Source organism: Oryctolagus cuniculus, chromosome 17 (genome assembly GCF_051225735.1).
Source record: "Oryctolagus cuniculus isolate XC-2025 breed Fujian yellow rabbit chromosome 17, ASM5122573v1, whole genome shotgun sequence".
In the NCBI taxonomy this organism is placed as follows: domain Eukaryota; kingdom Metazoa; phylum Chordata; class Mammalia; order Lagomorpha; family Leporidae; genus Oryctolagus; species Oryctolagus cuniculus.
Window position 1 is genome coordinate 32,340,706 of NC_142883.1, and position 119,073 is coordinate 32,459,778.

The 119,073-nt window shown below is 51.0% G+C and overlaps 2 protein-coding genes across 6 annotated transcripts; one reads left to right on the top strand and one right to left on the bottom strand.

Moving 5' to 3' along the window:
- Positions 1–57,425: 57,425 nt before the first annotated feature.
- On the bottom strand, positions 57,426–90,004 carry C17H17orf67 (chromosome 17 C17orf67 homolog). 2 transcript variants are annotated; one of them, XM_089318594.1, is made up of 8 exons: positions 89,873–90,004; positions 87,828–88,021; positions 86,356–86,431; positions 84,907–85,126; positions 79,817–80,068; positions 78,500–78,603; positions 60,591–60,726; positions 57,426–57,846 (listed from the first exon to the last, which is right to left on the bottom strand). In XM_089318594.1, the coding sequence occupies exons 5-7, from the start codon at positions 79,863–79,865 to the stop codon at positions 60,610–60,612; spliced, it is 270 nt and encodes an 89-aa protein (XP_089174720.1). In that variant the 5' UTR covers positions 79,866–80,068; positions 84,907–85,126; positions 86,356–86,431; positions 87,828–88,021; positions 89,873–90,004; the 3' UTR covers positions 57,426–57,846; positions 60,591–60,609. The 2 variants fall into 2 exon arrangements, with proteins under 2 accessions (XP_089174720.1, XP_089174721.1); XM_089318595.1 differs by lacking the exons at positions 84,907–85,126; positions 86,356–86,431; positions 87,828–88,021; positions 89,873–90,004 and adding an exon at positions 81,527–81,806.
- On the top strand, positions 89,015–116,715 carry DGKE (diacylglycerol kinase epsilon). 4 transcript variants are annotated; one of them, XR_016224409.1, is made up of 11 exons: positions 89,015–90,374; positions 96,082–96,241; positions 97,973–98,092; positions 101,468–101,611; positions 101,876–102,033; positions 102,878–102,929; positions 107,716–107,869; positions 109,591–109,662; positions 112,818–112,945; positions 113,155–113,266; positions 113,612–116,715. XR_016224409.1 is itself a non-coding variant. In XM_002719278.6 (11 exons), exons 1-11 carry the CDS (start codon positions 89,911–89,913, stop codon positions 113,789–113,791), a joined length of 1,704 nt encoding a protein of 567 aa, XP_002719324.1. In that variant the 5' UTR covers positions 89,391–89,910; the 3' UTR covers positions 113,792–116,715. The 4 variants fall into 4 exon arrangements, 1 of the variants encoding a protein (XP_002719324.1); XR_016224410.1 differs by having other exon boundaries at positions 112,822–112,945; XR_016224408.1 differs by having other exon boundaries at positions 89,017–90,374; positions 107,716–107,829; positions 112,822–112,945.
- The last annotated feature ends 2,358 nt before the right edge of the window (positions 116,716–119,073 follow it).

Genomic DNA, 119,073 nt, shown 5'->3' on the forward strand with positions numbered 1-119,073 from the left:
TACTGAACCATGCCTGTCAGATGTGGGCACGGCAGGAGGGCCTGCTGATGCTCATTGGTGTTAGTGTCAGCATTAGGATCAGGATTTGGAACACCATAATCAAAGCACTGGAAATACAGAACCGAGACACTCGATCCCAGCCAGAGATGGGGGTGGGTGCGGAAGACTTCTTGGAGGAGATGTGAAGAATGATTAGGACTGTTCTTGGGGAGTGTGAGGCTGGAGAAATATCACAGGAAGAGCCAGTCATGCGTGCAAAGCCCAGGGCTGAGGAAAAGCAGAATGCAAGCACACCACTAACCGTGAGAAGTCCCCCGTGCCGAAGAGCAGAGCGGGTGGAGAAAGGTGGCAAGAGGTGAAGTTCAAGGGCAGATCCCGCAGTGCCCGTGAGCCGCTGTGGGGAGTGTAGATGACAGGGCTTTGAGAAGAGAAGCTACATGGGCAGATGCTGAATCCCAATAGATGAAGAAGTTAAAGGAGCAGGCATTTGGCACAGCAGTTAAGACACTGCTTGGGACACCTAAAGCCTGTATCAGAGTGCCTGGGTTAAGTCCCACCCCTGCTCCCAGTCCCAGCTTCCTGATAATGTGCACCCTGGTAGGCAGCAGTGGTGGCCACTCATGTGGGAGAGCTAGATTGAGTTCCTAGCTCCTGGCTTCAGCCTGGCCCACCTATCGCAGGCATTTGGAGAATGAGCCTTTAGATGGGAGGCTCATGTGCTCTCTCTCTCTCTCAGCCTCTCAAATAAATAAACATTTTCTTAAAAGAAGGTAAAGTTGACTATTTGCACAAATCTAGGTGTGTGGGCTGATTTACACTTGCTAATTCTAAAAACCTTGCCCTTGCCTCCTCGTGGAGGAGTCGTGGGAACAAAAACTGAGCTCCTCACAGCAGCGTGTGAACAGCGGCTGCAGCCTTGGCCACACGTGATAGAGAAGGAGACTCAGGTGCCCAGCTCGGGGAACACTCATAGCCCGAAGGCCCTGCCTCACTGCCAGCCCAAGGGACCTGAGGAATGTCCACACCATGGCTAAGGCCCACAAAGCCCAATCCTGAGAAAACGGCTCCTTCTCTGTGTCGCGACGCTCAACCCCCTCCTCAAGCCAAAGCAACCCCTCTCCCTAGGGAGGGCCCGTAAGTGACCTGTGACAAGGGAGAGCAGGCCTTGTGGCGGAGAACAGGATGCAAGACCTGGCTGCCTGGAGCCCACATGGGGACAAGATGACCTGCCCCTCAGAGAAGGCCATCAGCAGACGGGACCTTGCCTCTCCCCGCGGCCGTGTGCATGCCTCCCCAGGCCTCAGATGCACCAATAGTATCCCTATCCATCGCAGTACTCATCATGCACTCCCCAGGTGGTGGGCATTGACAATGCCGCGTGTTATCCTCACAAAAACTATTCTGATCCTCCTTTCAAAGAGGAAGCCCACAGGACTCAGGGAGGCTAAGCAGCTTGACCCAGGACCCAAAGCTCGAAGGGGCAGAGTCAGAACTCAGATCTAACGCTAGCAGACCTGAGAGACGAAGCCCTTGCTCGTGAGGCCCTGCAGCATCTTTCTTCCTGTTTGTGCCATCACAGGCCCCTGGCGTCCTACACGTGCAGAGTGTCTGGCGCTTTGCCTAAAAGAGCAGCACAGGGGTCCACAGTCGCCCAGCCTCCTCACTTGCACAGCACCCTGTTCACTGAAACACGAGGAGTGCAGGGCCACATCATCGCTTTGCAGATCTCAGTTGCCATGGAGACATGCAAACTAAGGACAGCCTGCATTATCCCCTTGGCCACCATGAGGGTTCCAGGCTTCGGTGATGCGGTGGAAGAAACCTTCCCCAAACTCACCAACCCGCAACTGCAAGGGTTTATCTGTGCAGCTCTCAGACCTAGGTGTTGGCCTGGGGCAGCTCCGCGTCAGGCTGCGGTCCGGCTGTGCATGGCTCCAGCATCTGGGTTGGAGTCAGACCTGCTCGTGAGTCTGCACATTCCTGGACCCAGAGCATGCTCTTCTCATAGCAGATCCTAAGAGCCCAAGAGGCCGAATCGCACGAGAACATTTCAGGCCTCTGAACACTCCTCCAGCCTCAACGGGATGCAGAAGTGTACCCAACCCACAGGGGAAGGGCAATGGAAAGTCACATGGCAAAGAATGAGGCTGTACAATCCTGTGCTAGGAGATAAAAAATTAAGACCCAGAGCCCGTGGGCCCCTGTGAGCCTCTTCATTGTCACCACCTCCAGGTCCTGGCTGGGGTAAGAGAACAGGATGGCAGAGAGCAAGGTTGACAACCCAAGCCTGCATGGGACACACCGGCCCCACGGATGTCTCACTTGCCCTCCTGCCCCTCCCAACCTCCCAGTGGTTCTCTTGACCCCTCCCACCACCTCCAGGCACCTGCATTTCAGCTTCTGTGGTTTCTTTGTCTCTGAGTATTGCAAAGATAGCCTAGTTCTCATCCCACCTCAGCTGAGCCAAGACAGAGCTAAAGCAAAATTCAACAGAATCCTGTTAGCCGTCTCAACCAGAGCTTCACAGGGGCACACAGAGCTGGAACTGCTTCCCAGCCTCCCTCTGTGCTGACGAGGAAACTGAGGCTCAGGGAAGTGATGTCATTTGCTGAAAGGCCTCTGGTAGCCTGTCGTTGCCCAGTCTAAACTTGAACCCAGGTCTTCTCTCACCCGGCCCCGGGGCACAGGCGGGAGGAGAAGTCATCACCCCCCAGATACTGCAAACAGCCTGGGCTTGGGCAAGGCGGACCGGGTTGGGAAGAATGTCTAGGGAAAGGTGTGGCCCAGGAAGATTCCCTGCACATCCTTCCCTCCGGAAGCTCGGTCTGCAGGGCTGTGGGCGGGCCAGCTCGCAGGAGGCCCCTGCTGGGCTGCGGCCAGAGACACCCAGGCCGCAAGAATCCAGTGTCCTTCTGAGTGGCTGACGGCAGGCAGACTTTCACCTTAATTCTAGGAATCGGATGAGTCTGTGCACATCCGCCGTGGAGGTCCGGACACATCAGTTTCTCTTTCTCCAGGGCCTGTCCTCCAGCCACCCTGCCCCCACCCCACTCCTGCCTCGCCCTCCTTCCCTAGGCATGAAGATCCTCTCCTGGTTGATTTGGTTTGAAATGAGACACCGAATGTTAACCGAAATCCATCCTGCAGTCTTGTCGGCTACAAAGTGGTGCTGCTGTGTTTGGGAGATGATAGTAAAATAAGGACTTTTTTTTTTTTTTTTTTTTTTTTTTAGCTAATGAATTGGTTGACGTTATGATGTCAGAAGGCCTGGAGCCAAAGGTGTTTTGCTAAAGGGAGGCTCCCCACAGCCCCCTCCGGACGACACGGCACCCCTGGAGCCCATAGTACTTGCGACTGTTCACGTTGTTTACACACCCAGCTCCCTGACTGCCTCTTTGTGGGAAGTTGTTTACATGAATTTATTTTGGGAAAATTCCATTAGACAGGACCAGGATTTCTTCACAAATCACTGCCTCTCACTTGTGTCTTGATCAAATCTGGGCAGGCGACTCTTTCTTCAGAGTCCTGTCTCCCCATGTTTCTATGAGGGTTGGGGTGGTGAGCAGGGGAGGAGGGGAGGGGTGAGGAGGATGGTCAAGTGCCCAGGGACGGCTTGGGAAGAAGGGATCCCGGCTGATGGGATCCTGGGAAGAGAGTTTGGGGAGCACAAAGGGCTCCCCACCGGCTGGGGCACTGCAGACTCACACGTGTGCTTTTCCAGGCTACAGCCACAGTACGGACTGGCCCATCTTGTACCTGGCCCTGTGCTAGGACAAAGAGACAAATGGACGTTGTTCCCTGACCTCAAGATCCTGGAGATTCAGAGAGAGAGAGAGAGAGAGCAGCTGTAGCAAGCAATCCCAGTGAAATGGTCTGGAGGTTCTGTCGGGGGTCTCCTCGCTCCTGCCCCACCCAGCCCTGCATCGGGTGCCTTGATCCCTTCCCACCGCTCACTCTTGTCAAGCACAAACATGGGACACAACTCAGTTCATCACCATTGGTTGGACCTGACGTTGGCATCACATTTGCAGAGGCCTCCCGGGAGCTTCTGCAGCGTCAGAGCAACTCCCCGTTCCTCTCCTGAATGTAGGCCTGCTGGATTCCTACCACGAATCACCCACTCCTTGTGCAGCCATCCACACACACTCTGCAGGAGCTAGGCCTGAACCCAGGAGCAGGGGGGAAGGAGTGGGGACCACAGACAAGCCATAAAGCAGACACTCATCCCTGAACGACAGACGCTGGCTGTGCTTCCAGGTGGAGAGTGGGGGCTGCTGCCGGCAGTGTCCTGACCCCTTCCCTGGGTTGAGTGGCCTTGGGCTGTCATCCGCCCAGCGAGCCTGGCTGCTCTATCCACTTCTCCTGACCATACAAACTACTAAACCAGCTGGCGGCAGAGTTCACAGATCACCACCGGGAAAGGCCCACTTCTCTGGGTGTGCTTCCTCATCTCTGATCGGAGGGAAGTGCCCCATCAGGTCCGCAAGTGTGTTAGCCACAGAACCTCTGTGGCAACAAAACCCTGGTCCAACATAGAGAGCACTTACTGCATACCGGGCACAGGTCTAAATGCTTCCCGTGTGTCAACTCCCCTAATCCTCACAGAAATCCTGTTAACTTGAGTTCTTACTGCAGATAAGCCAACTTACGAAATAATTAGTAGCTTACTCAAAACTCCAATCAACCTGTGAGCCAGATAAAAGTGCAGTTCCTCTTGTCAATGACGGGGAGGTTGCCCTGCCCCACCGAGCTGACTCCAGATTCTCAGATCTCAGCCCACGGCCCTTAAACTTTTAAAAGCCACTCCCAGGATCCCGGTTACCAGATCTTATCAGCAGGGAGGCAGTGGGACAGGGCAAAGTGGGCATTCATCTCAGATCTCATCCCTGCCCTAACTCCAGTTATCACCCCAGGGCCAGGGGCTTCAGAAAACCTTTAAAGCTCCCCAGATCCTGGGTCTCCCAGGGTTGTCAGAGCATCAAGTGAGACAGTGTTGCAGCTTTCTGTTGTTGAGATGGATGCAAGAGGCAGTGTCTTTATAGGCTCTTCCTGGAGCCCTAGACTGGCTACATTTCGGAGATGGATACCATCAGAGAGACTGCTTCTAATTTAGTTTATATTCCTCATGTACCTGTAAGTGCTACTGAATAAATGAATGATTTAGTGGATACAGTTAGATGGATGGATGGGTGGGTGGGTGGATGGATAATCAGTCCTTTTTGGTCAATTCCCTATAAAAGTCTCCTGCACACCCTCATATATGTCTCATTTCGGTACCCAAGGAAACACACCAGGATCCAACTCCTCACTGCTTCAAACCTGCCAGACACCTCATTATTGCTTGCCTGCCCAGCCCCTTCACACTGATGCACTGTTCCACTATCTGGGAGTCCTTGACTCTGGCCTCACCTCTAAGCCAGTGTCTTTTGAAGCCATCCTCCAAAGCCCACGGGCCAACTCTATCCCAGTTCCCAGCTCTGCCCTCCAAAACCCCAGTCTATGCACAGAGCTTGCAAGCTATTGGGGAAGAGGTAATGGCCAGGCATTCATTCCCTGGAGCCCTAATCCCTGGAGACCTGGGCTGGAACAGTGGATCCTGTGTGTCTTGACATTCCATGGCCAGACCCCAGCCATGCACTGAGGTTGCTTCATGCACAGCCCTAAGTGTTCTGTGCTCTGCCTACGTAGGAGCCGGAAGCAAGCCCAGCCTGAGGCTCTATCGCCCTCCATTGGTAGCATCTAGAGGAGGAAAGAGCCCAGCCTCCAGTTGCATGTAGAACCATGGCCTGCTATGGCTTCCCCAGGGTCAAAGCGACCCTCCAACCACATCAGTCTAGGTGCAGTGAGCTTCCCCAAGGTCCAGACCGCCAGCCCAGCACACTCAAAAAGCCAGTGTACCACCAATATTCTGTCACTGTCATCAGTCCCAGAAAACCCACCTGAGATCTCACAGAATCTGTTCCCTTCCTCTGACATATGCAGCGTCCCAAGGAATCTCAGGTTCAGGCTCCCATAGAACAGTATGCATCACCTTCCCAGTTTCATGCCTGGCAGGGCAAGTAAGAAAGGTGACATTGCCCCTCCTCTGTGATTGGGGAGTAGGGTGAGACCATGGTTATGTGGGCAGGCCTCAGTTTCTGGAACGAGCACCCCACATTTCAGCAGGACTCTGCGTGGTGGGATGCTAATGAGCAGCTACAGACTCAGTGGGGAGGCGCCAGTCCTCACCTGTCTGAAGGCCAGCTCTGTACAACCACACACCCATGGCGGGTACCCCTGGCTGGGGAAGTGGGGGAAGGGCAGTTTGTGGTCCATGAGCTGCTCCCCCATGGAGCACGTGGGAAGTACAACCACAGCTGGTGTTTGACACTTATGACTGCTTTGACTCTTGGTCACTGGCCTCTCTTGCCCAGAGGCCCCGATCCTTCCTTCTCCCAAGAAACCCATTACCTGGGCTTCAATGCCGCCCTCTCCTGGGTACCACCTCTGTGTTGTCAGTTCCAGGAAAATGGGCATTTGATGGAGCAGACATGGATTCTAGAAGCTGCTCTAGAATCACTTCCATCAAATTTGGCCCAGAGCCCATGTCTGTAATAAGTGCGTCCACTGTGCTTGCGATGACATCAATACCAAGCCCTCACCTTCCCTGCAGAGTCTGCAACCTGCACCATCCTGGACAGGAACAAGGCGCAGGGAGGCACTGGAGTCATCCGAGTGGACAGTTGGTCCCAAAGACCAACTAAAACTAAACCAGCTAGTTACCTGGTTGAACTAAAATTTAGAGTTCCTTTTCCTACCCTGCCTCTGTCTTCTGCAGAAGAGGAAGCCCACGAAGCAGACAAAACCCATTGTAAGAAACTGAACTGCAGTCCCACTGCATATGTGATTATAGTGGGAGGAAACTTATGCCCCTACTGAAAATACCTAAGCCATGACCTCAGAGGTGGGGTGGGCTGCCCAGTGCTTATGCTGGTTCCTGGCTTGGAGCAGGTGCTTAGATGATAACTGTCATTATTCTTATTTTTATAAAAGCAAAGTTTATTATTACTCTGCTTCAGACATCATAGGGGTCAACAGGGCCTTGCTCAGGGTTCTGATTTACTCCAGACAGGATCTATAGTCCTAACATCTGCCCTGACACTCCCAGCCTGTCATTAGAGCCCCTTGCTCTGAACAGAGGATTCTCTCTGGCCTACCACAGCCCAGGCTCCTGGAGTTGTTGGAGGGGGCAGGCACAGGTCAGGGGGAAGTTGTCCACTCCCAATTAGGACTTTGACCCTGCCTGGGTCCCTGGGATGGGAGTCTGGGCAGTTATTTTTTTAAATCATTAAAAAACCAAATGCCCTTCCCATAACCTCTGGGCTGTTCATAGCGCCTGCCCTGCTGGGCAGAGGGGAGCATCTTTGCAGATGTTGCTCAAAGTGTATGGTTTAGTCCCGGCCTTTGAGAGATTGGGTCAGGCCAACAATGGCTCCTGTGGGACATTTTCCTCTTTCAGAGTCTAAGCTTGAGTCATTCATTCACCCATTCAATGTACTTACATGCATCACTCTTGTCAAGTCCCAGACTGGGCTCTTCATCCCATACCCCACAATGCATCTGGTCTGTATTAGCCAGAACATCACCCTAAGCTGGAGACAGAATCCAGAGGGGATGCCTTCTCCCATGGCTCCTCCTTCCCAGTTTGCAGGCAGTTACACTGCAAATTCTGCTCCAGGAGGCTCTCCAGACTCGGTCTCTTCCTCTTCATCCACACAGCCAGTTCTTTAGTGTGTGTCTTCATGCAGTGTACCTGGGCCATTACAGCGGCTGCCTACCTCCTACCTCTGTCTACAGCCTCCAGGTCCTGGAAGTAACCTCCTCCGTTGCATCAACAACAGTGTCACGGATGGGGGGTGGGAGGACCTTTGATGGCTCCCAATTGCCCACAGGGACAAGGTTCTGAACTCTTTGCTTGGCTAACAAGGACCCCCATGACCCAGGACCATAGCCACTGCTTCCCTCCCTTTGCCTATCACCAACTAGAGTGGAGCACTCTCCACCACCCTGTACTCCCAGTACATGTGGGACTGTATTCACATTATTCTCTCAATCCCAAGAGCTCTCCTCACCTCCCCAGCTTTCCACATGTCACTGGGCTTACAGAACTCCACTCAGAAGTGATCTGTGAGAAGCCTTCTCTAATCCTCAATCCAATTTAATTGCCTCTTCATTTGGCACCAGCTACGTGCTGTGAGATTTTATTACCATTTGACTAGTCTTGTCATGACCACTATGTGATCAGAGAAACCAGCTGGCTCTACCTAAGAAATGATTCCAGAATTTGTCCCTTTTCAGTCCCCTCCAAGGCTACATCCTGGTCCAAGCCACCACAATTATCTCCTCCTAATTGTTCTCCATGCTTCCTCGTTGGCCTCCACCCAAAATGATGCTCTTAAACGCATCTCAGGTATTATTACTCTTCAGTGCCAAGTCTTTCTCAGAATAAATCCAAAGTCCTCACCACATGACACAAAGTCGAAGGAAAACAGCCCTGGTCACTTCTCACTAGGTACTACAGGATGGGACCCAATCACCTCTCCACACGGCCCTAGAGAACACGCCCTATTATCTTCCTACAGGGTCCTACCCAGTAGGTCCAGTCATCCCTCACAAGGTCCTCCAGGATGAACCTGTCTCCTCTCCACAGGGTCTTACTAGTTGGGATCCAGCCATCTCTCTGTAGTATCCTAAGGGACTGGGCCCAGATACCTCCCTACAAGATACTACAAGATGGAACCCAGTTAGCTCTGTACATGGTATAGATGAGGTCAATGGTTCTACTTGATGTGGTCTAGCCCCCTCTACCAGGTGCTACAAGATGGAGTCAGCTCTACACAAGTTCATACAGGGCTCAGCCAGCTCCCAAGGGATGGGCCCAGTTACCTTTCCACAAGTTCCTATATAGCATAAAACCTAGGTGTCTGTCTCCAAGGTTCTCTGGACAGGCCCTGTCTGCATGGGTCTCTTGGACAAGGCCCAGTCACCTCCCTAACCTCAGGATTTTTCTCTTCCAGCCCCAGAACATGCATTTGGCTGTCCTTGCCTTCAGCAATGCCTCACCACACCAACAATGGCCGTGCTGCCTGGTCAGGGCCTTGGATTTGCTGTTTCCTCCCGTTGGTGAGTTCTCCCCCTCTTTTCTTACTGCTCAAGTTCACTCACAGGAGAGGCCTCATCACCATCTCTCCTCAACCCTTCCCTTCTGTCCCTCCAGTTGCCTGCTTAGTTCTTCACAGCATCTATGCCCCTTCCAACATGATACAGATTTCTCTCCTTCCTGTCTGTTGATGGCAGTAAGAATACAAGCTCCCAGTCAGCCTTGTTTTCAGAGCTGAAAATGACACTTAGCCTACAGGAGATGCTTACGAATTGAATGAATGAATGAATGACAAGCACATCTGGTTTCCTTCACTACACAGCATTAGTTAGAAATACTTTGCCTTCATAGGATAAAAAACCAATTTAAAGCAGTACAAACCAAAAGGTACATGGGTTGGCTCATTGAATCCTTGGTCAGATTCTACAAGGTGGTTTGTGGAATCTGACAGCTCTCACGATTCACGTCTAATAGCTTAAGCCACCAGAGAACAGCCTACTCAGTTTCATATCCAAAAATCCCAGGGAAGGAACACTGATGGGCCCTTCACTGATGGTGTCCTTCCCTGAACCAGTCACCAGTGGGCAGGGGTGGGGTCACCCTGGACTGATAACATGGCAGCCTCCACAGCCTTGGGGTGAATGGGGAAGGAAAGGAAAGCTCCCAAAAGATGGAAGCCTGGCAGGCAGAGGTAGCTGGACAGACAAGCCCACAATGAACCAGGGTACCTAAACCTTAGCAGCATTTGTGTGTCCCCAGAAGAGCTTGACACAGGGTTTGCACTTACATAACCATCTGCAGTGGTTTTTTTAATAATAACTGCTAATTATTTATTTATTTATTTAAGAGACAGAAAGAGAGCTCCCAACCACTGGCTCACTCACCAAATATCCACAATGACCAGGACTGGGCTGGGCCAAAGCCAGGAACTGGGCACTCAATCCAGGTCTCGCTCATGGGTGGCAGGTGGCCAATGCCTGATGCCTCCCAGGAGGCACATTAGCAAGAAGCTGTAATCAGAAGCACAGCTGAAACTTGGACCCCATTACTCGGATGTGTGGGGTGAATATATTAACTGACGTCTGAATCATTAGGCCGAACACCCAGCCCTGCTGCTTGTGAGTAATCTGAGCTGCCCTGTGTATATTACTCCTTGAAAAGCAGGACTGAGGGGGTCTACTGTACAGGACACCTGATGCCTGCCCTTGGGGAGCAAGCAACCAACTAAAAATTATTTCCAGATATGTACTAGTGCTGCAGGCCTTTCTGCTGAGCTAATGTGTAAAAACAGGTGACAGAGTAAGCACCCTGGTGGGGAGGGGGGAACCACTTGTCCACCTGTTCACCTTCCAGGCCATGCTACTCCCACCTCCAGAAGACTCAGCCTCTACACAGAATCCATCAGACCATGTAGAGCCAGACCAGGTGCTCCTCAAAGGTAGGTTTATGTCTTTTCCATCCTTCATCCCTAGCGCCCTATCAGTACATAAAACATGTTTGTACTGGTAGACTGACTCAGTGATAGAAGGAATCCATAACATGAATCCATAACATTGGAAAGGGAAATGCACATGAAGTATTTAAAGATTTGCTGCCACAAAGCAGTGTGTTTCATAGATATTTGGCCCGAAGAAAGCACTCAGAGTTTCATAGGGAAAAGCAGGGGGGACTTTCTGGCAGAGGAGGCCTTTGAAATAGAATCTGGAGGGAGTATAGGATAATAGAGTAAGGCAGAGAGAGAATTCAAGGAGGAGAGCCAACAGGAACAAAGATACGGCATCAGGATAGAGCTGACATGGGGTAAACTGAGGGCTCTAACAGGGCTAACGAGAGTGGAAGTCAGTGCGACAGCTCCATCTCCTTTTGCTTATACATTTCCCAGTGTTCCAGAGGAGGAAGATGGAATTCCAACAAGAATGCCAACGGGGCCCTCTGGTGACGTTGACATTAACTGGAATTGTTTCCTGTTCAACATGTCTTCCATCTCAGTGAAACTGTGGGACAGGGTACAGAAGAAGGTGCTCCAGTCTACTTCTGCTAAAAATGATGAAAAGAAAAAGATAACTCTTGCTTTTCCCTTTGATTCGGCTCCTAGCAGTTGAGGACATTGTGTGCTGACATGACTCTAGATGCAGGAGACACCAAGTTAGCTAGACCAGCCTTGCTGAGGTGCCTTTGGCTAATACACACGCAAAGACCTAGCCCCTGGTAGTGATCGCCATCATGGAGGAGGCAACGCAGGTGCAGAGGGCAACTTGGCTAACTTTGCCAACGAAGTCTGGGGAGGCTTCAAGTGGGAGACAACTCTGAACTGAGTCTCTTTGCTTTTTTTTTTTAAAGACATTTATTTCTTTGAGAGTTAGAGCTACAAAGAGAGAGAGGGAGGAAAGATGGGGTATGTGGGGAAGAAAGATCTTCTGTCTACTGGTTCACTCTCCAGATGGCCGCAACGGCCAGGTCAAAGCCAGGAGCTTCATTTAGGTCTCCCATGTGGGTGCAGGGGGCCAAGCACTTGTGCCATCTTCCACTGCTTTCCCAGGTGCATCAGCAGGGAGCTGAATCAGAAGTGGAGCAACCAGGACCTGAACAAGCACCCTTTTGGGATGCCAGCACGTACAGAGTGGTTTAACCTGCTATGCTACAACACCAGCCCCTGAACTGAGCCTTAACTATGCTGTAAAGAACCAGATAGTAAATATTTGAAGATGTAGGCCATACAGTCTCTGTTGCAGCTGCTCGGCTCTTCCAGGGCAGTGCAAAGTCATCACAGATGACAGGTCAATGAATGGGCATGGCGCTGGATGACATTATCCATGGACACTGAAATTTGAATTCTACGTAATTTTCACTTGTCATGAAGAACTGTTCTTCTGATAGTTTTTCAGCCATTTAAAAATTTTAAAACTAACAATTTATAGGCCATAGAAAATCGGGCAGTGGGCTGGATGTGGCCCGTGGACAGTGGTGGTTTACAGAGCCCTGTCTTTAAGGATGAAGATGGAGGGAGAGTGAGAAATACAAGCAGAGGTGCCTCCACAGGGTAAGAGCCTCAACAACACAGAAAGATATGGTCCACCTGGCAGAGAGGGGCTTGGTGTGAGAGGAGGAGCTGGAAGCCAGGTGAACTGGAGAAGTCACCTGGGATTGAATGAAGGAAGTCCTTATCTTACAAATTACAGAAATTGCAAATGTTTTGCATTGATTAAAGACACAGTCAGGGGGCCAGCACTGTGGTTTAGCAGGTAAGGCCACCACCTGCAGTGTGCCAGCATCCCATATGGGCACCGGTTCAAGTCCCTGCTGCTCCAGTGCTGATCCAGCTCTCTGCTATGGCCTGGGAAAGCATTAGAAGATGGCCCAAGACCTTGGGCCCCTGTACCCACATGGGAGACCCGGAAGAAGCTTCGGATCGGCCCAGCTCCAACTGTCACCGCCATTTGGGGAATGAACCAACAGATGGAAGACCTCTCTCTCTGTCTCTCCCTCTCATTGTCTGTAATTCTACCTATCAAATAAATAAAATAATGTTGAAAGGAAAAAAGAAAGTAAGTAAGTTAGTTGAAGCCCCAAAAGCTTCTGAGAACAGACGAGATCGGGCATGTTCAGGGTGGTATGGCCGTAGACTCCAAAAGCTTCTTAAAAAAACAAAAGTCAGGTTTGTAGTTTAGGCACTTAACTGAGGAATGAGAAGAGACGGGGCATTCATAGTGTTGTCCTGGATCCTACTGATCCCAGCCAGTGAAAGCTGATTGTTAATAGTGAAGAGTTGTAGAAGCCAGCTTTTGAACATGGTCATTGGTGGAGATTTATATTATATAGAATTTCAACAAAATGAATTACATTCGAAGCAAGAGTGAATACTCAAAAACTCATCATTGCCTAGTTTATGACATTTTAAGATGATATTTGCTCTTGAGGTTATTTGTGCTGGTGCATCCCTATGGTAGAAATGCTATGCAACGACAAGGCACCGTGTCTCTCATCCCAGCTCTGTATCCTGTGACGTCACATGAGCAGCTTGAAATTGGCCATTGTAGGAATATTTACACCACAGGAACTGACAAATGCTACCACTCAGGGCTTCTCTCTAATGAGTTGGGAAACAAGGACCAGCATGCCACCAAGAGTGAACTAAAGACGACACAGCCAGGGCTAGAGCAGCAGTGGCGTCCGGAAGAAAGGGGGATGACTGGGAGAGAATCAGACTCAGTCCCAGAGCTCTGGAGGGATGAGGGAGAAGACTGGTCCCAAGCCAGAGAAGTAATGATGTACTGATGTAATGTGAAAGAAGCACTCAGCTCTGCACCTCTTCCACGTGCCTTCTCACTAACGTCTCACTTAACCACAGAGCTAATTGTGTGAGCCCAGAGATCCTGCCCTCTAGCAGTCCCAGGCATTAGGACGGAGGGGAGCTCTTGCCTAAGACTGCCCCCAAGGAGGAGCTGATGCAGCACAGGCCCCAGATTACACGCAGCCACAGCTGCTGCACCGCAGCTCACGTTCAGCTGCGTGCAGAGCTGTGTGGGCAGCCCTACATACAGATCTCCTGCCATCCTTCCACACATCCCCTAGGTGCTTGGGGCCTGCTGCCTGACCTCACATCAGGGGCCATATGACTAGTAATTGACTCTGATGGGAACCACACTCTACCAGCCAAAGACACACAGCCTACCTCCCAGGGCCCCCACCCTCCGACAAACCTGGAGGCCCAGGCCTTCCGGGTGAAGCCCTGCTGCAAGGCAAGCTATAAACATGCCACAGGTTGGCCCCGCACATGGAAATGAGGCCTGCGGTGGCGCTGGCGCACCGCCACACGCCTGTGGCCTTGCCACTGCCAAGTCTCTTTAGCATGAACTTCGTTCGCACTGGCCCTCCTCCGCCCCCTTCCAGTCTCTCTCATCCCCTGTCGTGTCTTGCACTCCCAGTTTGTGGTAGCTCTTCCTAAGCTGGGATCTCATCATCAAGCCTGCACACAGGGTGTGGCCCCCATTTGGCAATAAATAATAACCACAATGGCATTGGACCTGCACTTGCTGCGCCAGGCTGCTCGTGTCTCACTATACAAGGAAGGGTCATTGAATGGAGGGAGCAGAGGCTGAAGAGGTCAGGGTTGGTGTAGCTGTTTGGGGCTCCCAGAGCTACACATGCCAGCCCAGAAGGACCACCGGGTGCAGGAAGCTGAGGCTGGCACAGGCCAATGACTGCCTGGGTAGAGAGAAGGCGATGGGTGATGTGCAACACACAACAACCAGGTAGCTTTGGAGGGGTGAAGGAGAAGGAAGAGGAAAAGAAAGATGCCTGCAAGCCAGAGAAAGAGCTATTTATAAAGAGGACAGTGAGTCCTTTTCTAAGCAAAAGTAGGCAACGCCATCCAGAAGGCTGCGACAGCGAGCAGGGCACGACGCCATGGGCACGGGCTGTGCCTGGTAGGGCCGGGTGCTCCCTTGCAGGCTGTGCCAGCCTTGGGCTCCTAAGGGGTCTGGTCTGGAAGCTCTCTTTGAAGGCACAGCCCAAACAGCTCCCCAGGCCCATCCTCCAAGGATGTCAGTCTACCATGTCATCACCAGCATTTCACAGCCAGCCCTGGCGTGGGGTCCAACAACCTTGGCAAGAGAGGAGACCTAAGACTTCTCTTATTCTCCAAGGACAGTGGCCCAGGGAAGGCTTCCCTGGACTTTGTTCTCTTGAAGCCCCAGACAGACTGAGATCAGTCCCAGGCTGGGGCTCAGCTCACCTCCTGCCCTCGGCTCGGCTCACCTCCTTTGCAGTTTTGCCCACTTAAGTATTGCACGTGTGAAGATGCAAGCTTCCGCCTGCCTCTCCCTTACCTGCTCTCTCCTCCTCCCTCCGGGCCGTTTTTTCCTGCAATCTTAGCAGAATATTCTTTCTTGGGTCAAACTGCTGTGAGCCTCCCTGTGGTTTTCACCCACTCTGCTTCTGCTTCCGCCCTCAGGGGCCACGCTATACACATCAGAAATAACAATGGCAATGGAGAGGAGGAGAAGAGGAGAGAGGACAACAAATATTATTCAGCTCTCAGTTTGTGCTAAGAAGTGCCCATGCATTATTTTGACTGACCTCATCACCAGCCCCAGAATAGGTTCTTTTACTATGCCCATTTTAGAGATGGAGAATTGGAAATTTGGAGAGATTAAGTACCTTGCCCCATGGTACACAACCAACAAGTGGAGGGATTAGGATTTGTTCCTAGGCAGTGAGATGCAACAGCCCGTTTTCTTAACCACTGGGATGTACTGATTTCCCTCTGTCTTCCATTTGCAAGTCTTCAAAAACCAAGACTCCACATCTGTGTGGGCCAGGATGCTCTGGCTTTGTGGTCATGCACTTGCCAGCATCTGCTCCCTCAAGCTGGTTCCCCCAGGCACGGCAAAGCCACATCTTCGCTGCCCTGCTGTTCCTGACCCAGACATTTCAGAGCTGAGTATAGGGCTTTACCCAGATGCCTGTCAGCCCTCTCGAAGTTCATCTCATCCATTCTTTGCTTTGGGGCCAGAATGCACTGGCCTGTCTGAGACCTTAAAAATTCAACCACGAAGGAGAGATGACAGAATAAAATGTGCTAAGCACCCTCAGGCACCATGCCCACCACCTAGATACGTCACCTGTGGTCACCCATGTGGCATCTTCCCTAAATCAACCTCCCATGCCTCTGTGGCTCCTCCAGCACACCCCCTCCCTTCCCAGCCTCTGTCTGCCGCTCCCATGCCTCAGGAAGCAATAAACCCAGCTGAAGTGCAAGCCCAAACCCTGGCCATTGTCCCTGTGGTAAACAGCCTGGACCCGAAGCCCACCTCCCTCACTCCCCAGAAGATTCATAAATCAGATTCAGATGCCTATTATTCTGGACACAGTCAGAATCAATTGCAGGATTTTAAATCTCTCAGCACAGAGCAGCTGGCTGGCTACACGAGGCCCCGCTATGTCTCTGGGAAAGCTTGCTGGAGATGCGAATCAGGAGGAAAAACGGAAGATCAAATAATCAATAGTTCCCGCAGACTCTGGGCCGGCTCCGCACATCTCTCTCCAGAAGAAGGTCCCTGGGTTTATCACGATCCTTACCTATTTAGGGCACCAGGAAGGGTGCAGAAAGGCAGGTCGGGGAAGGCAGCGAAATAGAAAGAGGCAGGTCTGGTGGGCCCAGGGCTAGCCCTCAGTGGATGGGGCCACTCCGCACCCACCTCCTACCCTCTCCAATAGCTCATCCCACGTGCAAATGTTTGCAAAGTGAGCCCTCACTGTGAATTCCAGTTTATGATCCCAGAATTCCCAAGAAGAATTCATAGAAATCCTTGTATCATAAACTAATTATCACCCCGGCCACTCCACCCCTTCGGCTTGGATTGTGTTGTGTTGTTTTGTTTTTTCGAATCCCTTACTCTCGTGGGAGACATAGTGTGCCCGCCACTGCCGCCTGAGTGGCTGCAAGCATTTTCCTGAGCTGTTTATGTGGAAAATCATAAAAATATTTGGTGGCCAAAAAAAGAGAAGGGAAATGCTTTGGTGGTCTGATGCAACAGAAATGCTTTTTTGGAGGGGGGGAAAAAGCTGGATGTCTCATTCTAATCCAAAAGCATGCATAAATGCCGTATTGATTGAAAAGTACTAGGTGGAAGGGACATTTTTCTCCAAGACCTGCCCACCCTGTCCCCTCTAAGCAGACAAAAGCACTGTTGGCAGCTGGCAGAGGCTAAGTCACTCATAATCCGGCCACAGGGTTTGGGAAGAGCTAAAAGCAGAGATTCTTGTGGGCTGTGTTTTACTCTGGGCCTGGCATTCAGCTCCTGCCCTGGTGGCCTCGTTCTCCGGAATGAGAGAGGAGGCAACGATGCTGATGTTGACGTTGATGGTGGTGGCGGCGATGGTAGTAGTGGTATTGTGCCATTGCTGCTGCAGCCAGGGCTGATAATCCACCCCCCACCATGCACACACACACACACACTGTGCTGCTGTTTTGAAGTAGAAGACACAATACCTGCACTATCTCCTTAGATACTCACAGAGATGCCCTGTAGGAGGTAGGGCAGGCAACACCGTAATATCACAGCCATTTCATGGAGGAGGAAAATGATGCCCAGACAATGCATCTGGCTTAGGAAAGCACATAATGTCAAAGCAAAGCTAAGACTCAAACCCTGCAGATCAGCTTTAGACCATGTGGCCTTGACCTCTGAACAGGCAGACACTAGAAAGATAATGTGATTCACAGATGTCATTTAAAGTCTTATAGTGGCCATATTTCTTGAAAAATAAAAATGGTAAAGTTGATTTTAATAATGTAAATGACACAACCCATCATATCTAAAATAGTATCATCTCAACACAACATCAACGCAAAAATCATCAACACAACATGTGACATTCTTTGATTTCCTACCACTTGTCATCTGCTGTATAGTATGCACTTTGCATTCACCTCATTTCAGACTATCCCCACATGACTAATGGCTACATTGCTGGCTGGCACCAGTTTAGAAGGATTTGGCGATGGCAGTGATGTTGAGTGTGGGATCGAGAGAACCTCAGAGAGAAAAGTGGGATCATTGCTTGATTCATTTTGATTGTAAAGAGGCAAATCTCAGCTTCAGCTCCCCACAGTCCTGCAGGCAAAGTGCAAAACCCATTTCAGCTCACAAACTGTATTTCTTCTCTTCTTTCTCCTCTGCCTTCTTAAGCACCATCTGCTAAAACACCCAAATATTAGGTGACATGGAAGGCAACTGCAAGCAGCTACTTGGTCCCTGCCTGAAGGTTTCTCACTTGCAACCTGAGTACCCTTGGGCTACCCCAGGCATGGAGCAGAAGTCATGCTCCCTCCAACAACAGTGGGCACTGGGGCACAAGAGAAACAGAGGGATGGCTAGAGGAAAGAAGGGAGGAGGAGCACGGGGAAGTCAGTGTATTGGGTTGATAGTGTCCTCTGCAATCCACCTGGGACCTGAGAATGGGCTCTCATTTGGAAGCAGTGTTTTGCTCAAGCCATTGATTCAGATGAGGCCAAGCTGGATTAGATTGGGCCCTAACCCAATGACTGGTATCCTTGGAAGAGGGAAATTTGCTCATAGACCCAGACAGCATGGGTCAAGATACCATGTGAAGTGGAGGTGGACACTGAGTGACGCAGCTACAAGCCGGGGAACATCAGGACTGCTGGTGACTACCGGCAGCCAGGACACAGGTGTGGACAGGTTCTTCCTCAGGGCTTCCAGAAGAAGCCAACCCTGCCCACACCTTGGTTTTGGACTTCTGGCCTCCAGAACTTGGAGAGAATATATTTCTCCCGCTTTAACTGTCCAGTTTGTGATGACTTGTTACAACAACCCTAGAAAACAAATACAGAGAGGCAGGGCCCACCTATACTTGTGAAAACTCAGTAAGGGGATATGTGACTAAAATGAGCTTGCAGTTGAGAAAGTGAACTTGGTCCTGGCTTCCCTGTCCACACTCTCCCAGCTGCCTGTGAAGTTGCATCAGCTTCTCCCACCTTCCCCATTCTCTGTCATCTGTTCCAGTAATGATACCTAAGACCTGTGAAAAGACACAGCCTTCAAGGGGGTGGCTTAAATATTTAAAGAGGGTCCTACAAAAGAAGAAATCACTTACTCTGGGTGGCTTCCCAGGACCTGATGAAGACGAAAGAGTAAAAGAGGAAAGCGAATTTCAGTTCAGCCTTTAGAATTCTTAAGTAACCAGAAGCGATGGATAGAAAGTGGACCACATCACCCAGTCCCTGTTGAAAGATGATCCTGGAGGTATTAAAAGGGGGCCAGGTGGGGCAGTCATTTGGCCTAGAGGTTAAGACACTTATATCCCAGGGCCAGCACTGTGGTGAAGCAGGTAAAGCCGCTGCCTGCAGTGCCGGCAGACCACACGGGCGCTGGTCCAAGTTCCAGGTGCTCCACTTCCGATCTAGCTCCTTTCTAATGCACCTGGGAAAGCAGTGGAAGATGGCCCAAGTGCTTGGGCCCCTACACCCATGTGGGAGACCTGGAATAAGCTCCTGGCTTCAGATCAGCCCAGCTCTGGCTGTTAAGGCCATTTAGGAAGTGAACCAGTGGATGGAAGATCTCTCTCTCTCTCTCCCTCTCTCCCTCTCTCCCTCTCTCCCTCTCTCCCTCTCTCACTCTCTCACTCTATCACTAACTCTGCCTTTCAAATAAATTTTTAAATCTTTAAAAAAAAAAAAAAAAGCCGGCGCCGCGGCTCACTAGGCTAATCCTCCGCCTAGCGGCGCCGGCACACCGGGTTCTAGTCCCAGTCGGGGCGCCGGATTCTGTCCCGGTTGCCCCTCTTCCAGGCCAGCTCTCTGCTGTGGCCAGGGAGTGCAGTGGAGGATGGCCCAGGTGCTTGGGCCCTGCACCCCATGGGAGACCAGGAAAAGCACCTGGCTCCTGGCTCCTGCCATCGGATCAGCGCGGTGCGCCGGCCACTGCGTGCCGGCCGTGGCGGCCATTGGAGGGTGAACCAACGGCAAAGGAAGACCTTTCTCTCTGTCTCTCTCTATCTCTGTCAACTCTGCCTGTCAAAAAATAAAAAATAAATAAATAAATAAATAAAAAATAAAAAAAAGACACTCACATCCCTATACCAGAGTACCAAGGTTCAAATCCCAGCTCCACTTCTAATTCCAACTTTCTGCTAATGTTCACCCAGGGAGGCAGCAGGTAACGGCTGGAGTAACTGGGTTCCTGCCACCCACATAGGAGACCTGATTTCATTCTGGGCTTCTGGCTTCAGCCTGGCCAAGGGTCAACCACTGACGATATTTGGGGAATGAAACAGCACATGGGGATGCTCTCACTCATCTGCCCTCCCTCGCAGGAACTATGGGGCCCCAACCTCCAGAAGACGAGGCCCTGGCCCATAACACTTGACCCTGCCCCTGGTGTTTGGTGATCAAATCCTCGTGCTTTTTTGACTGCTATGGAAACTAATCAGACAGCTGAGGGAGCTAGAGCAAAAAGTTGGTTGGATAACTGGAACCACAGAAAGGAGACTCCCAGTGTTCAACTTACTTATTTCTGCATATCAAACTACTCTGGAACTGAGTAGCTCAAAACAACAGCCCTTTCATTTTATATTGTGAGTTTGTGGGTTGGTAGTTCCAGCAAGGCTCAGCTGGAAGTCACCCCATGGTAGTCAGCTGGCAGGTGGACTGCTGCAGAATGTCTAAGATACCTGCACACTTGGACACCTTGGACAGCTGCAAGTCAGGGCTCAGATAGGGTTGAAAATGTGAGGGCCTATTGTGGTCTCCCAGGGCAGCTGGGCACCCTATGAGGTGAGTCAGGCCTCCAAGAGCAAGTGTCTCAGCAAATGAGACAGAAGTGCCATGGCTGGGGTGTGTACTTGGTCATCCATGTCCCACATCAGAGTGCCCAGGTTGGAGCGCCAGCTCTGCTTCTGACTTCAGCGTCCTGTTAATGCACACCCTGCGAAGAAACGGATGCTGGCTCAAGCATGTTTTTTCCTTTCCTCCACATGAGAGATCCAGATTGAGTTCCAGACATCTGATTTCAGCCTGGTCCAGCCCCGTTGTTGTGGACATTTGGGGAGTAAGCCAGAAGATAAAAGGCCCTTCCTATCTCTCTCTCTCTCTCTCTCTTTCTCTTTCTCTCTCTCTCTCTCTCTCTCTCACACACACACACACACACACATTTCTGTCTGCCCTTTATGTCCAGGAACAAACCAGGTCAGCAAATCTCAATTTGATCCAAGATCTACTAATTTCACTTAATTTTCCTAGATTTCAGCTTTACAACAAAGAGGTTGGCTACAGATGACTTCCAAAATGCCCTTAGCACTAAAGACAACGGCCCTGTCACCTCTGCACAGTGCAGTGGCACTCGCCTCCTGCCTCCCATGGAGCAACCTGGGCTCTGCTCTAATTAGCCGGGAGCAGCTGGCAGCACCTCTGCGGCCTTGATCCCCTCCAGTGGGAAACGCACTTGCCTCCAGGGTCCCCGCTGACACATCTGCCCTTTTTCCTGTAGATGCACTTCTTGGGCTTTCTGCCTTGAACAAGAGTGTCCCCTCCTGGCCATCTCGAGTCTTCTGCATTTCTCTCCATTGCTTTGCTGTCTGTGGCACCTGGTTCCTTCCCACGTTGACCGGGTGAAGGCTCCTGCTCCCATCCTTCACCCCCTACCACAGGTCACCCCACCCACCACTCTGGTCTGCATTTCAAGCCCCCACTCCATCATCACAAGGGGGCCCTTCCAACACCCATCTCAGACCTCCCCACAGCATCTCCTTCCTGGACACAGCAGCATCACCCTCTCACCAGTGCCTAAATGCCCACCCCCTGTCCTCACCAAGACCTCTCTTTGCTGCTTTCCAATGTCCCTCCCTTCCTCGCCAGCTTGTAGGTCATCATTCCTCACTTAATGTACTCTCCTGCCGTCACTGTAAGCCCCTCAGCACCTTGTCCCTTGGTCACATTGAACCCATACAGCCTTGTAACTCTGTAGCCAGCCCAGCAATTCACCTACTCCACCTGCAGCTCTGGCTGCCAGAATTCCACCAGCAAACGCCACTGAAGTGCATGGACAACTGTCAGAGCAAAGGAAAGGCGTCTTGCGACAGCTGGGCATCGACAGAGATTGGCCATGCCTTCACGGGTCCCTCCCAGGCCTTCCTCTGCCCCTGTGGTGCCTTCCAAGCCTCCCCAGCCTGGGAAGCTGACCGTCTCGCTCTCTGGGTTTGACCTCACCTCCTCCTTCACAGAGAAAATAGCGGTAATCAGGAAGGGACGCCTTCACCTTCCTGCCACCCACCTTCAGCTTGGCCCCCTCGCCCTGCCCTTCCTGCCTGCCCTCCTGCTGTACTGAAGGGGTGCTTCTCCAACTGTCCAGGGCTAATCCCACCACCTGTGCCCAAGATTCCACCCCACCCCCATCTCCCTAAGTCCCCGCTGCACCAAGGAGTGCCACTCCTCTGCTCTGTGTCCCGTCCCCGTCCACGGCATCTTTCTCTCAGCCCTCGTACTTGGTCGTGCCTCTCCCGGTTCCCTCCTTCCCTTCCTGGCTGCCAGAACTGAAAGCAGGCACTAGGCTATGACGTCTTTCTTATCTGGTGCATTAGAAAAGTGGCAATCTTTTAGGATCTTCTCTCTTTTATTAATAAGTGGATATGTGCTCATTACTTAGTCACAAAAGAACCAAACAATGCAATAACATTTAAAAACCAAAGTTGAACTCTCTGCTGCCGGTGAGTTCTACAGGTTGAGCACGCTGCTGCACAGCTTTGCTCCCAGGCGTCTGTCACTCACAGATACGTGCCCGTGCCACACTTTGCACAGATGGGCTCGTAGTCGGCGGATGGCCCAGGAACCCACTTTTCTCGCCACATGGCGGGCCTGTCCACGTCAACAAACACAGGCGCCCTCATGGATGGCTTCCAGCATTCCTGTGTATGGACTTGACGTCACTCACTCAACCAGTCTCTCCATGGCGTATTTCGTTTGCCACTTAACTCTCCTCCTTCCAATCCTCCCTCCTCTCAAGTAAAAGAAAAGCTTGTCCAAACATTCAGGGGACTCTCAGAATTCAGTTGTGGGAAGTACAGTCAGGCCCAGAGACCAAGAAATCAAAATATCAATCAATCAATCAATCTCTCTCTCCCTCTCTCTCTCTCTCTCTAATATCTCTGTTTCTTCCTGGGTGCCTACTCAATTCTTCCTTCTCTACCAACCAGTCCCCCTGCCCATCATCAACAGGCCCCTGCCCTGCCAAGGCCACACACACACACACACACACACTCCTGCATCTGCGTGGTTCTCCAACGTTGATCCCCAGGGAACACACTGTTCATTCAGAGTCCTCTGAACCAGGCCACACTCTGCCACCACGGTCCCCTGGCAATCATACCAAAGACTTCCCAAGATCCAGAGACAGTGGCAAGTGCTGTTTCGCTGGCTTCGCTCTTTGATCCACTTGCACACTGCCACTGTTGATCTCACCATCCTGCCTTCCACTTGCTTCCAGGCCACCGCCACCTGGCTCTCCCTGAATCTCCTTGACCCTCAGACCAGGTTTTCCCATACCTTAAAAGCATCCGCCACCACCTCAAATTCAGCTTTCTCTCAAACCATTCTCCTCCTCTCCCTCCTGGGCCAGCACCATCCCAGACCCCCTCCTTGGGGACTGGTGCCCTACACTGACCCGCAAAGGCTCTAAGTAAAATCCAGGATTTCCCTTACTCTAAGGCACAGGTGGCAAAGGTCACATCAGTGCCAGCAAGACCCAGGGAAGGTGCACACACACACCAGGCTGCAGGGCCAACAGCATCCAGACAAACCCCAGGAGAAAGTCCAGGGATGAGACCAGCTTCCCTGCTGAGCCATGGAAGAGCCGAGTCCAATGGGCCCTCCTTGGCCCAGCTGCCATGTGAAGTGGAGGCAAAGACACCATCTCACAGACTGGGGTTTAAATCTCCTCCCACTCCCAGCACTCAGCAAGCTGCACAACGGCTCTGAGCCCTTCCCCCTCTGTACAGTGGAGCTAGCACCTGCAGGGTTCACAGCAGAGGCAGACACGGGGCAGGTGCACCGTGCACCGGGGCACAGGCTCGGAGGGAGGTGGCAGCGGCCATCACCATCATGGCTACTACAGGAGTGGAATGGTCTCTGCACACAGAAAGAGCCTCAAAGGTGCAGAAAATTTAGGGACCTGAGTCCAGCTGGATGGCCTGGACAAGGTAAGGGGACAAACAGAGGCTAATGCACGGAGCATTTAAGCCTTGGTTAACTTGTTTCTCACCTAAAGCCCCTGAGGTGTCCATTTGGAAGCAGAAATCACTCCTGGTCCTTCAAATAGAGAGACTGAGGACAGGGCATGGGCTTTCTTGGCAGAGAAGCCAAGCAAGGACAGGGACAGTCTGGAGATTGGCAAGAGGAGGAAGCTACTGCTGGGCCGACACAGGGCCTGGTTGTTATGGCCTCTGGGGTAGTCCAGAAGCTGGGACCTCGCAAAGAGGCAGCTGCTTCCAGAGTTCAGGGGGAAGCAGAGAGGGAGGGAAGAAATGTACCCCGCCCCCCGGCACCTCCCATTGGCTAAACTCTGCTGGAAGACAGGTAGAGGGGCAGAGCTAGGAAAGTCAGGCCTCTCCCAGGCCCTTGCTTTACCAATAGCTAGCAAGGCACACGGGCAGGGCCAACATAGGTACCATTATTCTATGTACACAGGAAGCAGTAAGACAGGAAAGTTGAGCCACCTGCCGGAGACCACACAGCTGGTGGGAAGTGGAGCCGAGGCAGCCTGCCTCCTGAACCCACCATTTCCACTGCGATGCTCTGAACCTGCCTGCAGCCCTCTGGCAGCTCATGACTCCCCCTTTGCATTTCTCGGTCCTCTGTTCCTCCAGCTTTTTCATTTCTTTATGGTACAGATGGTGTTGCTGGTGCAAACAGGGGTCTTCAAAGCCAGACACACATAAGTTCCATCTCCAGCCCGGCTACTGACTAACTGGATAGAGCCGCTCCATCTAGTCAGTCAACTTGCATTTATTGAGCACTTAGTGTATGCTAGTCCCCAGGTGCTTAGCTTCTCCCAGCCTCTGTCTTCTATTCTGGACAATGGGTATACTGATAGAAAGGGGCCAAGCACATACATCAAGGTAACTGAGGCTCTGTTCCCCCAAAATGCAAAGTCTCTCACTCTTCTCGCTTTCCCATATTCTTGTTCGTCATCTCATCATTGCTCACATCTTCTTGGGGCTCCTGGAGTGGACATCCCTGGCCCCTGTGGAGCTGTCACTGTTGAGGGACCCTGTGACTGGGAGGGGTGCAGGACGCAACCCAACCTCTCCTCTTGCCCTCTGGGGACCTGCAAGTCTTTTCCTTTGGGCAAACTCAACAGGAAGCCAGAGAGCCAGGGACCCAAGATAATGTCCTGTGTAGAGGTCTGGCCTTCCATGTATGTGCAGAGCAAGAAGGACCAAGAGTCTGCCTGGAAGGGCAGCAGCCATCCCACTCCCTCACAGTGCCCCTGTAGGAGGCCTGGCTGCTGCAGATCACCCAGCATGCCTGGTCCCTGCTGTTCAATACCAGTTGCATTGTCCTGTTTAGCATGAACACTGACCCCACTCATCCCAGGGGATGAACTTGGCTTTCCCTTGTCTTCTTAGGGAGGAAATAACTAATTTCAGCTCCAATCAGATGGTGAACCCCCACCTCTCTTCTCATGTCACAGAATTGGCAGGGTACTAGTGGGTGGGTAGAGCAAAACCCCTGAGCCCCCCACCCCTTCACCCGAGCCTCACATCCCTCGGGGCTCCCACCATCGTGTGCTCTTTGGCTCCCAGAGTCGAGCAATCCAGGCAGTGAACGGACACTAAGCCCTGCATACCCTGTGGCTCCCTCGGGCAGCACAGGGGTTAGCAGCACGCACCACTCGGGAGCCAGGCCAACCCCAAACATGCTGGTGACCTCCTCTGAACCTGAGCTTCCTCACCATGAAAATGCAACTGCTGCCCTCCGGCAGGTGGCTGTAAACACAGACGGGGAAGGTCCGGCATGGCAGAGCAGAGACCCTCACTCACCTCCTGGTGCAAGTGCGACAGACGAAGAAACAAGGATCAGCCCAGGTGAGGGGTTTCCCAGGAACCCCAACCAGCATACTGCTCTCCCTCTCCAACTCAGGTATGCACAGCTCAAATCAGGGTTGTTCCACACCCACCCACCCCCCACTTCTCCTGGCTCACAGACCCCATCAGAACATAATTGCTCTATTGGGAAGAAGCCAAAACCATTTACTTCGTAAAATGTGTTTATGTTTGTTTATTTTAAAGACAGAATGAAGAGAGAGAGAGAGAGGGAATGAAAATGAATGAGAATCTTTCTTCCACTGGTTCACTCCCCAAATGCCCACAATAGCTAGTGCTGGGCCAGACCAAAACCAGGAGCCAGAAACTCCATCCAAGTCTCACGCCTGGGTGGCAGGGACCCAAGCGCTTGGGCCATTCCCTGCTACCTCCCAGGGTGTGCATTAGCAGAAAGTGGGGTCCAGGCACTCAGATAAGGGATGCAGTTGTCCCAACTGGTGGCCCAACCCACCATACAACACTCACCCCAAAAACATGTCGTTTCTACTTGGTTTGAGGACACAATCTGTGGCTTTATTTTTCTAGTAATTATTTCTTTGTTCCTGTGGGCAGATGGGAATATGGGTTTGTGACCATCAGCCCCCACGGATGGCAGCTGTGGACACAGCTCTGAAGGGCCACACTGCACCGTGGGAAGTCTCAGGGTAGCATATCCACACGAGGAGACTGAGGGGCTGACGCCATCTGGCTGCAAACTACCAGCATGGGGCTTTGGAGTCAGGACCCTGGGGACCCCCACCCTTATTCCTGACCCCTGAATCCCATCCTCCAAATCTGGAAAATGGTGACACAAAGTCGTCCTAAGGTCTGGGATCTGGAAGTCACTGTCAGGAGTGAACTTTGAAGCCAGCAGATTTTAGCTTGCATCCTGATGCGAGCTGTTCCTGCGTGACCTCAGATGGGTTGCTCAGTCTCTCTAGGCCTCAGTCTTCCTGCAAAGCAGGGTGATGAACATAACTCCCAAGGTCATCAGAAGGGCAAGGGGCAGGGAGGCTTCCCAGAGCCCTGCCAGATGCACGGGGAACAGGGCCAGTGGGAGCAGAAGCTGCCCACCCCTGCCCACCCAGACCATGGAAGCCCGAGAACAGCTTCCCAAGCAAGTCCCCGTTTGCTTGCCTTTGGCTTCCGGGCCCCTGCAGGCCAGAGCATCCTCTGCCTGGAGACCTTTGTCCTGACGCCTCTGCATGGCCATTCCCTCCATGCAGAGTGTGTCCAGCCACTTTTCTGGGTTTTAAAAAAATATTATTGTTTACCTAACAGTTCCTCTGTGAGAAATGGGTGTCTGTTCCTTTAAACAGAGCACAGCGTGCAGACAGAGTGGCTCCGGGGTTGTTTGCAGCCCAGGGGCGGGGGAGAAGCAGAGCATCCTGTTGTTGAGTGGAAATGACAGCGAGGGACAGACTGACCAGACTGACAGATGGAAGGGGGAAGAGGTCAGCTCCGTGTTTTCCAAAGCAGAATTCTCTTCTTTCAAACAGAAAAAGTTCATCCTTTTTTTTTCTTGCACTGTATCCTGCCAGTCTAACCCAATATACTACTGGGTTACTTCTGACTCCAGAGCTTCTCCAGCCGGACTCTGCCGGGGGTGGTGCTGCAAGAGAGAGATGTGGTGCCAGTCTCCAGCGCTTGAGCTACATGCACAGGGTGGCCAGCACTTTGGCCACGTTCAGGACTTGGGGACGGGACCAGGGAGCACGCGCCTGGTTGACTGAGTGGTCATACTCTTCCTGCATAACCTCAGATCTTCCCCACAGCCCTGCCCGGGGGGGTCTGGGCCTCCCCATGTGATCAGCTGGAAGCTGAAGCTCTGGAGAGAGCCCCACTGGACAAGTGTCTTCACCGTGAGTCTGCAGGCTGCTCCTGCCAGCTCTCCACACGGCCTCTTTGTGGGCCCAGCACCCATCCGAGGGTAGCCCGGGAGGGGACAGGGAGAGACAGAGGGACTTTGGCTGTGTGTGGTTGACCGGCCTCTCCTCCACACCTCGGGCAACCTCTTGGTTCCCTAGGGTTCTCCAGCTTCAAAGACCAAGCCCAGGACTGGAATCTCCTCCCTGCTGCAGGGAACACATTGTAGGACAGTGGGGAGAAAATGGGTCGCACAGGAGCTCACAGACCATTCCCGGGAACAGGGTTTCTCCAACAGCACTGCCGAGACATGGGGCTGGAGAAGTCCTTGCTCTGGGGAGGCCGTGCACACTGCAGGGTGTTCAGCAGCAACCTTGACCTCCGCCCACCAGGTACCAGGAGCAGCCCCTCAGTCATGACAGTCAAACAGATGCCCCTGGGGGGCAAAGTCACCCCTGGTTGAGAACCGCTGAGTGAGGACCCCTTAGCAGTAGTAGCAGCAGCAGCAGCAGCACCTGGAAACTTGTTCAGGATGCAGATTCTCAATCCCACCCCCACCTGCCGGATCCCAGGCCCCGGAGGTGAGCCCAGTGATCTGTGTTTACACCAGTCCAGTCGTGATCTGGGCCTCACCGGAGAGGAGAAGCCCCGCTGCTGTAGGGCCCAGCCTCAGGAGCACCCAGCTGCAGCTTCCTTCCAGGCTACATCGCACGGGCGTGTCGCATGAGTCGTCTTAGATCATGTGCCCCACTCGGGCATGGGAGAGGCAGCCACACAGAGCACATCAAGTCCAGAGGGGGGCAGTGCCCCAGAAGGTGGTGGTGGGGAGTGCTATTGCCAGAAGCTGCAGGAATGAGGTACTGGGCGGGATCAGCCCCTCCTGAGCCTCTGGGCACTCAGACATCTTCAGGACCTTGGATGGTGCTGAGTGCAGGTTGCCTCGGGTGGTGCCAGCAGGCTCTACTGGGGACACCTGTGACCTTGGAGAAGAAAACCAGGTTTCCCTCCAAAGTTGCGCTCTTTGCCAACTCCATACACTTGGGCTCCTCAAGCCACAGCTTCCTAATCGGCGCAGGGCAATGATAATCCTTACCCGGTACGGCTGTTGTGAGGGTGAAGTACAATGATGTCAGTGTTACAGATATTTCTTGCGGGAAAGGCTCAGGTTTGCAGAAGTGGACAGGGCAGGTAGGCAGGGGGGGCAGTGAATTACAAACCCCTGATTTTCAGCATTTTGAAAATAGTCCACCAGGCACGCTCCACACCAGAGGCCCCTCCATTTCCAGTTAAAGCATCAGCAATGGGAGTTCTCACATCTCAGCCCCGGAATCAGGATACCTGGTGTTAGAGCTTTGAAAGTGCTTTCTCATGCGTTATCCTGGGGAATTTGATCTTTACCACATCCCTAGCAGGCAAGGAAGCCTTCAAATGTGTATTTTGTAGATCTAGAAATTGAGAATCAGCATAATCAAAATTGGACCAGGATCACAGCAGGCAAGTCCAAACTCTCAAAGAACTGGAACCAGGTGGGGAATGGCAAGCCAGGACACCTCACTGTGGTGAAACCCACGAACGTGCGAAGGTTCCTGAGAACAGGTGTGTATGCTTACAGTCCCCGTCCCATACTTGGGATGCCTTGACCTAGAGGTGGACAGAGACCCTGTGGACCCATCAGTGGCCTGGTAAGTTTTATTTAAGAACCCAGTGTACTCAGAAATGCCACATCTGTCCTCAATCATGCACACCAAAACTCCGCAGATGCCACCCCAGGTAATCCCTCTGTACCTTTGTCACTCTCAGAAGATTCTGCTTAGGTAATTGGCTGAGCCTAGGAAAGCCACCAAGCCCAGGTGGCCAGAAGCAAATCCTCACTCACCATCCACAATGAGAAGGGGACTCCTCCTCCACCCCGTGGGATGGCGAACTACACAAAGAAAGTGAATGCAGGCTGGAATCCAGCCCAGCTCTGCCCTCCCCCGACCCCCACCCTGAGTCACGGATCCCCTGACCCAAGGCTTGGAAAGTGAAATGTGAACCAGATTTCAGCCTCCAGTGGCCACTCGTCTGAGCACTCTTGTGCAGTGTACAACCTGCACAGGCGTACATGGCAGCCTTGTTTCCACAGACGAAACAACACTGGGCTCCCCCCTGCCCGAAGGGTAACAGGCAGAGGGAGCCAAGTCCTGGCTGCAGGCACACTGTCTCTGCAGCACCACACTCCCCCTTCAGCCGCTTGTTTATGTAGCCTTCCTGGTCCCGAAGGTATGTGAGTTTATGACCCTTGTCTTCAACAATAACTTTTTTTTTACATTGGTTTATCCAGATAATTAATTTCACGGTCTATTTCTGAATGACATTTTGCTTTCCCACCCAGCCAGAACTCCTGGTTCATCTATTTATTTTTACTCTACCTCCTGCTAAAAATATATATGATACAACAATATTTTCAAAAAAAAAAAAAAAGAAAGAAAGGTCAGACTCCTGGTAGTCTCTGGAATGTGGGACGAGCGCCCTTACCGCAAAGTTATATTAAGAAGTTTAATTATCAGAAAATGACTGTATAATAAATATATCAAACATGCAGTGTGTGCACTGTATATATGCACTGAGAATTCCTGGGCAGCCTTGTCTACAAACCCGCTCACCTCGCCCACAACCTCAGCCGACTCTTTCCTCCTTTCCTTTGACTGGCCTAGGAGATTTTGAGATCCACACTTGCTGTGTAATCTTGGGCTCTCCCTGGGACCGAGACTTAGGCTGAGTTTTGAAGACCATCTGGAGGACTTTGTCAGCTCACCTCCAGCCCACCCTCATCTCCCCCTTCTGTAGCACGGACCACTCTCAAATTGTTAGGCATTTGCTTGTCCACTCCCCTGTCCTGTAGGAAGCCGTGGGGCTCCAGGTGGCTACTGTGGGTTGTCGCTGTCAGCTACAATGTATGACAAACAACCACAAACATCACAGTGGCAACAAGTATTTCTCGCCTGTCGGCCTCGGGGTCAGGTGGGGTGGCTTTGTCAGGCTTCAGGTCTCCAGGTCACCTGGGGTGGCTTTACTTGATGTGGCTCTCATTCCACTGGGCCCGTGTCACATTTTCTTGTGGGAATGGCAGACACGCAAGGTGGCAAGCGGTACAGCACAAGCACGTTTCAATGCCTGCTCACGCCACACCCATTAAGACCTCCTTGGCCAAAACAAGTAAAAATGGCTAAATCTGAAGTCAAGGGCAGGCAGGGAGGTACACTTGCCCCGTGGAGATGGACAGAAAGAAAAACAACTGAATATTCACAGACAATGCCTACCCTCTGCTCTTTGGGCCACAAATAGTCAGTCTCACCCCATATGCAAAACAGCCACTCAGTCCCTAAGAAATCCAAAAATCCTATCCAATCCTAGCACTGAGCTGTAAAACCATAAGCTCATGATCTACATCAGGTCTCAGGGAGGCTCCTTTCAGCTTGATAGGACCTAAGATCAAAACGACACACCCAACACTCCCAACAAGCAATGGTGGAGCAGGTGCAGAACAGTTACACAAATGCTCGCTTCTGAAAAGGACACAGACAGGGGGGCTATGGCGCTCACTGAAGTGCGGCCACTCCGACACTCTGCTGGGAATTTCTTGCCAGGTCCCCATAGCCTGGAAGTGGACGGTGTTCCTCGATTTGCCCCTGTTCTGCACGGAGTTGCTCCCCGGCCCTTTCTCGTCCAGGCTCTTGGCTCTGCCCTCTGGGAGCTTTTCCCTCCCTGTCAGCCTAGAAGAGCTGAGGAGCACACTGGGGCTAGGACGAGGGTGACAGCCACCTGCTTCCTGGCTGTACAAAGGTGGGGACCCTGAGATGTGGGTGCATCTCCACCAGTCTCTCATTCCTTCACATCCGTCTGGCAGTAGTTTTGACAGTAAGTAACATTTATTGATTTTCTGCAAACTTGATTGGACTCAACTCCAGGAATCAAAAGCTTCATCCATAATTCTTTCAGAGACATGCATGCCCTTGCTTTTTCTAGGCAGCCTTTCATGCAGCTAAAAGGCTACAACTGGACACTGAATGTCTGTGGGGGAAGAGCAGCCTAGTGGAGGTCAGAATCAAAAAGCATCAGCTAAAGAAAACGAGTGCAATTGAGCCGAAAGTTTCACTGAGCTTCCTGGGGGCCAAGGCACAGAATGTGCTAAGGGGGCATCACTAAACAGTGTCCGCTAGTTTACTCGGCAAGACACCACCGTTTCTCCCAGGCATCATCCAATACAGTAACCGGGATAAAATTCAGATGGAGAAAACCTCCTGCAGCACAGACAACTTCCTGCAGGCCTGAGAACTCAATCATGACCTTGGGACTTGAAAAGGAGGACCTGTCAGAGCTCACATAAGCCTCAAGCAAGGACATCACATCCTGAAGGCAGCATCCTGTTTCCTGGGAGCGAGACGAAGCAGGGGTAGGGGAAAAGAGAGATGGCATTTCAAGCACCTGCCAGGAGAAACTTGAGAGATACCCAACTGTGTTTTACTTGGTTTTCCAATTGCAAACAACTGGGAAGAATAAAAACTTAATTAGCTCAGCTCGCTGGAGAGCAAGAGGAACATGCATTATTTCAGGAGTTCTTTGGGTTGTTGATTTGCAGGTTTCATTGAACTCTTGTTATTTTGGGGGTGCTATCCAGTCTAAGGGATGATGTGGGGGTGGTTTTGAGTATGTCGGGGGATGTTAAGATCTTGGGTGCACCTGCACTCCTGGTTTGGAGAAGAGTCATACACTCAAGCCCTTGGGCTTTATAGGCAAGAGACTGTGCTGTCCCCTCGGGTGTGGAGGGACAGGGTGTGTGCCAAAGAAGGAGTTACTGGGGTGGGCATTGTACTGCAGCAGGTTAAGGGACACTGGCATCCCAGAAGGGTGCTGATTCTAGTCCTGGCTACTCTGCTTCTGATCCAGCTCCCTGCTAACGTGCCTGCGAAAGCAGCGGAAGATGGTCCATGTGCTTGGATCCCTTCCACCCACATAGGAGACCCAGATGGAGTTCCAGACTCCTGGCTTCAGCCTGGCCCAGTCCTGGCCCTTGCAGCTGTTTGAGGAGTGAACCAGTAAATGGCAGATCACTGTCTCTTCCTTTCCCTCTGTCACTCTGTGTTTCAAATAAATAAAATAAATTAAAAAAAAAAACCAGGAGGGTTATTATGTTAATAATAGAAAGTGTTAAAGAGATTTCTTGTGTTGAAATTCCCTTTTACCATATGGGGTAGGATTTGGTTCCTGGGATAATCAGTTTCCAAACTCATTGCTTATTCACGGCCTTTGTACAATAGTCAATCCCTGCAACCCTGTAGTTGACATTATTGGGTTTTGTTCTGGAAGCTGGGCTTTGGGGCTCTGAGGGGCACTGTCAGAGAAGGGCAGAGACAAGTCTTCCTCAGTCCAGCGTATACTTTGCTAGGAGTTCCAGGAAAACCAGCTGCCCTGTCGCTTCTGAGCTCCTGGCCCGTGGCTCCAACCCTCCTCAGTTCAGCTCTGTTGGGCTTTATGTGGAGGTGGGGGCTTCATAGAAAGGAGGACAGAATTTACTGGATCCCAAAGATGGAGTTGTAAAAGCACCATGGAACTAACCGATGCCACCAACACAAGAGGCAGTTTTGTCTCCCCAGCCGGTGTCCTGTCTGGTTCATGGCCGAGTGCCGAAGCCAAAATTTGGTCAAACTTTTTCCCGGATTCCCAGCTGGGGCTCCCCTGTCGTAGGTTACTGGCATCTTCTCTGCTTGCTAACTGTGCTTTGTGATCCCAGCTAGTGGGAGGCAGCAAACCCACTGCTAAACAGGGAAGCAACTGAAAACCCAAAATGCCAACACGTCTAGTCTGGACACAGTAAGGCACTCTCCCGTTCATTCATTCGTTCGTTCAGCTCTCCATTCACAAATATCTCTTGCCTGTCCACTGCAAGGCCAGGGCTTTCAGATCTACAAGTTTCATTCAAAACAGGAGAGGTAGTACGAGGGAGGGTGCCTCCAGTCTACAACAATGCAATTGGCCACAGCCTGGAGCCAGGGTCCTCCCGGGAGACCCCTCTCCAAGCTGGGACTTCCTAAAGAACAGCGTGAAAAATGAGATGGAGCCGGTGAGTTAATAAAGCAATCACCGAACAAAATGAGGACAGCGCTCAGTGCCAGCCTCCAAAGGGAGGTTAAGAATTGGAATGCAGTCCCGTGAGCCTCATCTGCACCTCAGTAGGAGACGGTCCAGGGACACCGTGGATGGGAGGCGGCCCCCCTGCCGGGGAGCAGGCATCCTTGGCCAGCGGGAAAATCTTCAAAGGCTCCCGCAGCAGCAGGGATGATGCTCCAGCCATCAGACCGGGGAAGACAGATTCCCTGTAAAATACGCCTTGAAAGGCCGCTCATTTGCCTTCATGGGCCCCGGGAAAGGCTGAGATAGGTGTCATCAGGAAACCCGGACACTTTAAGACCCACATCGTTTAATGCAGCATGAGCCCCAGGTCAGGCCCAGAAACGACTTCCTGCCTGTCAGGGCTTATTGGACCATGAAAGAGGACTCCTAGAGAGACTGTGAAATCGCCTTCTCTCAAAGGTTGTAGATGCTGGTGTCTCCGGGGCGGCGGTGGCCGGAGGGCCAGCCCGCAGACAGGCAGAGGGTTCTCATCGGTCTTCCCGCCTGCTGTCTCAGCCCAAAGGTACCCTCCTGTGTAAGAAGCCTCTCTGTCCACCCTCTCTGGGTGGACAGTTGAGTCCAGAAAGTGGGTGGAGGTGGCAGATGCTAAATTCGGCTTGGATGGCTCTCAAGCACTTGGGGGCAACAGGAGGATGAAGCCGGCCAGGTTTCACCTTCTTGTTTTGTTTTGTTTCCCAGAGATGGGGTCAATTGGGCAGCAGGCCCCAGTCTTTCAAGCACTGAGTAAGTAGTAGTCTCTGCCAATCTGGAAGCTGTGTTCATAGTTCAAATATATGTGCTTTCTGCAGCTCTGCACCAGCCGTTGAATGTAAAATGCAATCCGTTTCTCTCCCAAGAAGGCTAAAGCATCAAACAGTACATCAGGGAGGTGGGAGGCAGGGAGTGCATTTTAAACCTCAGAGCTCCTGGGAGCTGCAGAATTGAGATCAGCAGAAGATCTGAGAGCCTTGCAATTGCCCTGAGGATTTGCATACAAGTTCCCCGGATGACGCCATCAGACGCAAACAGGCTGTGCCTGCCCACAGCTGGAGCTGACATTTCCGGATCTAAAGAGGGCAGAAGGCATGGAGGAGCGGGGGAGGGGGAGCCCTTTCATCTGGGCTGCTTGGGTCTGTGCTCCTCCTCCAGGATCACTCTCAATGGGTTTCTCCAGGGCACCACGACTGCCACCCCACGACAGCTGCCACAGCCCACTCGGCTAAAAGAGTCCAGGTATTTAATGCATATTTATGGGGCTCTCCCGTGGCTCCAGAAAGGGAGCTTTGTGGGTGGTGCTGGGTCTCTGACAGGGCCACTGTGGCTCCTGTCTTCCCCGGCCTTCCTTTCCAGTTAGAACTCTATCCTTGGTGCTTCAGCAAGCATAGAACTTTTCACTCACTCACCCTCTCACTCACTCATTCATTCGTTCATTCATTTCAATGCATTCTGTAAATACTCATGGCACCATTCCCAAGAGCTAGAAATGCAACATTGAAGACAACGGTCTACTGCCCTGCTCCTAGGAGCCTCACATTTAGACTAGTAAACTATGAACAATGGTATGATAAAGATAGAGAGATGAAGCCGGCGCCGCGGCTCACTAGGCTAATCCTCCGCCTAGTGGCGCCGGCACACCGGGTTCTAGTCCCGGTCGGGGCACCGGATTCTGTCCCGGTTGCCCCTCTTCCAGGCCTGCTCTCTGCTGTGGCCAGGGAGTGCAGTGGAGGATGGCCCTGGTGCTTGGGCCCTGCACCCCATAGGAGACCAGGAAAAGCACCTGGCTCCTGGCTCCTGCCATCGGATCAGCTCGGTGCGCCGGCCACAGCGCACCGGCCGCGGCGGCCATTGGAGGGTGAACCAACGGCAAAGGAAGACCTTTCTCTCTGTCTCTCTCTCTCACTGTCCACTCTGCCTGTCAAAAAAATTTAAAAAATTAAAAAAAAGATAGATGATAGAACAATGATTTTTTTATTTATTATTGATAGAAAATCTCTTAAATCTATATACACACATAAATACATACATACACACACACACACACACAATTTCAAATAATGATGTGTGCTAGGAAAGAAACAAAATCAAACAGGCTGGGACCAGGTAATAGACCAGGAGGAAGCTGGGCCCAACATTAGTTTGGGTGAGCAGGAAAGGTCTCTCTGTGACACTTAACACTACAGCCTATGTGAACAGAAGCTCCCCAGCCCCTGAATGTCAGGGGAGGACTCTCACGTGGAAGCCTGGCAGGCACTAAGGCCATGGGGGCAGGAACAAGCCTGGCATGTTCAAGGAGCAGACAGAAGGGCAGCAAGGACGGAGCACGGGGAAGAGCAGGCCCGCACAGAATTACACAGGTCCAGCTGGGACTTAACCAGAAGTAGTGCCAGGTCGAAATTTAGGGATCATGAGGTTCAATTCCCAGCCTGATGGTTGGAAACTCTGAGGCTCCCAGAGATAATGTGACTGGCTCAAGGTGACCCAGCAACTGGAGTAGGGCCAGGACCAGTCCTTGCACCTGCTGACTCTTGCCCAGTGTTTTATCCATTGTGTCACATGGGTCACAGCTCATGTGTGTACAGTGCAGGCCCAGTCGCAGGCCCCTGCATATTTAATACCTGTAGCACTTAATAGGGTGGGTCAGATTGGAAAAATATGAAATAAACAGGAGGTGAAAAAAGAGAATGAAGAACTAGACTTCAGTGTTAACCAGAGCCAATCTCAAGTTCACATTATCCCTTACTAGATCCATGACCTGAGGGACATCTTGTAATCTCTCTGAGCATTGATCTTGCCATGTGTAAAGTGGGACAACATAATCCAATGTCATAGATGAGCTGTATGGATAGTGTGTGATGGTACAATTAGGGGACTTAGTGCAGAGTCTACTGCATTTAAGAAGCCCCTTTTATATGTTCTTTGCTATGTGATGATTATATAGTCTTGGAGACTGAAGGTGCTTCCCCCATGGTGCCAAGGAAAACACCCACGCACAAACACTTATTCATGCACTCATCACTGTTGAACACCCGTTCTGTGATAAGCACTGCACTAATCACTGCAAAGAACAAACGCAAATGTGGCTCTGCTAGTGTAGGAGACAGGCAACGGGGGCACCAGGATAGCAAGGCTTTGAGAGATCAGCAAGAGGAGGGTAAACTGGTTAGGAAGGGTGGCTCAGGCTTCCCTTAGAATCTAAAGCTTGGGGTGGAACATGAGCCATGAACTGGGAGTAATTAGTAGTTGATGAGAGCAAGCATGTGCCAAGGCCTTGGAGTGGCAAAGACATGGTGGGCTGGAGTGACTGAAAGGAAGCCAGTGGCTGCCAGAGGGTACAAGCCAGTGGAAGCAGAGCCTCATACCAAACACGGCATTGTTGTAAGCATGGGACCCTATACACATGCACAAGTTGCATGTGCGTGAAGCCAGCCTGGGTAAACTCCATTCACTTTGCAGATCAGAAAACCGAGGCATCTGGTAAAGCGCTCTGCTAATGTCACTCAACTAGAAACTGATAAAGGAAGGCCCCAAAATAAATATGGGCCCTCTAATTCTAGGTCCAAGACTCTCCCATTGAACTAGGACTGGCCTGGTTTCTTCTGGGTTGTGGTATTCCAAGCAGGGACATTTTAAGTATCCATAAAAAGCAACATAGACAAAGAAGTGCGCTGTGAATGTTTAGGACACTGCCCTGTGGGAAACTTTTCAACATTTCCCATTGCTCTCAGGACAAAGGACAAAGGCTTAGACTGATGCACAGACCTTTTAAACTGATGGCCAGACCTTTTGTGGTCTGACCCCGATTAAAATTCTCCCGCTGCACTGCCTACGTCTGCTCCCTGCCTCTAAGTGTGCTTTCCAACCTCACACAGCTCCTGCCATTTCCCAGCTGGGCCTTGTTCCTTCTGGCCTCCAGGCCTTTGTTTAACTACTTCCTCTGTCTCAGATGCTACGTTAAGAAGAGTGACAACAAACCAGCCAACTAAGGAAAAGGATGGTATGAGGAAAGGCAGCTGGGGCAGAGGGGGAAAATCAGTTTGTCTGCATCCTTGGAACTGAGGTCCATTCTTCCATCCATCCATCCTTCCTCCCAACCATTTGTCTAATTTTCCTTCTTCCCTTCCTACTTTTCCTCCTCCCTTCTCCCTGTCATCCATCCATGCACCCTTGCCTCCACCCTTCCATCCACCCATTGACCTTTCCATCCAGTTTCCTTCCACCTATTCATCCATCCAACCATCTGTCCTTGTATCCATCTATCCTTCCATTCTCCTCTTTCCATTCTTCCACCTATACATCCTTTCATCTATCCATACATCTATGTATCTACATTTGCATCCATCCAGCCCTTCCATCCACCAGTTCCTCATATATCCACTCATTCATCCACCCATATATCTATCCATCTGCCTGTCCTTCCGTTATTCCATCCACACTTCCATCCATCTATTAACCTTCCATCCATCCATCCATCCATCCATCCCTCTATCCACCTACCTATCCGTCCATCCATCTGTCCACCCATTTATCTACCTATCCTTCCACGCTTCCACCCACCCATCCATCCATTTATTCGTATACGCATGCATCTACCCATCCATTTAGCCATCCACCTATCTATCCTATCATTCTTCCACCACCCATCTACACATCCACCCCTGCACCTATACACCCACCATTTATCCAACAACCATTTACTGAGCCCTGTGTGCTATATGCCAGGCACCAGGGATCCAGAGATGAGCCAGCTGGACTTCCCTCCTCAAGGAGCTCATAGTCAATGGAAAGACAAACAAGTATTACCCAAATAGAGATCACTTTAAACCCTCCAATTTCATAACCTGTGTGTGTCCAGACCCCTCCCAACAATCTGCAGAAATTCTTGTTTTCTTCCTCCTGATTCCCCTCTCCATTTCTCTGCCCATAGGTATCGTCCCAGGGTGGCCTCGTGCTGGTGGGGAAATAGTTCCAGATTTCTCTACCCTTTTACCACAAGAAATAAAAACCCAGTGATGATAATGAGCAGTTGGTGACCTCACTGTAGATTTGAGAAGCTATAGTGAAGGATCTTTCCCTATGCTTTGCAGCCTTCCCCCTCTTATTTATTTCCTACCAAAAGCCCCAGCAACTAGCACTGGACCCTCCCCCACTGCAGTCCCCTGGGAGTGTAGTCTACTCTTCACTTCCTACTGAGACATGCCCCCCAGGACAGTGGGCTGCCAGAATCTAGCAAGTACATTGCACTCCAACTCCTTGCAAGAATAGACCCCACAGTACAGGGTGGCGAGTGCTACAACAGAGGGAAGTTCCGGATGTCCCCACAGAGGCTGGCATAGAGGGGGGGCCCCAGTTAGCCCAGTGTTGGGGAGGGGGTTCTGGAAAGGCTATCTGAATAAGAGGGGAGATTGGGAGAGGACATTTCAAGCAGAACAAGTGACAAAGACAGAGAAGCCGGAGAGGACATGTTGTGTTAGGAGGTCCAAAAGTCTTTCAGTACGGCTAGAGAATCCAATATGAGGAACAGCAGGAGACAACACTAGACAGAGGTAGGCTGAGTTAGACAGGGCGGACCATTCGACTGTGGGTTGGAATCTGTTAGGCCACTGAGGCCTGATAGAACCCGTTAGGGCACTGAGGCCTAAAACTCCCAAACCCGATAAAACTGGGCACAGATAATCTAAAGGTTAGTGGAATGTTCATTGTTAGACATTCCAAGTTGCTGAGACAAGACATTGTGACAAAGGGACTTGGCCAACCAGCCCCTCTGCAACAGAACCCCTCCCAAAAAAACAACATAGTTAGACTGCTATCTGTCGCCTCCCTGCTCTCCGGGCAGTCTACCGTCCTATCCCAAACCCCCTCTATGCTGTCCTGTCTACAAAAAAATGTTTTCTGCTTCTCAGTGGTCTCTGTGCCTCTTTGAGCCCTAAAATCCTAAAACCTGACACTGCGGACTTTAAGCTGCAGTATAGAGTTGCTATTAAAGGGTCTTAAGCTCTTAAGTTCAGAAGTGATGTGATTGGCAGTTCTAGAAAGAATATAGGGGGGCTGGCACTGTGGTGTAGCAGGTAAGGCCACCACCTGCAGTGCCGCATCCCATACGGGCACCGGTTGAAGTCCTGGCTGCTCCACTTCTGATCCAGCTCTCTGCTACAGCCTGGGAAAGCAGTGGAAGATGGCCCAGGTCCTGGGGCCCATGCACCAGCATGGAAAGACCTGGAGGAAGCTCCAGGCTCCTGCCTTTAGATGGGCACAGCTCCAGCCATTGCAGCCAATTGGGGAGTGAACTAGCAGATGGAAGACCTCTCTCTCTCTCTCTGCCTCTCCTTCTCTCTGTGTGTAACTCTGACTTTCAAATAAACAAGTCTTTAAAAAAAAAAAATTGAGACTGGGATATGGGGTCCCTTAACTGCAACCTCAGGACTGTGGGAACCTCGGAGTCAGGGCCAAAGCTATGGAACAACTACAGTTCCTTTCTCTCCTAAGGATGGGTGTGAGACCAGAGCAATCCTAGGGACTCAGGCCTTGTGCTGAAGACAGCAGTCTGAGCCCCAGGGTAGCCAACTCTGTGTCTTGGAGAGGTAGCCCGATGCCCACTCTGTTCTCCAACAACTCTTCTTGGGGATCTGTTATCAGACCAAAAACTCAGTGCCAGATCCACAGTCACGACCCAACAGATGAATTCATACTGATGCCCAAACAGCGTCAGGGCAGAGAAACCTCACAGGTCTTTTCCCAGAGTGCTTTCCTCCTCTCCACATCCTCACAACCAGCCTGCCTGCTGCTTAATTCTAAAAGCCACATGGATTTCAGAGGAAGTGGAATCGGTCTGGGCCTGGTTCACTTACACTTGAATCCTCAAACAGGCTCTTTTGTAAGAGATCCCGGACTTCCAAGACACCTCCCCAGCGCCCTTACACAACATCTTGTTTTGAATCAGGGAATTGTATTTTGCCAGAACTGTATGTTCAAGTTCAATGTTAATGTCAGAACCCATGAAATTCGAGTGGGTTCTAAATTTGGAAACCATGGTCTCCAATCTCTCCCCCAAAGCATTCCTTCAGCTATTGACCTTGGAGGCAGCTTCTCTATACCATGTGGCTGTTTGCTGGGACTGACGTACTTTGAGCCTTCCAACCCATGGGTGCTGACTCAGCAGATTGATACCACACGGTCCCCAGTAATCCGTCTCCACAGAGCACCACAGAGGCGATCCCATCTGCAACCAGCTTCCTTTCTTGGCAAAGCTGCCAGGTCCAATCTGGTTTCCATGGGATGCGTCTGCCCTGACTTAAACTTTGACCCTCTACCAGTGTCCTTTCTAAGCTATTTGCACTGTGAACATAGCACCTAAAAAGATTTATTAAAGAAAAAAAAAAAAAAAAGAGAGCCAAATGTCATTTTTAGAAAGGCCAGACACCCGACACATCCTCCTCTGAGTAGATTTCTTTGACAGCTTGTGATGTTACCTGAATGGCTAATACACCCTCAGACTCCAAGTAAATAGTCCATGGCATGCCACTTGGGTATAAAAGAGGACATTTTACACAACGTGGCCACAGACGCCTTGTCATTTCCCAGAAAATTAGAGGGTCTCCCAGTGACCCTGTAAACGGATCGCACAAGTATTCTTCCACAGCTGCAGGAACAGACGGGGTCTGTTGTGATAATGTTTTCCAGTCCCCACAGATAACATGCTGGGGACGGGGAGGAGGGGGGACGCGAGCCAGCCTCTGATTGCTCAGAAGGAAACCCGCGCTCTCGGCCTCCGGGGGTGTGAAAGACACTTTGTTAGCAGGCAGTGCTTCAATGCTGAAGGGAGGCAGTGAGGAGAGACGGGGTGAGCCCTGGTTTCTTCATTGGGAGCCCCTTGGGCCACCAAGATAGGAAAGGATTGGCTGAAAGGTGCACACCCAGAGAATGGCTCCAATCAAAGCTTCAAGGGGGCTTAAAGGCATCCTTCTGCCTCCAGAGGGACCAGAGAGGTTTTGAAACCAGATGATGATTTCACAGCCTCCCTTAGCAACTCTTTCCCAAATCTCTGCAGAGATGGAGGAAGAGGAACCCCTGTCTTCTGTGCAGGACCTTGTGGTTCCTTTGAACCAGGTCTTCCCATCACTCAGAACAACAGCTCCTGGCAGCTGAGGGATGCCCAGGTGCATGGTTCTATGCTAAGCCCCTGATGTGTTTCAATGAAATCCATCAGCTGATCCTCACCATCCCGAACACAGAAGAGGAAGACGTCGCTCAGAAAGCTGACACCTCGCCCAGGGCCAGTACCGGGTAAGGAAGGGGCTGGGGGCGGGGCATGGTCCCTGCAAGGCTCTTGGGTTCTCTCTAGGTGTTTGCTTGCTCTTCTGTAAAGTGGATCTAATCACTGCCACAAGAGACTAAGGGGTTGTTTATGTTTGGTTGTTTGGTTGGTTGTTTTGGTGGGTTGGTTGGTTGATTGGTTCTTTTTCTCTTTTTTACTTTTTTGGCCGGGTCTCAGAACTTTGCATCAGTATTTCAGTGATGGATCTTATTCCCAGTCCTCGCCACCCAGCTGCTTAACAATGTTGAACTTGACATTGTACTTATATTTATGCCACCACCATCCAGACTTTTCAGTCAGGGTATTTTTAATCAGTCAATCCATTGCCTTTTTATGCCATCATCATGCCTTTAACCACATCTCATTATGCTGTTCTCTGCTTAACAAAAACAGACATCTGTTTTGTTCTTTGCTGTTCACAAATCGTTTTATATAGACCTATTTGTATGTGATCCTTACAACAATCCCATCAAGAAAAGATAAACAGAGGGGAGAGTTTTAACATAGTTGTTAAGATGCTGGTTGGGACGCTCATGTCCCATATTGGGGTACCTGGTTTGAGTCACAGCTCCCTCCCCTGGTCCAACTTCCTACTAACATACACCCTGGGAGGCCGCAGATGATGGTGTAAATAGCTCCGTCCCTACCATCCCTGTGTGTCTGTCTGCCTTTCAAATAAATAACAAGTTTAAAAAAATGTTTAAAGAAAGGATACACAGATAGATTACTTATTAGTGGTAAGTAGTAATATTGTCACCTTTTACACAAGAGTTAAAGTGAGGCCCGGGCGTTTTAAGTGAGTGCAGGGTATAGAATCTAAACCCAGATCTGTGATGGTTAAAGCCGAGCCCTTCCCGCTACTGCATGTGACAAAGCTGTGGACACTGCCTTGTGGACACTGCCCTCCGGCAGGAAGCACTGATGGACACCCCTGCACACAGTCAGCAGCTCCTGACCCAGGAGCCCAGGTTCCAAATCTTGCCTCTGCTCCCCACTAGCTGGGTGAGCTTGGGCAAGTGCCTCCGTTGCCCTATGGGTAAACAGGGACACTAACAGAACCTTCCACAGCATTGTTGTAAAGCCCTGAGGACAGTGTCTCAACTCAGGAAATGCCATCTCAGGGTTGGTTGCTCTCACATGGTTACAGAGATACCTGGAAGAAGGACAGAGTAGGGAAAACGATGCCTCACTGGGAAACAGGAGAAAGATAGCAGAAACTAACAGGACACGCGCTCTGCAGCTCCCCACTCTGCCTCTACTCCCGGGGCAGCCTCACACCAGTCGCTTTACTCTTCTTGGGTTTTTCTGCTCAGATGAGAAAATTCAACAAGATTGTGCAGGAAAGGTTTGGCCAGGATCCCTCCTAGGACCCAGCACCCCTGGAGACTCTGAGGAGTACACGCAACCACCCCACCCTGACTGCGACTGACGGGTGAAGAGCACCCGTTACTGTCATGTAGGTCCAGGCTGACTGCTCAGCCCGGTTCCACATCCCAGGAGCACAGCAGCAGAAAGCCAGGAATGCTTGATCACCCATACTAGGTTAGATCCTTTTGTAAAAGATCTTCCGTCAGGGTGGGCATTCAGCACAGCAGTTAAGACGCTGCTTCGGGCGCAGCCTCCCAGCTGGAGTTCTCCTCTGCTTCTGATCCAGCTTCCTGCTAATGCACACCTTGGGAGGCAGCAGTGATGGCTCAAGCAGCTGGGGCCCTGCCACCCACATGGGAGACTTGGATGGAGTCTCAGGCTCCTGGCTTCTGCCTTGGCAGTTGTGGGCATTTGTGGAGTGAACCAGCAAAGGAAAGATCTCTCTCTCTCTTTCTCCCTCTCCCTCTCTACCTCCCTTTGTCACTCTACCTTTCAAGTACATGAAAATATAAAAATAAACAAAGTCCCAGATCTTAGAGAGACAGCCCTCCATGCACAGCGGTTCACCCTGCTTGTTGGTACCCAGTCATCTGGCCACCAAGACCTCCCCCCACCAAAACAGTGCTGCTTTGCTCCAGCATCCCTGCCTTGCCCAGACACTGCCTGGGGAGCACGATGATGTTTTCATGGGCAGAGACACAGGAGCCCACTCGGGAGAGATCCTTGTTCCAAGGAGATTGCGTGGGAAGAATTTCAGCAAAGGAAAGAAAACCAGCAGCAAAGGACAGAGGACATCGCCACCTCCGCGAGGTTCAGCCAGCTCCCCCAGCGGACTAAGGGCGACGTGAGGCATCAGCATGTGGCGGAAATGCCAAGGCCCATGTCACCACTATTTCTTCTGAAAACATGAAAGTGCAAAAACTGGTTTGCCACCCAAGACTTGTTACCCAGACAAACGCCAAACTGTCCTACAAAGGTGCTCCACCCCTAGCCTGCCCCCCTCGCCCTGCCAACCCTCCAGGCCTGTGAACACCACTCGCTGTCTCCACCCCAGGACTGACCTCCCCCTGCCCGTGGCTCTCTGTTCCACCCCCAAGCCCGTGACTCCCAGGCTGAGCCCCCAGCCCAGCCCCTGTGCTCCTTTCCAGAACTTTCCCAACACCTCTGCAGGGCCTCTAACACAGCGCATCCAAAACTCAACTTGTGCTTTTGCTCTGCCCAGACCCACTCGCTCTGCCACCATCCGGCCCTTTGTTCAAACTCTGTGCTGCCTCTTCCTCCTTGTCCCATATCCGACCCCATTATCACCTGGACACTTGTCTGTTTTTTAAAGATTTGTTTATTTATTTGAAAGGCAGAGTTACAGAGAGGCAGAGAGAGACAGAAAGAGGTCTTCCATCTGTTGGTTCACTCCCCAAATGGCTGTAGTGGCTGGAGCTGGGCCAATCTGAAGCCAGGAGCCAGGAGCTTCTTCTGGGTGTCCCCTGTGTCACCTGCACATCCACAGACCCTACCCACCCTCTGCACCCTGGCCCTGCCCCCCTCCTCCAGGCCACATTCCCCGCCCTGCTGTTTCACACCTGTTGCAGAGGTTCCCAATGGTCTCCCACAGCCACCTTGGCTTCTCTCCCAGCCACGTGGCAGGCAGCTGCCTGTAACTTTTTTTTTTTTTTTAATGCAAACCTCACTGCCCTACTTAAAATCCTCCGGCTGTCTCCAAAACCCTTGCAACGATTCCCCCAAATTGCTCACGTGGCTGTCAAGCTGCTGGATGACCCACTGTCCCTCCCTCTGCCAGCTCTCCTCTCCTCTCCTCTCCCTGCCCTGCTCTTCTCAGAGCCGCCTTCATTTGCTCAACACTTCCACGGTCTCGACTCCAGGGCCTGGCGCAGATGGGAACAGGCTACCTCCTGCTTACCCCTCAGCACTCAGCTTAGCCAGTGCTCCTCCGGGAAGACCCCCTGGTCCCCCTGTCCCAGGTACACACCACAGTTCCCTGAGCACCCTGGCCTCCCTCCTCCTTCACCACACTTTCTTGCACCTTAGCTGTCCACCTTTGGGCTGCAGCTTCCACGGAGACAGGGAACCACCCCCAGTACCCCCACACCTGGCACTGCGCCCAAGGAGGTGGCGAACGGCCCACAAATACTTGGCGACTGAATGACAACGAGGAGGCTGCCACCCACATAGAGGTCTCTGTCCTCCCCTCCATCTACTTTCTGAAGGAAACTCAACAGCACGCATGCTGGCCCAAGACAGCAGTATCTGGTGACACCACTGGGAGCAGGGACAAAAATGTTGGCGTCGTAGGCTCACCCAGCTCTCAGGAAGGACTAAGTATCGGGTCACGCCGCACCACACACAGGAAGAACACAAGCCGGTGCCGGCCATCGGCGCGGGGTGTCCCAAGCCTTCGGGCTTGGGTTTCTCTTCCTTGGGTATTTTTATCCATCCGGAGGAGCCGGCTGGCCTCATTCATTGTGAGTGTCCGTCCACCACGGCAGCCACACATAGCACGCACTGGATGGCACGCCTGAAACGCACAACCCGGTTCTTCCACCTGCTGTGGATAAGCAACGGGAAGCACAGGGCTGAGGCAGTGCTGAACGCTTGCCTTCCCCACCTTCTCAGAGGAGCCAGGCTGGTGGGTTGGGTATTGTTAGTGTTTAATGAAGTGAGTGCATTGTCCATTGAGAAAAGCGGGGTTAGGAGGTCCACAGTGTTGGACTGATTACCTGGACACTTCCGAAGTAGTCCCCAGAATGCAGATTCACCCTCGGGCTGCAGCTTCCATGGAGATGGGGCCGCACCGGTACCCCCACACCTAGTGCTGCGCATTCAGTGCCCAGGGCCTTAAGATGAGAACCATGAACACATCATAGACATCTGGGCCAGGCACCATTCAGAGCAAATGCGTTAACTCACTCCTCACGACAGCTCTACGAGGTGGGTGCCGCCAGCGTGCAAATAGGGAAACTGAGGCAGGGGAGGTGACTGGCCCAGGTGTAAGTGGCAGAGCTGGGATCCCAGCCCAGGAAGCCTCACTCCAGAGCCCAGGAGCAGTCAGGCCCCAAGGATGCCCATGGCAGGAACGCAAGCCACACCCAGGGGACTGCTCCCAGCCCCAGCCCTGGTCTGGCTTTTTCTTTCTGTGAAAACTACAGAGAAGCTACAAGCACAGCCCTGGCCTCAGACTGACATTTTTGCAGGGAGATCCAACAAGAGCCTGCACAGTTTGCCATCACACTGGTTAAGAAATGGGGGGAGGGGTACAGTGCAGGGGATCCAAGCACCATGGAGAAGCCGTCCATGGAGGCAGCAATGCCACCCCCGCACCCCTGCCCCGTGCTAGCTAGGTTTTGTCACTGTGGGCGAGTCAGTTACCCTTGCTGAGGCTCAACTTCCCAATCTGTAAAATGGGGATGATGAGGACAACGTACTAACTCCTATCTCACGGCATAAGGACTGAATGAGAGGAAGCGCGAAAAGCATTTTGGGCAGGGAATATGCTGGCTACCCCAGGTACCATCATTCACTCACTCACAAACACTGATCGGGGAACCTACTAGCAGTGCACCAGGCACTGAGCCAGGTGCTAGGGACACAAAGGAGAGAGCAATCACTGCTGTGGCCAGGGAGTGCAGTGGAGGATGGCCCAGGTGCTTGGGCCCTGCACCCCATGGGAGACCAGGAAAAGCACCTGGCTCCTGGCTCCTGCCATCGGATCAGCGCGGTGCGCCGGCTGCAGCGGCGGCCATTGGAGGGTGAACCAACGGCAAAGGAAGACCTTTCTCTCTCTGTCTCTCTCTCTCACTGTCCACTCTGCCTGTCAAAAAAAAAAATAAATAAACACAAAGGAGAGAGCAATCAGGCTCTCGAAGAGTGCTCAGAGAGAGGTTGCAAAACAGATTCTGAGAGCGACAGCACGGAGGCTGCGGCGAGAATTTGGCTAACCAGCAGGTTGGAACCCTGGGTCTCTGGCAGAAGGAATCAGAGAAGGCGCCACAGAGGAACATGACAAGGACAGGGAACTGGGTGAGAACTCCAATGCACGCAAAGCACCTGCAAGGAGCAGGCTTCCGGGAGTCCCACGTGCAGGGCAGGTGGCCTTGAGACTGGCTTGAGACTGGCTAGTGCCACACAGACAGGACAGGGCAGGATCCCAGCAGGTAGCTCTGCGCTGGGGCAGCCTCCCTCCACCACACACAACGTGAACTCCTCTTTATCTCCAGGCTGGTTTGCCACAGAGAAGAGCCAGATACCGGAGGGGGGGGGGGGGTCCAAATGGGTTATTCTGTGTGTCGCCAAGTCATTTGCCTGTTTGCCAGACTGCTAATAAAACAGAGTTTATGTCTCACCAGAGAGGCACCAGAAAGTACAGGCGGGGAGAGAGAGAGATGGGGGAGATGAGGCAGCACCCCCAACCCCAGCCTTCCAAGTGTCCCCTGTGGTGGAACCCTGCAGATCTGTTCCCCTGCAGGAAGCGAAGGACACTATTTCCCGCCCTTGTGCCTTGGCACACCCTGCTGCCGTTCCCTGTCGGTCTCAGGGAACTGCCAGCCGGCATTGCTGCCTGGCCCCTAGCCCAGGCAGAAAACAGAACAGGAAGAATTCATTCGAGTTTCCCTCGTGGCACCCTCGGCGGCACCAAGATAACCAGAGCCCAAACCACAGTTGGATCCTTTTTCCTTCGGCCCCGGAATGCAAAGGTCGGGGCGGTTGGCCCACCTTCGGCACCTTCCCGCCATGACAGCCGGCTTGTTTAGTCGGTTGTCTGGGCTCCCTTCTCTGCTACGGAGAAAGATACATTAATAATTTTTTTTTAGCGTTAGGCGGGAGATGTTGCAAGCTGTCAGGCGGCGGGCGCCTGCTCCACCAGGTAAGCGGCGCGCGTGCTCCTGCGGCGGAGACACACTGCCCCCTGGCGGCTGGCCGGGCGCTTGCAGCGGCGGCCGCGGGTCGGTCCAGGCGCTCCCGCGGCCCGGGGGCAGCTCGATGCTGAGGCGTGCTGGGCGGAGCCGGCACCGAGCCTCCACCGCGGCCGACAAACGCACACACTCACACATCACACCCACTGTGTGCATTCTCTCCTCCAATCCAGAGCGGCAACTCCTTCTCTCCTTTGCCAACTCCAGGCAGCGCGGATCCCCAAGACCCCTAAGCAGTGCGCCCTTTGGGCTCCAGATAAGTCCTGGTGCTCTGCTCTTTGAGCGGTTGGTGGGGAGCTGCATGACAAAGGAGAGGGAAGAAGGGAGCTGGCGTTTGTGCAGGGGCTCCTGGGGCCAGGCCCTGTGCGCAATGACACCACTGGAGACCCACAGCAGCCCCACTGTAGATTTGGAAACTGAGGCTCGACTGCCAAATGGCTTGCCCAGGTCTCCCCCCATCCCCACCCCATGACCCAATTTTTTTTTTTTTTTTTTTTTGCTTTTAATAAATATTGACATAGCACTTATCCACCAGGCATACCTGTGGCACTGTTCCTAAATTAAACTTACTCATGTGGCCTCTTCATCACAACCCTACGAGGGAGAAACTATTAGCCCGTTTCACAGACGGAAAGCAAGGCATAGCAGGAGCGACTCCATGACCGAGAGTCAGGTCAGCGTCCTTGGCCCCTGCGCTGGCCTGGGCACACCCTGGATCCTCGCAAGCTGGGGCCAAGATTCTTCTGTGCCACTTCCGTTACCACCCAGGGGTGAAGGGTAGGAGAGGGGCCAGGGCTCAGCCACCCCAGGAGGAAGGCCCCAAGCTCCTGGAAGACACAGACCCTCGGAGTTCCCCCCGGAAGTTCAGGGATAGGGCCGCGGGACTGTTGGGAGAGAGGCTGAGGGCACCGCTTGGTTCTCAGAGACCGCCTACGAGAGGTGCTCACACCCCCAGGCTGCCTGTGCGCATGCGCTGAGCCACACCTGAGCAGCCACTTGCTCACTGACCTCCCAGGAGTCCCGCAAAGGCCTCCGGATCCCCTCAAGTCCACCACGGGAGCGCGGAGGCCTTTGCCAAGCCGGCCAGGGGACTCGTCCCCAGTTTCCACCGAAGCAGAGACCCCCACACACACACCCAGGTTTGCAGGCGCTGCCGGCGGACACCCCACCCCGATCCCCACCCCAGCAGCGCTGGCCTGGTCCCCAGCGCTTCCTTGCGCAGGGCCAGGCCTGAAGACCTTTGCCCCAGCTGGTCCCTCAGCCCGGCCTGCCCTTCCTGAGTGTGGATCATCCCGCACTTGGCTGCCTGCTGTCATTCCGCTGTCGGCTCAGATGTCCCTCCTCCAAAGCCTCCCCTGTGCAGCCAGCCCGAAATAGCCTTCCAGTCACTCCCCCGTTGCATCACCCTTTTATTGACTTCCCAGCAGTTATTAATCTCTGCTAATTTCTGCGTCCGTTACTATTGTTAGTCGCGTCTCCTGGGTGAGACCCACCAGTGACACAGCACAAACCTGCCCCGTGCCAAGCAGGGCTCCAAAAGCTGCCTGCACTGGAAGTCACCGAGTCTGCACAACCGCCCCTTCCTGGGGGGCCTGGCATTATCCCCATTACACAGGAGAGGAAACTGAGGCAGGAGAGCTTCCGGAACTGTCTGAGATCCCACCCTTAGTAAGCTGAGCTCTAGTCTCTCTCTCACACACACATCAGCCCTTCGACAGCAAAGGACAACCCAAGAAGGCAAACAAATAGCTAACAAGCATATGAAATGCTCAAATCATTTAGAATTTGGGGAACACAAACCACAATAAGATATCCCCCACACCCACTAGTTAGTAATTAATTAGCAATCATACCCATTAACTACTAATTAGTAATCATATCCACTAATTACTGAATATTAATTTTAATGTTTATTTTTTATTTTCATCTACTTCAAAGGGAGAAAGAGAGAGGGAGAGAGGTCTTCCATCCACTGACTCCCCAAATGCCCACGACAGCCAGGACTGAGCCAGGCTGAAACCAAGGGCCCAGAGCTCTATCCAGGTCTCCCATGTGTGTGGCAGGAGCCCAGATGCTTGACCCACTGCTCTCAGGATGCACGCGCAGGAAGTTAGACTGCAAGTGGAGGGGCCGGAACTCAATTTAGCACTCCCATGTGGGCTGTGGATGTTGCAAGAGGCGACTTAACTCATTGCACCACAACACCTGCCCCTTAATTTTATTTATTTATTTATTTATTTTTCGAAATGGGACTTAAGACGTTGTTGGCAAGGACGTGGGGAAGCTGGAACATTCACATTTTGCTGGTGGGAGTGGCGCAGGGGGCTGCTGGGTGGTGGTTCCTTGAAAAGTTACACAGAGAATGGCCTGGGTGTTTACCCAAAGGAATTGACAACAGGTACTCAGACAAGAATGTTCACGAACGTGGATGTATATGGCAGCGTGGCTCCCAAGAGCTCAAAGGTGGAAGCAACCCAAAGGTTCAACTGGTGAGCGGCTAAGCAAAATGTGCTTGACCCATAACGGTGGAACATTATTCAGCCGTGAAAAGGAACGGAGTCCTAAAACATCTCTGCCTTAGACACGCTGAGTGCTGGAAGGCCACGTGGTGTGTGGCTCCACTGACATGAAATGCCCGCAAGAGGCAAATGGGGGCATGCAGAAAGCAGAGTGGAGGTTGCCAGGGGCTGGAGGGAGGGCGGGAGGAGTAAAGGGTGACTGCCTAAAGGGTCCAGGATCTCATTTAGGGGTGACAGAATGTCCTGCAGCCAAAGTGGTCATGGTTGCACCACGTGGTGTCTGTACTAAACACCACTGAATCGCATGCTGTAAAGACGCTAACGTCTACATCACACAAACTTCATCACACGTATCCTCAACCAGCTCAGCCTCATCCGTCCACCTCTGCCTCCCTGTGACGACGCAGGGCACACAGTAGGTGCTCAGGACCTGCTTCTTGGAGAAACGAGTCAAGCAGCTGAGAACCCACACTCCCCAGGCCTCCGTCGCAGCTTCTTCCCAGGGCAGAGGGAAGTTTCGGGAAGCCCCAGGCTAAAATGCCCGGAAGAGGCTGCTGGAGCCTAGGGCTGGGCCTTGGCTCCTGAGGATCCTGACACTCAGCACCCGAGGGTCTCACACGCTGCCTGCCGGCCCCCAGGGCCTCGCCTTGGAAGCCAGCTGTGTGCCAGGTGAGCTTCGTGAAGACAGCTCTGCGGGGGGACTCCTTATCTCTCTCTATCAGCTGAGTCAGGGGAGGTAACTCGGCTGCCTGAAACCTCCTGGCTGCCCCCGCAGGGCTGGCCCCCTGTTCTGACTTCAAGGCTGGTCCTGGCCACAGGTTCCTGCCTCTACTCACGTCTGCTTCCCTGCGCCCCTGGAGTAATGTCCAAATTCCTTACCTTGTCACAGAGGTGGGCAAGGCCTGCGGGCCCGGCCCCTGCCTGCCCGCTCTCTCCTGGATCTTCGGGTGAGGTTTCAACAACTCTGGAAGCTCCTAGAACAAACCAGCCCCCTTCCCGACCCAGGGCCTTTGCACTTGCTGCTGACTACCTGCGACAACTCTCGCCACCCATCCCGCAACACCCACCCCACCCGCACCCCCAGCTCCTTTGGCCACCAAATCCCTTAAGTCACTCAAAGTGCCTCTCTAGGAGGCCGCCCCTGATGAGGCTGGGGACCTGTAATGCCCCATGCACCTTCACCTCTTGACAGCGGGCCTCACACTACGTCATCCTCCACTGCTGGCTCCTGTGTGAGGGGAAGCCTCATGAGGTCGGGACTGGGTGCCCAGGGCCTAGCACAGGGCCTGCCACCGCGGGAATAACGCAGCCAGAGAACAAAGGCACCATGCACCTGCTCCAGGGCCGGCATCCCGGCCATGGGGCCCCGCTCTTGATAGAGAGCTACAGGGAGAGGTGGGGAACCAAGTCTAGGTACGTAGAAGCAGGCACCTTGCACGGAGCTTGTCCCTGGGCCTGGAGAAGCTTTTTCTCCCTTTCCCAGCTGGCGGGCAGTGGCTGACCCTTCCTGCCTCGGCTTCCGTGGTGCTCCCCGCTGAAGTCAGCCCCAGGCTCCCGGCAGAGGAAGACTCAGGTGCTTCTCCTAACTCATCAGTGGGCTGTGTTTGTGGTTCAAGGCCAGGGTGGGCGCTGCATCACAGGGCGAGCCGTCACCACTCTACAAATAGCTATTCATGGAATGCTACCCAGGTGCCTGGCGTGAGCGAGGCGTGACACACCACACCCACAACAGTGAAGCCACGGCTTGGGGCCCTGCATCTCGTATCGGAGTGGCTGGTTCAAACCTCCCAGGCTAATCCATTTCCGATCCAGCTTCCTGCCAACGTGCACCACGGGAGGCAGCAGGTGATGGCTCACGTAAAAGTTGGGTCCCTGTCACTCACAAGGAAGATCAGGATTGAGTTCCTGATTCCCAGCTTCAGTCTGGCCCAGCTCTGGCTGTTGTGGGCATTTGGGGAGTGAACCAGCAGACAGGATCTCAGGCACTCGCTAAGTTTTTAAAATAAAAAAAGGGGCCGGTGCTGTGGCGTAGAGGGTAAAGCCACCGCCTGCAGTGCCAGCATCCCATATGAGCACCAGTTCGAGTCCCAGCTGCTCCTCTTCTGATCCAGCTCTCTGCTGTGGCCTGGGAAAGCAGTAGAAGATGGCCCAAATCCTTGGGCCCCTGAATCCGCGTGGGAGACCCAGAAGAAGCTCCTGGCTTCTGGCTTTAGCCTGGCCCAGCTGTGGCCATTGCAGCCATCTGGGGAGTGAACCAGTGGATGGAAGACCTCTCTCTCTCTCTCTCTCTCTCTCTCACTCTCTCTCTCTCTCTGCCTCTCCTCTCTCTCTGTAACTCTGACTTTCAATTAAATAAATAAATCTTTAAAAAATAAATAAAATATAAACAGAACACACTAATAGCTAGTGACTATCAGTAATTATCACAATGCATTTTGAACTAAGTACTATAATTACTCCCATTTTATAGATAGGGAGACTGAGGCCCCGAGAGGTTCATCAAGGGCTCACAGCCCACCCGAGGTGTGAACACACTGGACTGATGCGGAGCCTGGATTCTAAACGCTGTTCTGTGTCGTTGTGAAGACAGTCCTCTGACACCATCACTCTGGCTCCACTGCCATCTGCGAAGTTTTTGGGGCGAGGGTTAGTAGGTGAAGCTGCAGGGAGCCCACCGTGGGCCCCTTCCTCTGTTGTGGATAAGCAGACGCTCTGTGTGTCCAAGGGCAGGAGGCTAAGAACCAGGCTGTCCACGACTCGGGCAGAAGCCTCTGTGCTCCCGTGGGGAGCTGGGGCCCCGGGTGCGAGAGCCACCTTGGGCTCCCTAGCACCTCCAGGAAGCCCTCCTGCCTCTGCCCGGATGCAAGCCTCTGGCTGCCTGTGCCTCTGCTTCATTCTGAATTCTGCCACTCTCCTCTCTGCTGGGACCTGTGCATCCCGTCTCCACGTGCACATATTCACCTCCTACTCCTGTTTTTTAAGATTTATTTATTTGAAAGGCAGAGTGACAGAGAGGGAGAGACAGAGAGAGATCTTCCACCCTCTGGTTCACCCCCCGGATGGCCACAATGGCCAGGGCTGGGCCAGACCGAAGCCAGGAGCTGAAAACACCATCCAGGTCTCCCAAGGGTGCAGGAGTCCAAGCCCTCGCACCATCTTCTGCTGCTTTCCGAGGTGCATTAACGGAGAGCTGGATCGGAGGCAGAGCAGCCAGAACTCAAACAGGTGCTCTGATACGGGATGCTGGTGCCACCAGTGCGGCTTCACCTGCTGCACCACAAGGACTGCCCCTCAGCTCCTCCTCCTTAGAGAGCACCCCGAGAGGCAACTGGGGATGCAGTCTAAAAGGGAGCATTCTGCCCACCACTTCTGCACACACCCCAGGCCAGTCCCAGCCCCCACGTTAAATAGTGCCTGGCACCCAACCGATGCCTCCCCTAGGTATAGGGTGCTGTTGTGTCCCTCCCAATATAAACACATCCCCAGATCTCAAAGAGCTCAGTTTTAAAAAAAAAGATTTATTTTACTTATTTGAAAGACAGAGTTACAGAGAGAGAGGAGAGGCAGAGGGAGGTCTTCCACCCTCAGGTTCACTCCCCAGATGACCGCAACATCCGGAGCTGTGCCGATCCGAAGCCAGGAGTCAGGAGCTTCTTCCAGGTCAAGGAGGTCAGTTTTAAAAAAACCACTCAGGGCAGGCCGGCGCTGTGGCATGGCAGGTTAATCCACTGCCTGCAGCAACGGCATCCTACATGGGCGCTGGTTCGAGTCCTGGATAGTCCACTTCCGATCCAGCTCCCTGCTAGTGCACCTGGGAAAGCAATGGAAGATGCCCCAAGTACTTGGTCCCCTGCACCCACGTGGGAGACCTGGAGAAAGCTCCTGGCTCCTGGCCATTGCAGCCATTTGGGGAGTGAATCAATGGGTAAAAGATACCTCTCTCTCTCTCTCTCTCTCTCTCTCTCTCTCTCTCTCTCTAACTCTACCTTTCAAATAAATAATAAAGAAATCTTTAAAAAACCACTCCAGGAACAGGTATTTGGTGCAGCAGTTACGGAGTGCCTGGGCTCAGCTCCTGATTCCATCTCATTACTAATGCACACCCTGGGGGCAGCAGTGATGGCTCAAGTACCTGAGTCCCTGCCACTCATATGCAAAACCTGGCTTGAGCTCCTGACTCCTGGCCCAGCCCGACCCAGCTCCAGCTGTTGTAGGTATTTGGGGGGTGAATCAGCAGATGGAAGATGCCTGTCTGTCTCTCTCAGAAAAAATATTTTAAAAATACAATTTCAAAACATTTAAAAACCACTCAGGGATTGGAGCAGGCATTTAGTCCAGCCATTAATATGCCCACATCCCACCCTGGAGAACTAGAGATGGGCTCCTGGCCCCAGCTCCTGAGTCCAGCTTCCTGCCAATGTGAACCCTGGGAAGCCAGATGATGGCTCACGTAATTGGATCCCTGCCACCCATTTGAGATGCCTGAATTGTGCTCCTGGACCCAGCTTCAGGCTTGGCCCAGCCCCAGCCTTTGCAGTATCAAAAGAATGAACCAGTGGATGGGAGATGCCTCTCTCTCTCTCTCTCTCTCTCTCTCTCTCTCTCTCTCTCTGTCTCCCCCCACACACACACACTCCCTCTCTCATAACTACGCAACTCCAGGAAGAAGAGGCTCTGGGTTAGGACATAGGTGCAGTGTTAGGGACCCAGAGTAGTGAGGGCCTTCCTAGTGTCAAATTCTATCTCCTCTGCCTACCAGGTGTGTGAACTTGAACCTGTGGTTCCTCCTGTGGCAGCCAGGAAAATGGCCTCCCCAGAGATGTCCATGTCCTGATTCCTGGAGCCTGTGAATACCTTACCATACATGGCAATGGGGCGTTAAGGACGCAGGTGGGTTGAGAGTGCCAATCATGGGGAGAGGAGCCTGGGTGATAAGAATGGGCCCGGGGTAACCACACAGTCCTCTGGAGTGGAAGATGGGGGCAGAAGGGAAAGTGCGGGTGATGTGCTGGGAGGCAAACGCAAGTCACAGGAGGCTGAGCAAGGCATCGGCCTCCGGAAGCTGGAAGGCAGGAGACAGGTTTGTCCCAGAGCATCCAGAGAAAGCAGCCCTGCTGACACCCCGACTTCAACCCAGCGGGACTTATGTGGGACTTCTGACGTGAGGAAGCTAAGATGGTCAATTTGTACTCTTTTAAGCCACTAAGTGATTTGTTATAGAAAACTGATGGACTTGCGGCCGGCACTGTGGTGCAGTGGGTTAAAGCCCTGACCTGAAGCGTCAGCATCCCTTATGGGTGCCGGTTCTAGTCCTGACTGCTCCTCTTCCAATCCAGCTCTCTGCTATGGCCTGGGAAAGCAGTAGAAGATGGCTCATGTCCTTGGGCCTCTGCACCCTCATGGGAGACCTGGAAGAAGCTCCTGGATCCTGGCTTCAGATTGGCGCAGCTCTGGCCATTGCGGCCATCTGGGGAGTGAACCAGCAGGTGGAAGACCTCTCTCTCTGTTTCTACCTCTCTCTGTAACCCTGTATTGCAAATAAATAAAAATAAATCTTTTAAAAAATACTGATGGACTCTCTAAATTCTGCAAGTCCCAGCTTCCTCATCTATGAACTGGGGACAACAACCAAATCTACTGCATGGGGTAGGTGTGATGGTTCAGAGGGCGTGTACGTAGAAAACCTACGCAGGGCTTGCCCTGCGGTAAGCATAAAGTGAATCTTGGCATCATCCTTGGTGAGAGGCTCAGGAGCTCTCTCCCTACACAAGCCCACCTGGCCTTCCTTGGCACAGGCCCTGTTCTGTGGCCCGGGTGCATAGCATCCCTCCCCTTACCTTATCTTGAGGATTCCAAATTCTCCTTTCCCTCAAGCCATGCTGCCCACCTTCCCTCACTCTCTGAATTTCTGCTTGTGTTGGTCCTCGACTGTCCAATCCCTGCCTATGGGGTTGTGAGGCAGGTGAGGGTGGTGGGATGTATGAGTTGTGCAGGGCCAGCACCGCGGCTCAATAGGCTAATCCTCCACCTGCGGCACCGGCACTCCGGGTTCTAGTCCCAGTCGGGGCGCCGGATTCTGTCCCGGTTGCTCCTCTTCCAGTCCAGCTCTCTGCTGTGGCCTGGGAGTGCAGTGGAGGATGGCCCAAGTGCTTGGGCCCTGCACCCGCATGGAAGACCAGGAGAAGCACCTGGCTCCTGGCTTCGGATCAGCGCGGTGCGCCAGCTATAGTGGCCACTTGGGGGGTGAACCAATGGAAAAAAGGAAGACCTGTCTCTCTCTCTCACTGTCCACTCCGCCTGTCAAAAAAAAAGAGAGAGAGAGAGAGTTGTGCAAAAATGTTGCCTTTGCCTGTGGCATTGAGTTCCGACCCTATCTTCAGAGGTGGCTTTTGCACAAAGGGGCTGGGTGCTGGTGTTTTCTTCCATTTGTGTATTCAAAGAAAAGTAAGATTTAGGAAGCTGGATTTACAAAGATAAATAAGGGAAGGAAATCTTGGCATCTCTTCTTGCAGGGGAATGAAAGAAGACACCACAGAAAGCAGGTTTGACATCAGCATTTATTAGGACAGAGACAGAAAGAGAAAAATACTTGACCATAAACTCAGTGGCCCCACGTGATGTGCCTCATTGCAGGGAAGTCATGGCCAGGCAGCTGCCCTGGCTCCTGGTCCAGAGATCCCAGCTCTGTCAGCCCCAGGGAAGAATCTGTGTCTGCCCAGCCTGATGAGTCAGTAGGAAGATGTTTGAGGGCAATGGGAGCCACACTTAAAGCTATTAATTGCAAAGACTCATGCAGGTTAGTGTAATGAAGCGGCATATATATTTGCCATCCCCAAGGCAAGCTTTGGCACACCCAACAGTTCACAAGGTCTGCAGAAATCCATCTCCACAGTTTGCAAACAAATGAAAGGAGAAGTTTATCCTGTTTTGGATTGTCCAGGCCATTGCCTATCACGATGCTTGCTGGAAAAGAACAAGAAAAAAAATGTTAAGGTGATGATGGGGGGGGGGGGGGCGTGCTGATGGTGATGACGAGGGGGTGATGATAGCAATGATGGTAATGACAACAGTGGTGGTGGTGGAAGTGATGGTCTTGGTGGGGATGGTGATGATGGTACTGTTGACAGTCAAGGTAGAGGTGGCGGTGATGATGATGGGGATGGTGATGATGATGGGGGGATAGTGATGATGGTAATGACAACAGCGGTGGTGGTGGTGGAGGGGCGATGGTAGGTGGATGAGAGTGGACATGGGAATGATGGCGGCAATGATAGGGATGATGATAAAGTGATGATGGCGATGATAGTGATGATGATGTTGATAAAAAAGGAAGAAGACAGGAGAGGAGGAAGAGGCTAAGGAGAGGGAAACAGCCATCCACCTGTCACTTCCTGAGCAATAGCAACGCTGTTTTCCACACACTGAACTTCTTCATCTTCAGGACAACGATGGCATTGCTATCCTCATTTTGCAGATAAGGAAGCTGAGACATTTTTTCCAAGATGATTCAGCCAGTGAATGGGGAGTCAGCACCCGAAAGCTCTCTGACTCCAAGCTCCAGGTGGACGCAGCCCACCAGCCACTGCTTCCTGGGCACTGTGCGAGGGGGAGCTTCCTGGCCAGAGGCCTCCAAAGATCCCTGCCTCACCAACACTGCCTTTTCCTGCCTGGAGGAAAGTCCTCCCATTTATAGAGGCACTCATTAGGCCTCATCCTCCATGGACGTAATTTTTTTTTGTTAATTTGAGAGACAAGGAGACAGAGATCTTTCCATTGGTTCACTCCCCAAATGCCTGCAATAGCAGGGGCTGGGCCAGGCCAAACACAAGAGCTGGAACTCAGTCTGGATCTCCCACATGCATGGCAGGGACCCAGGTACTTGAGTGAGCACCTGCTGCCTCCCAGAGTACACAGGAGCAGGAAGGTAGAATTGGGAATCGAGCCAGGACTCGGATGCTGGCACTCCCACGCAGGACACAGTGTCCCAGCGGGCACCTCAACTATTAGGCCAAATGCCTACCCCTCCATAGCCATCACTGTCACTCCAATTTACCCACGTAGAAATGGGGAGCCAGAGAGGTCAGGCTACTTGCTGAAGGCCACAGGGCGGGGACCCAGGAAGTCAAACTCAGCTCTGGCCAGTTCCAGAGTCTGAGCGTGTAATCCCTGCATGGTTCCGTCTTCTGGAAGAAGATGTATGATGGTTTCCAGTGCTGGAAGGGACACGCCCTGGATGCAGGGCAGGCAGCAGCCTGGGGATCAGGAAACGGAGCCGGAACAGAGTGGAAGGGGGACGTCAGCCCGGCCGCCACCCCTCCCCACAGCTGAGCAGCACCCTGTGTGTGAAAGCTGCTCACGGGGATTCCCTCCCACACCTAGGGTCAGGCTGTCAGTCAGAGAGAAGGGGCGGGATGTGCAGAGGGCAGGGACTGATTCCCAGCATGAGTTAGTGGCTCCATGGGGCTCAGTCGGCTCCTCACCAGAGTTCAAATGCACGCCTTCCAGTGACACCAGGACATGAGGAGGGTTCAGCGAGAGGGTTTATGTGATGGCCCCCTGAAAATTACAGTGATAAGCTAAAGGGCAGGTCCCTGCGCCCATTCACAGTAGCAGAAAACAAACAACAATGTGAGATTTCTCTTAACCACAGACAACCATCCTGTCCTACTCAGTCCTGCTCTACAGAGGAGGAATGAACTTCGCTGGCTTTGACCTCTGAAGTGATTTTGCTACCTTAACTAATAAGATTTAGGAAGCTGGGGCTGGCACTGTGGCGCAGCAAGTTAAAGCCCTGGCCTGAAGTGCCAGAACTCCATATGGGCGCCAGTTCTAGTCCTGGCTGCTCCTCTTCTGATCCAGCTCTATGCTGTGGCCTGGGAAAGCAGTGGAAGATGGTCCAAGTCTTTGGGTCCCCACACCAATGTGCGAGACCTGGAAGAAGCTCCTGGCTCCTGACTTCAGATTGGCGCAGCTCCGGCCATTGCAGCCATCTGGGGAGTGAACCAACAGATGGAAGACCTCTCTCTGTCTCTCCCTCTCTGTAACTCTGTCTTTAAAATAAATAAAATAAATCTTTGTAAAAAAAAAAAAAAGATTTAGGAAGCTGGAAAGGAGATGAGGATGGACAGGAAGGAGCAAGCAGCCTCATCTAGGAACAGTGGTGCGGAGCTGGGGTATGTGGGGTGTGCTGGGAAGGCTGGGCAGTCCCTGGCAGGTGGGCTGGGGGAGAAGGCCAAGAGGGAGAGAGATGGCAGGGAGAGGGCGGGCAGACTGCCAGTGGGAGAGCTGTGGGAAGGCAGTGGGGAGTAGGAGCGAGACGCAGGAGAGAAGCTGCCAATCCTGGTGATGCTGTGATGATCATGGTGAATGTCAAGATGGAGCCCACAGGTGCTGACCCCACCTGGGGAGAGACCCATGCCTCAGCAAGCCACCCTTCTCTTCTCCAGGCAGGACAGATTCCAGAATGATCTCTGCTGGAGGGCAAAGGGGTCACGTCCTAGTGACTGCGCAGTCTCCCCGATGAGCCCTCGGAGCTCCTCTTAACCTGGTTCCTGCCCGTCTCTCCTGCATCACCCTCGACACCCCAGCCCACAAGCAGCCAGCCGGCCGGTTCCCCTGATGCCGTGTTCTGGCAGATCTCCCAGCCCCTGCACGTGCCACCCACGGCAATCTCCCTCCTACAGAAGGCCCGGGACACGGGGACATACCAGGCTGGGCCCAAGCCCCCTACACGGGGTGGACCCGATTCCTGTCACAGTGGGGCTTGCAGTGTGGGTTCAGCCAGTGCTCCAGGAACTGCTCTTCAGCGCGATGCTCCAGGGCCAACAGGTGCAGCATGTACTCCTGTGGAAACAGACCCTCGTTGAATGAGCACGAACAGGGGGCTCTCGCCAGGGACAGCTGGGCAGCGCATGTGCGTGCTGTGGCTCTGCTTCCTCGGACAGGGCGCAGCCAGCAGGAGGCAGCGCAGGAGCAGAGACGGGGAGGAAAAGCCAACAGTCACGCCCACGCCTCTCTGTGGGAAAGGCCAACCAGGCCCACCGACGACGTGGGCGAAACAGGATGGTGTGGCCGCCCAGGAGCGCCACACGAGCCACCTCTTCAGAAGCCAATCGGAAGGCCGGCGCCTTGCGGCACACCGGGTTCTAGTCCCGGACGGGGTGCCAGATTCTGTCCCGGTTGCCCCTCTTCCAGGCCAGCTCTCTGCTGTGGCCCGGGAGTGCAGTGGAGGATGGCCCAGGTCCTTGGGCCCTGCACCCCATGGGAGACCAGGAGAAGCACCTGGCTCCTGCCATCGGATCATCGCGGTGCGCCGGCCACAGCGCGCGGGCCGCGGCGGCCATTGGAGGGTGAACCAATGGCAAAGGAAGACCTTTCTCTCTGTCTCTCTCTCTCACTGTCCACTCTGCCTGTCAAAAAAAAAAAAAAAAATTTTTTTTAAAATGAAGAAGCCAATCGGCTGCCAGCAGTCTGGAAACGTCACTCCCAGTCCTTCCCGTGGAGCAGTGGACATCAAATTTCGCTGGGGAGCATCAGAGTCACCTGAGGGGCTTATTGCAACCCAGCCTGCCAGGTCCACCCCCAGGGGTGCTGGCTGCCGGTCTGGGGGGGAGGGGGTCTCCAGAACTCTCATTCCTCTTTTCTAATTTTTATTTACTTTTTAAATGTATCTGAAAGGCAGGGAGACAGAGAGAGAGAGGAGAGGGTGACAAAGGCAGAGAGAGAGGGACATCTTTCATCTGTTCGTTCCTTCCTCAAATGACCAGAACAGGAGCCAGAACTCAATCCAGGTCTCCCGCGTGAGCAGCAAGGACTCAGCCACTTGCGCCATCACCTGCTACCCACCAAGGGACACATTTATTAGCAAGCTAGGAGGTGTGGGACCCGGGACCTGAACCAGGCACTCCAATATGAGATGCAGGTGTCCCAAGCAGTATCTTAACAGCGAAGCCAAATGCCCGCCCCCATAATTTACATTTCTAACCAGTGCCAGCCAATGCCGATACTCGTCATCACTTTGACAGCAATGATCAGGAGAGGTGTACAAAAATGTTCACAGCAGCAACAAAACTGGAAGAGCAGGGATGGGCTTCTGGCCTAATAGTTAAGACGCCAGGTTAAGATGCCTGCGTGCCTTACCAGGTGCCTGGGTTCCTGTCCTGCCTCTGGCTGCCGACTCTATAGCTTCCTGCTAATGCAGACCCTGGGAGGAAGCAGTCATGGCTCATGGTTAAGTCTCTGCTATCCAACGTGGGAGACCTGGATTTTACTCCCAGCTCCCAGCTTTGGCTTGGCCCATCCCTGGCTGTTGCAGGCATTTGGGGAGTGAAGTAGCAGGTGGAAGATCTATTTTTTTTTTTTTTAGATTTATTTTATTTATTCGAAAGACAGCATTATAAAGAGGTAGAGACAAAGAGAGGGGTCTTCCATCCGCTGGTTCACTCCCCAGATGGCTGCAACGATGCGCTGATCTGAAGTCAGAAGCCAGGAGCTTCTTCCTGGTTTCCCATGCTGGTGCAGGGGCCCAAGAACTTGGGCCATCTTCTACTGCTTTCCCAGGCCATAACAGAGAGCTGGATTGGAAGAGAAGCAGCCGGGATTCAAACTGGCACCCATATGGGATGCCAGCGCCACAGGCAGAGAATTAACCTACTCTACCACAGTGGCGGCCCCAAAAACATCTTTTTTAAAAGGCAAGGGGTAATCAGAAGAAAGCTAGAGTGGTTATACTAAGCTCAAACAAGAAGACTTTAAAACTAAACAAAACAAAAAAATTAGTAGAGGGCCAGTGTTGCAGCATAGTGGGTAGAGGCATCACCTGCAATGCCAGCATCCCATATCAGTTTGAGTCCCGGCTGCTCCACTTCTGATCCAGCTCTCTCTAATGGCCCGGGAAAAGCAGTAGAAGATGGCCCAAGTATTCGGGCCTCTGCACCCATGTGGGAGACCCAGATGAAGCTCCTGGCTTTGGCATGGCCCTGTGCTGGCTGTTGCGTCTATCTGGGGACTGAATCAGCAGATAGAACATGTCTCTCTCTCTTTCTCTCTCTCTCTCTCTCTCTCTGCCTTTCAAATAAATAAATCTTCAAAAAAATTAGTAGTTATAGAGAAAAGCTTGTAAAAACATTCTGGCCAGCCATTCCTCAACATGTTAAACATGGAGTTAGCACTTGGACGCCTGGCAAGTGTACTCCGGGCTGCACACCCGAGAGAAGCGAGAATGGACATCAACGCACAAGCGTAAACCCGGATGCTCCCAGCCGCTCTCCTCTCGTCAGTGAAACACAGAAATGACCCGAAGGTCCACTAACAGAGGGATGGAGAAGGAAAGCGTGGTGCCTGCACACCGCGGAGGACACCTCCCGGACAACCTTGAAATCATGACTCCCAGGGAAGCAAATCAGACACAAAGACCCGCGCGCTGTATACTCCATCTCTGTGAAAGAAAGATGTGAAACAGCCCTGTACGGCGACACCTCCTTAACAGGACTCGGACCCTGGCCCTGCCCTGCCCACCTCTCCCCTGCACCTGCACCCCCCCAACAGGAAGCAGACCCTGGCCCTGCCCTGCCCGCCTCTCCCCTGCACCTGCACCTCCTCAGGCACCCAGCTCTGCACACAGAGTCTCACCATCTTCTTCACCCTCAAACTTGAGTCCATCTCCTGAAGAGTTCTCAAATGTTCTCCCCTCCACCTCTGCCATTTTTGTTTGTTTTTTCAAAGCAGAGAGACAGAGAGATCTTCCATCTGCTGGTTCACTCTTCAAAGCTGGGCCAGGCCGAAGTTGGGAGCCATCATCCTCTGCTCTCCAGGGTGCCCATCAGAAGGACGCTGGGGTCCCAAGTGGAGCCAGGACTGGAGTCCAGGCCCTCAGTCTCCGGGGAGCCCAGGCTGAGGCCAGCCTATCAGATAGCTAGGAAACAGGTAAGCTGTGTGGTCCCCAGAGTCGGCCTCCTCCAGGTGCCCAGAGCAGGGTGGAGGAAGCACTGGGGCTGGTGAAGAGAGCCAACGTCAGCCAGGATGAGAAGTGACGCTGCGCTGTTGCCGAAAGAAGGGCACAGAGACTTCCACTTGTTCACAGCCTGCCCTCGACCCCCGCAGACGCTACCTGCAGCCTGCAGACAGGCCTTCTCCAAACTTGGTGCCGAGGCTGCGAAATTTCTGTATACCATCACGCACTGTGTCACCTCAACAAATCATGCACAAGGAGGGGCACTTAGCTTAGCCGTTGAGACATCTGCATCCAAAACTGGAGAATCTGGGTTCAGTTCTGGCTCCAGCTCCTGACTCCAGCTTCCTGCTCACGCGCATCCTGGGAAGTAGCAATGAGGGCTCAAGTGACTGGGCTCCTGCCACCCACATGGGAGACCCAGTTTCAATGGCCAGCCTGCCCTGAGCATTGCAGGCATTTAGGGAATGAACCAACAAATAGAACCCACCCCCAATAAATAAATATTTTTAAATGATGCATACAACAGAATGATTAATCTACAAGACACTTCATAAATAAAATAATGCGCCAGCTCTCTTGTCTTCATCAGTGACGGAAGTCTCTTCCTTCCCTCTCCACCTCGTTTCTCTGTCTGCTGGTGCAATATCTGCCCCATGAGCTCAATCCAGACTGCCAGGGGTGGTTCATCACACAGCCACCCACGGTATTACAGAGCTAGCGAATCCAGAAGCTTCCACGTGCACCCCTTCCCTACCCCTACCCTCACCATGGATGCTCCTGAACCCTTCTTCCCCCAGCCCCGCCACGGTCTCTGCCCCACCTCCCGCCGCATCCTCCACTCGACTCTTCTCCTTCCTCTCATGGGGTTTTCAGTTCGCTTTGTTTTAATAGACCATATTTTTTTAGAGCACTTTGAGGTTCCCAGCAAAACTGAGCAGAAGTACAGGCAGTTCTCACATAGCCGCTTCCCGCACCACACACCCACTGCCTGCCTCCCACCAACATCCCCCACCGGCGCGGCTCATCTGTTGCAACTGATGAGCCTCCGCTGACACATCAGTGTCACCCAAAGGCGACAGCACACATGTGTGCTCTCCCATGGTGGTGTACATCCCATGGCTTTGGCCAAAAACAGGTGGACCTGCATCTGCCAGGTCAGCATCACACAGCCTGGCTTGTGCTGCCCTAAATTCCACTCTGTTCTGTCTCTTCATTGGCCTAACGCCTTGCCACTACTTTTGGCTGTCCCTAGCATTCTTCCTTTTCCAGAATATCCTAGAGTTGGAATGGTACAGTATGCAGCCTTTTCAGACTGGCTTCACACACTCAGTAATATGCATTTACGGGGGCTGGTGCTGTGGCATAGCAGGTGAAGCCGCCGCCTGCAGTGCTGGCATCCCACATGGGCTCCGGTTTGAGTCCCGGCTGCTCCACTTCCGATCCAGCTCTCTGCTACAGCCTGGGAAAGCAGTAGAAGATGGCCCAAGTGCTTGGGCCCCTGCACCCACATAAGAGATCCAGAGAAGCTCTTGGCTCCTGGCTTCTGATAGGCCCAGTTCCGGACATTGTGGTCAATTGGGGAGCGAACCAGCAGGTGGAACACCTCTCTCTTGTCTCTGCCTCTCCTTCTCCCTCTGTGTAAGTCTTCCAAATAAATAAATAAATCTTTAACATAAAAACATGCATTTACATTTCCTCCATGTCTTTTCTTGGCTTGAAAGCTCATTGCCTTTTAGTGCTGCATAACAAATGCCCCATTGTCTGCAAGCACCAAGCTTATCTATCTGTTTTAACTCCTAAAGGACATCGCTGTTGCTTCCAAGTGTTTGCAATGATGAACAAAGCTGCATTATACACCCGTGTGCAGGTTTTTGCATGGACATATGTTGATACCGAAGAGTGAGATTGGTAAACCTCGTGGCAGGAGGATGTCTGGCTTTGTAAGAAGCTGCCAAACTGGCTCCCAAAGCAGCCGCACTTTGCATTCCCAGCAGCCACGAACGAGCCTTCCCGTGGCTCCACATCCTCACCAGCACCGCTCTGGACTTTGGTCACCCTGACAGGTTTTAGTCCTGCTTCTCCCCTCCCAGTGATGAATGACACTGAGAGTCTTTCACATGCTTATTTGCCATCTGCACGTCTCTGATGAGATTTCCATTCAGGTTTTTTTCCAGGGTGGGTTTCACACAAGAAAAATGAAAATGGCTTCAAAAGTTTCTGGGGAGAGTAAGTGTTGTGGTGCAGTGAGTTAAGCCTCCGCCTACAGCGCCGGCATCCCATATGGGTGAGTCTTGGCTACACTGCTTCTGATCCAGCTCCCTGTTAATGTGCCGGGCAAAGCAGTAGAAGATGGTCCAAGTGCTTGGGCCCCTGCACTCACATGAGAGACCTGAAAGAAGCTCCTGGCTTTGGCCTTGCCCAGCCCAGCCTGTTGTGGCCATCTGGGGAGTGAACCAACAGATAGGAGACCGATCTCTGCACCCCCCCCCATAACTCAAATAAATCAACAAATTTTTCTTTAAAATTATTTTGGCATCTATCAATATCATTAAAATCTTAAATCATGGAAACCTCCCATGGCAGGGATAAAGCTTTAACAAAGGGTACAGTTTGGAACTTTAGGTTGTGAAGTTTCTGGAATGTTCTCCAGGACCTGTGCACTCTATATTCATATGATCCTTTGAAAGACCACGCCAGGAATGAAGCATGACACGTCTGACTTCGCTGCAGACGGTTTTCTTCCCCCCAGAACCCATGCAGTTTAGCTTTGTTTTGGTCATCATCGTTGTTTTCATGGAACTCATCAAAATGCGCCCCACGTCCCAGCAAGGAGCCTCTGGGGTGGCAGGGTGGACGGCAGACAGGGAGAGGGCTCCTTGTGGGACCAACGATGAGTCCCCAGTGGTGAATTTGGGACTGAATTCCTGCCCTGGCCAGAGCCTCTTTGGCCAGAAGAACGGTAACTGGAAGGAACAGAAGGACAGCGTGCAGCCCTACAAACAAGCCCCTAGCACACAGCTGCACTTGTTCAACCACTACATGGACGCGGCCCAGTGGACACCCTCCTGACCTTCTCCACGCCTGCCTGTTTGCCAGGAAGTGTGGTGTAGAAACAAAGAGGCCTGAGTCTCCTTCAAATCCTGATCCTGCCAAGGCAGCTTTCCCTCCCCTGCCTCAATAGGTCCATCTGAAAGATGGGTGTAACACGGACACTGACTTCACCAGGTCGGTGACATTACGTGAGATGAGACAACTAAATCTCTGTGCCCAAGAGGGAGCCTGCAGTTGTCCCTCCAGACTCGTCCTCTCCCTCTCTCCTGGTCCTGTGACCTGGATGAACGGTAACCACAGAGCTCCTTCTCCTGTGGCTGCCTGTCAGTTTCTTTAAGATTGAAGGAATTACAGAGAGAGGGGGAGAAAAGGAGAAAGGGAGAGTGGGAAAATGGGGGAGAGCGAGACAGAGATCTTCCATCTGCTGGTTCATTCCCCAGATGGCCACAACAGCCGAGGCTGGGCCAGGCTAAAGCCAGGAGCCAGGAGCTTCATCTGGGCCTCCCATGAGGGTACAGGGGCACAAACACTTGGGCCATCTTCTGCTGCTTTTCCCAGGCTATTAGCAGGGAGCTGGATCGGAAGTGAAGCAGCCAGGACACGAACCGGTGACCATATGGGATGCTGGCTTCACAGGTGGCAGCTTAACCCACTACACCACAATGCCAGCCCCTCCAGGTGGGTTTGACCAGTGCGGGAGGGACTAGGGAGCAGGAGGAGGTGGAGGCCAGGGTATTTATTCCCCCTAGTTCTGTCCCGAGAGTCCCAGCAGGTTGGAATACCCAGTTCCTGAGGGCCACGCTCCTAGGGTGCCAGCTTTGCTGTTCCGGGAGCCATGCCCTTCCCTTATTCCTCCTGCCCTAGGGGTGGTTAGCCTGGCACCTTTAGCATTTCTGGGTTCACCCAAATCCTGCCCGTGCCTCTGTAACAAGCCGCCTGTGAGCCCCTCTTCAGGAACCCTGCTGCTGGCGGGACCCCACCGCTAAAGGAGCTTGGGAGACCACTGCTAGCATCCGGCCGATGCGAGCTGCTATTTGGTATCACTCACATAAGAGAGAAACGCTCCAAGGACATTTTGAGCATCTTTCTGCAGAAAAGGCTCTTGGAATAAAAGCCCAGAGCAACATTCCGCAATATGTGGCCTGTGCTCCCCGCAGGGGCCTGGGAGGTCACTAAGTGTTTGTAGAGCAGTATTATTTTTAGAATAATACTCAGACATGATTTGCCTTCCTGCTGCATTGGCATTTGCACTGATGTGCCAAAACAACGGTGGGTACGACCGGCGCCTGCACAGGGAGGTGGGCAGCTGGACCCGTCTGCTCTGGCCGTCCCCGACTCCCTCGCCACCACACACGCAGAGTCACGGAAGTAAAGAGCAAGCATTCTGAAAATGGCTCAGTTTCCCTGCAGAAGCGGTAACAAGCGACCTCTTGGGGAGTTTGCAGGCAGCTCTTGTGTGACAGAGAGCAAGGAAAAGCACCCGTGTTCTGCAGGTGCCAAGGACTGAACTGGCTGGGATTCACATGTGGGTTGGGCAGACATCTCACGAATGGGCCAAGTGACCCTGTCACCTCAAAGAAAATGATTGTGGGGGCTGGCGTTGTGACACAGTGGGGTAAGCTGCTGCTCGTGATGCCGGCACCCCATCTTGGAATGCCAGCTGGAGTCCCGACTGCTCCACTGCCGATTCAGCTCCCTGCTAATGCACCTGGGAAGGCAGCAGAAGGTGGCCCAAGTGCTTGGGCTCTTGCTATCCATCAGGGAGACCTGGATGGAGCTCCTGGCTCCTGGTTCTCTCTCTCTGTCTCTCACTCTTTCTCTGTCACTCTGCCTTTCTAATAAATAAATAAATCTTTGAAAAAAGAAACCAATTGACAGTGGTTGTTGCTACATGATGAAATTTGAGCTTTAAGGGGGCAATTGGAAATTGAGAAAATGTCTATCTGCTACCGTGACACCAACAGCTTCTCAACACTTAAAGCCCTGCCAATGTGGTCGCCAGAGAGACTGCCACTGGCGTACAGCACCTTCCATAATCAGTGCTCATTTGCAGCCTTACTCACTTAGCCAGCGTCCCTCTAAGCCAAAGGTCCAGTTGGGTTTTTTGATTTTTTTTTTTTGAGGTGACCAAGGTATCCCTAGTATGTGGCTTAGCAGTTGGCCCACAGTAGGACTCCAATAAGACTCACCAGGGAACTGTTCAACTGAGCAAACGGATCACTGAAGTGTCTGTTCCTTCTCCGTAATCTTCCCAAATCCCCCTCGAAAAGTTCCTTGACCGTGTCAGCCGGCTCATTATAACAGCTCAGGCCAAACGCACATAAAAAACATCAGAAAGTCATATATATTTCACACTGCTAAACAGCAGCTGAAATCATCGCTGAAGAAAAACAAGCAGAACAGACACACACGGAGAACAAGAAAGAAACCAGCCCCGGTTTCCATGACATTTCACTATTTATTTAAAATGTTAGGAAAATGAATATGCCACAAAGGCCTAGAAGTCATCATTAGTCAAAGATGAAAAGCCAGGCTGTAAATCTGCGGCAAACCACAAATTCAACAATTGCATTGGCTGGGTCAGAAGTGACCCAGCATTAATGATAATCTCAAATGTTCCTGGACTAAGAAAGAGGGGCAAATGGAAAATAAGCTTTAATTTCTTTAGATTCCTTTCTTCAGGGGAGGGGAAAAAAATTGAAGCAAAACAAAAACCAATATCTCTGTTCCGTGTCCAGTGCCAACCGAAATGATTTCAGTAAAGAACTTCCTGGTAATTAGGGAAATAATCCCTTATTATGGCCTGGGAGTGGTGTGATAATGAAATTAAATATCTACCGGAACCTGATCTAAGCTGAGTATCACCAAGCGGACACTTAATCTATTAAGGAAGGAACTTTCCCAAGAAAGCCAATTCCTTCCTGCGGCTTTCACGTGGAACTAAAGATCCATCGACATTTGGAGGAGCTTCCATGCTCATCAGAGAGGGGAGGGTGGTCCCAGGGGCAGGAGGCTGGCTCGGAACGGAGCTGCCCTGCAGACGCTGAGGGCTCTGCCCCGGAGGGAGGCAGCTGGGTGTTGCGTGGGCTGACATCACAGCGGCTCTGTGCTGGTCCCTGTGAGATGCCAAGGGTGCTGGCGCCGTGTGCATTTATCAAGGGTTCCACATTCGGCAAAGACGACTCACAATAAGGCTACTATGATTTACACTTGCCCAACCAGAACATTCCTGAAAGGAACACGGGCCAGAATGGAAAGCTTCCTAGGAAGGCGTAGTCCCAGGGTACACAAGCACTTATGAATCCAATCACAAAAGACATAATTTAAGCTTGAATGTCATCTTTTTAAAGAATTTCCATGGTCCATCCCAGCACTTGGCAAACCATTTCCTCCCTAAAATTTAGGAAGAGTGGGAGAAATTTAATGAGTGTAAGTGAGGCAATAGAAAATATTTCTTTGAAATAACCTCCAGGTCCTACAACAAAGTTATGGCTCACAAAACTTCTCCCCTGGAGAGAAGCGAGGAAAGAAATGTTAATGAGTATAATGAGCATTTAGCAAATGCCAATCCTGTGCTTGGTGCTAGGCACCCAGGAGTGAAATCCAAATACTCCCCCGCCACAAGCGATGTAGAACAGTCTCGGAGGAGGCACGGTAAAAAGTCAACCAGAGCCATCTTGTGCTGCAGGATGTTGTGATTCACTGGGGACGAAGCAGAGACATCGGAAGGCCTCTCGAGAAAGACATCAGCCAGGGCAAGTCTCGATGCATGCAAAGGAGCTCACCAGGTAGGCAACAGGACAAAGGCAGGTGCCCTGAAAGAACTTGAAACACGCCACTGGTTCACCTAAGTTGCCTACCCTCGGGGATGTTGGAAGCCGGCAAATGGTATTACAGAGTCCATACAGAACTGTAGAAGCCAGCCTTTATTCCAACTCCCTCCTCACTGCACCTGTTCCTCCAGCCCCAGTAACAGACAACTGGGCTTGCATCTAAGGCGTCCTAAGCAGGTTCCCAGCCTATTTACCTTAAAACTTCTACTAGAACAGTCTCTCAGACATAGGAACATCAGTTATTAACACTGTGGGGGGGGGGGGGGGGTCGGCACTGTGGCACAGTACTAGCACTGTTTGGTGGGTAAAGTCGCCGCCTGCAGTGCCAGCATCCCATATAGGCGCCAGTTCAAGTCCGGGCTGCCCCACATCTGATCCAGCTCTCTGCTATGGCCTGAGAGAGCAATGAAAGATAGCCCAAGTGTTTGGGCCCCTGCATCTGCGTGGGAGACCCAGAGGAAGCTCCTGGCTCCTGGCTTCGGATTAGCACAGCTCTGGCCATTGTGGCCATCTGGGAAGTGAACCAGCGAATGGAAGACCTCTCTCTCTCTCTGTCTCCCTCTCTGTCTCTCTTTTTCTCTCTGTGTGTAACTCTGACTTTAAAATAAATATATAATTCTTTTTAAAAAAAATACTGTTTGGGAATGCAACTTGATAGTGTAACCTAAAAACCTTAAAAATATTCATAATCTTTATACACACTGATTTATTTTCTGAGAATATACCCACAGCAAGAATATTCCCACAGGAACTTAAAATATGAAAAGCACTTTGTGCACAAAAATGTTCTGAGTGCTGTTTATAAGAAAATTATTGGGTGGGGGGTATGTTTGGCCTAGCAGTTAGGATGCTGGATTGGGGCGTTCATGTTCCATATCAGAGTGCCTGGGTTCAAGTCCCGGTTCCACTCCTGATTCCAGCTAATCTGTTAGAGCGGGAGGCATTACCCTGGGAGGCAGCAGGTGATGGCTCAGGTGGTCCCTACCACCCATGTGGGAGACCCAGATGGAGTTCCAGCCTGGCCCAGCCCCAGTTGTTGTGGGCATTTGGAGAAGTGAATCAATAGATGACCTCTCTCTCTCTCTCTCTCTCCCTCTCCCTTTCAAGTAAAATAAATTAAGTTTAAAATTTTTTTAAAAAAAAACAACAATTATCAGAGGCTAAGAATACTGCAAAGGAGCCCTCACGGCAGGAGCCCTGAAATGGGCCGGGAACACTGGAAATCTGGTGAGCCGAGTACTCAGGGCAGGCAGAGAGACCACCTGGGTCAAACAAGACTAGTGAGACAAGAACAGGGACTGAGCTCCCTCCACAGTCCTGGAGGGCCGGGGCCTTGTGAAGGCACAGGGCCCCTGAGGAAGGTGTGGGAAGGAGCAGGGGGCCGGCCCGTCTGAAGGGCTCCCGGGAGCACATTTTATATAGCACAAGCTTAGACCCCCCCCCAACCCTGAAAACCAACAGGAGCACGCTCCACACCGGGGAGACACTCCAGCATACTCTCCCAAACACAAATCCAGCCTTTCTCACTCAGCCCTCTGCTCATCACTTTCTCCCTAAGCAGATTTTTCTGTCCCCATCAGAATCCCTGGGGCTTCGTGAGATCCATGAGGCCTCTGCTGTGATGGGAGCAGCAAGTCCATTCACCTGACGCCCACCTGTCTCCACGTGGGATGTCCCCAGGCCAGCTCCATCCCCCGGTGAGCGCCCACCCCATTCCTGGGAGGCCTTAGAACCCTGCTCTCCAACATCTCTGAGGATCTGGGACCAAGAGCTTCCTGAATCGCTCTCTTCACCAGTTTCTCCACCAAGGCAGCTTCCAGATGCAAGCAGTGAGTGACCTTCCTTTTGTCCGCCGCCATCAGCCCACACAGCAGAGCCTGAACACCAGGTTGCTGTGTAGAGATGTTTCCTAGGTTTGAACGGCAGAGGGCATGCACAGCACAGAGCAGAAAACAACTTCCATCTCAAGGTCAAGTGCTTCCTGCTACAGGGAATTTTGCACTGGTGTAACCTCTGCAGGCCCTCTCACTCACTCACTCACTCTCTCTCTCTGAGCCCTGTTCTCATCTTGTCCCCATACACTGGGTCTTTCACTCTTGTCCTTCCTGGTGACTTCCATATATTCAAAATCCCTTCCCCTTTCTTACCCAAGCCATCTGCCCCCATCTTGATCTCCGTCTCCAGCTCCTCCATCAAGGGCCCCACAAGGTGCTCACACTCCTTGGAGTGGGGGAGGCAGGCCCTCCATACAACAGAGAGGCACAGCAGTGATCTCTTCTGTTGTGCTCTCCAGCAAAATGTCAGGAAACAGCAGACGTCGCAACCAATCAGCAGACGTCGCAACACAACAGCCACATCCCTTGTGTGCACCAGCGTGGCTGGTCTGAACGTGTTTCCCAGATGCCTGCATTTCCACAGCACCCAACACTGGCCCATGTTGAAGAAGGCAAGTGTCAAGAATACCTATATCTATATATTAAATATTTGATTTTGATTTGAAAGGCAGAGATAGAAGGAGAGAGAAATCTATCTGCTAGTTTGTTCCCGGCTGGATCAGGCTGAAGCCAGGAGCCAGGAGCTCCTTCCAAGTCTCCTATGTGTTCTCCCACAATGGTGCAGGGGCCCAAGGACTTGGGTCATCTTCTGCTGCTTTCCCAGGTGCATTAGCAGGGAGCTGGATTGGCAGTGGAGCAGCCAGGGCTTGAACCAGGTGCCGATATGGGATGCCAGCACTGCAGGCAGAGGTTTGACCTTCTATGCCATAGTGTCGGCCCCCATGTGTCGATTATAAACTGCTTCACAGATCTCCGTGGGGAGAGATAACAGCAAATCTTTGAACTTGCTTTCATGTTGAGTTAACGCCTCCCCGAAGCACTGTGCATTGGCCCTCACCAATGACCTCTTGAAAGGGTTTGCTTTTGCACAGTCCCTGAGAAGGGAGAAGCCAAATCAAATAACCTCGCCTGTCAGCTCTCGGTAACTTAGAGTTGGCAGTGAGCACACGAGTCTCAGGGCTCAGTTCCCAAGGGCACACACATTCCCCAAAAATCACAAACATCACTCATCTGCCAACGTCCACCTGCTATTCACTCGGACACCATGGCAAGGAAGTGCAACCACACATCCAAAAATGCCACTTCCCATTTCCCACGGAGGGCAGCGTCTGGAAGCCAGCATTTAGGAGGCTCCGTGTCCTGATAAACAACCCTTGTGAACCAGATCCAATCACAGCATCCCCCTGTCCCCCTGCTATGATCCCTGAGTGCTTCCCTGCTGTGACAGCCAAGGACCTGCCAGCCTGTTCCAGGACAACCTTCCACTGGCCATCTCCCACACTCCAGATAGCCCAAGAACTCAGGTCAAGGTCAAGGGTGGGAGCCAGACCTTCTGCAAAGCCTTTTTCAAAACGCACACCCTCACATACACACACTCTTAGACACACGATGTTGGCAATCTCAAACACACAGGATGATGCACCCATCCCACCCTGCTCCCTGGCAAAGGGGCTGCCCATACGCAGATGGCTCCTGGCCTATGTTAGGAAAGAGGCAGGTGCGAGGTGGCCTTGGCTGAAGGGGAAGAGCAGGACAGTGTCCTTCTCCAGGAATCAAGGGTCCTGAGACTCTTGGCTCCTTCATTTCTGTGCTGCGGAGATGCGAGCCCGTGGGGAAGCCCTTGACCTCTGCAGGCCACAGGTCCAGCCGCACAGCCCCTCACAATGTACTGACAAATCCACGGCTCCCGTGTCTTATGCTCAGACTCAACTGGGAGTGCTCGGCTAGGATGATCTGGATGGTCAGCTGCAAAGAATAAATCACCTCTTCTCCCACATCAGCCTTGCTATTATTAATTTTGCTTTAAGCAAATCCATAAAAAGGAAAAGAAAACAATGAGACCCAAGGCGGGTGGGGAGCACAGGTGACCCAGTGCATCCTGGGTGCTGACTTCCTACTTCCTACTCCAGAGGCCTTAAATAGACCACCTGGCTCCTCCCCCAGGTAGGTGCCCTGCTGCCTGAGGCTCTTCCTCCAGCTGCAACACCAGGAAACCTGTGTCACCGCCAAAGCCCTATCCAGAATCCTGGAATATGAAACTTCTAGTCCAGATTCTGGGCCAAATACTGCATTTTATAAATGAGGAACTTGACTCCAAAATAGGAAATAGAGTCCATACTAGTTGGTGATACAATATTGACGTGAATTGCCCAGGGTCGAATGTTCTGCCCACCTCACCTCCACCCTTTCCACTGCCTGAGAACTCCTCAGGCCTCAAACCTCAGCTGGGTGGACACCTCCTCTAGGAAGCCTTCCCAGCCTCCCTCTTCCTTTCAGTAAGAGTTCAAGGCCCTCATCTCTCTCCTGTTAGAGCCCAGAGGCCTTAGTCCCAAATGTTCTCGTTAGAGGACTTGAGACCCACTGGCACACGCCGGCTCCATCTCCTCCAACAGGCACTTGAGATAAAGGAGGGATGCCTAGCTCCTCTTCCATCCTCGGTCTCTGGGGCTTGGGGGGCACAGTCAATGTGAAATTTACTTAAGTGCACATCTTGATCTGTACCCTGCACCTGACACTCACTCACATGCCCTCCGTCTCAATAGATTCTTTTTTTTTTTTTTTTTTTTTTTTTTTTTTGACAGGCAGAGTGAACAGTGTGAGAGAGACAGAGAGAAAGGTCTTCCTTTGCTGTTGGTTCACCCTCCAATGGCCTCCACAGCTGGCGCGCTGCAGCCGGTGCATTGCGCTGATCCGAAGGCAGGAGCCAGGTGCTTCTCCTGGTCTCCCATGGGGTGCAGGGCCCAAGCACTTGTGCCATCCTCCACTGCACTCCCTGGCCACAGCAGAGAGCTGGCCTGGAAGAGGGGCAACCAGGACAGAATCCGGCGCCCCGACCAGGACTAGAACCCAGTGTGCCGGCGCCGCTAGGCGGAGGATTAGCCTAGTGAGCCGCAGCGCCGGCCTTAAACAATAGATTCTTACTCTCCATGACATTGGTTCAACATCAAACTGTTGTCAAAATGCCTCGGAGTTCCCAGCGAAACCACAGGAGCTGGTACCACACGTGGCTGAATTCCCCCAGAAGGCCTTGCCCAGTGGGTCTCAGCCCCCGCTGCACCTCGGTAACCACCAGGGAGCTTTAACTGTGTCCCCCTCCCCAACCTTAACACACACGCACACACACATACACGCACACACACACACACACCCCGGCCCACTCCTCTGGGAATGGGACCCCAGGCACCAGATTCTCCAGGTGGTTCCACCAGGACAGAAGGCGTGAGGATTTTGGACAGTGGAGTCAAATGTCTGGGGGAGGGAGGGGACATGCTGAGCTGGGGTGCACCCAGGGCTGGCTGGGAGATGGTGCTGGGACCACAGGAAGATTCTAAGGCAGGAAGGGGTCATAGAGGACTTAGATCGGGCAAGGCCAAGGCACCTAAGTAGAGCAGGCAGTGGTCAGACCTGTACAGATGAGCCAAGCAGATGAGAAAAGGGCCAGGTATTCGGTAAAACTATGGAGCTGGGAGCCAGTGGGAGGTTGTTGAGGACTAAGGGAGGTGAGGACCACGAGCTGGGAGAAGCAGTTCTGGGGGGTGGGTTCTGAGCAGGAAAAGGACCACCTGCAGCAGGGCTCCAGGGCACAAGTCAGCAGAGTGACAACTGGCACAGCCGCAGGTGCTGGGAGGGGCCTGGAGGCAGCAGGCGCAGCCACAGTGGTACAAACCCTCCGTTAGTCCACAATCCAAGTCCAAAGCAGCCAGGTGCTGGCAGAGGAGCTGTCAAGGGGCCGAGCCGGAGAGCCTGTCTCCCAGCACCTGCAGCAGGTGTACCCTCCTCGGAGGCCCTTTACCCAGGTTTCTTCAGCCTCCCTGGCTCCCGGGCCCCTGCAGACATCACAAGAAAAGCCATCTGGAGGGACCCCCAGGACCCCCCTCTCCAGGCACGTTCTTCCCCATCCTCCTGTGCTCACAGCAAACCCTCCCTCACCCCACCATCCACCTCTTCCCTCTATCCTGTCTGCATCCTCTGCCAGCCCCCCATGCCCGCCTCTGAGCATGGCTGTCCTCCAACTTCACTCCTGGATCTCTGCTCTTTTCATTGCTTCCCAGGCCACCTGCCCAAAGCCCGGATCTGTATTCCCTTGTTTGAAAAGTCCTTTAATTGTGCAGGAATCAACACGAAACAAAGTCCAGGGTACTCAAATCCTTTGGGATGCTGCCCCGGCTGACCTCCCAGACTCCTCCCCCTGCACCAGGATATTCTGGGACACTTATTATTTCTTCTGCCAAAATATCACAAGCCACACCCACTCAACAGCCTGAAGTCCTTGACATTTTATGTCACTCTGAAGCACAGCCATGAGCTTCCTTCCCACCTTCACCAGGGACTGAGCAGAAACCCAGGAGATGACCCTGCACAGCCTCAGCATCTCGCCTGGCCCCTGCTACGGCACTCTCCGAGGTGGCATTACCACTGGCTGAGCTCTGCCCCAAGGGCTCTGCTCTGTGCTACCTTATCGTGCCTTTCTTAAAATACTTACTTTACATTATTGTTTATAATACTATCATGATAATATAAGTAATAATACTTACCATCCCTATGTCACAGGTGAGAATACAGAGTTTCAGAATACAATGAAACATCCCTAAGGTAACACAATTAGAAACTGGGGAGATTCAGACCCAATCTGACCCGAGAGCCAGCACTCACCATCAGTGAGAAATATCACATTCTTAATAAGAGCCCTTTGAAATTTTTTATTTGTTTTTCATTTTATTTGAAAGGTAGAGAGAGATCTTCCAGCTGCTGGTTCACTCTCCCATCAAGCAGGGCTGGGCCAGACCAAAGCCAGGATCCCAGAACTCCATCTGGGTCTCCCACATGGGTGGCAGGGACTCGAGTCCTTGAGCCATCATCTGCTGCCTCCCAGGGGCATTATTAACAGGGAGCTAAATCAGAAGCAGAGGAGCCAGGACTTGAACCCGGCACTCCAACATGGGATGCAGTTGTCCCAAGCAGCAACTTAAGCTGTGCCAAATGCCTACCCTTAGTAAGAGCCTTTTCAATGACATAAACAAAGCACATGATTCTTCAGGGAGTGGAGGTAAATGAGGATGAGCCGGTGCCCCCTGGGGAGGCACAGGGAGGGAGACCTTCCCAGACATCCGGACTCAGCTGGGTCATTGCCCCTCACCTCCACCTGCGTGGAGCCAAAACACTTGAAAGTCTGGACCGCTCCAGCCGCAGGAGGAGCCGAGCCGGCTTTGAACCAAATCCAGGCCCAGCATGCCAGGGTCTACAGTGTCCAGGAAACTTGCAAGAAAGGGCAGGAGGGGGTTCCCTGGTTCAGAAAGACCAGGAAGGTGATCACCAGGGACCCGCAGGGCAGAGCTGATGCCAAAGAGGGCCGAGATGGTGGCCGAACCTCACAGGCTGTGGGGAACCAGCTGCTGTTGGCCAAGGATGCTGGTCCAGCCTGTCGGGGCCCCGTAGGGGAGGGAGAAGGTGGGAGCTGGCATCGGCTGAAGGGACAGCGCCCAGCAGCAGCTCAGGTTGACCCGTAGCAGTGTCCTGGGACACAGCCAATGGCTGTTCACAACAGTTGGATGTGCAGGTGGTTTGCATGTTTCTTGCACCTGAAACTTTAACCAACCTTCCCCACCCCACCCCCAACTAGCAACCCTCACTGCGACCAGTGCCTCCCTGGCTTAGCTTCCCACCAAACCCGCATTCAAACGATCATGATCGCGTTTCCTCCGGGACCGCCAGGGCCGGGCACTCACGCGCATGGGCTCATCACGGAAGCCAGCTTTGCGGGGCCGCTCCTGCCTCCGGGATCTCAGGAGCTGCTTCGCCTGCTTTTCCGTCAGGAGCAGCGGGGAGGCCTCTGAAAGAGTTGGTGCAGGGTCCTTCAGGGCTTGCTGGCCGGGGGCGGGTCCGCGGGTCCACGCCCTCCTCCCCTCCCCCCACCCCACCCCAGCCAGTTCAAAGGTTGCAAAGGCTCAACCTGAGCTAAAACATAGCCGTTCTTGACCAAGGGCCCGGCCCAGAAAGCATGGGATTCTGGGCGGCTCTGCAAGGAATTTCAGTGGCTTCTCCTAGAGTGAAGCCTGAGACAAAGCTACAGGACTGAAACCCATTTACTTCCTGCAATGCCCTGCTCGTTGCAAAGCTGGGGTTAACTGAACGAATCCGCTCCAGCCTAATTTCTGCAGGTCTCTAGTCTGCTTTCCGTCCCCTGCTTTTGCCTGAGGGAGGCTTTTTTTTTTTAATCCTCAACAGACAAAATCCAGTTTAGAGCTATTGAAAGCAGCCCATGACGATAAGATTGTGCCAAACTTGACCATCAGAGGAAGCTCCTCAAACAAGGTATTATGCTAATACAACTGTACTACTTTGATAATCACCCATTCCAACTGTGAAAGATATCGTAACACAAGTATATCAGATCTGGGGGATCTCATGAGCTCTAAAGAAAGGGATGAGGGTACTTCAAAAAGTTCACGGAAAAACAGAATGAAAAGCCAAGTCTATAGCTGCCATAATGTATTTATGTCAGGATGTCTAAAAGATCTTAAATGTTCTCATTGCAGAGAAATAATAAGTATTTGAAAGTATTTGAATTACTTTGCCTTCATCATGGCACAATGCATGCCTCTATGGAGACATCACGTTTTACTCTAAATTTTTTTTAAAAAAAGCCTATTTTTGGTGCAAAAAGTTTCAGAATCTGTGAAGAACAGGGTCTTCAAAAAGTTATTGGAAAATGCATATTATGAAAAGACTATGCATGGATTTCAGAAATTTTTGCACAAAAAGAAACTTATCTTTTAAACGTCATTTTCCACAAAAGTCCCTTTGTATGGTTTGAAGATTTTATCAGCATTTTTAAGAACTAGCGCTCAATTATCTTTACGCATTTTTTAAAAAATAACTTATCTCTAATAATAGCAGTTCTAGAAACCTGCTCTATGAACAGCAAAGGAAAAAAAAATCACTGAAATATCTATGTACATTATTTGAAAAAAAAAAAAAAAAAAGACATCTAGAGTACCAGCCCGGTTCTTCCCACCAGCACTGGGTTGGGAGCAGGCGCTCACCTGAGCAGAAAATCAGCCCGGTGATGATGAGGAGCAGAAACATCTTCATCCTGCACGACTTCCTGTGTGCGCCGTCGCTGAGTGAGCTCTCCCAGCCCGGGTGCACCAGCCTATTTGAAGGAGGCACGGCAGGCTCAGGGCCAGCGCGGGCTTCCGCCAGGAGGACTCCGGGGTGATGCTGAGTGGATCTGACTAGGAGTTCCAATAATGACCGCTAAAATATTTCCCTCCGAATTCCTGTGAATTTCCACCCTGAGGAAGGACATTACCCTCGGTGAATTCGACTTGCAGAGCTTGAACCCAAGACATTTTTTTAAAAACATATTTTCTTGAGAGTTGTTTTTTTAATCCTCAATACCCTAAATCAAGTGCAGAATTGTTGTTGGAAGCTACTCGGACAATGAGGCGGCTGAGCCCGATCCCTAGGTAGAGCTCCTTGAGTAAGGTGTTATAGTAATAAGATGGTGTTGCTTTGATGATCACAAACTTGAACTCTAACAGTCACTTCATTTCAACACAGCGTAGGAGGACGGACCTGCTCCACTGACAGTCATCTCTTATATTTGCTTACTTTATGACACTTTAACGAAGCCCCTTCACCCATCTGATCCGAGCCTCCCGAAAATCTCAGGGGGAGGCAGAGAAATCAGCAAGGAGCGTGATGAAAGAGAAAAAACTTTTTATTTTTCTCAGCTGACTTTGGGAGCGAGGAAAACCAGAGTTTAAACTGTGGCTTCCGCTCTTGCCGGCAACGCAACCTCAGGTGAGCCGCTGACCCTTGTGAACTTCAGCTTTGTCCCCTGTGAGAAGGGAGCCTCGTGGCAGCCGGTCCTACCCACCAGAGCCACCTCCACTCCACAAACAAGCAAAGTGCTGGGCCTGAGCCTCCTCCACCTCCTGCCGGGCCCCACACAGCAGGCTGCCGGCGGCCTCCACACAGACCCAAAACCGGAAGGTATGTGGCCCATACTTGGATAAAATTCTCTAATCAAAGAAACTGACCTGGTGTTCCTGTGGCCACTTTGCCAGCTCAGAAGAAAACAAGACTGGGGCCGGGGTGGTCTGGGTTTGTGCTAATGTTGTGTAGCTGATACCAACTCTAGATGTTCTGCCCATGGCCCCACGGCGTGGGAACAAAGATATTTTGAGCAGACTGTAAACAAGGGGAAAAAATCATGCTTTGTGAGCAAAGGTGCCCCCAGTGTGAATTTACTCAGAGCTTGGTGTCTGATTTCACGTACTCTGTGCCTGTGAATAGTCTTCTGTTGTCCTGTAGGTTTTTTGTTTGTTTGTTTGTTTTTTGGACAGGCAGAGTTAGACAGTGAGAGAGAGAGAGAAAGAGAGAGAAAAGTCTTCCTTCCGTTGGTTCACCCCCCAAATGGCTGCTATGGCCGGCACGCTGCGCCAATCTGAAGCCAGGAGCCAGGTGCCTCCTCCTGGTCTCCCATGCAGGTGCAGACTGCTGGACTGGAAGAGGAGCAACCGGACAGAATCCGGCGCCCCAACCAGGACTAGAACCCGGAGTGCCAGTGCCGCAGGCGGAGGATTAGCCTATTGAGCCGCAGCACTGGCCCTGCACAACTCATGTATCCCACCACCCTCGCCTGCCTCTCAACCCCATAGGCAGGGATTGGACAGTTGGGGACCAACACAAGCAAATGATTAACCCTCTTTTTTTGTAAAGCCATCAGAATCTGCTGTGCCTTTTACCTTCACAGGGTCCCAGAGCTCGCAGATGGCTGGTGCCTGCCAGGTGGACAGCAGGGGTCCAGAGCCTGAGTCAATGCCTCCATTATCCTTCACTCAGCTCCCTGCACCAGGCTCCCGCCCCGTCTCCCAGCTTCCTTTCCCTTTGCTTCAATCCATTCTGCATGCAGCAGCAAGGATTTTTGTAAAACAGAAACAGGAAACACAAGTTGGGCCTTGTTCTTTCCCTGCTTAAGAACCTTCATTATTTTCCCACCAGACTCAGAACAAAAGCCGAGTCCCTGCCACGTACTACCAACCCTGGCTCATCTGAGCCCACGGCTCTCTCCAGCCACCCCTCTAAGGTCACTGCAAACCAGTTGCACACAACTACTTTCACCTTCACAAGCTTGTTCCCACCTCAGGAGCTTTGTACATGCTCTTTTTTTATAAAAAGTTTTATTTATTTATTTGAAAGGCAGAGTTACAGAGAGGCAGAGAGAGAGAGAGAGAGAGAAAGAAGGTACAGGACTTGAACCAGCGCCCATATGGGACGTTGGCACTGCAGGCAGCGGCTTTATCCACTATGCCACAGTGCCAGCCTCTGCACATGCTCTTTTAATCCTAGATCCTTCTCATTCTTCAGTTTTCATTTTGAAATTTCTGCTGCTCAGGCCAGCCTTCCCTTACCATCCTACTTATAAGTTCCCTATCCCACCACCATCACTATCCATGTCACAGCTCTCACTATCATGGATAAATACTGCATGAATTTGTTTACTTTTTAAAAATCTAGCCCCTCCACTGGACTATAAACTCTAAGTATGCTCACATAACCTTTACAACTTTTTTTTCTTTTTGACAGGCAGAGTGAACAGTGAGAGAGAGAGAGACAGAGAGAAAGGTCTTCCTTTTGCCGTTGGTTCACCCTCCAATGGCCGCCGCGGCCGGTGCGCTGCGGCCGGCGCACCGCGCTGATCCGAAGGCAGGAGCCAGGTACTTATCCTGGTCTTCCATGGGGTGCAGGGCCCAAGCACTTGGGCCATCCTCCATTGCACTCCCTGGTCACAGCAGAGAGCTGGCCTGGAAGAGGGACAACCGGGACAGAATCCGGCACCCCGACAGGGACTAGAACCCAGTGTGCCGGCGCCACAAGGTGGAGGATTAGCCTAGTGAGCCAAGGCGCCGGCATCACCTTTACAATTTTTTGAAAAGCACAGGGGACCTATGGAGGTGACACTGGAGAGAGAATCTGGACTATACCCTGGGTTGCAGGTGCCAAGTCTCAGGTGGTGGAAAGTGTCCTTCAGGTGATACCAGGAAGGCCACTCAATGTCCTTCACCTTGGCCTCTGGGAATATTGTCCCAAAACTGCAGAGGTTGGGGGTCAGAGTCTATAGGAAGACAGAGAGGTGGCCGGTGCTGTGACACAGCAGGTAAAGCTGCCACCCCACCTGTGACACCAGCATCCCAAACGGATACCAGTTCAAGTCCCAGATGCTCTACTTCTGATCCAGCTCCCTGCTGATGTGTCTGGGAAAGCAACAGAAGATGGATCAGAAGTCCTTGGGCCCCTGTATCCATGTGGGAGACCTGAATGAAACTCTTGGCTTTGGCCTAGCCCAGTCCTGGCCAGTGTGCCTGTTTGGGGAGTGAACCAGCAGATGAAAGATCTCTGTCTCTCCTTCTCTATCTGTAACTCTGCCTTTCAAGTAAGTAAAATAAAACTTCTTTTAAAAAAAAGATGGAGAGCAAGTGTTACCCTGTTGGGGAGAATTCTCTTCTACCTGCTACCCCCAGTCCCGTTGAAAGCCACAGCCAGGTAACTAGGTGAGTCACCTGGATGCTCCGCGGAAGGTGCGATTCCCAACAAATCCACAAGGTGGCAGAGTAGAGAGCAGAACTGGGTCAGCCAAGGTCAGGGGACAGAAACTCCAGTCTGGCAACTAACTCTTGAAGAAGCTGCCAGGCATCCTAGGGACCGCGCTGGTGGTAGAGAGAGACGATGCGGTAGTGCAGGAGAGCACGTCCCTGCTATGTTAACTGATGTCTTCATCAGACAGTGAGGCCTGAGAAAGCTATGTTGCTGATCTGACATTTGAGAAAGGAAGAATGATGGCACACATAGTCACAGCACTCTAACATAACTAATATCTCCTTTTTTGTGAGTTTCCCATCTCTTTTTCAATGGGATTTGCAAAGGACACAGATATTTGAGGATCACTGATAGAGCCAACACTATGGAGTCCCCCGTGTTATAGATATGGGGCCCAGGCTGGGCGTGGCTTGTTATACAGCAGGACCCAGACCACAGCTAACTGATGCAGGGGGTTTTAACTGGACGGGTAGTGTGTCCAAATCAGGTGCTACCAGATCTAAGTCAAAAATAGGGCCGTGCCAGAATACGCATGCAAAAGGCAACAGATAGCTACTGCTCCTGTGTGGGCAGTGTGGTGTGATGGTTAGAAGTGTGGTTATCGAAGCACAAGACTCAACAGGCCTGGGCTCGAATCCTGGCTCTGTAACTTACTACCTGTGTGACTTCAGGCAAATTTCTTAACTTTCCAAGTTACTGTTTTCTCATTTATTCAAAACATGATAATAGTCTTTCCTCCTAAGGCTCTTCTACGACTTAAAAGAGACAGTGCATCAGGGCTGGGAATCCACGAGTCCCACATCCAGGGATTTCACCAACATGGATTGAAAATATTTGGGAAAAAAAAATCGCACCTGTACTGAGCACATACAGACTTATTTTCTTGCTGTAATTCCCTAAATACCCTATCCCAAGGATCTGCACAGCAGGTACACTGTCTTAGGTATTCTGAATAATGCAGGGATGACTCAGAGCATGTGGGAGTGTGCACGGGTGATACACATTACCCCACTTCAGAAAGGGACTGGAGCACCCTGGGGTTTCAATACCCACATCCGGTCCCCAAATCAATGTGGCGCAGATAGTGGATTCGGACAACCGCGGAAGCAAGACGTTTGACAGATGGGAGTGTAATATAGGAAAGCATTTTTTTTTTTTTTTTGACAGGCACAGTTAGTGAGAGACAGAGAGACAGAGAGAAAGGTCTCCCTTTTTCCATTGGTTCACCCCGCAATGGCCGCTGCAGCCGGTGCACTGCGCTGATCTGAAGCCAGGAGCCAGGTGCTTCCTCCTGGTCTCCCATGCGGGTGCAGGGCCCAAGCACTTGGGCCATCCTCCACTGCCTTCCTGGGCCACAGCAGAGAGCTGGACTGGAGGAGGAGCAACCGGGACAGAATTGACACCCCAACTGGGACTAGAACCCAGGGTACCAGTGCTGCAGGCGGAGGATTAGCCTAGTGAGCCGCGGCGCCAGCCTTATTATCATTATTATTATTATTACTCCCACACCTCCCCCAACCACACTCACCTGCAGTAATGCAGTCACACGTCTGAGTTACACTCAGAACTGTATCGTTAGGTAACTCTGTCATTGTGAGAATGTCACAAAGTGTCACCGACGCCAATCACCAGGGCTATGACATCGCCAGGCAACATAATCCACGGGACCACCGTGGTGTACGTGGTCTATCCCTGAGCAGGGCATGGCCAGATCTGTACACTCATCCCCCTCTCAGACACAGGATCATCTGTGAAAACCAAAATTCGGAGCTCAATCACAAACATACAAAGATATATCACTTTATGTATTATTGGGGGTAAAAGAAAGTGCATTTTTATTAGGAAGAAAAATATGGCTCCTTTGTTCTCTGAGTTGATCTCTGTCTCTGCACCCCACGGCCCTGGCTTCCCTGTGTACCTCCTCAGCACTTCCACACACACGCCCCCTTCCTGTTTGGAGCAGCAATACAATGGCAAGATGTTTGGCGGTGGACAGGGGCCTTTCCGGCCTGCTGCACGCTCCCACAAGTGGACCACAATCCCTGCTCTGTGTCTAAGACATTGGCCTCAAGTACAGTCTGCCCAGCAGGTGAAGACAGCCAAGGTCGGCGTCAGGTTCCCTGTGGCCAGGGCCAGGCTTGCCTCCAACCTAAACTGCAGGGCAGAAGCGTTGGCAGAGGCATGGGAATGTAAGATGGGTACAAATAAACACACGAGGGGAGCGCAGCACGTACGGAATAATTCGTAAAGCCACTTCTAAGGCTACTGTCATATTACATCTCCTTCAGGAAAAGAGAAGTTCTAGTTCATCTAAGGAAAAACATACTGAAACGAAGCTTGTTTTTCTCTGTGAGGTCTTAGTTGCAAAGACAAAGACCCAGCGACGGGACTCTCTAGGGGTAGGGTGTGGCACAGAGGTCAAGCTGCCACTTGAGACACCTGCCTCTCACATCAGAGTGCCCAGGCTGTGTCCCAGCGCTGCTTCCGATTCCAGCTTCCTGCTAACATGCACCCCAGGGGGCAGCAAGTGATGGCTCAAGTGCATGGCTCCCTGGCACCCACATGGGAGACCCAGATGGAGTTTCTCAAGCCTGGCTTCTACCTGCCCCAGCCTTTTGAACCAGCACAGGGAAGAGCTCTCGCTCGCTTCCTTTTGCTCCCATATAGGCGCCGGTTCAAGTCCCAGCTGCTCCACCTCCAATCCAGCTCCCAGTTAACACACCTGGAAAAGCAGTGGAAAATGGCCTGAGTCCTTGGGCCCCTGAACCCACATGGGAGACCTGGATGGAGCTCCTGGTTTCAGCTTGGCCCAGCCCTGCCCATTGCAGCCATTTGGAGAATGAACCAGTAGATGAAAGATATCTCTCTGTCTCTGTCTGTCTGTCTCTCTCTCTCTCTCTCTGTTCCCCTCTGAGTTTTAAATAATTTAAAAAAAAAAAAAAAAAAACACAGGAAACTCTAGCAGTGATTCACAAACCTCACGGTGTGTAAGAATCACCTGCAGTCTCATAGACATCTGAATCCGAGGACACCTCTGGCATGCAAAATTCAACCTGGAACAATCCAAGGCCATGCAAAGAGAGAAAATAAATAGCACTAATATCCTCTGGGAGAGAAAACTTTTGCTTCTATGAAATGTGAAAAGAATGTTGTAAAAAATAAATATTCAGAAAACAAATTATTAGAGAGTAAAAAACAGAGCAGCAGAAATTAAAAACCCAATAAGGAGTCAAGGATAAGACCAAGGAAATGTTTTTTAAAAAATAGAACAAAAATGAGATTTTTTTAAATAGGGAGAAAAAAAAGATTAAAAAGAGAGGAGCAGGTGTTGTGGCACAGTGGATAAGCGGCCACATGGGACACCCGCATCCTGCATCCGAGTGCCTGGTTCGAGTCCTGGCCACTCCAGCTTCCTGCTCCTTCACATCCTCTTAGGCAGTAGTGATGGCTCAAGTACTTAGGTCGCTGCCACCCACATGGGAGACTTGCATTGAGTTCCATGTTCCTGGCTTCAACCTGGCCTACTCCCAGCTGTTACGGGCATTTGGGGAGTGAACCGGCAAACAGAAGACCAATCTCTCTCTCTCTCTCTCTCTCTTTTCCTCTCTCTCTCTCCTTTTCAAGTAAGTGAAAATAAATAAATACAAATTTTTTAAATGAGAGGACTTTTACCCAAATGAGTTGAAATTCATGTCCTCGTGAAAACCTGCATACAGGTATTATTGATCATTAATCGCCAAAACTTGGGGGCAACCAAGATGTTCCTCTAGAGGTGAATGCATTGATAAGCTCTGGTCCATCCAGACAAAGGACTGTGATGCGGCAGTAAACAGAGCCATGAGGACACATAGAGGCCCTTGCATGTGTACGGCTACATGGAAGAAGCCAGGCTGGGTTCACATTGCCGGATAAGCCTGCTACAGATGTGTGCTTGCATTTTTGGTGTTTTGCTGTTTTGTTTTGTTTTTTAAATTTGAGAGGCAGAAAGACACAGAGCTCCCATCTCATGGGCACTCCCCAGATGTCCACAAAGGCCTGAGCTGGGGTAGAGCCAGGAGCTGGGAACACAGGTGGCAGGGACCCAAGGACTTCAGCCACCACCTGCCTTATCAGGATGCTGGAGTGAGTGCATCATCAGGACACTGGGGTGAGGAGCCAGAGCCGGGAATCGAACCCAGGTGCTCTGATGTGGGACGCGGCTGTACTTAGTTTTGAGGGTCTCAAGCCGATGAGATCCCTGCTCACCCATTCCCCTCTCCCACACGCTAGAGCCCGCGTCAGACATCCCTCCCTCCCTGGGAAGGCATCCATGATAACCTGCCTCTGAGAACCCGAGGGAGGCCCTGATGAGCTGAGACAAGGGAGGAGACACCTACCCCTTCCCTCTGCAGCCACGCATTCACCAGGTCTCAGACCCCAGGCTGCCCAGGAGGCCCCTCATGGACTCACCATCTTCCCAAGACCCTGCCCATGGCCTTCCCACGTGGCGTCTTCTCAGGGGAGCTAAATCCAGGTTCTGTCTCAAGGACACTGTCAGCTTGTCTCCTCCTGGAAGCGTCACAAACAGGGCGAGACTTGGGCTTGCTGTTCAGTCTTCTGAAACAAACCTGCATTGTCTAGGGATACTTTGCAGCGTGGCTAACCTGCAGAGCAAAGCAAGGAAATGAAGCCGGCGTAGACCAGGATAGCAGTATCCTCTGATGGAGGGTGGGAGGGCTGGCCATCAGGCAGGCACGTGGGAGTCCCCTGAGGGTCACTATATTAGGCTGGGCAGAGGGCACACAGATGTCTCTTATTATTATTTTCAATGGTGCATGTTTTAGAACCTCTTCTGTGTGTGGTACGCTTCAGAATGTCAACCAAAGATGAGTCAATTTACCAGATGACAAAAGTGTGCACATAGAGGTGTTTGAACTAGCAGGTAAAAGGTTATTTAGGGGGCCAGCACTGTGGTGTAGCAGGTAAAGCCACCGCCTGCCATGCCAGCATCCCATATGGGTGCCAGTTTGAGTCTTGGCTGCTCCATTTCCAATCCAGCTCTCTGCTGTGGCCTGAGAAAGCAGTGGAAGATGGCCCAAGTCCTTGGGCCCCTGCACCCACATGGGAGACCCAGAAGAAGCTCCTGGCTCCTGGCTTCGGATTGTCACAGCTCCAGCTGTTGCAGCCAATTGGGGAGTAAACCAGCGGATGGAAGATACCCTTCTCTCTCTCTCTCTCTCTCTTTCTCTTTCTCTCTGTGTAACTCTTTCAAATAAATAAATAAATCTTAAAAAAAAAAAAAAAAAAGGTTGTGTAGGATCCCTTGAGGCCAGTGCTGGGGCACAGCAGGTTAAGCCACTGCCTGCAACCCTGGCACCCCAAACAGAGCACTTGTTTGAGTGCTGGCTACACTGCTTCTGATCCAGCTCCCTGTTAATGCACCCAGGAAAGCAGCAGAGGATGGCCGGCAGGCCCCGGGCTCCATGAGAGCTGGGATTCCTTGCATAGTGCTTGGCACGTAGCAGGTGTTCAGCCAGTATGTGTTTAACGAACACCAGTACATTTCAGAAAGCTCCTGAAAATTCCGAATGAAAGATTTTTATTTTAATGCAAAAAGTTTTTGAAATCCCACGCGTAGCTTTCATAAGACACATTTTCCATGAACTTTTTTGAAGACCCCCGTAAATGCATACATTTCAAAACATTGTGCACCCAACGTTATCTTTTCGTTCCATTTTCCAGGAACTTTCCTAAGTGCCCTCACAATCAGCAAGCATGCAGGTGACATTTATCCGGGACTTGGGACTACCCCACTCTCTAGTATATACATACATGACACTGCCAAAACTGCCAGTTCTCTTCCGTACCAGCTGCTGCCTCCACCGCAGCGGGGGTACAAGGTCCCAGATAAGTTCAAGTCATACTGTAAATCATCCATACTAGCAGTTTCCGTTACGAATTTGCAGCGTGCAACCATCCGGCCCCTCTAACGCCTCCACTGTTACTCCGCCCACCGTCTTCCTTAGGCCCCGCCCCCACCGCGCAGAGTCCCGCCCCTCCTAGCTCCGCTCCGCTTGTCCACGGCCCGGCCAGGCACGGGGGCTCGCCGCCACAGGCCCCCGGCCCCGGCCCCGGCCTGAGCCGGCCGCCCAGCGCTCCAGCGCCAGCCGCAGGCCCAGCGTCCCATCCCAGGCCGGGTCCGAGGGCGAGTCGGGGTGGGGAGCGCGGAGGCGCGGATCTCCAAGCCCTGGAGGAGGAGGAGGAGGAGGAGGCAGCGCCTGGGCCCAACGCCGCTGCGAGCCCCGGAGTGGAGTAGGGCCCGGGCGGCCATGCCGAGGGGCACAGCCCCGACGCGAGGGCGGCCCGCGCGGGTGTGACGCGCCCTCCCTAGGCCAGGCGGGCGACGAGGCGAGGCGGCAAGTGGCCGTGTGCGCAGGGCGGGGCCGGACGGCGCTCGCGTCAGCGCCAGGAGGCGGGAAAGAGGGCGGGGAGGGGGCCGGGCCTGGCGGACCCACCTGTCTCTTTCGCGAGTGGACCCGTCCTCGGAGAGAAGATGGAAGGGGAGCGGCGGCCGGCGCCGGGCCCGCCCGCCAAGGGCCTGTTCGCGGACGGCCAGCTGGTCCTGTGGACGCTGTGCTCCGTGCTGCTGCCCGTGGCCGTCACCCTGTGGTGCAGCCGCCAGCGCTCGCGGCGGCAGCTGCACCGCAGGGACATCTTCCGCAAGAGCCAACACGGCTGGCGCGACACCGACCTGTTCGGCCAGCCCACCTACTGCTGCGTGTGCGCGCAGCACATCCTGCGGGGCGCCTTCTGCGACTGCTGCGGGCTGCGCGTGGACGAGGCCTGCCTCCGGAAGGCCGACAGGCGCTTCGCGTGCAAGGAGATCGTGCTCAAGAGTGACGCCGGGGCGCCCGACGCCATGCCGCACCACTGGATCCGGGGCAACGTGCCCCTGTGCAGTGCCTGTGCGCTCTGCAGGCGCCAGTGCGGCACGCAGCCCAAGCTCTGTGATTACAGGTAGGGCCCCTGCCCGGGGAGGCGCGGTGGGAGGCGGACCTGCGTGCAGCGGGTGTGGATCCTTGCAGATGGCCTACACTGCGCGCTTTGCCAGCATGCCCGGTATCGTGCCAGCGCGGTGGCACCGCAGCCGTTTGCCGAGATGAAGCGCCTATCTAGACGCCACTCCTTGGCCCCCCAGCCTTGGTGGAGCGCCAAGCTTGGCCCTGACTCCTGCCGGGAAGCCTCGGGGTGCTGCCTGCTTCCTGGCCACTGCATGATGCTGTGTGCTGGGCTGTCATTGGTGGTCTCCCGGCTTTGCATAAGGCAAAACGAAGCGCAGGGAGGGTTGGCTTTTACGCCCTTCCTCCGCACGACTGTTTGGGCCTCGGTGCCCTGCAGAGAGCGCACAGGGTGAAAACAAGAGTCCCTGCCAGGCAGCCCTTTGGGCACCTCGCGCTTGTTGCCCTAGTAAAATACACTCAAAAAGAACAGGGCTCTTCCGAAGTGACCTTGATTGAGCCAAGAATGTTTTAATGGCTTTGGCACACGCAGTAGGCAACGCATTTGTGTTCTTGAATATTGTCTGAGACAGAGGATGCCTTGGGCTCCTGTTGGAGGTGGGTGGGAGGGGACGCTGCTTCTCTGATCATCTGTGCTGGCTCCCTGCACCCTGGGGAAGGTTGAAGGTAAAGGGGACCAGCTCGAGACCTCTGACCTCTGACCCCTGGGGCAGCACTGGGAGTGCTCACACCTCGCCTTCTCTGAACCTGGGGTCTGGACATCTTCATTGTAACGGGTTTTATTTCCGACGCGTAGAAAGGCACATAAGCACGTTTAAGAACTGAAAGAGAAAGCAGGCACTAGAAAGGAAGCTTCTTACAGGGGAGAAAATAGTTTTTTATGTAACATGAGCACTTTTATGTCAATATCTGTTCTTAAATCTTATTTTAATTTTACACATCAGATGTAGGCAGTAAATTTTCAAAATCTTGTGTTAGACAGCTACAGAGTTTTATACCATTCTTATGTGATGTCTTTAGGATTTAGAGTGTTCTGTTTTCCCTCTTTACTGGGAAGAGCCACTACCAGTGACCTTCTGTGCATTTCATAATGAATTGACCACTGTTGCATTTCATAATGAATCGACCACTGTTACATTTCCTTCCCTTTTCTGTATTCATGCAGAATTAGATAAAGATGGCTTCTGTAAATATCTGAACCGTATTTCAGATACTCCAGGATGGATAACCCCAGCACTTCTGGTCCCCCTCCAGGATGAGCTCCCTAAAACTGCACAGCTGACCAAGTCCCCGCTTCCCTTCACAGCCTTGACATTGCTGCCTGTGACAGCACCCCAGTCTGATAGCATCAGCTCCCCGGTGCTCACCACCGTGCACCTGCACCGCTCGGCCTCTGCCCTTCCCGGCTGAGCTACCACCACCTACACTGAGCTTTGTGAACCAGCCACACTTGGCTGCCTGCAGTTTTCTGCAAACATCACAGCTTGTCTCAGGGCCCCTCTTTTTCCCTTTTCTTGCTGACCAGCTTCTGGGCATCCTCAAAGATGCTTCCGTGTCCTCTCCCCCAGGGTCCCTCGCCTGACCTCCTCGCTTCCCTCTAGCACGCGTGGTGAGATCATATCCTGTGCCTCAGGGCTTCTCAAAGGAAGAACCCTTAGATCCGATCTGTTAGAAACGCAAGTTCTAGGGCTGCCAGATGCAGCAAATAAAAAGTGTCTGTCGTATTTGGGATGGACGTACACCAAAAATTTGTGGTGTTTACTTGAAATCCGGATGTTGACTGGGCGTTCTGTGTGTCTCTGGCCACCCCAACCCCACCGCAGACCCCACTGCACCAGAAGTGTGGACGGGGATCAGCAGTCTTTGTTTCAGCAGACTCTGCGTGTTGTTCTAGAGTTTGGAGAACCATGCCTGTGATTTTGTACCGTTTAAAACCTGAGCCTCTGTCCTGAACCTGTGTCCTCCTCCCGCTGAGAACGGCGACTGTTGGAGATGATCCGTCTCCTTAGCCTGTCCTTGCGGGTTATCCGGCGGCCTGTTCCCAGCAGGCTGCACTAACCGCCCACGGTGGTCATGGTCTCTTGGTGCCCAGGAGGAAAGAGCACAGTGCCCTGAAGAGCTACCTGTGAACTGATTATGTTAGTGGATGGGGAGAGGCAGGTTACAGTCTGTTGTAGCTTTCTCTCGGAGTAAGGCTTTCTGCAGGAGAGACAAATCGCTGTGTGGAAGCTTTGCCAGGACGTGCCCGTCTGGGTCTTGGCCAGCCCTGGGGAGGGCTTCTCCCACCGCTGCATCCCTCTGCATCCCGTTCCCAGGGAAGCCTGGGAGCTCAGAGCCACGGGTTAGCACTTCAAAGGGCAGGAATGACCACAGAGCCCGAGGGCCTGGCGACCTCGGCAGAATACACCATAAACACCCCTTGGTCATTAGCGTGTTTCACTGGCATCTTCTCCCTCCATCCCCTCCTTCCTTCCCCTCATCTCTCTTCTGACTGCGATTGGGAGTTGGGTTCTGTTTTATAGTTTCGTTATAGTCATTCAATAAGCTTTGGTTCGTGTACTGTTCTGCCGCTGGGGAAGCAGCCATGCGACTGATAAAACCTTTTCTTCGTTTCACCCCTGCAAGGCATGCACCTGCTGAGGAGTCAGAGGAAGCTGACTCTGAGAAGGCAGCTCTAGAACGGCCGCTGTAGTCTCTGCCTCCAGCTTAAATGCTGTGTTTTTGTATCCCGTTGATATGTGTTCCTTCATTTCACAAATCACCTGCAACAAGGCCTCTAAATAAACTTCAAAGCAAAAGATAGGTCTGTATCTGAGAAAAATAAGCTTATGTTTATTAAGAAGTTAATTTAAGAGAATTAATATGGTAGGCAAGAGGTTGATATGTTGATATGTTCGGTAAATGGAAGTGCAGCAGGAGCCGGCGCTGTGGTGTAGCAGGTAAAGCTGCCGCCTGCAGTGCCAGCATCACATATGGGCACCGATTCAAGACCCAGCTGCTCCCCTTCCAATCCAGCTCTCTTCTATAGCCTGGGAAAGCAGTGGAGGATGGCCCAAATCCTAGGGCCCCTGCACCGGCATGGGAGACCTGGAGGAGGCTCCTGGCTTCAGATTGGTGCAGCTCAGGCATTGCGGCCACCTGGGGAGTGAACCAGTGAATGGAAGATCTCTCTCTCTCCCTCCCTATCCCCCCCTCCCCCCCGCCTTTTCTTCTCTGTGTAACTCTGACTTTCAAGTAAAATGAATGAATCTTTAAAAAAAAAAAGTGCAGGCAGGTGTTGACGCCTGGTGAAAGATGAACCTAGGACGTTCGTGAATTCACTAAGGAAGGCAGGAAGGGTTTCCTCCAGGAGGAAGGGGGCCGGCATTGTGGCACAGTAGGTTAAGCCTCCACCCGCGGCGCCAGCATCACGTATGGATACCAGTTCTAGTCCTGGCTGCTCCTCTTCTGAGGTTCTAGTTTGACTGATCCGGCTCTCTGCTATGGCCTGGGAAGGCAGTGAAAGCCCAAGTGCTTGGCCCCTGCACCCGCGTGGGAGACCCAGAAGAAGCTCCTGGCTCCTGGCTTCGGATCAGCTCAGCTCTGGCCGTTGTGGCCATATGGGGAGTGAACCAGCAGTTGGAAGACCTTTTTCACTAACTCTCCCTTTCTCTGTCTGTAACTCTACCTCTCAAATAAAAATAAATAAACAAATAAACAAGAAGAAGACCTTTGCTATCGAGTCATCAAGGAAAAATCTTTAAGTACAAATCAGTACCGTTAATGGGCACCGCCTGTGATGAACTGTGCTGGTCCCAGGCACATAGGATAGACATGGAGTTCTGCAGGGCAAGGCTGGCTCCCACAGCACTAATCTCTGCGGTTGGCAGAGAATCTCATTTTTGTGTTGGGGCCGTTCATCCCATCTCTAATTTAAAGATAACCTGTCCAAATGTTTCAAAAGGCAGAATAGGGGTTTAAGTAAATTTAGTATATCCATATGATGTAGTATTATACATTTACAAATCATGGCTTTAAAAAAGATTTAGTGGCATATGGAAATATTCATGGTACAATGTGGGAAGAAAAGCAGTATCTAAATATATATATATCATATTCCTAACCTGAAAAACATAGCTCTATAAAACTGAGAAGAGCTAGATTATAAAGTTAAGAATATCTCTGACTACTTTGGAAATTTATATTCATTAAATAAAAGTTAAAAAAAAAGAATATCTCTGACTGGTTTTTACTCTGTGCCTTTCAGTATTTCTAAACTCTAAAGCATAGGCTAGCGTGTTCTTAGTATGGTTTTAAAAATACGTGCAAGGTGTTGGTGCTGTGGCGTAGCAAGTAAAGCTGCCACCTACAGTACTGGCATCCTATATGGGTGCTAATTTGAGTCCCAGCTGCTCCGCTTCCGATCCAGCTCCCTGCTATGGCCTAGGAAAGTAGTAGAAGACAGCCCAAGTCCCTAGGCCCTTGCACCTCTCTCTTTCTCTTTCTCTGCCTCTGCTTCTCTGTAACTCTGCCTTTCAAATAAATAAATAAATCTTGAAAAAAATACATGCAAGTAGTCTGTGAATACATTCTGGTTTTTAGGAACTCACAGTACAAGCACTAATGCATAATGTTCTTCCTATCCCTCGGTCCTGGTCCTGCGAGTCTTCCCAGAGGAAGCCATTAGGAAATAATTCAGTGGTCATTCTTTGAGGTTACTTTGAATAATAAGCTGTTGTTTTGAAGTTAATGATGGGCCAGTGGGTGGGGGAATTAGACACGGGCTGCATAGCCAGTTTCTCAAGCTTAGTTTGCAAGCAAGTGTCACCTGTTATTGTGCGAGTTACTTTACAGTTTTCTTTTTAACCAGTAATTCTTTTTAAGGGTAAGTAGGACTCCTGAGTAAGCAGCAGAAATTGCTCAACAACTCTGAACAACCAGAGGTGGGGGGAAAACCTCTTAAAATAGAAGGGTCCTGAGGTGACCGCCAGGTGAAGGAGAGTTTGTCCCCTTTCTTCATCTAATTACAGCCATTCTTTTCTGCTGCCCTGCCTTTGTCCCCTCAGATCAGCCTTGACTGTGAGTGGATTAAATGCTTAGCAGATTAGTGGCAGAGCCCCAGGCCCTTGCCAGCCTGTTTGACGCTGTAGATCCAAACTTGGAGCAAAGCAAACATATACATTATTTTTTGTTACCTGTCTCTCCCCCACCCCCAATGGGCTATTTCACTTTATACAAACCAGGAGACTTGATGCTGGGCCCCGAGAACTCTCCAAGGGCCAGGGCAATGGGGATGTTTAAGCAGCAGGGAGTTGAGGCCTCCAGAACCTGTTTTGGCCAAAACAGGACTGATTGGTTGACCCTTTGTTCTGGGTCAGCTTTGGTTTCTATGGTACTTACCATGTGACAGATTTCAACAGAAATTGTTAAAGTATGTATTCATTTTCAGAGTAATGGTAATATAAATAATGCATTTATATGCAAATAAAGGAAAATGCAGTGAGAAGGTTCTGTGCACCCTGTCTACCATTTGATGTAAGGGACCCTAGCTTTTGGTGTGTGTGAGGGGTGGGGTCCTGGAACCAGTCCCCTGAGGATACCAAGGGATGACTCTATGTTGTTTTTTTTTTTTTTTTTCCTGACAAGAATGATTGGTTTGTGGATCAGTAAAATTGCACTTTAAAACTTTAAAATTAGCAAATGCTTCTGTTGCTTCCTTTCCTCAGGTGCATTTGGTGTCAGAAAACAGTACACGATGAATGCATGAAAACCAGCTTAAAGAGCGAAGAGTGTGATTTTGGAGAATTCCGAAACCTCATCATCCCGCCCAGCTACTTGGCTGCCATTAGTCAGATGCGAAAGGACAAGAGAAAAGATTATGAAGTGGTAACTACAGTTTACTTACGTGCTTGATTCCTAAAAACAATTGTTTAAGTCAGGGCATAAGACAGTTCAGGCTGTGTGTGTGGGAAGAGTTAGGGCCAAGAATAAAATAAGCGTAATAAAAATGTCAAGGCCAAGCTCAGGGGAAGTACAAAGTCATCCTGGTAAGCCATAAATCCTGCCCATTCCCAGTGATGTGGCACAGATTTCAACTCCTGGGTTCTTTCATGTCTGGAGCAAAGCAGGAAGCGTCACACCAGTGGTTCTAACTGCATCCAAACCCTTGGAGAAATTTTTTTTTAAATAGATTCATGAAAGCCGGCGCCGTGGCTCAATAGGCTAATCCTCCACCTTGCGGCGCCGGCACACCGGGTTCTAGTCCCGGTTGGGGCGCCGGATTCTGTCCCGGTTGCCCCTCTTCCAGGCCAGCTCTCTGCTATGGCCAGGGAGTGCAGTGGAGGATGGCCCAAGTGCTTGGGCCCTGCACCCCATGGGAGACCAGGAAAAAGCACCTGGCTCCTGGCTCCTGCCAGGATCAGCGCGGTGCGCCGGCTGCAGCGGCGGCCATTGGAGGGTGAACCAACGGCAAAGGAAGACCTTTCTCTCTCTGTCTCTCTCTCTCTCACTGTCCACTCTGCCTGTCAAAAAAAAAAAAAAAAAAAGATTTAAATAGATTCATGAGCCCACTCCTAAAACCACATCGAATGTCGTAGATTTAGGAAACCTACATATATACATATGTATTATTTTAAGGTCCTCAGATGATTCTGACAAACAGCTAGATTTGGGATTCTTAATCATTGTCAGTCAAAAGAAAACATGGATTTTCCTCTGACCTTGTTCTAAAAAAAATTGTTCCATTTAGAACTTTACATAGGATCCCTTGAAGTAAGTTCACATTGCACGTTAGATGCTACCGCAAGTAATGTTGAAGTTAAAGTGCAGTGTGTATGTATATGTGTGAAAAGCAGCATGGATACAGCTCCCCATCTTTATGTTGCTCTTGAGTACTGACTATAAAAAAGGACAGACTTAAGTCCTACTTGAATATTCCAACACATTTATTTTGTTTTAAAATTCAGCTTTACCTTGTTGAAGCTCAGATTTTATATCTTAACCATCAAGCCTCCACATTGTGATACAGATGGGTGATTTTTCACTGTACAAGCCCCTTCCTGAATTCAATCTGAGATCACTAAGTAAAGCTATGGAATAGCTTCCTCAGTGGTTCTGTCCGCAAGGAGAAGGCAGTGTGGCAGCGTACATCCAGCGAAAGAAGGTCAAGGTGAGGGAGGGAGAACGGTCGGTGTCCATTCCGCGAGAGGCTGGAGGAACATGGAATGTATTGGCAAGCAGAGGAGACTGGTCAAAGATGCAGCTTGCTGGGTTTGAGCACAGCAGTGATGAGCAGGCAACAACCATTCCTAGTTGACTTGGGAAACAAAATCAGTATAGGCTGCCTTATTAGTGAGTCCCCTCTTAATGCATCAGAGCATATGCAGGATGACATATAGAACAGAAGATGGTCAGAGATTAAGCAGAAGCTTCAACTAAGCTCTGTGGTCCCCTTCCCGGCTTAGACTTCTTCCATTTTCACATTGTTTGGACAGCACCAGTATGGTTTGAATTTCAGCAAATTACAGCACCTTTGTTATCAAGGTGTGAAAAGTAGGTGCCTGCCATCTTTGAGATGTTAAACCTTTTCACTCTGGTTATCATTTTTTTTTTTTTAAGCTAGCTTCTAAGCTTGGAAAGCAGTGGACCCCATTAATAATCCTAGCCAACTCTCGAAGTGGAACTAACATGGGAGAAGAACTGTTGGGAGAATTTAGGATCCTGTTAAATCCAGTCCAGGTAAGTAGAAAGCTTTCCTTTATTAATCTTGCATTATCCCTAAAATGTTGTGAATAATGCCTTTGATCATAGGAATGAATAATAATGACAGAAGAGTGACACCACTCACATATGAGGAGGAACAGGAGTCCTTGAGTAGCAATAGACAGTGGTACATCCACTTTGACAGTTTTGTTACTGTAAGATTTATTTGTTAGGCTGGTGTTGTAACATGCCCAGTAAAGCCATTGCCTACAATGCAAGCATCGCATATGGGAGCCAGTTCATGTCCTGGCTGCTCCACTTCCTATCCAGCTTCCCTGCTAATGGGAAAAGCAGCAAAAGATAGCCAAAGTGTCTGGGCTAGCCCTGGCCTTGCAGCCATTTGGGAAGTGAACCAGTGGATGGAATCTCTCTCTCTCTCTCTCTCTCTCTCTCTCTCTCTGTGTGTGTGTGTGTGTCCCTTTTTCTCTGTAACTGCATTTCCAAAAATTTGAAATGGAGGGAGGGCGCATGGTCAGCGCTGTGCCATAGTAGGCTAAGCCTCTGTCTGTGTTGCCAGAATCCCATATGGCCATGGTTTGAGTCCCAGCTGTTCCTCTTATTCAGCTCTATGCTCATGGCCTGGGAAAGCAGTAAAAAAATGCCCCAAGTGCTTAGTCCTCTGCATGCACATGGGAGACCTGGAGGAAGCTCCTGGCTTGAGATCAGCCCAGCTCTGGCCATTGCAGCCATTTGGGGAGGCACTGGTAGAATGGGAGACCTTTAGCTCTATCTTTTCCTCTCTCTTTCTGTAACTCTACCTCTCAAATAAATAAATAAAATCTTTAAAAAAGAAATTTGAAATCAAGAGCCTGAAACTCCACCTGGGTCTTCCACATGGGTGGCAAGAGCCCAAGCACTTGGGCCATCTTCTGTTGCTTTCTCAGGTGCTTCAGAAGGGGGATGGATCAGAAGTGGAGCAGCTGGGCCTCCAACCAGCATTCATAGGGGAGGCAGGTGGCAGCTTGACCTGCTGTGTCGTGATGCCAGCCCCTTGGCAATTTCTTAAAAAGTTAAATTTGCCGAGCAATCCCACTTGTAAGAATCTGCACAAAGGAAGTGAAAACATGCATCCCACAAAGACTTGCTTGCAAGTCCTCATGGCAGCATGATTCATGATGGCCAAAGAACAGAAGCAGGTGGACTGTCCCATCATTTGGTGAGCAGATGAACAAAACTACCATGTATCCGTACAATGGGATACCACTGAGTGAGGAAAAGGAATGACTGACCCACTGACACGTTACAGTGAGTGAGCTGTGAAGAACCCAGACACAAGGGTTCTCTCATTTATGCAACCTGCCCAGAAAAGGCAGATCCCCGGGGGCCGTAGGTTGGGGTTGCCTGAGGCTAGGAATGGGGACTGCAGACGGGCAAGGAGGAACCTTACTGAAGCGGTTAAGAGTTCTGACCTGGGTTGTGGTGGTGGTCGCACAACTAGCAGTCATTGCCTTGTTCTCTGTGAGTGAATTTCATGGTATGTAAATTATACCTGGTTTTAAAACAAGGGGAAAAAAGAACCTTGACATTAACATTGAGGGTACAGGCTAGCAACTTGTGGACAACTAAACCCATTGTGCAACCATCAGACAGGTAGTAAATTTTTTCCTTCTTTTCAGTTTTTATACTTTCTTTCTGTTTTTATACTTTCATTATTACATTACTTAGGGAAAATTACAAAAATTAAAAAAAAGAGCAGATCACCTACATTTTCCCCACACAACGCATGTTCTCATTTGTTCGTGTCGCTTGCACAGTCTCTGCATCTATGTACTAATAATGCTGTCATAATCTAGATACAAATTTGCATTGCTTTATTAATGGTATATTTTCCCTGTTTCAACATAGTCTTCATAATTACGTGTTTAATGGCTAGGAGAGTTCATTGAATGGATGTATCATAATTTATCCAGTCACTTGCTGTTGGAGGTAGAGAGTGTCCCCAAGGTTGTAATATGATAATTAACGCAACAGTGACTATCTTTCTCTTCAGGACATTTTTGTATTTTGAAATATTTTACTAGGGCCGGCGCCATGGCTCACTAGGCTAATCCTCCACCTTGCGGCGCCGGCACACTGGGTTCTAGTCCCGGTCAGGGCACCGGATTCTGTCCCGGTTGCCCCTCTTCCAGGCCAGCTCTCTGCTGTGGCCAGGGAGTGCAGTGGAGGATGGCCCAAGTGCTTGGGCCCTGCACCCCATGGGAGACCAGGAGAAGCACCTGGCTCCTGCTTTCGGATCAGCGCGGTGCGCCGGCCGCAGCGCGCTGGCCGCGGCGGCCATTGGAGGGTGAACCAACGGCAAAGGAAGACCTTTCTCTCTGTCTCTCTCTCTCACTGTCCACTCTGCCTGTGAAAGAAAGAAAGAAAGAAAGAGAGAAAGAGAGAAAGAGAGAAAGAGAGAAAGAGAAAGAAAGAAAGAAAGAAAGAAAGAAAGAAAGAAAGAAAGAAAGAAAGAAAGAAAGAAAGAAAGAAAGAAAGAAAGAAAGAAAGAAGAAAAAAAAAAAGAAATATTTTCCTAGGAGCATTTACAGGATTGGTGACCTCAAGCTTCCTTGCATTTTTGTATCATTTCTTGGATATTGCGGAATTGTTGTCTAACATGCTGTGTAATTTGTATTAACTTGAACTAGTGATTTTTTTAAACAAAAAGTATAAAATATGAAACACTGGTTAGAGGTGAATTCAGCCCTTGTGGAGGAGGAGACAGTGGGGTATAATGGCTAGACCGTGAGTCTGGATTTGAATTGTGGCACTTGGCAAGTGATTTGCCTTCCTGGTCAGCACAAGGAGGCCCACTCCCGCCATGTAGGGTGGGTGTGAGGAGGAGCCCCACTGAGGACAAGTGCAGGAGGCACACGCCTGGCTTGTTGTTAAAGATACTCACGCAGGCCGGCGCCGCAGCTCACTAGGCTAATCCTCCGCCTAGCGGCGCCGGCACACCGGGTTCTAGTCCCGGTCGGGGCGCCGGATTCTGTCCCGGTTGCCCCTCTTCCAGGCCAGCCCTCTGCTGTGGCCAGGGAGTGCAGTGGAGGATGGCCCAGGTGCTTGGGCCCTGCACCCCATGGGAGACCAGGAAAAGCACCTGGCTCCTGGCTCCTGCCATCGGATCAGCGCGGTGCGCCGGCCGCAGCGCGCCGGCCGCGGCGGCCATTGGAGGGTGAACCAACGGCAAAGGAAGACCTTTCTCTCTGTCTCTCTCTCTCACTGTCCACTCTGCCTGTCAAAAAAAAAAAAAAAAAAAAAAAGATACTCACGCGGTAACTGGTACCTTCTTCAGCCGTGTCTAGTCATCTACTCACGGAAGGAGAACCAGGTTAGATAAAAATAATTCTCTCCTTGTTCTTTCCTTTCTAGGTTTTTGATGTGACTAAAACGCCCCCTCTCAAGGCTCTGCAGCTCTGCACCCTCCTTCCCTGTAACTCAGCTCGGGTGCTTGTCTGTGGAGGGGACGGGACCGTGGGCTGGGTGCTGGACACTGTTGATGAAATGAAGATCAAGGTACAGAGGCACTGGTCACAGAGCACTGCTGAGATAAGTGACACTGGGGGGGGGGGGGGCTTTTGTTACCACGCAGGTGACTGTTAGAAGACACTGCCAGTTACAGGCAGCTAGGAATGAGTTATTACCATTAAGCACTTTACTCAGCCTATAGCTGCGATTTTTTATCCTTGTTGGTTTGGGCTTTAAATTTTACAAAATACCATTACCCTACAAGTGCTCTGAAGAGGAAACTCTAAAACAAATGTATGTTCCATGTTCCAGGGACAAGAAAAATACATTCCACAAGTTGCGGTGTTGCCTCTGGGAACAGGCAACGACCTGTCCAATACGCTGGGCTGGGGTACAGGCTATGCTGGCGAAATCCCAGTGGCACAAGTCTTAAGAAACGTAATGGAGGCAGATGGCATTAAACTCGATCGGTGAGTGACTCTGAGCCCGAAGGAAGACATCTTGAGCTTTGGGAACATCATGTGGTGTATAAATGAAGACGTGTGTAGTTAAATGTAATTTAAATGTAAAAGGCCATTTTAGTCGTACTTACACACGGTACTTCAGAAAGTTCATGGAAAATGGGAATTAAGAGTAAGTTTATTTTGGCACAAAGATTGTGAAATCCATGCAGAGTTTTTCATGATATGCATTTCCCATGAAATGTTGAAGATCCCATGTATGCATGGATTTTAAAGATTTTGGGGGGCTGGTGCTGTGGCACAGCGGGTTAAAGCCCCAGCCTACAGTTCCAGCATCCCATATGGGTACTAGTTCGAGTCCCGGCTGCTCCACTTCCAATTCAGCTCTCTGCTATGGCCTGGGAAAGCAGTAGAAGATGGCCCAACTCCTTGGCCTTCTGTACCCACATGGGAGACCCAGAGGAGGCTCCTGGCTCCTGGCTTTGGATCAGCTCAGCTCTGGCCGTTGCAATCATTTGGGGAGTGAACCAGCGGAATGAAGGACCTCTGTCTCTCTCTCTCTGAGTCTACCTCTCTCTGTAACTCTGTCTTTCAAAATAAATCTTTTTTAAAAAATATATTTTTTGCATGAAAGCAAACTTATATTTGATTCCATTTTCCATACATGAGTACTGCTGTTTCATTATTATGTAGGCCAGATACATAGGCCATGCTGAGAACTCAGGACATTTGCACGCTCACTTAGATACGACTACTATTTTACTAGAAAAACGTTATCTAGTAGACAGCCAGAATTCAGTTATTTTGGTAAAAGGTACTGACTTTTTCTCTTTTTTAACTTTTATATTTTTAGGTGGAAAGTTCAAGTAACAAATAAAGGATACTACAACCTAAGAAAGCCCAAGGTATGTCCCAGTGCTTCATTGTGAGTAGTTGGAGCGAGCACATGGGGTGCACAGCTGTGGCCTTCCGTGGGGGACACCGCACTCTGGGCTTCTCTGAGGTTGGTTACAGAGCAGAAAAGGCAAGGCCCAGCGCTGCTCTGTGGGGCTGGGCTGGAGAACAGTGGGGAGGCTGCAGGGACATGGCGTCCAGTCTGTCTGGGTGAAACTGTGTAGATAGCAGGGGAGGGAGCCAAGGACCTTGTGGGGAGAAGCGGAAGAGAGACAGTATACAGTTGGCAAATAGCAAGTAACACACACAGAAAGCAGACCTGTTTCTTTAAAAGCTCCTCTGGAGATACTGTGGAAATAGCTTGGGACAGAAGCTGGCACTAGGGTAGAAACCAGGGGAATCTTAGGATACAGGTAATCGAGCACTTTTGAGAGGTAGAACTCATCAAGACTTGACAATCTGTTGGTAAAAAGGGAAGAGAGAAGAAACACAGGTTATTACTAGGTTTCTAGTTAATAACAATCGCGGGTATGGAAATGGAGATAAGAAAAACAGATTTCAGGTTTGGCTAGGAAGAAAATGAGTTAGATTTGGGGGATCTCAACCCAGAAAACCCTGGAACATTGACACAGATTCTGGAAGTTGAGGCTTATTTGTCAGGAACAAGGATACCTAGAGCTGCAGATTGAGGAATCCGGGCAGGGCTGGAAAGGAAGGTAAACCCAGGGGGCACGGTTGCCTGCGCTGGGGCTGCTGGAAGCCGCCAAAGTGTAAGAAGAAGATTGGGAACGCAGCAGTGGAAGCCCTGAGGGTAAAGCCGAGCCATTGAGAACAGCGTGCGGAGCAGAAGTGGAAAGTGGGGCTCCTGCATAGCTGGCAGCCACTGAGCCGGAGCTGCGGTTCTGGTGTGGCTGTCTACATGCTGAACACGCGGGAGCAGGAGCCGGCCATTGAGGCTAAGAACTACATCTTAAAAACAGATATATTTAGGGGACGCGCTGATGAAGAGGGGACTCGTGTAGGGAGTCAGAGAAGGCAGTTCTAGAAGGTGGGCGATAAGCAGCAGATGATGCCGACGTGAAGCCAGGGTGCTCAGGCCTTTGTGGCTGGCTTCATCCTGGCACAACCCTGCCTGTTAGGAGTCTCGGGGGAGTAAAACCAGCAGGTAGAAGATCTCATTCTGACTCTTTCCAATAAAATAAGTACATTTCTTTTAAAGATAGTAAGTACTTAAAATTGGAAGATCATGAAATAACAGTTGGAGGTGGGTGTTTAGCCTAGACATGGAGACACCCGTCTTAAGAAGCCTATGTCCCACCTCAGGGTATCTGGGTTCAATATCCAGATCTGGTTCCTAGCTGCGGGCAGCTTCCTGCTAATACAGGCCCTGAGAGGCAGCAGGTGATGACTGAGAACTGGAGTCCCTGCCGCCCCCGTAGGAGACCCAGATGCAAATCCCAGTTTCTGGTTTCAGCCTGGCCCAGTCCCAGCCATTATGAGCACTTGGAGAAAGAACCAGTGGACGTGAATGCTCTCTCTCCCTCCCCCCACCCTCCCCATATAAATAGAGAAGGTGTTGAGAGATTTTCTAAAATGCATCCTGTGTGTAAAAGTATTCATTTATCATAGTACCTGAAATACCAGCATTAAAGATACATTTCTCTTTCTGGTAATAGCCAGCCTAGCAGGTGTAAGGTGATACTTCATTGTGATTAGTGCTATGTGGAGCATTCTTTCATATACCTGTTGCCAATTTGTGTTTTGAGAAGTGTCCAAGACCTTTGCTCATTTTTAATAGTATTATTTTCTTACAAGAGAATAGTGTGGATTCCTTGTTTCTTGGGTAATGCAAATATTTTCTCCCAACTGGGTGATTTTCTTGCTCTGTTAACTGTCTCTTGGCTGTGCAGAAGCTTGCTAGTTTGATGTGATCCCATTTACCTATTTTTGTTTTCAATGCCTTTGCTTTGGGGAGCATTTCCAAGAAATCACTCTTGCCAGTGTCATGGAGCTTTTGCCCCGTTTTCTTTGAGTAGTTTTATAGTTTGTTCTTAACATTTAAGTCTTCCATAAATTGTTGGTTGATTCCGTGTAAGGAGTGGAATGAGGAGCCGTTTCCATTCCTCTGCATGTGACATCCAGTCTCCCAAACACCATTCATTGAAGAAACTGTCCTTTCCCTGTTGTGTGTTCTGGGCTCCTGTCTTGAAAGTCAGTTGACCATAAACGGGTGGGTTTACTTCTGGGCTCTCTACTCTGTTTGTCTTGGCTGATGATGATAAGTTGGTGAGAATGCAGAGAAAGGGGAACTCTCATATGCTGTTGGTGGGAGTGTAAAGTAATACAACCATTTTGGAAAACAGGATGGAACTGCCTCAGAAAAACTAAAACTAGAACTTACTGTGTGATCCACTGATTCCATTTCTGAGTATTTACCCAAAGGAATTGAAATCAGCATGTCATAGAGATACTGGCACTCCCAAGGTCATTACAGCAAGTAACCAAGATGCAGAATCAGCCTAAGGTCATCAACGGGTGAATGGATTTTTTTTTTTTTAATTTGGTACATATACCCAATAGAACCCTGTTTAGCCTTTTCTTTTTGAAGGGCGGTGGGGATCCTATCATTTGAAACAACATGGATGAACCTAGAGGACATCATGTTAAGTAGGCCTGGCAAAGGGAGACGGGCGGCATGTGATCTCACGAATGTGTGACATCTGAAAGAGGTGAATTCATCAGAAGTAGAGTAGAATGGCAGACACCAGGGTGGATGGACAAGGAGAGACATTGCTCAGCAGTCAGACGGGAGAGTGAGCTCAGGTGTTCTGTCACACAGCACGGCGACCACAGTTAAGAATGTTTCAAAATTGCTAAAAGAGAGGGTTCTAAATGTTCTCATCATAAAGAAATGGTAGAGTTGAGGATGATGGACATGAAAAAAAATGTTTTTCTCATCCATACCAGAATATACTGCTCAATAATAAAAAGGAGATAACTTTTAAAATACTTATCAGAGGTCACTCTTCCAAAGAAGGACTTGGGCAAAATTTTGTGCCAGTTAGGTGATTCAAATAAGAAGGCATACTCTCTCCACCCATTTGCTATCAGAAACAAGATAGGCCACTAAGAAAAGTTATGCTGGGGCCAGTGTTGTGGCATAATGGGTAAAGTTGGCCCCTGCAATACCAGCATCCCATATGGGTGCCAGTTTGAGTCCCACTTGCCCCACTTCCAATCCTGAGAATGCAGCAGAGGATGTCCCAAGTCCTTGGGCCCCTGCACTCACATGGGAAACCTGGAGGAAGCTCCTGGCTCCTGGCTTTGGCCCAGTCCAGCCCCAGCCACTGTGGCCATTTGGGGAATGAACTAGTGAATGGAAGATCTCTCTCTCTCCTTCTCTCTCTCTCCTTCTCTCTCTCTCTCTTTCTCTTTCTCTTTCTTTCCTTCTCTCTATAAGTCTGCCTTTCAAATGAATAAATATTGTTAAAAGAAAGTTATGCCACCATTAATAGGGTGTACTCATCTCTGTGGAAGAAATTTCAAACATACACAGCAAGAGAGAACCTCATTCTTTCCAGGGGTGGGAACATGTGGTCCAAAGGCCATATAAAGCCCTCAAAATCATTTGATGTGTCCCTGCCAAAGCACCTGCAGGCAGGACGCAAAATTCAATAAATCTGTAGCAGGCCAGTTTTTAAGTTGATAATTTTGTATGGTGTTATAAGTATCCAAGTGACCCCTGGTACGTTGAGATGCTTATTCTGTGCCAGACGCCGTCCTGGGTGTGGGAGCTTCGGCGGTGCAGGTCTTGCCCTCATAGAGCTCGTGTTACTCACCTTTAGTTCCAGAATTTCTAGGAAATAGACAAGAGGAATTTTAGTAAAAAATAAAGTCAAATTGATGTAAAGGTTTTCAGTTAAATTAATGTACTTTTTAGTTAAGATGTTTAAAGTGTTTTTTTTTTTTAAGAATTGAGATTTTAATTATATTTTGGCAGTGAAGGGACAGATTTAGTGACTCATAGATCCATGAGAGAAAATGCAGAAAGGAGGAAGAAAATAAGCAACTGAATTTCAACTTCGCCATAAAAGGGACTAAGAGCATCTTTGACATGGAGAACAAAAGATACACTGAGTAAAGGCAGAATTTTTAGATGACAGGAAAACACGTGAGAATTCATACCTGATGATATCGCTTGTTCCAGCAAAGCAAGATCACATGAGCGTAGCAAAGGCAAGGGGCTGATGATGAGAGACTTCAGAGTTGTACTTTTCCAGATAAGCTCCTGTGGGTTATTGAAAGGAATCGCCCCATGATGGATTGGAAATAGCAAGCTGTAACAGAGAGAATTGTAACTGCAAGGCTCTCACCAGCAGTGCCCAGCAGCCTGGAAACAGCCAAGAAAGGGCACGTGGAGCAGATGAACAATTCAGGCTGATACGGGCGAGGAGAAGGCCAGAGACGAGGTGTCCAGGCTGGATCGGAGGGGCCGACAGGAGCAGAGAACCCAGTGGATACGATCCAGGGGAGCAGCCTCACACCCAGAGCGGGGCCGCTGCGGAGGGGCAGGTCTGGGACTCCGCAGGCCAGACAGGCGTGGCCAGGGCGGGTCCTGTCCCTAACGGGCAGCCTTGAACTCACGCTTCTTCCTGCTGGCTTCTCTGAACACTGTCAAAGTACAGGAGAAAAGTGTTCAGTTTCCAGAAAGAGCAGAAAGGATCAGATTTGTGTGGTTCAGGGTGGGACAGCGTGGACAAAAGCTCATCTGTTGCTCATCCTCCCTGTTTTGCGCAGGAGTTCACAATGAACAACTATTTTTCTATCGGACCTGACGCCCTCATGGCCCTCAATTTTCATGCTCACCGTGAGAAGGCACCATCCCTGTTTTCTAGCAGAATTCTTAATAAGGTGTGTTGGATAAAATAACATTTGCTGCTTATCACTGAAGGTACAGTAAAATCAATAGTTCACTATATTTAACACTCTTAGATGCGGGTTGAACTAGCTTATGGACTCACTTACCTGCTCTGTTTGTGTAAGACTGTCAAATTGGATTTTTAAATCTTAGAGCTGTCCAAATTTTACGGTATGTGATAGCTTATCTTAAATGGTGGTGAAAGTGGGAAAGAAATGTTAGACAGAAAAAATTGTTGGTAAAGTTGTTAATGAAAAATTAGATTCCACTGGCCTGGGAAAGCCCCAGGAGGCAGTCAAGGCACGGAGAGGAGCAATTCATTTCTACAGCTTTTAGCCACAGCCATCTCCAGGGCTGATGGAAGTTTTGTTCTATAGTTTTTTAAATGACTTTTGGCGATTGAGCAGTAGAATGTGAAACATAATATAAAACAGTATTCCTGTTTCTGTTTACAAATATCTCAAATTTTAAAATTGCCTAGCAATTAAGACCCCCTCATCCCACATTGGCATCCCTGGATTTGATGCCTGTCTCTATCTCCTGATTCCTTCTAACTGGCTTCCTTCTATGCAAACCCTGGGAGGCTCAAGTAATTGGGTTCTTCCCACCCACCGGGAAGACCTGGATTGAGCTCCCAGCTTCCAGGTTCTGCCTGGCCCAGCCCAGCCCCAGCACTTGCAGGCATTTGGAGAGTGATCCAGTGGATAGAAGTTCTGTGTCTTTAAAAAATGTTTTCGGCCGGCACCGCGGCTCACTTGGCTAATCATCCACCTGCGGCGCCCCACCCGGCACCTCAGGTTCTAGTACTGGTTGGGGTGCCGGATTCTGTCCCGGTTGCTCCTCTTCCAGTCCAGCTCTCTGCTGTGGCCCGGGAAGGCAGTGGAGGATGGCCCATGTCCTTGGGCCCTGCACCCCATGGGAGACCAGGAAGGGGCACCTGGCTCCTGGCTTTGGATCAGCAGCCATTTTGGGGGTGAACCAACGGAAGGAAGACTTTTCTCTCTGTCTCTCTCACTGTCTAACTCTGCCTGTCCAAAAAAAAAAAAAATTCTTAAAAGTAGTTCCCTTTGTTAATATAGTTACTAAGGCTATTAGTAATGTTAATGTTACTATTTATACAACTCAGCATCTCAGTGCTTCTGGCAGCTTTTCTGAATTCAGAAGTGATGATTAAGTGCTTGCTAAGTTTTGTCTGCATTGCTTTCCTCAAGTAACCTGAAGTACTGAGAAAAGTGGAATTTTCTTGTTTTTATGTAGTATTTCTTTTTAAAATGCAGCTTTATGGATAAACAGGGAGAAAACACCACGTTGCCCTCAGAGAACAGGCTAGTTAAACTGTAAAGCAGTGGCTTCTACGGTCCCCTGCTAGAAGAGAGGGATGGTTAATGTCACTTGTTGTACCACAGGTCAGCTAGAACTGTTCAACCCTTAAGAGCACAATAGAATAAAGCATCACATTTTAACACTGCCCGAGCTGCCTGCGATATGTGAGAGACATTTTACACTGTATTTTACCCGGGCCCCTTCCCTGCTGTCCCACGTGAGTTCCAGCTTAAGAGGTGTTGGGTGGAGCAAGAGGTCGCATCCCCGAAGCATCCCTTTGGGGCCCTTTCTCCGGAGACCTCAGAATCCAGTCCAGGCTAAGAAAGCGCGATCCAACCGTCAGATCAGACAGCTTGGGCCTACTGTGTTTTTCTTCATGTCTGCAGGGTTTGTTAGGTTGTTCTAACATGATTTTTGCCCATTTTTCATAGGCTGTTTACTTATTCTATGGGACCAAAGATTGTTTAGTGCAAGAATGTAAAGATTTGAACAAAAAAGTTGAGGTAAGCTACTAATGCCTTCTCTAAAGTTTAAGATGGTATCTTGCTTAATCATAAGACTCTTGTTTAACAGAAATCCTCAGCTTCCTATTAGTATCTTTTGGTAACGTATGTGGGGTATTTGTATGCCAGGCGCTTTGCTGTACACAGTAACCTCAGTCCTCACCATGACCTTCTAAGGCAGGGAGTATTACGTTCCCAGTACAGAGACGGAAGAACTGCACACATTCACACAGTACCTGCATAATCAGGATTGGGGCCGAGTCTTAGACACTCCAGAGTCTATGTGCTATACTGAACGATAACACACTTGTGGAGTTCTCAGATTCAGTGCCTGATACATCATAAATGCCCAGAGGCAGTTTACATGCAAGTTTAATTCAGTTTACTTTTGTGAGATCTTTCTCGTACATACTAAATCAGTAAGATAGAATACTGATGATTGATGTTGCTACAGTATCCCTAACATCATTATATGGCAATGTCTTTGTATGTATGTATTCCTTACTTCCAGAAAAATCTGTAAAGGTTAATAGCAACCACAGATAGTAATAGAGAAGTGGATGTCGTGTTAAAGCTTGGAATGCCAGCATCCTATGTTGGACTGCCAGTTTGAGTCCCAGCACTTGCACTTCCAACCAGCTTCCTGCAAATGCATCCTGGGAGATGGGCTTCTGCCACCCACGTGGGAGGCCTGGATAGGGTTTCAGGTTTCAGACTTTGGCCTGGCCCAGGCCTGGCTGTTGTGGGCATTGAGGAGCGAACCAGCAAGTGGAAGTTCATTTGTATACATTTGCTCTCTGTCTTGCTCTCTGCTTCTCTCTATGTGTCACTCTGCCTTTCAGGTGGATGAAAAGTGTATTTTTATATTTATGTTTTTAAAAGATTGATTGACTTATTTATTTATTTGAAAGGCAGAGCAACAGAGAGCAAAGGAGAGACAGAGAGAAAGATCATCCATCAGCTGATTCACTCCCTAAATGGCTGCAATAGTCAGGGCTGGGCCAGGCTGAAGTCAGGAGCCTGGAACTCCAGCTGGGTCTCCCACGTGGGTTACAGGGGCCCACGTACTTAGCCTATCTTCCACTGCCTTCCCAGGTGCATTAGCAGGGAGCTGGATCAGAAGTGGAGCAGCCAAGACTTGATCCGGCACTCTGATATGGGATGCCAGCATCACAAGCAATGGATTAAACCACTGTGCTGGTGTCTGCCCTAAATAAACAAACACTTTTTTTAAAAAATATTTTAATACAGAGAAACCTAGAGCTAGTACAATATAGTCAAAAGACAAGAGATGATGCATAGCTTGGGAGAAAAGAGTGGGAAAAGAAAATGAGCATGGCCCAAGGAGCTGATTATCCATTAGCCAAGGAAAGCTGCTGCCAACAGGAATAGCAAGAGTTTGCATTTAAAAAGCATCATTGCTGCTTTATCATATTTCCTTTTCCTTGGCTTGGATAGTATTGGTAGAGTGAAGCACTTAAGGCAGCACCTTATTTTATTGTCTGATTTTTAATTCCTTTGAGGTCACCCACAAAGTGCAGGGCACTGGCATAGGTCCTGGAGATCCAGTGACAGATCCCTGTCCTAAGGCAGGGGCAGGGAACATCCGGTCTGTGGGCTGAGGAAGGCCACAAAGTCACGTGGTCTGGCCCTGCCAAGGCAGCCATGGGCAGGACTCAAAATCCAGTGCATCAAAGTTTTGAAAGATTTGTTTATTTGGAAGGCAGAGTTACAGCAAGAGAGTGGGAGAGACAGAGACAGATCTTGCATCCACTCATTCATTCCCCCAAATGGCCGCAACAGCCAGGCTGAAGCCAGGAGCTTCATCCGGGTCTCTCACATGGGTGGTGGAAGCCCAAGTGTGTTCTGCTGCTTTCCCAGGCACATTAGCAGGGAGCTGGATCAAAAGTGGAGCAACTGGGACTCAAACTGGCTCCCATATGGGATGCCGACATCTCTGGTGGCTGCTTAACCCACTGTACCACAATGCTGGCCCCTGGGTAATAATTTTGTATGGCCTACAAATGATGTTATAAATATCCAAATGGTCTTTGGCAGAGGAAAGCTTCCTCACCCCTGCTCCAAGATTCCAGTCTCAGGAGAAGAAAGGTACTTACCTTGCAGTAAGACAACATGGGAAGGGACATGCTCAGGTCTTCTGGGAATCAGCAAGGGCCAGGCATGACCCAAGGACGACAGGGACCATCTAGGGAAAGTGACAAGCTGAAACCTGAAAATTCAGAGTGAACTCAGTGAAGAGTGTCCCAGGCTGAGATCAGCACATGCCGAGGGCCCAGAGGTGTGTGGTGGAATGGGGCATGTTTGAGTCCGAGCTGGAGCCCAGGAACAGGAAGGAAAGAGGCAAGTCCTGAGGCTGGGGAAATGCACAGGGCCTAAGTCCCAGCAGGTCCTGTTGGCCTGTTGTGGCACTTGGATCTCATCGTGAGCACAGAGCCACGCCACTGAAGGGCCTCGAGGGGGCAGACAAGCCAACTCGAGAGTAATGATGGAAAAAGAGAGCTAAAGGATCAATTGCTTTTAGCAAATTAATTGGATAAGGAGGATGACGGCAACAAAGCGAGACAACGCCCAGGTTTCCAGGGAAGCAGGCAGGGAGGGCGGGACAGACTGGCACAGTTGTGGCACATGGCGCCCTCAGTGCAAGCGTCGTGTAGGCTGTTGGACACCTGGGCCTGGCCCAGCTTCCGTCTGCGGATTTAGCAGTTAATGGTGCGGAAGTGGCTAGGGTTGCCCTCCAGGGTCTGCAGCAGAGGAGCTGGATACATAGCTGGGAGGAAGCTGTGGGCACAAGGCAGGAAGCAGGGCTGGCAGCAGTGACTGAGCAGTGATGTCCCAAGACGCAGGGTCGGTGGTCCCCGGAGAGCCGAGGGCAGGGCTGAGTCAGGTGCACTGGGACAGTGAGCTGGAAAGGGCCCGAAGAAATCTTAGACTTTAGCAGAAAGGATGTCTTGTCCTCAGTGACCTGGACAAGTACATTGGCCCTGAAAAGCGGGAGCCGCCAGGCCCTCACGTGCGGGAGGTCTCCCCCTCAGCAGGCTCTGTGGCCTCGTATCTGCACGCACGGTCGGAAACTCCAGGGGCGCTGTGGGGAGTGGCGTGCCTTGTAGTAACTAACTGCTTGCCTTTCTTTAAAGCTAGAGCTGGATGGTGAGCGAGTAGAGCTGCCAGATTTGGAGGGCATCATAGTTCTGAACATCGGCTACTGGGGCGGTGGCTGCAGGTTGTGGGAAGGCATGGGCGATGAGACCTACCCGCTAGCCAGGTGCGTGCGTCGCTGTCCGTCCCTCTGTCACTGATTGCACGAAGCACTGTGTTGTTCTCAAAGTAATATTCTTCCCTCAAATTTTCCTTTTTTATGTGTACCTCATTAATACTAAGTTGACAGCCCACCTGGTTAAAAAGTAACTGCCCCAACCTGGCTGATTTTCCTGCTGTGCATCAGAGACTTCTAATTCCTTCTCCCAATTTTAGGCATGATGATGGTTTACTGGAAGTGGTTGGAGTATACGGGTCTTTCCACTGTGCCCAGATTCAAGTGAAACTGGCGAACCCGTTCCGAATAGGACAAGCACACACAGTGAGGGTGAGTGACACAGGGCGGGGCCACCGGTCCGTGGAAGCAGGTGTTCACGCCGTAACGGCTCTGGATAGCGGCTCACAGCCCATACTGTTGGTCACCCTACATCAGGGGCTCGAGTAGGATGGGGAAGAAGAGACAAGACACCTGACCCTCAATGCAGCTGAAAAAAATCACATGGCCCCTGAAAAAGAATCCCTTACACCATCTGCCAATAAAGATATATTCACGTTAATTTTCTAAAAATGAGATACAGGAGGGTGAAGGGGCTGCGGGTGGTCCTTGGGAGAAGCGCCTTCCTGAACGCTGTTGGGACTGACGCTTGTCTGACTGTTTGTTCCCTAACATCAGCTGATCTTGAAGTGCTCCATGATGCCGATGCAAGTAGACGGGGAGCCGTGGGCCCAGGGGCCCTGCACCGTTACCATAACTCACAAGACCCACGCCCTGATGTTGTATTTCTCTGGAGAGCAGACGGACGACGACATCTCCAGTACTTCTGACCAAGAGGACATGAAGGAAACCGACTAGACGGAAGCGGAAATGCAAACCTCGCCTCACCCCCTCCCAGACAAGCAGCTGCAGGCTCATCCAGGAGCAGACGGATGCGCTCTGTCGGTCTTGCAGTCTCGATGGCACTAGGAGTGGAACAGGTGTACATTTGTGTGGCTAGCACCCCGGAAACGGCCAGACTTCCTGTTATTTACAAACGCCTGTTCTTCTTTTCCAGTGAAATACTTAAATCATATAGCACTGACTTTTAAAAGTCACAGAAAGTGGCACAGAGGTGGTCTGTTGTTCATGGCTGTGTGTCTGGAGAGTGAGCCTGGCTCAAAAGGGTTCCGGGTCTCAGTCCTTACTCTTGAGCCGCACGCTTGCTAGACACAGGATGTGCGTGGAAACCTCGTCTCCTCTTCATGTTAACAAATGGACACCACAACGTTGTACACTCCCCTTGCTTTTGTGAAAGGACCTGGTCATTGTCACACTGGCTTGGTTAATGCTTGCCTGCAGCCCAAACCAAATGATTGGTACATACTGATTTTCAGGAAACCCCAAGAGGAGGAAAAAACAGTACTTTTAAGTCATAATTCAAATTGTAGGATTATTTTCAGAGCCCCCAGATGTTGCTTAATTAACTCTGTTAATGACCAGGCTGAACTGCAATTCAGGATCTGTTTTCTAGGCCCAGTATGTCCAAGAGAGAACAAGACAGATGAATTGGTAAAAGTAAGGTCCAGAGCACTTGGGATTGAAAGACACGGCTTCTGAGCCGGGAGGTTCACCAGCTTCTCTTTTGACGAAGAGACCGTGTCAACATGTGTTTTTATATGTACTGAAAAGGAACTGACCTGATGCATTGCTCAAAGAATGTCCAAGGCTGACCAACAGCTTAAAGATTCAGTGTTCGTGCAGTGCCTTGAAATACAGCCGTCTTTGCTATCTGAAGCACTCCACCGAGCCTCCCTCTGGGAAGGCAAGTGTACAGACCTCTGCTAAAGTGTTTGTATCATATTTATTTTAAAATGAGATCTATATTTTTAACTTATTTATTATTTACCTTCTGACACCTGTGTTTAGTGTTTACACTGTGGAGCTTTATTTAATGAGTTCAGTTGATCACATTGGTTCTGCTAGACACAATCGATAGAAATTCAGCCTACTGACTAATTAAAATCCTAAGTGAATTCGCCTGGCAGATGTATTACCTTGTTATTCTGATTCTTCAGAAATAGTCTTTAGTGTCTGGGGAGGTGGGGGAGTCGTGAAAGCACTGGTAAATTCTGTGGAAAACTCAAAGATTTTGCTGCATGCTTTTTGCCAAAAGCTGTTGAAAGGCTGGTTTCATGATTACCCATAGAGGGCGCTCTTCTGTTTTTAATCCAGCCTGCCCTTAACGCCCCGTGGCTAAGCAGGCTCAGTGGGCTCCGAGCCCGGTGTTCTGAGACAGGTGGCCCGTTGTGGGCTTGGTGGTCCTCCGTGGCATTAATCTCTGCAGGATTAGAACATGTCCTCCCACACGCCGTTGTCTTCCTTCCGGGGCCTGTTCGCAGTCATTGTCTGTGAGTGGCCACAAACTCGCACCTGAGTCACTTCTGGTCCGGACCATGTTTTGAAGCAACGACTTGGTAAGGGATGATCAGTTCATTCCATAACATGCTTTTATCTGGCTAAATTAGCAGCTTCAAATCTCCACGGGTGATGCCAGACACTCACCTTGAAAGGCCGTGCGCACTGCTGTGTTTCCAGCTTTTTCTCGCACTTTCAGGAGCTCGCCGTGGTGTGGCGATGGCAGCGTTTTGTAGATTGTCCTTTAGGGGCTGATCATGTTCTGAGTGTAGTGAAGTTTATTCTTTCATTCATGATCAGAATTGTTACAGATCCCGTGTTTTATAAATACACTGTTAAGCTCACTTTGCTGCAGGTTATATTTTACATATAATTTGTAGTGCTAACTATAGTAGAAGCAAAGTACCTAGTGAATTTGGGATGTCAGAGTTTAAAATAACAATGTTGAAGTTTTTTAGTTGCTAAAAATGACCATAATGTTACACTGGATTTAGGACAGGTTTATGTACAGTGCCCTCATTTATTTAAACAGATCTTTACCCTTCATGACGTGTTTTTTGCTGCCTTTTTCACACATGCAGAATTAATTTTTACTTAGGAAAGTTGTTTCAGAATACCGTATCATAAAACATGTCATTATCTTGTCTTAGCAAAATTCACTTACTTTTTAAGGCACGTCTACCCAGCATTTCAAATAAATGTATAGGCTTGTGCCTTGTTTAAATAAATACAATTTGTGAGAGACTTCGTGTTTGCAAGTTAGGTATTAAGATCATAATTGTTTATATTACCAGGGATTCTACACTTGAGAAAATAATTTACCATAAAATTTTTCTCCTGTTTCATTTAAATTTGTTCTACTAAAAAAACTACATTCTCAGGAAGAAAAAGATAACTATAATAATGCCATATATGTGTCCAGCTTTCTCTCATCTTGTACTTTGCTAACACATTCCTAATGCCTCGTAAACTTAGTGGCTTAAATACTGAATACCTGGCAGCTCTCATAGATCCTATAATAGATGAGGATAATTTTCAGTGATAGAAATAAAATCGACTTGTGTATTAAAATACGAGTTGCCTAGTGGTAAGAGTACATGATATAAGTGTGTTCTAGGTTTTCTGCAACAATTAGCTGTGATCCCTTAATGTAGCTAATGTTCATAAAAGTTTTATAGTCAAAATTATTTATTTTTATTTTTTTAGTGTATATAAAAATGTGTAGTGTCTGCTTTTTGAAATACATTTGCCTCCTTAGAGTTGTAAACCCTACTGTGACTCAGAAGTTGTAAAGATGTTTTTGTGCTATAAAAGTGAATACTACCAGCATGTCAAAGGAAGATTAACTTGCATTTGTAATATGAAATAAAATTCTATTTCATGTATATTTTGGAATCAGTGGTGCGCTGATGTGGGACTCAAACTGGTAGCCTTATGGGAGGCCGGCACTGCAGGCGGCAGCTTTACCCTCTACTCTGCAACGCCAGCCCCTCTATCAGTAATTTTAACCTTCCTCATGAAAATAATTCCAGGTCAGTATAGTTTTATCAGTGAATGCTATCAAACATTTGAGAAAGATATAATACCAGTTTTATACAAGTTTTTGCAGAAAATAAAGGAGGAAAGAACAGTTTCCAATTTATCTTTATGAAGACAACGTGACTATGATGGCAAAACCTGAGAAAGGCAAGAAAACGAGAGACCCCCCCACCCCTCATGAGCAGCTGAAGCCGCCCTTAACCAAAGAGCAGCAAATCCAATCCAGCAGTGCAGGAATGGTGACACACCGGGACCAGGGGTTATTCCAGGAATGCACAGTTGGTTTGATGTTCTACCTGCTTATTCATCACATTATCCAAATATGGAAAGAGAAACAGGGTCATTGTTGCTTAGAAAATGGCTTGATTAAATACGCAAGAGTACCCCAAGTGAAAAATGATCATAGCAGTTAGGGAAGAGTAACAACTCTGTCAGGACTCTTCACACTTAGGGTTAAGAGTAGGCTCATGGTGTGGGAGGTGGACACCATGGTCTTTCCCACACTGGAGCATCTGAGGTCAGGAGGCCTCCATCCCGGGCCCTTCCCCATCTCTGGACAGTGGACGTCCTCTGTCACTTAGACTTCCCAGGCCGTCCTTCAAACAGGAGCGAGAACCGATGACCTTCCCACCGGGCTAGGAACTCAAAGCTGGATGCTAGAGCCACAGCCACAGTCTGAATTTCAATTCCATGAGGGTGGCACTGGTGGGAATAAAAGGCAGATTGTATCTGCAGGCAAAGGAAGTTTATCACTGCTCTCCCAAGCTCCAACACAGTGGGAATCTGCCTAACACTGCCAGCCATGGGCTAGTCTGGGCCACATACTCCTTTGTGACCAACGGGGTCACTTTTGGCTTGAGGACATTGTTCTACTGGGTTCCTGATCATCGCACAGCCTCCAGCCCAGGGGCAGTCCCTGGCCCTCTGGAAGCCCGTGGCAAGGGCTAACATGCGTGGTGCCCATTCCTGCCAACATCAGTGTGTTTTGTGTGTGCTTCATTTGTGCCCATGGTATCCCTCCTACAAAGGTATTCCTGGGCTCTGAGTTTCATCTGTGAAGGCGCCACACTTCTGGCAGGAACTGGCCTCTCACCACGTCACCCCTGTGTAAGGCAGGCCTGTGGCCGACTCCCATGCCCTCCTTCAGCACTTGGTCTGTTTTACGGCAAGTGTCCATAAACACTGCATATGGGGCCATTGCTGTGGCATAGTGGGTAAAGCTGTCACCTGCAGTGCCAGCATCCCATATGGTTCAAATCCTGGTTACTCTACTTCCAGGCCTCTGCCATGGCCTGGGAAAGCAGTAGAAGATGGTCCAAGTGCTTGGGCTCCTGCACCCATGTGGGAGACCCAGAAAAAGCTCCTGGCTTCAGATTGGCTCAGCTCCAGCTATTGCAGCCAACTGGGGAATGAACCAGTGGATGGAACTCACTCTCTCTCTCTCTCTCTCTGCCTCTGCCTGCTGTAATCTGCCTTTCAAATAAATAAATCTTTAAAAAAAAAAAAAAAAAACACTGCATGTGATCTGATGAGCCTAAGTGTGGCCCTTTGGTCATCTTCAGTGTCTTTCCAGCCCTTCTAACCCTCGGGACTCTGTTTACAAGGGAATATGGGAAGAGAATTCCACCTTCTAGCCTGAGTCACTGGCCACCTCCCCCACGATAACTAGGTTAGAGGACATTTCATAGTGTTTATTTCCTGGGCACTGCTCCACTCCTCCCTCGGGAGGCAGCATTTTATATTGAGAAACATTTGGTTCCTAGAATCAGGCCGGGTGCCAGTATCCATTGTCTCTGGGAAGTTATTTAGCTTCTCTAAGCCTCAGTCTTCTCTCTAGCGTGAGCTCCTTTCCCCTCCCTCCGAGAGTAACTTCGAGGATTAAATGAGACGCATGCGCAAGTTTGGAGTCAGGAGCTCTCACTCAATTCCTGGACTCCCCGAGGGGCTCAGGGTGTGAAGCTCGGGGATGTAAGCTGGGATAGAGCAGTGCGCGATCAGCTTGTGTGCAGGTCTCTGGTTGCTCCACTGAGCTTGTGACCCCCTCTTTGACGGGCCAGGAACAGGAAGTGAGTGCGTGCTGAGACGCTCTGATGGTCCGTCTGGGGTCTCACTTGGTTTGATCAGAATGTTGGGTTCCTGTGAGGCATCTGAAAATCCAACCTTAGGAAGTTCTCTGCAGAGGCGAGCGCTGCGTTCTGAGTCTG

Coding starts and splice junctions, on each gene's coding strand:
- DGKE (XM_002719278.6), top strand. CDS start 89,911: ATGGAAGGGGAGCGGCGGCCGGCGCCGGGCCCGCCCGCCAAGGGCCTG. Junction 90,375..96,081: donor CCCAAGCTCTGTGATTACAG/GTAGGGCCCCTG, acceptor TCCTTTCCTCAG/GTGCATTTGGTGTCAGAAAA. Junction 98,093..101,467: donor TCCTGTTAAATCCAGTCCAG/GTAAGTAGAAAG, acceptor TTTCCTTTCTAG/GTTTTTGATGTGACTAAAAC.
- C17H17orf67 (XM_089318594.1), bottom strand. CDS start 79,865: ATGAAGATGTTTCTGCTCCTCATCATCACCGGGCTGATTTTCTGCTCA. Junction 78,604..79,816: donor CGGGCTGATTTTCTGCTCAG/GTGAGCGCCTGC, acceptor CAACTCTTTCAG/AGGCCTCCCCGCTGCTCCTG. Junction 60,727..78,499: donor TCCGTGATGAGCCCATGCGC/GTGAGTGCCCGG, acceptor CTGTTTCCACAG/GAGTACATGCTGCACCTGTT.